This window comes from Lissotriton helveticus, chromosome 4_2, assembly GCF_964261635.1.
Source record: "Lissotriton helveticus chromosome 4_2, aLisHel1.1, whole genome shotgun sequence".
Lineage (NCBI taxonomy): Eukaryota > Metazoa > Chordata > Amphibia > Caudata > Salamandridae > Lissotriton > Lissotriton helveticus.
In genome coordinates this window covers 13,845,383-13,989,561 of record NC_136064.1, presented here as the reverse complement: position 1 = coordinate 13,989,561, position 144,179 = coordinate 13,845,383, and the positions used below count along the sequence as shown (strand labels likewise).

At 44.7% G+C, this 144,179-nt stretch overlaps 1 protein-coding gene across 3 annotated transcripts; it reads left to right on the top strand.

The window, feature by feature from the left end:
• Positions 1–68,077: 68,077 nt before the first annotated feature.
• Positions 68,078–130,809, top strand: ZC4H2 (zinc finger C4H2-type containing). 3 transcript variants are annotated; one of them, XM_078640115.1, is made up of 5 exons: positions 68,078–68,243; positions 88,041–88,212; positions 116,563–116,735; positions 119,121–119,283; positions 126,987–130,809. In XM_078640115.1, exons 1-5 carry the CDS (start codon positions 68,191–68,193, stop codon positions 127,098–127,100), a joined length of 675 nt encoding a protein of 224 aa, XP_078496241.1. In that variant the 5' UTR covers positions 68,078–68,190; the 3' UTR covers positions 127,101–130,809. The 3 variants fall into 3 exon arrangements, with proteins under 3 accessions (XP_078496241.1, XP_078496243.1, XP_078496242.1); XM_078640117.1 differs by lacking the exon at positions 68,078–68,243 and adding an exon at positions 71,455–71,555; XM_078640116.1 differs by lacking the exon at positions 68,078–68,243 and adding an exon at positions 82,907–83,017.
• Positions 130,810–144,179: the final 13,370 nt, after the last annotated feature.

The following is a 144,179-nucleotide window of genomic DNA, read 5'->3' as shown; positions in this document are numbered from 1 at the left end:
GTACACCCAGACCAATGTGGGTTTATACCTAATTGAAGCTGCCACCACTGTATACATCACCTGCAGGTCGCCTTGGCCTGAGAGTGCGAAATATCTGAGTCCTGTACACTCTTACTCATTGACTTCGAGAAAGCCTTTGACTCAGTTGACTGTGGCTTTGTGAGGACAGTGAGGGTTAGAATGGGATGTGGTCTCAGAATATGTTGCCACATTGGCCAGGCCCGGACTGGCCGTGGCGGGCACCGGGCAATCCCCCAGTGGGCCGCATGGGTGGGGGCCGGTTTTGGGATCCTGGGGGCCGTTTTTGTTACAGGGCCGTTTTTCCAGCAAAAACGGCCCTGTAACAAAATCGGGCGAAAACCGGCTCTGGCAAATGGTACGGTCGCATCCCCAACCTCCGGGGAGGGGCGGAGGGGCCGGCCGAGCACTTTGCCTGGGACGGTTTTGGTTCCAAGTCCGGCCTTGACATTGACCTTCTGTACTCCCACTCCTCAGCCCGAGTGCTGATTAACGGGGTACTCTCAGACAGGGCACAAGTCCTATAAAAAGAAGTGGGGGGACTGATAATATGCAAATGACCTCATGACGTCCCATGCTGAACGTGTCCTGGTGCCTGAAAATTACACTGGGACAGGTTCAGCTTATTTCTGTGGGGCCCAGCTTCTTGGCAGGGGGGGGACGGCATCCACCCTGTGAAAAGAGTGGGGGGACGCCGTCCACCCGTGTGTACCCCCGACTCGAGCCCTGCTCTCAGACCCCTTCCCTATCAGCAGAGGGACTCGTCAGGGATACCCTCTATCACCTCTTTTGTTTGCCCTTACAATCGAACCCCTCGCCCGGTTGGTATGATGCAACGCTCACCTCCGTGGGTGGAGCAGTGGGGGCTCAGAGGAGGACTGGATTGCATTATATGCTGATGATGGTCTCCAGGACCCGATGCCTGAGCATTCTGGAGCGTTATGAGGAAACCTCTGGCTTGCGGGTGAATCTGCATAAATCTCTGAGACAGCCGCTTTGTAGTGATGCTGTGACGACACACTGGCAGACATCTATACCCGTGAAATGTCTGTGCTTCAAGTACTTGGGGACGATACAGAAAAGGGGGTGGTGATGAACAGAGTGTCTGAATTAAGCAGACCACTCTTACCCAGTCCAAAGATCAGGGCTTGATCCATCACCGTTATTTATCTCACTGCCCCATCCCAGCTCAGAACCTGGCTATATGCAAATTAGTCTGTCCCTGGCCCAGTGCATCATGGGAACAGGGCAGACCAAACTACCAAGCCAATTCTTCACCAGAAAGGAGACAAGCTACCGGGGACCGGTTTCTGGCATTTCAGCCTCTTCAGCCCGGCTTGCTTGAATCCTGATGGAGCAGTGAGAAAAGGACTCATGTCTGAGTATACCCTGCCACACCTATAGTGGCCAAAAACGATACAGAAAAGGGGGTGGTGATGAACAGAGTGTCTGAATTAAGCAGACCACTCTTACCCAGTCCAAAGATCAGGGCTTGATCCATCACCGTTATTTATCTCACTGCCCCATCCCAGCTCAGAACCTGGCTATATGCAAATTAGTCTGTCCCTGGCCCAGTGCATCATGGGAACAGGGCAGACCAAACTACCAAGCCAATTCTTCACCAGAAAGGAGACAAGCTACCGGGGACCGGTTTCTGGCATTTCAGCCTCTTCGGCCCGGCTTGCTTGAATCCTGATGGAGCAGTGAGAAAGGGACTCATGTCTGAGTATACCCTGCCACACCTATAGTGGCCAAAAACGATACAGAAAAGGGGGTGGTGATGAACAGAGTGTCTGAATTAAGCAGACCACTCTTACCCAGTCCAAAGATCAGGGCTTGATCCATCACCGTTATTTATCTCACTGCCCCATCCCAGCTCAGAACCTGGCTATATGCAAATTAGTCTGTCCCTGGCCCAGTGCATCATGGGAACAGGGCAGACCAAACTACCAAGCCAATTCTTCACCAGAAAGGAGACGAGCTACCGGGGACCGGTTTCTGGCATTTCAGCCTCTTCGGCCCGGCTTGCTTGAATCCTGATGGAGCAGTGAGAAAGGGACTCATGTCTGAGTATACCCTGCCACACCTATAGTGGCCAAAAACGATACAGAAAAGGGGGTGGTGATGAACAGAGTGTCTGAATTAAGCAGACCACTCTTACCCAGTCCAAAGATCAGGGCTTGATCCATCACCGTTATTTATCTCACTGCCCCATCCCAGCTCAGAACCTGGCTATATGCAAATTAGTCTGTCCCTGGCCCAGTGCATCATGGGAACAGGGCAGACCAAACTACCAAGCCAATTCTTCACCAGAAAGTAGACAAGCTACCGGGGACCGGTTTCTGGCATTTCAGCCTCTTCGGCCCGGCTTGCTTGAATCCTGATGGAGCAGTGAGAAAGGGACTCATGTCTGAGTATACCCTGCCACACCTATAGTGGCCAAAAACGATACAGAAAAGGGGGTGGTGATGAACAGAGTGTCTGAATTAAGCAGACCACTCTTACCCAGTCCAAAGATCAGGGCTTGATCCATCACCGTTATTTATCTCACTGCCCCATCACAGCTCAGAACCTGGCTATATGCAAATTAGTCTGTCCCTGGCCCAGTGCATCATGGGAACAGGGCAGACCAAACTACCAAGCCAATTCTTCACCAGAAAGGAGACAAGCTACCGGGGACCGGTTTCTGGCATTTCAGCCTCTTCGGCCCGGCTTGCTTGAATCCTGATGGAGCAGTGAGAAAGGGACTCATGTCTGAGTATACCCTGCCACACCTATAGTGGCCAAAAACGATACAGAAAAGGGGGTGGTGATGAACAGAGTGTCTGAATTAAGCAGACCACTCTTACCCAGTCCAAAGATCAGGGCTTGATCCATCACCGTTATTTATCTCACTGCCCCATCCCAGCTCAGAACCTGGCTATATGCAAATTAGTCTGTCCCTGGCCCAGTGCATCATGGGAACAGGGCAGACCAAACTACCAAGCCAATTCTTCACCAGAAAGGAGACAAGCTACCGGGGACCGGTTTCTGGCATTTCAGCCTCTTCGGCCCGGCTTGCTTGAATCCTGATGGAGCAGTGAGAAAGGGACTCATGTCTGAGTATACCCTGCCACACCTATAGTGGCCAAAAACGATACAGAAAAGGGGGTGGTGATGAACAGAGTGTCTGAATTAAGCAGACCACTCTTACCCAGTCCAAAGATCAGGGCTTGATCCATCACCGTTATTTATCTCACTGCCCCATCCCAGCTCAGAACCTGGCTATATGCAAATTAGTCTGTCCCTGGCCCAGTGCATCATGGGAACAGGGCAGACCAAACTACCAAGCCAATTCTTCACCAGAAAGGAGACAAGCTACCGGGGACCGGTTTCTGGCATTTCAGCCTCTTCGGCCCGGCTTGCTTGAATCCTGATGGAGCAGTGAGAAAGGGACTCATGTCTGAGTATACCCTGCCACACCTATAGTGGCCAAAAACGATACAGAAAAGGGGGTGGTGATGAACAGAGTGTCTGAATTAAGCAGACCACTCTTACCCAGTCCAAAGATCAGGGCTTGATCCATCACCGTTATTTATCTCACTGCCCCATCCCAGCTCAGAACCTGGCTATATGCAAATTAGTCTGTCCACCATAAGCGTGGAAGGGTATACTCAGATGTGAGTCCCTTGCTCATTGCACCATCAGGATTCAAGCAAGCCGGGCCGAAGACGCCTGAAATGGCAGAAACCGGTCCCCGGAAGCTTGTTTCCTTCCCAGTATAAGAATTGGCTTGGTAGTTTGGTTTGCCCTGTTCCCATCATGCACTGGGACAGGAACAGACTAATTTGCATATAGCCAAGTTCTGAGCTGGGATGGTGCAGTGAGCTAAAAAACGGTGATGGATCAAGCCCTGATCTTTGGACTGGGTAAGAGTGGTCTGCTTAATTCAGGCACTCAGTTCATCACCACCCCCTTTTCTGAATCAAGTACTTGGGGACCCACATATACCTTGTCCCTGAAATGCCTTGGAATCTCATCCTGCAGCCTCTCCTCACCCAGACAAGGGCCGACCTGCAGCATTGGCTGCACCTTCCACTTAACCTTTTAGTCTGTGTGGCCCTTTTTCAGATGATGGTTCTTCCCTGCTGTCTCAAAAATGTCCCTCTGCTAATTTCTTACCTGTGGTTCAAGGCTTTTACAGCACTGATCCATGCCTTTCTGTAGAATAACCACCTAGCCGCATTGCACGGACCAAATACTGTTGGGAATTTAGGATGGTGGACTGGCGATGGCTGACCTCCAAATGTTCTGGCGAGCCACACAGTTCTGGTGATCAATGAGTGGCTTACCGGGGGGGGGGGGATGACCCTGCATATCAGACCGGACCTGACTTACTGAATCTGGATAAAGTCATGGGCTTGTTCTAAGGAGACCCAGTCCCCCAACATCTTCCTGAGGTAACTAGGTGGATTTCCTGATCTGGAGAGTGGTGTCACGAGTAATGGGTTGGCACAACACACTCACCCAGTAGATCCCGCTGTGGCAGGGCTGGTGACTCAAACACATATCCAGCCTTCAAGGCTTCCAGGTGTGGAACCACATAGGGATTATGAACCGAGGCAACATCTGGGAAAGAGAACACATCAAATCCTTCCAAGACTTACAAGCACAGTATGAACTTTCTAGAACTCAGTTTCACCAATACCTGTAAATCATACATGCATTGGCCGTGTATAGGGGAGAACACGGAGCGCTCCCGAAATACAGCCCATAGGAGGCCCCGGAGGCACTGGTTCCCGTCAGGTGGAAGTGGAAGGTCTGGCTGGGTTCTCTGGATGACTTTGACTGGCGATTTGCTTTTTGTGGCTCCTCGTGAGATAGCGATGTCCTCTTGGCTTCGTTTTATTCCATGGAACCATCTACACTGCGCGTACATTACACCTTTAAAACTGGGCCAGGCTGGGTAAATACATTGCAATGCCTTATGCTTTTGCTGCCCTTCCCCGAATGCAGACTTCTTCCACATGACATGGCTGCATCCTCCGATCGCAGAACATTGGAGACATGTGCCCAGTGCTACTGACACCGAATGAGGCACTACTGGGACTTTTGCAGGATCTTGGAAACTCCAGGGGGGATAGGTACCTTGTCGGGTTGGCCACGGTGGTGGCAAAAAGGGACATTGCTCAATGGTGGGAAGTGGCCTGGGCACCAACGACGGCTGAGTGGAGGAGGGAGTCGGGAGGTGGATTGGTGTGCAGCGCAGGAGGAGCCAGTGCATGCAGCACAGGGGTGCCCCTGCAAATATGAACGCGTATGGGGGTTGTGGCTTGATCATTGTGTACTGCAGGTGATGTCATGGTGGATATGACTCCTTTACCTTTGTTTTGCTGTGGAGGGTGTGGTGGATTGGCGAGGGGTGGCTTCTGTAGCCATGTACTGTATTGCGTTAAAAATCAATAAAATTGGTTATCAAAAAAATAAATATTTTTAGTATACAGCATACTGGAATATATATTAAAGTATGCCTAACATATATTAAATAAAATTGAGATATTTATTTGAAAAACGCATGCACCATCAAAGATGTAAAGATACTCCTGATATACTGACATCCGGTGTATGATAATGAGTTTGTTGGGGTACGATGGTGGGTGTGTTGCCATTTAACATGGTTCATGTGTATGTAAAATGATTTTGCTAGTGTATAATGTTCGTTTTGTGGGTGTATGGTGGTGGTTTTATTAGCCATATGAGGTGTTTTAGTGTATGTATGATGTTGGCTTTGTGTACGTATAATGGTGGGTGTGATGTTGTAGGAAGTTGGTTGTGGGAAGGCCTGATGGTGATTGTGCCCAGTTGACTTCCTGTAGTCTTACTGTGTTTTACCATATCTTGCCCCTGTACCTCCCACATGTGCCCCCACACCTTATGCAAAAAACACAGTTGATGGACAGAATGTAGAACAATGTCATACATTCACCCCAGTACAAAGATCTGGGCCTAAATCCATCGTTTTTTTGCACTCCACACCACCCTGGGTTAGACACTGGCTATATGCAAATCAGCTCTGACCCTGTGCCTCATGGGAACAGTCCAGTCCGAACTACCAAGCCATGTCTTTCCCAGACCGGAATCAAGCATCCAAGGACCGGTTTCTGGCTATCAGCCTTCTTCAGCCTGGATAGCTTGACTCCAGTGGTGTGGAGAGCCTGGGACTCACGTCTGAGCATCCCCAGCACACTCGGGGTGAAATTGCAAAAAACACAGTTGATGGACAGAATGTAGAACAATGTCATACATTCACCCCAGTACAAAGATCTGGGCCTAAATCCATCGTTTTTTTGCACTCCACACCACCCTGGGTTAGACACTGGCTATATGCAAATCAGCTCTGACCCTGTGCCTCATGGGAACAGTCCAGTCCGAACTACCAAGCCATGTCTTTCCCAGACCGGAATCAAGCATCTAAGGGCCGGTTTCTGGCTATCAGCCTTCTTCAGCCTGGATAGCTTGACTCCAGTGGTGTGGAGAGCCTGGGACTCACGTCTGAGCATCCCCAGCACACTCGGGGTGAAATTGCAAAAAACACAGTTGATGGACAGAATGTAGAACAATGTCATACATTCACCCCAGTACAAAGATCTGGGCCTAAATCCATCGTTTTTTTGCACTCCACACCACCCTGGGTTAGACACTGGCTATATGCAAATCAGCTCTGACCCTGTGCCTCATGGGAACAGTCCAGTCCGAACTACCAAGCCATGTCTTTCCCAGACCGGAATCAAGCATCCAAGGACCGGTTTCTGGCTATCAGCCTTCTTCAGCCTGGATAGCTTGACTCCAGTGGTGTGGAGAGCCTGGGACTCACGTCTGAGCATCCCCAGCACACTCGGGGTGAAATTGCAAAAAACACAGTTGATGGACAGAATGTAGAACAATGTCATACATTCACCCCAGTACAAAGATCTGGGCCTAAATCCATCGTTTTTTTGCACTCCACACCACCCTGGGTTAGACACTGGCTATATGCAAATCAGCTCTGACCCTGTGCCTCATGGGAACAGTCCAGTCTGAACTACCAAGCCATGTCTTTCCCAGACCGGAATCAAGCATCCAAGGACCGGTTTCTGGCTATCAGCCTTCTTCAGCCTGGATAGCTTGACTCCAGTGGTGTGGAGAGCCTGGGACTCACGTCTGAGCATCCCTAGCACACTCGGTGTGAAATTGCAAAAAACACAGTTGATGGACAGAATGTAGAACAATGTCATACATTCACCCCAGTACAAAGATCTGGGCCTAAATCCATCGTTTTTTTGCACTCCACACCACCCTGGGTTAGACACTGGCTATATGCAAATCAGCTCTGACCCTGTGCCTCATGGGAACAGTCCAGTCCGAACTACCAAGCCATGTCTTTCCCAGACCGGAATCAAGCATCCAAGGACCGGTTTCTGGCTATCAGCCTTCTTCAGCCTGGATAGCTTGACTCCAGTGGTGTGGAGAGCCTGGGACTCACGTCTGAGCATCCCCAGCACACTCGGGGTGAAACTGCAAAAAACACAGTTGATGGACAGAATGTAGAACAATGTCATACATTCACCCCAGTACAAAGATCTGGGCCTAAATCCATAGTTTTTTTGCACTCCACACCACCCTGGGTTAGACACTGGCTATATGCAAATCAGCTCTGACCCTGTGCCTCATGGGAACAGTCCAGTCCGAACTACCAAGCCATGTCTTTCCCAGACCGGAATCAAGCATCCAAGGACCGGTTTCTGGCTATCAGCCTTCTTCAGCCTGGATAGCTTGACTCCAGTGGTGTGGAGAGCCTGGGACTCACGTCTGAGCATCCCCAGCACACTCGGGGTGAAATTGCAAAAAACACGGTTGATGGACAGAATGTAGAACAATGTCATACATTCACCCCAGTACAAAGATCTGGGCCTAAATCCATCGTTTTTTTGCACTCCACACCACCCTGGGTTAGACACTGGCTATATGCAAATCAGCTCTGACCCTGTGCCTCATGGGAACAGTCCAGTCCGAACTACCAAGCCATGTCTTTCCCAGACCGGAATCAAGCATCCAAGGACCGGTTTCTGGCTATCAGCCTTCTTCAGCCTGGATAGCTTGACTCCAGTGGTGTGGAGAGCCTGGGACTCACGTCTGAGCATCCCCAGCACACTCGGGGTGAAATTGCAAAAAACACAGTTGATGGACAGAATGTAGAACAATGTCATACATTCACCCCAGTACAAAGATCTGGGCCTAAATCCATCGTTTTTTTGCACTCCACACCACCCTGGGTTAGACACTGGCTATATGAAAATCAGCTCTGACCCTGTGCCTCATGGGAACAGTCCAGTCCGAACTACCAAGCCATGTCTTTCCCAGACCAGAATGAAGCATCCAAGGACCGGTTTCTGGCTATCAGCCTTCTTCAGCCTGGATAGCTTGACTCCAGTGGTGTGGAGAGCCTGGGACTCACGTCTGAGCATCCCCAGCACACTCGGGGTGAAATTGCAAAAAACACAGTTGATGGACAGAATGTAGAACAATGTCATACATTCACCCCAGTACAAAGATCTGGGCCTAAATCCATCGTTTTTTTGCACTCCACACCACCCTGGGTTAGACACTGGCTATATGCAAATCAGCTCTGACCCTGTGCCTCATGGGAACAGTCCAGTCCGAACTACCAAGCCATGTCTTTCCCAGACCGGAATCAAGCATCCAAGGACCGGTTTCTGGCTATCAGCCTTCTTCAGCCTGGATAGCTTGACTCCAGTGGTGTGGAGAGCCTGGGACTCACGTCTGAGCATCCCCAGCACACTCAGGGTGAAATTGCAAAAAACACAGTTGATGGACAGAATGTAGAACAATGTCATACATTCACCCCAGTACAAAGATCTAGGCCTAAATCCATCGGTTTTTTGCACTCCACACCACCCTGGGTTAGACACTGGCTATATGCAAATCAGCTCTGACCCTGTGCCTCATGGGAACAGTCCAGTCCGAACTACCAAGCCATGTCTTTCCCAGACCGGAATCAAGCATCCAAGGACCGGTTTCTGGCTATCAGCCTTCTTCAGCCTGGATAGCTTGACTCCAGTGGTGTGGAGAGCCTGGGACTCACGTCTGAGCATCCCCAGCACACCCGGGGTGAAATTGCAAAAAACACAGTTGATGGACAGAATGTAGAACAATGTCATACATTCACCCCAGTACAAAGATCTGGGCCTAAATCCATCGTTTTTTTGCACTCCACACCACCCTGGGTTAGACACTGGCTATATGCAAATCAGCTCTGACCCTGTGCCTCATGGGAACAGTCCAGTCCGAACTACCAAGCCATGTCTTTCCCAGACCGGAATCAAGCATCCAAGGACCGGTTTCTGGCTATCAGCCTTCTTCAGCCTGGATAGCTTGACTCCAGTGGTGTGGAGAGCCTGGGACTCACGTCTGAGCATCCCCAGCACACTCGGGGTGAAATTGCAAAAAACACAGTTGATGGACAGAATGTAGAACAATGTCATACATTCACCCCAGTACAAAGATCTGGGCCTAAATCCATCGTTTTTTTGCACTCCACACCACCCTGGGTTAGACACTGGCTATATGCAAATCAGCTCTGACCCTGTGCCTCATGGGAACAGTCCAGTCCGAACTACCAAACCATGTCTTTCCCAGACCGGAATCAAGCATCCAAGGACCGGTTTCTGGCTATCAGCCTTCTTCAGCCTGGATAGCTTGACTCCAGTGGTGTGGAGAGCCTGGGACTCACGTCTGAGCATCCCCAGCACACTCGGGGTGAAATTGCAAAAAACACAGTTGATGGGCAGAATGTAGAACAATGTCATACATTCACCCCAGTACAAAGATCTGGGCCTAAATCCATCGTTTTTTTGCACTCCACACCACCCTGGGTTAGACACTGGCTATATGCAAATCAGCTCTGACCCTGTGCCTCATGGGAACAGTCAAGTCCGAACTACCAAGCCATGTCTTTCCCAGACCGGAATCAAGCATCCAAGGACCGGTTTCTGGCTATCAGCCTTCTTCAGCCTGGATAGCTTGACTCCAGTGGTGTGGAGAGCCTGGGACTCACGTCTGAGCATCCCCAGCACACTCGGGGTGAAATTGCAAAAAACACAGTTGATGGACAGAATGTAGAACAATGTCATACATTCACCCCAGTACAAAGATCTGGGCCTAAATCCATCGTTTTTTTGCACTCCACACCACCCTGGGTTAGACACTGGCTATATGCAAATCAGCTCTGACCCTGTGCCTCATGGTAACAGTCCAGTCCGAACTACCAAGCCATGTCTTTCCCAGACCGGAATCAAGCATCCAAGGACCGGTTTCTGGCTATCAGCCTTCTTCAGCCTGGATAGCTTGACTCCAGTGGTGTGGAGAGCCTGGGACTCACGTCTGAGCATCCCCAGCACACTCGGGGTGAAATTGCAAAAAACACAGTTGATGGACAGAATGTAGAACAATGTCATACATTCACCCCAGTACAAAGATCTGGGCCTAAATCCATCTTTTTTTTGCACTCCACACCACCCTGGGTTAGACACTGGCTATATGCAAATCAGCTCTGACCCTGTGCCTCATGGGAACAGTCCAGTCCGAACTACCAAGCCATGTCTTTCCCAGACCGGAATCAAGCATCCAAGGACCGGTTTCTGGCTATCAGCCTTCTTCAGCCTGGATAGCTTGACTCCAGTGGTGTGGAGAGCCTGGGACTCACGTCTGAGCATCCCCAGCACACTCGGGGTGAAATTGCAAAAAACACAGTTGATGGACAGAATGTAGAACAATGTCATACATTCACCCGAGTACAAAGATCTGGGCCTAAATCCATCATTTTTTTGAACTCCACACCACCCTGGGTTAGACACTGGCTATATGCAAATCAGCTCTGACCCTGTGCCTCATGGGAACAGTCCAGTCCGAACTACCAAGCCATGTCTTTCCCAGACCGGAATCAAGCATCCAAGGACCGGTTTCTGGCTATCAGCCTTCTTCAGCCTGGATAGCTTGACTCCAGTGGTGTGGAGAGCCTGGGACTCACGTCTGAGCATCCCCAGCACACTCGGGGTGAAATTGCAAAAAACACAGTTGATGGACAGAATGTAGAACAATGTCATACATTCACCCCAGTACAAAGATCTGGGCCTAAATCCATCGTTTTTTTGCACTCCACACCACCCTGGGTTAGACACTGGCTATATGCAAATCAGCTCTGACCCTGTGCCTCATGGGAACAGTCCAGTCCGAACTACCAAGCCATGTCTTTCCCAGACCGGAATCAAGCATCCAAGGACTGGTTTCTGGCTATCAGCCTTCTTCAGCCTGGATAGCTTGACTCCAGTGGTGTGGAGAGCCTGGGACTCACGTCTGAGCATCCCCAGCACACTCGGGGTGAAATTGCAAAAAACACAGTTGATGGACAGAATGTAGAACAATGTCATACATTCACCCCAGTACAAAGATCTGGGCCTAAATCCATCGTTTCTTTCCACTCCACACCACCCTGGGTTAGACACTGGCTATATGCAAATCAGCTCTGACCCTGTGCCTCATGGGAACAGGCCAGTGCGAACTACCAAGCCATGTCTTTCCCAGACCGGAATCAAGCATCCAAGGACCGGTTTCTGGCTATCAGCCTTCTTCAGCCTGGATAGCTTGACTCCAGTGGTGTGGAGAGCCTGGGACTCACGTCTGAGCATCCCCAGCACACTCGGGGTGAAATTGCAAAAAACACAGTTGATGGACAGAATGTAGAACAATGTCATACATTCACCCCAGTACAAAGATCTGGGCCTAAATCCATCTTTTTTTTGCACTCCACACCACCCTGGGTTAGACACTGGTTATATGCAAATCAGCTCTGACCCTGTGCCTCATGGGAACAGTCCAGTCCGAACTACCAAGCCATGTCTTTCCCAGACCGGAATCAAGCATCCAAGGACCGGTTTCTGGCTATCAGCCTTCTTCAGCCTGGATAGCTTGACTCCAGTGGTGTGAAGAGCCTGGGACTCACGTCTGAGCATCCCCAGCACACTCGGGGTGAAATTGCAAAAAACACAGTTGATGGACAGAATGTAGAACAATGTCATACATTCACCCCAGTACAAAGATCTGGGCCTAAATCCATCGTTTTGTTGCACTCCACACCACCCTGGGTTAGACACTGGCTATATGCAAATCAGCTCTGACCCTGTGCCTCATGGGAACAGTCCAGTCCGAACTACCAAGCCATGTCTTTCCCAGACCGGAATCAAGCATCCAAGGACCGGTTTCTGGCTATCAGCCTTCTTCAGCCTGGATAGCTTGACTCCAGTGATGTGGAGAGCCTGGGACTCACGTCTGAGCATCCCCAGCACACACGGGGTGAAATTGCAAAAAACACAGTTGATGGACAGAATGTAGAACAATGTCATACATTCACCCCAGTACAAAGATCTGGGCCTAAATCCATCGTTTTTTTGCACTCCACACCACCCTGGGTTAGACACTGGCTATATGCAAATCAGCTCTGACCCTGTGCCTCATGGGAACAGTCCAGTCCGAACTACCAAGCCATGTCTTTCCCAGACCGGAATCAAGCATCCAAGGACCGGTTTCTGGCTATCAGCCTTCTTCAGCCTGGATAGCTTGACTCCAGTGGTGTGGAGAGCCTGGGACTCACGTCTGAGCATCCCCAGCACACTCGGGGTGAAATTGCAAAAAACACAGTTGATGGACAGAATGTAGAACCATGTCATACATTCACCCCAGTACAAAGATCTGGGCCTAAATCCATCGTTTTTTTGCACTCCACACCACCCTGGGTTAGACACTGGCTATATGCAAATCAGCTCTGACCCTGTGCCTCATGGGAACAGTCCAGTCCAAACTACCAAGCCATGTCTTTCCCAGACCGGAATCAAGCATCCAAGGACCGGTTTCTGGCTATCAGCCTTCTTCAGCCTGGATAGCTTGACTCCAGTGGTGTGGAGAGCCTGGGACTCACGTCTGAGCATCCCCAGCACACTCGGGGTGAAATTGCAAAAAACACAGTTGATGGACAGAATGTAGAACAATGTCATACATTCACCCCAGTACAAAGATCTGGGCCTAAATGCATCGTTTTTTTGCACTCCACACCACCCTGGGTTAGACACTGGCTATATGCAAATCAGGTCTGACCCTGTGCCTCATGGGAACAGTCCAGTCCGAACTACCAAGCCATGTCTTTCCCAGACCGGAATCAAGCATCCAAGGACCGGTTTCTGGCTATCAGCCTTCTTCAGCCTGGATAGCTTGACTCCAGTGGTGTGGAGAGCCTGGGACTCACGTCTGAGCATCCCCAGCACACTCGGGGTGAAATTGCAAAAAACACAGTTGATGGACAGAATGTAGAACAATGTCATACATTCACCCCAGTACAAAGATCTGGGCCTAAATCCATCGTTTTTTTGCACTCCACACCACCCTGGGTTAGACACTGGCTATATGCAAATCAGCTCTGACCCTGTGCCTCATGGGAACAGTCCAGTCCGAACTACCAAGCCATGTCTTTCCCAGACCGGAATCAAGCATCCAAGGACCGGTTTCTGGCTATCAGCCTTCTTCAGCCTGGATAGCTTGACTCCAGTGGTGTGGAGAGCCTGGGACTCACGTCTGAGCATCCCCAGCACACTCGGGGTGAAATTGCAAAAAACACAGTTGATGGACAGAATGTAGAACAATGTCATACATTCACCCCAGTACAAAGATCTGGGCCTAAATCCATCGTTTTTTTGCACTCCACACCACCCTGGGTTAGACACTGGCTATATGCAAATCAGCTCTGACCCTGTGCCTCATGGGAACAGTCCAGTCCGAACTACCAAGCCATGTCTTTCCCAGACCGAATCAAGCATCCAAGGACCGGTTTCTGGCTATCAGCCTTCTTCAGCCTGGATAGCTTGACTCCAGTGGTGTGGAGAGCCTGGGACTCACGTCTGAGCATCCCCAGCACACTCGGGGTGAAATTGCAAAAAACACAGTTGATGGACAGAATGTAGAACAATGTCATACATTCACCCCAGTACAAAGATCTGGGCCTAAATCCATCGTTTTTTTGCACTCCACACCACCCTGGGTTAGACACTGGCTATATGCAAATCAGCTCTGACCCTGTGCCTCATGGTAACAGTCCAGTACGAACTACTAAGCCATGTCTTTCCCAGACCGGAATCAAGCATCCAAGGACCGGTTTCTGGCTATCAGCCTTCTTCAGCCTGGATAGCTTGACTCCAGTGGTGTGGAGAGCCTGGGACTCACGTCTGAGCATCCCCAGCACACTCGGGGTGAAATTGCAAAAAACACAGTTGATGGACAGAATGTAGAACAATGTCATACATTCACCCCAGTACAAAGATCTGGGCCTAAATCCATCGTTTTTTTGCACTCCACACCACCCTGGGTTAGACACTGGCTATATGCAAATCAGCTCTGACCCTGTGCCTCATGGGAACAGTCCAGTCCGAACTACCAAGCCATGTCTTTCCCAGACCGGAATCAAGCATCCAAGGACCGGTTTCTGGCTATCAGCCTTCTTCAGCCTGGATAGCTTGACTCCAGTGGTGTGGAGAGCCTGGGACTCACGTCTGAGCATCCCCAGCACACTCGGGGTGAAATTGCAAAAAACACAGTTGATGGACAGAATGTAGAACAATGTCATACATTCACCCCAATACAAAGATCTGGGCCTAAATCCATCGTTTTTTTGCACTCCACACCACCCTGGGTTAGACACTGGCTATATGCAAATCAGCTCTGACCCTGTGCCTCATGGGAACAGTCCAGTCCGAACTACCAAGCCATGTCTTTCCCAGACCGGAATCAAGCATCCAAGAACCGGTTTCTGGCTATCAGCCTTCTTCAGCCTGGATAGCTTGACTCCAGTGGTGTGGAGAGCCTGGGACTCACGTCTGAGCATCCCCAGCACACTCGGGGTGAAATTGCAAAAAACACAGTTGATGGACAGAATGTAGAACAATGTCATACATTCACCCCAGTACAAAGATCTGGGCCTAAATCCATCGTTTTTTTGCACTCCACACCACCCTGGGTTAGACACTGGCTATATGCAAATCAGCTCTGACCCTGTGCCTCATGGTAACAGTCCAGTCCGAACTACCAAGCCATGTCTTTCCCAGACCGGAATCAAGCATCCAAGGACCGGTTTCTGGCTATCAGCCTTCTTCAGCCTGGATAGCTTGACTCCAGTGGTGTGGAGAGCCTGGGACTCACGTCTGAGCATCCCCAGCACACTCGGGGTGAAATTGCAAAAAACACAGTTGATGGACAGAATGTAGAACAATGTCATACATTCACCCCAGTACAAAGATCTGGGCCTAAATCCATCGTTTTTTTGCACTCCACACCACCCTGGATTAGACACTGGCTATATGCAAATCAGCTCTGACCCTGTGCCTCATGGGAACAGTCCAGTCCGAACTACCAAGCCATGTCTTTCCCAGACCGGAATCAAGCATCCAAGGACCGGTTTCTGGCTATCAGCCTTCTTCAGCCTGGATAGCTTGACTCCAGTGGTGTGGAGAGCCTGGGACTCACGTCTGAGCATCCCCAGCACACTCGGGGTGAAATTGCAAAAAACACAGTTGATGGACAGAATGTAGAACAATGTCATACATTCACCCCAATACAAAGATCTGGGCCTAAATCCATCGTTTTTTTGCACTCCACACCACCCTGGGTTAGACACTGGCTATATGCAAATCAGCTCTGACCCTGTGCCTCATGGGAACAGTCCAGTCCGAACTACTAGCAGCATCTATGTGCCCTCTGCCTCACAAACATCCCCTGTATCTTTCCCTATCTGTCTCTAGCCTCTCTGTGATGCGTTCACCTATGCATACACTGTGTAGCGGCTTATAATGCCCCTCTGCCTGCTACCCAACACTCCCTTTGTGCCTCCACACCACTGCAACACCTATATGAGCGCCAATCTCACATGTAGATGTACTACTCCACCCCTCCACATCCTTCGTGTGCCCTTGCAGTTCTTCACTGAGTTCCCTCCTTCCCTGGATTTACTTTTTTGCACCATCTTCGCGTGTGTTGAGTACTTCTTGCCTCCCCTGTGTGTTGCTTTGCCGTCACTTTTCCCCCAATCTAGATGTCTTCTTGTTAGAAATGGGGGTCTCTAGTTGGCAGTGGCTGGCCACAGTCCAAGTAGGGACCCTTCTTCCTAAGTCAGAGTAAGGGGGCTACACCCTTTGATAACCTCTGCTCAACCCTGTGGTAACGTAGCACGAGCAGTTAGGCTTATCTCAGAGGCAGTGTGTAAAGCATTTATGATCATACACAGTAACACAGTGAAGGACACTACAAAGGGACACCACACAAGTAGTTAATAAAAAATAAGTATCTTTATATATAGATTTAACACAAGACCAATAACGGTAAAAAGTCACAATACTGGAAAAGGGGGGTACGCTCGAAAAGCTGGAAAAAGAGTTCAAAGTGTTCAAATAGGGGTTCAGTTCAAAGCAGTGGTCTCTGCAACCCTTTTACTTACAAAGTACCTGGATTTCGTAGCAAAACCAACAAAATGTCGCAAAGGAGCTGTAACGATGATTTTCCCCATGCTAGGCCGGCGATGCGTTGAATCCTTTCCGCAAGGGAGAATGATGCGCCGGGTAGCGGGTGCGTGCGGGACAAAGCGACAGATTTCTTCACGCTAGGCCAGCGATGCGTTGTATCCTTGCCGCGAGGGAGGATGATGCGCTGATCCTGTTGCGTGTGCGATCTTGTTGCGATGAAAGAAAATGGCGCTCCGCGAGGGAGTGACGATCCAGCTGCGATGCGAGGAAAATGGCGGACGCTCGGCGTCCGCACTGCGATGACCTCGTTGCGATGATCCGGGGTCAGTGTGCCTTCGAAAAGTCCGCAAACGTGCAATGCGATGATCTCTGGGGTTAGCGAGCACTTTGGGGCCCGCAATTGTGCGATGACCTTTGGTTTGCGAGCGCTCGGCTGCAGCAGGGCGTGGATTTTTCTTATGCTCTTCAGCTGCGGTGGCTCGCAAACGGCGTTAGCGATAATTTTCAGCTCTCTCTTCTCTGTAGTGGAACTAGAGGCCCTGGAACTCACAGGGGCCTCACCTGCAGATATAAATCCTCGCCGGGAGGAATCAGGAGGCTGGTGGGAGAGTCAGATGTGCCTGTGACTCCAGCAGGAGGCTAGCTCTCTTCTAGCCCTTGGGTGATTGCTTAGCAAAAATAAAAGTCTCTCAAAAGTCCTTTTCCCTCTTCTTCCAAGTCCAAGGGGAATTACTGCAGGCCAATCCAAGAAACAGCACACAAGCACAAGGGCAGTCCTCTCCTGCAGATTCCTTCAGTAACACAGACAGAGGTTCCTCTTGACATTCAGGAGCAATACCAAAATCAGTGATTTGGGCACAGATATTTATACCCCAAAAGTCTTTGTTCTCAGAAGTCTCTAGTCACTGAACCCAACCAGAACCAATTCTGCTCAGGCCTGGAGCACTTTGTTTACCAGGCTGCATCCTTCCTTTCAGAAAGAGGGGGTCTGCCATCAGACGCACAGTAGGAGGTGGAGCCAGCATTCACCTTGCCAGGCGCAGCCCTATTCAGGACAGGTAGCTACCCCTCCCCAGTACTCAATGCAGATTCCTCTATTCAACCCAGGTCTGACTCAGCCTGCCTTGCCCCTCTAAATCCAGACAGCCAATACACATAACAGCAGAGCACACTGGAGGCTTAGGCAAGAAAATACCTACTTCCTAAAAGTGGTATTTTGAACACAGAATATTAAAACCAACTTCACTAAAAGATGTATTTTATTATTCTGAGCACAGGCATACTAAACACGAATTTCTTCCATGTTCCCTGATTCAGATAGTAAGATGTAATAGCCAGTCAGTCTGCCCATTCTAGCATATGGAGAGCAGGTAGCCTTGCATCAGTGAAAACAAAATGGAGGGTGATTCACTACCAGGACATGCTTACACATATCAAGCCACGTCCTACCTTACACACACAATGCACCTACCATAGGGGTGACTGACATGATGCTAAGGGAAGAGTCAGGGGCTGGGAAGTGTGGGCACTTCACAGCCAAGACAGCAGTTCTGGACTGCATGCAGACACTACAGTGGCAGGTCTGCGGTACACTTTACAAGCTACTTCTGTGGGTGGCGCAAACCAGCGCTGCAGGCCCACCAGCAGCATTTGGGTTACCAGCCCTGGGCACACACAGGCCATACTACTAGGGACTAACAGGTAAACCAAATAAGCCAATCAGGGATATACCAATTCACAGTCATATTTACACAGGGAGCATTTGCACTGTGGCACAGCGCCCAGAACATCTAATACCAGCAAAAACAAAGGAGACAACAGCGAAAAATAGAAGGAAGACCCGCGCCAATGGTGAAAGGTCTAACACTTCTGCATGCCTCCAGGCCCTTTGTATGATGCTTTGTCTAACCATCAGCGTCCCTCCATGTTCCTTGCAGCCCCTCGCTTTGCCTCGACCAACCTACCGAGGTTGGATGTTATATTAACCCCTCTTGACATCACACCATTTTTGTTAATCACTCTTAATATTTGCAGACATGGGGCGAGATAAAAAAACAAGCATTGGCATAGCCAATAGGTCTCGCCTTTGGGACCTTATAAGTGTTTAGCCATGCAACAGTTGATGTTGTAGCACCAAGGATATTGTGCTGCATAACTAAATACTTATAAGGTCCCAAAAGCGAGACCTATTGTCTATGCCAATGCTGGTTTCCTTTGTGAATTAGCCCCTGCGTTTAGAGAAAGCTGAATGAAATACAAGCATCATTCCTCGGTGTTGGAAATTTACGGACTGATAAATATGCAACTGCGAAAACATTGACAAATACAAAAAAGTACTAAAAAACAAAATTTCTAGTGCCAAGATTAATCGGAAACACTATACAAAACTATTTTCCATAAAAAATAAAAGGCATGCCAGCAACATTTGCCGAACTGTAACGTAGAGCAAAATCTATGTATGGTACTAGCACAACTTTTAATTTGTAATATTTTGTCTGAGGCTTATAGCTCAATTTGGTCTGTACATACCAATGTCAAAAAATATATATATATATATAGCCAATGAATCACATTATTTATCCAGCATCTTTTAATTGTTTAAAGCGCAATAAAAACGCTGAATACTATGCAAAATAAAATACTCCACTTCCATTGTTAAATACATCACATTGGGGCATGGATTTTAGCAGCGTGACATGGCGCCCAGGGATTTCAACACTAATTTAGCATGGGTGACTTTGCTTGGAAAGGATCTGTCAGGTCTGCAAAATTCATTGTCCTATTGGAATTGTAGATAAATTACGCTTGCTGTATGGTGAGTGGTACTGGAACGACTGCATGTGCACCAAATGTTATTTACTCTGTTGCAATGTAATGGGCCGTGCCGAAAATGACGTCCCTTAATTGCTGTTTTTTCCTACACGAAGACACTGCTTTGTAGACCGAGGTGTTTATTTTTCAGAGTCACGTACCCCAAAATAAACAGTGAGGAACATAACGAGCACACAATTAGAGGTTTTCCTCTGCCGCTTATTGGTTTCTCCACCCTTGCCAGAAAGGGGTCCCTGTGTTCAATATGTAGTGAGCTCCGGTCGACCAGCGATATTGTATTTTTCAAGGCTGCGGCTATAATTAGGAGGAAAGGAGCTCGCAGGAGTCGCGGGAAGACCCTGGAGGCGGAAGAATTGAAACTGGTGTAATCTGTCTGCATTGGTTTTCCTACCTTCCTCCCGAATACCATATAATCCAGCTGACATGTTCACAGCTGTATTGCTGAACTTTGTTGTTTACATAATGTGTCCCGTTTGGTCTACGCGGGTTATTACAGAAAGTACAGTTTGTGTCAAATAGTAGATGTTACGTGCCTCTGAACAGCTTAGGGCCAATTCCAAAGGCAAAAAAAGTATTTTCGCAAAAGTGCGATGTATGTCTTCTGCTTTTTCGGAGCATATACTATTTAAAACAAGCAACAACAAGGAAGCAAAGCAAACAGCCGGAGAAGAGAGAAAACGGCAGGAATCGAAGTAAAGAGGAGGATGCAAGGAGAGGTACAGAGGGAGTTAGCATAAAAGGAGACACGGCCGGCGGTACGAGGAGTACGAGGAGAAATGCGACACGGCGGGCAGGGGAGGGGGCGGAGCGGGGAGAGGGCATGAGGGTGTGAAGCAGCAGGGGCCTGAGACGAGGCCGCTGTTGTTTACATAATGTGTCCCGTTTGGTCTACGCGGGTTATTACAGAAAGTACAGTTTGTGTCAAATAGTAGATGTTACGTGCCTCTGAACAGCTTAGGGCCAATTCCAAAGGCAAAAAAAGTATTTTCGCAAAAGTGCAATGTATGTCTTCTGCTTTTTCGGAGCATATACTATTTAAAACAAGCAACAACAAGGAAGCAAAGCAAACAGCTGGAGAAGAGAGAAAACGGCAGGAATCGAAGTAAAGAGGAGGATGCAAGGAGAGGTACAGAGGGAGTTAGCATAAAAGGAGACACGGCCGGCGGTACGAGGAGTACGAGGAGAAATGCGACACGGCGGGCAGGGGAGGGGGCGGAGCGGGGAGAGCGGCATGAGGGTGTGAAGCAGCAGGGGCCTGAGACGAGGCCGCCTTGCCTTTGATGTGGTAATGCGAGGCAAGCGTCTGGTGGCATTGTGCACGCGCTTTCACGTGCACTGGAAGAAATCGCCTGGGAATCGCCTGATCTCGGTAAGCTCTGTTTAAGCCACAATATATCGAGCTCCCGCTCAATGCGCATGCGCATTGAGATAGGTCGCTCGACCTAAAAATAGGCCTAGGAATCATTGGTGTACTAGGCCTTCCTGCGGCGATCCCCAAGCAGGGATTTACGCTTTTCCAACTGTACCTCTCCCCTGTGTTTTGATGCTCGGGAGCTGAAATAGCACAAAAGCAGTGAAACTAAAATGATCCCATTGGCTTATTTCAGTGTCACTTTCAATGTAATGATGTCAGCCGCCGTGCACGCGAAAGTCATTACATTAAATTTGAAAAAATTATCTCAGCTCGACTAGGCTCGAAATCCAAAAAGACAGGGTGGTCGTGGCAGAGGACGGAACAGTTCGGTCCTCTGCACATGAGCACCGTGGCGCAGGACGGAACCATCCTGTCCTACGCATGCAGGGGGTTAATGCCATTCCAAGCAGTACCTGAAAGCAATCTAGAATAGAACATTCACAACACATAAATAGTCCAGGCACAGAATTAGCCTCCTTATTTAAATGCAAGACTTGTTCTCTCAAACCTGCTATCTTTTCCTTGGATGGATGAGGACTAAGAAACAGGCAACGCAAAACTATTTAGAGGAACTGAATTACTGGGTATTATCTGGAAAGAAAAGGAATTGTTAAAGATTTAATTGAAAAGGGCTTGAATAATGAAGAAATGTGTTTACATCTATTATTTACCGCAACAGATTCTATATTCCTTATAAAATATTCGTTGGTTTTTTTTGTATTAAAAAAAATCCCACCAAACTGGGATGGAGGGTGGGATAATGTAAGCCTCTGTGTCTTTAATAAAACTCTGAATATCTTTGCATTGAAATTGGAGAATGGCTATTTAATTACAAGACCGGAGGCTAACATTATGCATGTTGGTGGCCCTCCAGCACCACATCGGACAGGTGATCAATAGGTTAACAATAATGTTTAGCAAACATGGAAGCATTAGACCTGGCAACTGCTCTTATAATGTCATCCAATCTTCCACCTTTCTAAAAGGCTTGACTAGCCATAGCACCTCTCATAAATTGAGCACAAAATGTTTGTAAATCGACACCAGCCTGCTACATAGTACATTTCACCCACCTTGCAATAGTTACTGTGGTAACCGCTTGAAAGGGTTTAACAAAAGAAATCAGTAGTTGGTTAACACCATCAGGTCAAAATAATTCGTACTGGAATCGTATTCTTTCATGCAATCCATTACACACAATTTCCTGAATGAGTCATGTCTTGGATAAAAGATGGTATCGGACATAGTCTTGGTTCTTTTAGTAATAGCGAATGTTACCCCAAAGGGATCATAGAACCTCTTACTTGCCTCCAATGCCTTAACGTCTGAAACTCTACAGCAAGAGATTAGACACAGTAAAGAAGTCTTTCTGGATCTAAATATATATTACCTGACCATGTAGAAAACAAGGTCAGAATCAAATGGACATCCCACAAGGTTTCATATCTTGGTCAAGGTGGTCTCCTTAATCTAACACTCTAAAGCACTCTACAAACCAAAACATTTTCTCCTACGCTTTTGTCATTAATCAGACTTAATAAATCTGCAGATCTGTAACAATTAATAGTTCTATAACTAAGGTCCCTATCTAACTGTTCCACTAGGAAGTGAAATACTTCAACTGTAGGAGCCTCCATGGGATCCAAGTTACTATCCATGCCCCAACACACCCAGGTCTTCCAAACTCCTTATATACCTGCACTGGGTTCTTGGAGCCCAAGATTCCAACAGGAGTTCTTCATCTCATCCTTAAAAAGCCTGACATCTCTGAAGATCACCTGATACTTTCCATGCAAAGAGGTTCAAAGTCTTTGTCCGCACCAGAGGATGTACCTCTCCATCTCCGTCTTTCAGCAGACCCTCAATAGCATGAAGATAAAATGGAACGTCTCAGGTGAGTTCCAAAGTCATTGGGAACCATGCCTGTGAGACCAATAAAAACGGAATAAGGGAGCATCTCTCTCGTCTCACTTTCTGAAGGACCCTCTGAATCACTGCGAAGGGTTGGAACGTGTATGTGTTCGTACCCTTACACCTCTGAAGGAATGCATTCACGGCTAAAGCTTCCGGGTCTGGCACCCAACTGTAGTACTTCTTCAGTTAAAATGTCAGTCTACTCGCAAAGAGGTCTATCTCCAGAAGACCCCAAACCGGAACTAATTTCCTGAAACACTACTTGTTCAGTTTCCAATCACTGTGATCCCTTAAAAATCTTGAATTCCAGTACGTAGTTACATTTGCCATTTATGTAGGCCACTGCAGAAACATTGCCCCTTTTCAATAAAACTGCTGTGCCTTGTGAACAATGAGTCCTCTATGCAATAATTGCGGTGTCTTCTGCGTGTAGCTCGAAACGCTGGCTATCAAAACGCTGGCTATCTATAGCCAGCGTTTCGAGCTACACGCAGAAGACACCGCAATTATTGCATAGAGGACTCATACAACCTTCGAGGTACAATCACACGAACCAATGAAGGTTTGATTGATGCGCTGCCGAGTGCGCATGCACTGTTCCATTTTCTTTTTGTATTATGTATTTCATTGTATTTTGTATGAGTATGCTCCCCCTATTGATGTTCCTCTGTTTGGTTCACCCTCATCTCTTATCGTCATAACCTGGTTTGGCCAAACGTAACTCCACTCCCCCATTTTCCTAGCTCCGCTTGCTACAGTTCGATTGTCTATTTTTGTATTTTGTTGTGGATTTTATTTGAATATGTTGCCCCCCCACATGATGTTCTTTTGTATGGTTTCACCCTCACTTCTCATTGTTGGAATCTGCTTTGGCTTATCATAACCTGACTACCCCTTTCCCTAACTCCGCTTTCCATATTCCTGTCCTGAGGATTAGTGTGGTTTATTCTTTGTGCTTCTTCTCTCTCTCTATTCTCCTAATCATGCCTCCCCTCACTCATCCCCCCTATATCTCAGCATCACCCATCTCGAAAAATGGCCCTAAGTCTTGGTCTATCCTCTACCCCCCATCTCTTCAAACATGGTAAGAAAAACTTCAAACACAAACTCCTCTGTCTCCACCCTGAAACCTTATTTGCGGATCACCATAATAGCCTTCACTCCTCCATTATCACCAACTACATCTTCTTCTCCAAACGCCCATCTAAATGGAAAAGCCTATTTCTTCGACACCTCCCCATCACTAATTCCCGCAATATCCAATACGGTCTGAAACTCTCCACCGGTTGTATGTCAATACAACGCAGTGTTTACACCGTACTACCATTACAACGCTAGTTTTACAACGCAAGTCGTTACCACGACTTGCGCTGTAGGGTGCTGGACTTAGTAATAGTAAGATTTACTATTCCAACACCAGCCTATGTACAGTAGGGAAGGTGTTGGAATAGTAAATCTACTATTCCTTAGCCTAGAGCGCCCTCCAATGCAAGTCGTGGTAACGACTTGCGTTGTAAAACCATCGTTGTGATGGTAATGCGGTGTAAACACCGCGTCGTAATGGATGTTCCCCTCTCCACCACTCCCTCTGCTTCCTTTCCGGGTGAAATAGATATTTCCATCTTCAAATCGGGAAACATTCTTATCCAAGCATCTGAAAATCACCTCCACATCTTTGAACACCACTTTAGCGCTCTATCCCAATCCCTCGCACAGTCATTGACTCCTCCCCTCTCACCCCCTCAACCCCTAAACCCATCACCACCCTTCTCGTCCCCGGCCCCCCTTTCTCTTCTCTCTGATTTAACCCAACTCCTAGCTCCATCATCACCCCTCTTGTCTCCTACCCCCTACCTCCTCTCCCCAATTCACCTTCCCCCTCTCCCATTTTTGATGTCTACACCCAATCTCCATTGACTACTCAAACCCTCAATTCCGTTACTGTCATCGACACCCTACCCACCTTACCCCCCTTACCCCCGCACTGAATCATCCACTCTTCCACCCAACACTGATGCCCTTTCCCAACCACAATTGACCTCCACGGCCTACATCACTATTACAAGTACTGACTCACTACCCCCCTTCCCCCATTATCTCCTCACACTGTTTCCCCATCCTCCTCCCCCAATCATGATGACTATTCTCTATCTCTACTTACCACCCAAGCTCCCAACATTACAACTTATTACAACAACCTTGTCTCCCAGTCTCCTAGTGTACATGCCTCCCTCCCCTCCTCCTCTACCAATGACTCTCCCACCCCCTCTCGTGATTCTTCTAAACTGTCTAATACCCGTTACCTGCATGTCTACTCTTACTTCCTCTTTAACCCTGAATTCTTTGTGCTCTGCTGTTCGCTCCTCTCCTTATGTTCACCACTTAAACAATCCCCCCTTCATCCACCTTATACAACTCCTCAACTACACCTCTAGTCCCTCACACTCACCCCCTTATGTCCCATACCAAAAATACACCTTCTTCTATTCACCTCTCTCCCTCTGACTTCCATTTCACTTCACCCTCTGATGCACTATATCCTCTCCTCCCTCCCGTAACCGCCCCCATACCCCTTCAACAGCCCCCACGTCTCCGCCACCAATTCCTCTTTCTCACACTCCCTTCTACTCTCTTGCAACCAACAATATACCAGATACGCCAACCCCTACTATCTCTCCACCGCAATTACCTAACTGTCTACAAAAAATAAACGCCTTACCTACGTCTACCCCGTGTGTCCCCCCTCTACCCAAAAATGATCCTCCCGCACATTATAATTCCCCTCCCCTCCCCAGGTTATCCCCCTCCCTCCCCACAATCCCCCTCTCCTTGATAACTCTAACTCTTCTAACTTCCTAAAAACTACTGATCCACTCCACTCCTCACTTCTCACACAATCACTCCTGAACGTTGAACTTCTCCTTTCGTCCCTTGTTTTAGAACTCGCCTCCCTCAGAACTGATGCCACACTACTTGCAAAAGCCCTCTCTTCTGATCACGCCCATACATCGGTCCCCTCACAATACATCTTATCGTCGCACATCCACACTCCTCTCACTTCTCCTACAAGCAGCCCGCCTAGCGTTGTTACCAACAACAACACTCCACCTTGCCCACATCTCCCTCGTAACTACCCAACCCCAACCAAACCCGCTGAACTTACCAATAACGTCCCACCTTGCACTGCCAGCATGTCCACCTCTACACTACATAACCCTTGCCCAATGCCCTTGGGTGTTAACTTTTCTACGAACTCCCTTGTCTCTCCCTCATCATCCTCGTCCACTATTCCCCCTAACCATCAGTCTGCTATCCCAATTCTCTTAGGAATAAACAGACTCCCCCTTCTTCCAGCATCACCTGGACCCCCCCCAACAACTTAGACCTATTCCTCCCTGTCCCCCTACCCAATTTTCCGACCCCACTCCCCTCTGTTGCATGTTGATTAACTGCCGATCCGCCTCCTGCCACGCAACCGAGATTGCAGAAACCATTCTCGGTGGAAATATAGACATCACATTCCTAACCGAAGCTTGGCTCAACCCCCACTCCACTCCTATCCTCGACTTGCTCATTCCCCCAGGTTATTCCATAATTTAAAAAGATAGAATCGATCAAATAGGAGGTGGCCTTGCCCTAATCTTTAAAGATGAACTTCATCTCTCGCTAGTCCATCTACAAGACCCTTCCACCTTCGAGTACCTTTGTGCTATCTCAATATTCCTGGTTGCCCCACCATTCGGTTACACACTATTTACCACCACCCTGGAAATTGTATCTCTTTTACTGAGGAGATGTCTGATCTTATTATTCAAGCATCGCTCTCCCACTCCAAGAATCTCTTTCTTGGTGACTACAACATCCACTGGAATAAAAACGAAGACCCTGCTGTCATCCTATTTACAGACACCATGGACATCACTGACCTGTCCCAACTCTGCCAATCCCCGACTCACAACAAAGGTGCCACCCTTGATGCTATTTTGACTAACAAGGATCTGGCCTCTCTCTCAAAGATCCTTCCCGTAGACTGGTCTGATCACCACCTTATCCTCTTCACCTTGAATAGCTAGATTACTCGCCCCACCCCCATCGGCAGTTTACCTATGAAACCTACTCGTAATCTTCACCTTATTCCACCTGGCGAATTGGAATCCTCAATCAAAACTCGCTTACTTCTCCCCCCTCTCTCTCACAACATCAATGACCTAACCGAACATTATAATAATTCCATTCTTGAAGCCCTCGACCAAATTGCCCCAATCAAACTCAAACAACAAAAAACATCCCTCCCAAATCCTGGTTCAACTCCGACCTTAACAATGAAGGACGGGCCCTTAGGCAATCGGAACGTGCCTGGAGAAATCATCCCACCTCTGATAATCTGATTCTCCTTAGAATTGCAAGAGCCAAATACAAAAAACACATTTTCAATGAAAAAGCCTCCTTCCTCCGGTCACAACTTGACCAGGCTAGAAACCATCCTAGAGAACTCTTTAACATCGTTAAAAAACAAACTTCCTCTGGCCCTCCGAAAATATTAGCCACTGTGGAAAGATGCGAAGAAATCGCCAGTTTTTTACAAATAAAGTCAACACGATCGAACTATCCTCTTCCCCCCTCTCTCACTCCAATCTCCCCTCGGCCAACACCCCCCCAATCATTCCTACTACACTTTTATCCACCTTTTCTCTGTATCACGACCCATCTCAACCCCTCCCTGCTCCCCCCCAACCTGACTCCACGCGTATTGGCCACCATGCTAAAAACAATGCTTTCTGGAGTGAATACTGTCCAGTATCAGAAACCACTATCATCAACATCATTTCTAAACTCCAACCATCCTCTCACACCAAAGATCCTCTTCCCACCCATTTGGTTCAAGAACTCAAATACATCATTGCCACAATATGGACCAATATCATCAACTCCTCTTTTTCCACTGGCTGTGTTCCTGCCTCCCTTCAGTTAGGCCAAATCTCCCCCATTCTCAAAAACACCTCCGCTGACCCTAATGACCTTAACAATCTACGCCCTATCTCACACCTTCCCTTCCTCTCTAAAGCTCTTGAAAAATGTGTCTTGTCTCAATTAGATAACCATATCGTCTCCTTCAATCTCCTTGACGTTTTTCATACTGGTTTTAGAAAGGGATGCAGTACCGAAACTGCTATGCTCAATATTACAGATGCCATTCATCGCTCGTTAGACAAAGGTGAATCCTCACTACTTATCCTCCTGGACCACTCTGCTGCATTTGATACTGTCCACCATCCCACCCTTCTTAATACTCTCAAAGATCGCTTTGGTTTTGAGGGCACTGTACTCAAATGGTTCTCCTCGTTCCTTCAAAACCGATCCCAACAAATTAAGCTCAATCACTGCCTCTTCAAACCTCAACCGGTCTCACTTGGGGTCCCACAAGGTTCTATCCTTTGCCCAACCCTATTCAATCTATTCATGGAACCACTCACCCTCATCCTCAAACATGTTAAAATCAGTTACCACCTATATGTTGACGATACCCAACTTTACTACAAGATCAAATCCCACAATATCATTCTTCACCTCAATGATACCCTGTTAAAGTCCAAACCTGGTTCCTTCTTAATCATCTCAAATTGAATCCTAAAAAAACAGAAATCATCCTTTTCACTCCTAAAAACAATTCCCTTCCTATCCAACTCTGGATCACTGACATCAAAGCACTTAATTGCTCCCTCTCCACCTCTAATTCTGTCAAATTGCTAGGGATCAGCGTCGATCGAAATCTTAATCTCATCCCCCATATTAAATATGCAGCTAAAGGTGCTCTCTTCACCCTGCACCACCTCAAAAAATTAAACCTTTTATTCCAGCTGATGACTTCAAAATCGTTGTCCAATCGCTTGCCCTTTCCAGGATTGACTACGGTAACGCCACACTTGCTGGCACCCCTAAAGTCCACCTTGCACCGATCAAATCGGTTCTCAACCTAGCTGCCAGACTTATCTCTGACTGTAAAAGATTTGACCACATCTCTCCTGTCCTCAAAAATCTCAATTGGCTCCCAATAGGAGGAAGATCCACTTACAAGATTGCATGTATCACTCACAAAGCTCTTCACCAAAATTCCCCCTCTTACCTTTCAGACAAACTACAAAAAGCAGGGTGCTCCAGATCCCTGAGGAGCACTAACTCCCTTGTCTTAATCCCTCCTAGACTTAAATGTAAAAAGACCCAAGCTCGTACATTCTCTGGTAATGCTCCCACGATTTGGAACTCTCTCCCCAAGGATCTTCGCTGCAACCCCTCCTACCCTCTCTTCAAAAAAAGACTCAAAGTACTTCTTCTCAACAAATATTGGGGTACCTAATGTCACTGAATCTGACTCTGCTCACTCTTTTCTTCTTGTTCTCTCCTCGACCCACCCTGTCTCCCACTTTTCTATTTCTCTCTCCCCCTCTCTACACTCATCTATCGCTTAAATCTCAACATTCTTCGTCCCCTTAATTGATCTCTCTGTTTCTTTGCCTCCATCTCTCATTTGATTGCTATTTCTTATCCTATGTTAGGAAACTGCACATTGTTTATTCTGTCATGATATGTTTACCTACCTTGTAAAGCGCTCTGATACTCTTGGGTCCAGTAGCGCTATATAAAACCTTTTAAATAAATAAAATAAATAAATAAAATGCATCATCAAATATTGTAGCACCAGTAATAGTGCCAGAATCCCAAAATAAGATAAGCAGAAATTACCGGACATAATGAAAAGTGACTGGGGTTTCTGTATTAAAAAGGAATGCGTGTGGAGTTTCTTCAGCTCCAAACAAATCGCCGAAACGCTATCATCAATCGAATTATTATTTGAAGCGCATGCATATTCTGGAAACGCGAGCCAGCAGCCGCTTCAAGATTTCAAGTGTGCATCACTACGCCTTCTGCGCCCCCTCCCAAATTCTAACTGACAATCCTGGTTCATGTTTGAACAAAAGTAAGTTTATTGATCAAACTGGGATCGATAAAATAGTTGTCTTTGGTCCTGAGTAGAACGCCAGAACTAAGGTGGGTTTAAACGCGTAGACCATTTTTTTTGGATACCAAACAATTGCAACGTTGGAATAGATTGGGCTGATTGTGCAGTCTAAAAACTTTCTTTGTGATCTTTTGTTGACATGTAAAAGTGGTTCACTGCACATCTAAGTTATGCCACTAGATCTTTGCATTGTTTGGTTGTTGCTCCTTGTTTTTTTTAGAGAATAAGAAAAGCATTTTCCCTTCTGCCACCAAGGAGCCATGAATGTGTGTAAGTTTGAAGATCAGTGTGAATGAGTAATGAGTTTTGAATGGTGAAGTTTGAATGTAAATATTGTGACACCTTTTTGGATGGGTAGGGTCTTGTGCTTATAGGTTTATTCTTTATTGAATCATACTTTTTTTAATTCATTTGACGTAGTGTTTGTTCTACTTTTCTACATTGAATGAAAAATGTGTTGCTTATTTATTCACTCTTTGAAAAAAGAAGTAAGTTGTACAAAATAAAAAACTTTATTAAGTAAGACAGGTGGATACTGACTCAATGTTCTACCGCCTTGCTAAGTAAGGGACAATTAAATATCAGTATAGGCATTTGTGGTGGGTTTTTTCTGTTGAAGGGCTCAGCCTTACTGATTAGAGCCAGACCCATTGTTGTTTTTTCTGAAACTCATGAGAGCATAAATACCTGCTGTCAATTCTAAATAGTTTATGTGATGCAACCTCTCTGTGTTCAACCACAATTTACCAGTTTTTTTGTACACCCAAGCCTGCACCCCAACCAGTTAGACTCGCATCTGACTCCAGAATGAAGTCTGGTGAATATCCAAAGATTGCCCAGCCATTCCAGGCATCTAAATTCTCCAACCACAAAACCAGTTCCACCTTGCCTCTTGATTTAACGATACCATACCATAATCCTCTCAAAAAAAGGCTGTTGCCTTTATCCTTTGCAAAGCACGATAGTGTAAGGGGCCCGGGAAAATTGTCTGAAGAGTAGCGGACATTAGACCTAAAACATATCTTATTTCCTTCCGCATCTTGGTTATCTTCTGTAAGGGAAGAAGGAGAGCCACATTGACTGTATCTGTTGTGAACCCTAAAAACTCCATAGAGCGTGAGGGGATAAAAATTGATGTTTTTTTTGTTCACTATGAATCCCAAGCTTTCTAGTAGGGATCTGACCATATAACTTTCAGTAGTTGAGATTTGCATTGGGACATGATCAGAATATCGTCTAAATACATGATCATGCAAACACCCCTCTCCCTCAGGTTGGAAATGACTGCCCTCATTACCTTGGTAAAGCATCATGGTGCTGAAGAAAGGCCAAAAGGAAGTGAACAAAACTGGTAAAGTCAATTCTGTCAGGTGAATTGGCGATAAGCTTGGCACTCCCCTGCCATGGGTATTGTAAAATAGGCATCTTTCATATCCAACTTTACTAGCCAATCGTTCTTCAGCAACATGCCTCTTAAAGGCTGGATCCCTTCCATCTTAAAGTGTCTGTACACTAGGAATCTATTTAATTATCTTAGGTTTTTAACGGGTCTCCATCCCTTGTCTTTCTTCTCTACCAGGAAGCTGGCACGGCCCGTGCCGGGCGTTATACTGGGGTGGTGACGTCAGGCAGGGGAGGGTCAGGGTGGGGGGTTGTAAAATGCGGGATATGGACCATTAGAGGTAAGTACGGATAAAAATAAATAAAACGAATTTCGTTGCCCACGCTGCATGGCCAAATGTGATGCAGCGTGGGCAACGAAATTCGTTTTAGTTATTTTTATCGGTACTTACTTCTGATGGTCCATATCCCGCATTTTACAACCCCCCACGCTGACCCTCCCCTGCCTGACGTCACGCCCCAGTATAACGCTCGGCACAGGCCGTGCCTGCCAGGAAGAGAGTACTAACGAAGACTCTGCTCTCTATTATTACTTCTACGATAGGCCCCTTCACCAACATAGATTTTACCTCCTCGTCTACTACCGTCTGTTGGTCTGCATTCAAGGTCAGCTCCCTTGAAGGAGTAGTTTGAAAGGGCGTTTCCAAGAAGTCTATTCTGAAACCCTGGATGTTTTTTAAAACCCGTGGATCCTGAGTAATGGTTTCCCACACATCAGTAAAATATTTGAGGCGGCCACCCACTCTTCACAGGGAAGAAGGAGAAATCATTGTACCCACCCTGGTATCCGGAGGGACATTGGCCTTGAGGTTTCTTTCCTCTCGCCCCTTGATAATTGCCTCTTTGGGGATATAAGGTAGGTGTCACACTGGCCTGATAGCCTCCGCCATAACATCTCTGCCTATAGTTAGATAACTTGGACTCCGGGAAGCCCCGGCCGGCAGAAAGTCCTCTTCTGCCAGCCCGGCAAAAAATACATGCATTAAAGAACGTATGCATATTGTTCTGGGCTTTGTTGAGGGCAGTGGAAGTTGCTATAAACTTGCCCAGGCCCTTAACCACATTTTTTGCCGAAGTCCTCAGGGTTTTCTGTGGCTTCTTTCTCAGATAGATCCTCTAGCTTGGGGTTGATCTCCATCAGTACTGCTTTGCGTCTAGGCTCATTTAGTCCCAAGGAGAACCATAGCGCACTAGCTCCAGCCTCCGGAGGTCTAGATCTAGTGGGAGCCCCTTAACATATGCCTCTACGGACATGTCAATTATCCTTTCCAGAGGGCCGACGACATCAAGAAGGCAATCTAGGCATTGTTTGAGGGACCTCTCAAGACCCATTCTGGGGTCTCTGCCCATCCTGAAGAGAAAGGTAATTAATCCTGGGTCCAAGTTCCGAGTAAGTCACACTTTGTCATGAATGACTGGCCTCGAACATTCAGCCTTGAGGACATTACTCACTTCCTTCTCAAGTTGATTCATGAGACAACTCCTAATGAAATTGCCCACGTATTCAAGGGGCCACCACTCAGTACTTCTGGGATGCTTAATATTGTGCAGTGAGAACATTTCCTCTCCTAGATGGTTCTTGACTACGTATTTGTAGGTAGAAGGAACCCCATCCATACTGAAGAGATCCTCCCCATCAACATCCCCTTAATTGAGGTCAAGTACATACTCATCATACAGCTCCTCATCACCTCTCTGGAGCTCCTCTTTCACAAACTTGATTTCAATTTCTCAACTCCAAGATTTGTGTGCTGCTAGCGGCACCCCATTCCCAATTGTACGGCATCGGACACCCCTCTCTTTCGTGCCGCATAGGCTACTGTAACTGTCGACTGTCAGTGTGGCACATTAGATTATCTATAGGCAGCAGTGTAAAAACAAACAAATCAATTGGACTCATCCCACTCCAATATGTCAGTGAAGTCTCGGATTGGGTCGGCGTAATGCCGTTGCCAAAGCCTTACTCTCATTCCCCGCCGCACGTGCCAATATTTGGACACGCGTCTAGCACGCAGGCCTGTGTGGTAGTGAGGAAGTACCTCACCTCACCTCTGCATGCAAGCACTGGTCTAGTGCGACTGCGATGGAGAAAGCGAGGGAAGAGTTCCCGTAAGATCGGCGTGGACTGAGCACAGACAGGAGGAACCCGCTGTACCTCAACGACTAGCCGGCAAGCAGAAGCGGGAGTCGGCAGGCCCGCGATCCAGCACAAAGGGTGAGCTGGCTCAGAAATAAGCTGCTTGGACTGTTCAGCTAACTGTGAGGTATGGCCCCAGAGACAAATATGAGGTAGTAAAGTGAAAATAAACAGAGAAATGTTTCCATAAATTGGAAACCAATGAAACGAAATAACACTATACAGTCACGGTACACAAGGAGAGAAATAACAACACAGATGCTGTCATATAAATATAGTTCTAACCCTAGTAACAATATAAAGGTTATAATCAACCAAGTGCTATGTTATGATAAATAAACCAAGAGGATCTGGTAATATTTCAAAGTGGATTTATTCTTCAAAGGAAGACCTGAACATCTTCATGCCAGACACAGCTGGACCAACTGCTCACTGATGCCAAAGGCATGACATCATCTTAGAACCATCTAAGGCATCATAAAGATGCAACATTCTAATGAGAGAAACATGTGAGTAATGATAAAGTGATGAACCACATAACATATAAATATAACATGCTACTTATTTGAGCAAGGAGCATCAATTAAAATAGGAGGATCGTCATGTGCATGGACTATTTATGTGTTATGAATGTTCTATTCTAGGTTGCTTTTGATTTTATGATGTAATGTTATTTCAATTGCTGCATGGAGTGGCATTAATGGACTAATGTGTGGAGTGGCATTAAAGAATACTACATAATGGCAGCCTTCGTTCTTTTAATAAAATGTAATGTGATGTTACATAAAACGAATCACTACTGGCTAAAAGCGTCACAGTTGAACAATGAGGGCAGATGCTTTATTTGGCCAAAGAGAGCCACTTTTCACAGTTTCATTATGCCTTGCCAAGATGTAGGCACAAAGAAAAAGCCAACTCCTTCTAATACTGGGCAAGAAGTAAGTTGCATATCTAACAACAAGAACATTTGAATTTCACTCATTGTAAATATTGTAAGGCAACATGGTTTAAATTATTACTTTTATGTCATTTTGTTGGGTCTTATATAACCTTGTAATGTGCACACTTGCGGCTACCGCTTACGTACAGAATGTTACGGTGGGAATGGATTCTGGAATGGTATAGGGCAGGGAGAAGGACAGATAAAATAATCGGTGCCAGTGGTAGTTATCCCTCTCCTCCTATCCTGCTGTTCCCTGGCCAGGGGGCCAAACACTGACCTGAAACAAGAAGATTTAAATAAACAGGGGAAACAAACCTGATCGCGCTACATCCCCCCCACTGCGATGTGAACCTGATGGTGTGGAGGCCTCTGACCTATAAGTGTTCTGCCCAGTCGTCTGCAAAACATCCTGCCTACTCCCACTACCTTGCAAGTCATGTTGAGTTGCCCCCGGAGTACCTGAAACTTTTGCCCTTTGCCAACATTGTCTCCAGCAGCCCCAACCTTTGCTGCTTTTATCCTCTGGAAGGCATGCCTCCATCGCATTCACTACCCAAAAAAGAAAAAGCTGTGCAGGGCCCCATTGCTTTCTCCGGTGCCAAAGGTAGCCCAAGTTCCCTCATGATCTCTTTGAATCTGTCTAGAGGTACCTGGCAGTCCGTGATGTTAGGTGCCCACAAAGAAAAGTCCTCCAGGTAGTGCGTTACCAGCTGGTGACCTGTCCGCTCCGAGAACAACCCCTGAAGAAACGTGCTAAAGCACTCCCATAGTGCGCAAGCCATAGAACAACCCCTCGGTTAATGTGTCTCAAGCGCCAAAAGGCACCCCAAGCCCTCTCATGATCTCTTTGATTCTGTCCAGAGCTACCTGGCAGTCCGTGGAGTCTGAGGCGCCCACAAAGAAAAAGTCATCCAGGTAGTGTGTTACCAGCTGGTGACCCGTCCGCTCTGAGAACAACCACTGAAGAAAACGTGCTAAAACCCTCCAATAGTGTGCCAGACATAGAACAGCCCCTCGGTAATGCTTCGTCCACGTACCATTTTACCATTAAAATGGATATCCAAAAGATCCCCATCATCCGGGCGGACTGAAAGCCAGCGGAAAGCTGCCTCTATGTCGCACTTTGCCATCATCGCTGTTGCGCCCGCAGTCACTACCAGTGACATGGCCACGTCAACTGACGAATACGAAACCGTAACCTCCCTTTCACCCATGAAATAGTTTTCTGAATTCCATTCTGGCCACAACCAAGACTGAATTAAACTACCTTGGTCCTTGTTCCTTTCGTGGCCCCACTCCCATGGGAGACACATCAAATTTTTAAAAGCCAATCGTCAAATGGGCCCTCCATGCGCCCCTCACCCCCTTCTTCATCCCATGCCCCTTGCACTGTCACAGGGTGCTCCTTTGCAGATTGTAAATTGTCTGCTCACCCGCGTCCCGCGTCCCCCATCCCTAGTCTAAAAACCTCCTGAAACTAAACGCCTCTTGATGCCACTACTGGCCCCCTTGCTGCCCCTGCACCCCTGAAGCAATTAACCAAGGCGTGTCTGCCTCCACAGTTCGAGCAGTCATGCAGAAATATACAAAAATCCTGGGCGCACATTCCCTTGTTAAAGTCCCAGCAGGCACCCCCCGATCCTGTCTTTCCTCTGACTGTACCAACCCCTCCCCCCCTCACCCACGGTGGATTGCCCCTGAAAGGACCGATACACAAGCAGTAGTCCGCTGGCCATGAAAATAGCCTTGCCCACCCCGAACAGCCCCATTGTGTGTTGTCAGGGGTCGGTATCCAATTCCCCCCATTTTGCCTCCATGTCCCACGCCATGCGTGCTCCGTGTCCCACGCCATGCGTGCCCGAAACTCCTCATCATATTGAGCCCAAGCATATCCACCCCCCGTAATCTGGGCCTTCCAGATCACATCCATGTACTTAAACAGGGCCACACACATCTCTGGGTATTTTTCACAGTACACACTTGCTTTTATCAAAAAGGCTGCTGTCCAATTCTCAATTGTGAGAGGCACTTTTTGGCTGCTTGGCCAATTCATACTCCTCCTCTTTAGATCCCTCTTTTGCCCGTAACCTCTCTACGCAGAAGTTTGAGCATCTCAACATACTCGCCCTTCCTTATCCGCTCCTTAGTAGCCAGCATCAAGTGCGCACCCAAAGGCTTGGTTACTCCAATGTAAGGCAGTTGTTTTATTTTTAATTCCTTACTCTCCAACTTGTTCTCGGAATCTCCTGTCGATATGACCACTTTCTCTGTCTTGGTCTGAACACCGTCCTTTGGGCTCCCTGACACCTTACCTGCGTCCTCTGTGCCCACTCCCACAGTCTTAACCCCGTCCCTCATGTTCGCCAACGCCTTACCTGCGTCAGCTGTGCCTACCCCCACGTCCAAGACATACTTTCCTTTCCGCAGCATACCCCCCGACCCCCTCCTTATCCCCCCTCAAACTCCCACTGATACCATGACGGGTCGCCATCCCCCATCCTGTTTACATGGCTCTAAGGAGGATGCCCTTTGTCTTGCGATCAGCTTTGCCAATGGGGCTGACCATTCCTCCAAACTCGATGTCCAACCTGTGGGCTCTGCCGGGCATCGTGACACCTGAAAAATACTATACAAAGCATTACTCGGCCCCCACGCACCCTCATCCTCAATTTCCCGCAATTCGCCTTCCTCAAGGCTTTCCTCCTCATAATCAAGCCCCTCATGCTCCCGGAAACCCCATGCCCTCTCACCCGGCAGTGCAGACTGCACCTTCCTAGCCCCACTTATATGTTGGTTAGCTGAGCTCCTGCCCCCTCGATGCCCCGAGGATTGTTGGGAAGCTTCAGGTGTTGGGGCCAGCGAGCCAGTTCGGGGCCTACTTATGCCAGCCGTGCCGTGATCCCACGCCGGTACTGGGTAGGCCATGAGAGGCTCCACCCTCCCTTCTCCTCTACGCCTTGGACCCGCTCCCAGCTCTGCCGAGTCTGGCACCCGCTGATGCTCCACCACCTGAAAAACAAAGGAATGGTCTGGTGTGCTGGGCCAACCCATCCTCTCTCTTCCTGCCTGCTCCTAACGTACTAAACGCCCACGCCCGCCCCACCTCACTGAGATCCACCTCTTCTCCCCCACCTTTTCCCCGTCCTCGTCGCTCCATTCCAAGCCCGCCGCGCCCCGATACCTGGCCTAACTGGTCTCGGCCCCATCTCCCAATGGTGCCCCCCCCAAGCCCCTCCCTCACCCTTGCTGGTCCCCGTCCGAGCGAGCCCTGCTCCCCCACACTAAAACCCTCTGACCCTCCCTGCGACAAATAAGCCTCCCCCTGGTCTACCCTATCTATGCCACGCACCTCCTGAGTCCAGGAGGTGAAAATATCCAAACCCTCCCACTCCCGGTCGCCCCCATCAGAATCCAAATCAACAGCCCGCCCCTCCCGTACCTCATCCAGAACCCAGGGGCTGCTGCCCTTACCCAACTCCCCCACCTGTGTCTCCACAAGAGAAGCCTCCGCACCCCCCAGGACCCTATCCCTACTCCCCCGCTTGCCCAGTGTGCGCGGACCGTGCCAAATTCTTCCGCCCGCCCCAATAACCGACCCACGTGGCCCCCTCCTGTCCCCAACCTTCTCCACACAGGAAGCTGCCTTGGCCAGAAGGCGTCCATCAGGCAATGCCTCCAATTTTGCACCCCCCTTTTTGCCCCCTTTCCACTTCCCCACCCTCGAGGACCCAGGGGCCTCCATCCTGCCCTTCCCCCGCCACCTATTACTGCAGGCTTGTGTCCTTGATGACACACTCCACCGGCGAGCCCCGCCCCCAAGGGACACCTCCGGACCTTCCAACACTGCAGGAGGCTCCTGGTCATGTGCTACAAGCGAGGCCACTCTCCTCACATACGAGTGGCCTCGAACCTTCACCACACCTACTGGGGAGACGCGGGCTGCGCTGCCCCGCTAGGCCCAGCCTCCCTACAAAAACGCGGTTCCCGCCCCACCTGCCCGCAACTTTTCATTTTGGGCTACAATTGGGCTATACCAATGTAGCCCAACCTCGAAATGGCCGCTAATCGTCTTGCCCCACCCGCTCCCAATCTGCCTGAGGGGCACACCTCACCAGGCTCAGTTGCCCCCCAAGTCCCCCTTGCGCATGCACGCATTTGCGCACAGCTGACATTTTAACTTTGGTTATCCAGGTTTCAGTTCATTTGGCAGTGGTTGGCTGTGTGTGACATCAGCGAACAATTGGCACACTGTTTGTTGCTAATTGTAATTCTTATCAGCGATTGGCACACTGTTTATTGGCAGTCATGGGAAAAACAGTGACTGGCACGTTTGGCATAGTGTGTAATCAAGGTAAAATCTTACTGCAAATAGTTATTGGCACACTTTTAATATAGTGTCAGTCCTGTCTTAGGGCCCTCCAGTATATATAATCACATCAATTGGCACGCTCTGTAGAAAGTGTCAATTGATTATCAGCGATTGCAATGCTTCAGCAAATTTGCATTTGAGGTGCCAACAGATGTTGACTGCATTGTGAGTTACAATAAAGGCCGTATAATATCCCAAACATATCGTAAGCTCGTAAATAATCTCCCGGATCCCACGGTGGGCCTCCGTAGCAAGTGGGAGGTAGAATTAGGAGACATGGTGGATTCTGATTGACTGGAGGCACTGGCATCTCCACGAGAGACATCAATCCCATCCCGCTTAAAATTAATACAACTCAAAGTACTACACCGCATATACTACTCCCGCACACCATTACATAAGCTAGGTCGCGCACTGGATCCGTATTGCCTCAGAGGATGCGGAATCATGGGAACATATTACCATATCATATGGGAATGTCCCAAGATACGAACATACCGGGAACAAGTAATGACAGAGATTACGGAGACAAGTGAAGTGGAAATCCAGCCAGACCCTGGGTGTTGTCTATTGAATATTTGGAAACCTACAGACTTAAATCGAGGCTTACAAACTTGGTCGACATATGGGATGGCGATCGCAAAGCGTAACATAGCTAAGAATTGGGGGTCGGGAACAATACCCACGTGAACGCAATGGGGGAATGACATGGATGCAGCCATGGTGGCTGAAAAGGCGGTATATACTCTTAGAGGATGTCCCAAAAAATGGACCCGTATATGGGGGAAGTGGAATGAATATAGAGGGAATATTTGTGAGCCACCAAATGCAGTATCTGACTCTGAGGCTAGCCCATAAAATTTAAAAAAATTTGTGCTAAATGTGTAACTTTCAAGACAGAGTTGGGGAGGGATAGAGGGAGGGATGGGAAGAAATACAGCATTAGTATATACCCACTGTCATTTAAAAAATATATATATTTTACATGCTAAATATGTAAGACAAATAGGGGATCGCCCCTCATTGAATGTATATACCTAAGATACACATATCAATACCGAAAACAGTAAACCATGTAATGTACTGATATGTTCATAATGATAAAAAACTATGTATATGTACGTTGGATATGAACAATTGCTGAATACTGCATTTTCTGTCAAAGCTAATAAAAGGTTTATAATAAAAAAAATAAAAAAAATAAAGGCTGTACACCTTTAATAAATCAGTCAATGTGTTTCAGTAATGTGTACACTATATTTTGGACTCACGCACAACATGGACATCTAATGGCTGCTTTGCAGTGTTTACATCTCCTCATTCACCATGCAGCAGTCAATTGCACCTCCCCCTGCTTTTGTGCCAAATCCATCAGCACCTGAGACAGATTGAGAACAATGGAAGAAAGGTTTTGAGGCGTACTTAAATGCTCTTGAAAGAGACTTATTCATGCACAGGAAGAAATGTGCTATTCTGAACTATTGCCTCAGCATGAAAGGTCGAAAAAAATTAAAATACATTCCCAAAGAGTTAGCCCTCCTGGTGAATGGTGAAGGTGATGGAGTAGAAGATGAATATGCTTCAGCGATTAAGGCTGTGGATGTACGTTTTAAAGCGTGTGAGAACGTCACTTTAGATAGCCACAAATTTTACAAGATGGTACAAGTGTCAGGAGAGTCTGTGTCTAGTTATGTAGGTGTGTAACGGATTCTCAGTGTATCATGTGATTATAAAAATTTGAAGAGGAAATGATAAGGGATCAGTTAGAAGAGAAGACTAAAAACAGAAAGGTGCAGGAAGCTTTATTATCCACCCCAAATCTTACATTGCAAAAAGCCCTTTAGATTCTACCAGGATTGAAAGCATCCCTTTATATGTAGAGCAAATGGCAGCGTCTGACACTAAAGCACAATGTCAATCACAAGGTGTGTTGGCTGTTAAAAGTGAGTACCAAAAAAACAAGGAGAATAAATTTGAGAAGGTCAACAAAAGCGATAAGGGCGACAGGAGGTCTCCGGTCAAAGATTTAGCGTGTTATAGATGTGGCAGCCCTACTCACCTAGGTAATGCCAAAGTATGTCCAGCATTAGGCAAAACATGCGCAAAGTGATTGAAAAGAGGACACTTTGCGAGCGTGTGCAGGTAATCTGGGAGAGTGTCTGTCTACAGGGTGCATGGATTTGAGCCTAACAGTCTTGATGAGGTTGGCACTTCGTCTAACGAGGAAGATGACGTTTTTGACATTACTGGATCTAATTTAAAGACTTGTGAGAAGGACGTATGGGGGTGATGGGTCAAGGTGCTAGAAGACCCCTTTGTCTAGTAAACATAAACTGGGTGGAGATTAATGTAATGGCAGAGCTCCATTCACTCTGGTGAGTGAGAAAAAATGGAAAGAGTTGTTTCAAAAGCAAGGAGTGACCTTGAAATGCTTTACCATCCATCTGGTGGGGTACAAAGGTAAACCCATTAAGGTTCTGGGAGAATTTGTTGCAGACTTAAGCTAAAGGAGAGCAACTCTCTGGGTACTGTGTATATAGCTACGATGAGGCGTGTTCATTAAGATGGTTTGATCAAGGTAACCAAGAATCTTGTTAGACCCCAATAATCCGATCTATGTCATTTTAAAGAAAAACTATGCACAGAAACTGGTAATACAGGAAAATGCATGGGAGGTGTCATATCCAGAGATCTAGGTTTGTTTAATGGATTCATGCACAAAATATCAGTTAGCAAAGGAGCCCAGGGAGTAGTTCATAAAATCTGCAGAGTTCCGTTGGCTTTGCGTGCAGAACTCAGGATGGAACTTGAAAAACTATACAAAAATTATGTGATTGAACAGGTGGAAACCTCTGATTGGATTGCACCCATCGTTCTAGCTAGAAAGGCCAACGGATCTCTGCGCATGTGTGTTGATTTGTGCGATTTGAAGGAGCAAATTTGGTTGGATCAATACCCCTTACCAAACATCGCAGAGAAGCTCTCTACACTTAAGGGTTGAAGAATATTTAGCGTATTGGATATGATATCGGCATATCACCATATCGCTTTACACCCTGAGTCAAGGCTGCATTTGTCACTCCTGAACGATTATTTCAGTTTTAACGCATTTGTATTTCAGAGGATAGGGGAAAGCATACTCAGGGGCATTGTCGGGGTGAGTGCCTTCCAAGACGATGTTTTGGTCTACAGTGAATGTCAGGAACAGCACGATGAAAGGTTGAATCATGTGTTGGCCACTCTTAGAAGCAAGGGTGTTACTCTAAGTCCTGTAAAGTGTCAGATGAACACATCCACTATAAAGTATTTGGGCTACAACCTATCTACTAGGGGTGTGGAACAAAAATCAAGGCGGGTAAAAGCTATTGAGGATTTTTGTTCTCTTTATAACAAGGACCAGTTGAGGTATTTTAAGGGCCTAATAGAGTTCCATGCACGATTTGAACCCAATTGTGCTGGAAATACTTTCAGTATGAGAAGTCTCCTTAAGAAAAGTTCAAGGTTTGTTTGGAGTGATGAATGTGTCAGTGAGTTCAGTCAAATCAAGAAGGACATAGCACAGCCCATACCACTTAAACCATTTGACACCAAGGACCAACCTATAATCATAACTGTGTCCCGTCAAAAAGGTTTAGGTGCATTGCTTATGCAGCGAAGGGGTGGTAAGGATGAGGTGGTAGCATTTTCTTCTAGAGGCTTGAGGGGAGCAGAAGCAACGTAGTCTGTTATAGAGCGGGAGGCTCAGGCTTCTTGGTAGGTAGTCTACTTCAAACCATATTTCTGGGGTTCCAAGTTTATAGTGCGGGTGAATCACAAACCTTTGGCACAGTTATTTACCCTCTATGGTGGCAAATGAGCAATGCCCAGAATTGCCAAGTGGCAATATAGGCTCCAAGAGCACAATTTTAAAGTGGAGTATGTGCCAGGAAAGAAAGGTTTGTTGGCTGACTGTTTGTCCAGGTTACCTGGGAGTGTTAAGGATGAATGCAATGCTGAACTAAAGGAGGAGGACCCTTATCTTGTATGTAATGTAGAAAGTAATTTGGAAGGGGCTGTATCGGACCAGGAATGGAGAAAAGCACATGAGTCAGATCAAGGAATTAAGGATGTCATGTCTGGTATTAGTCATGGTTGGTCTAGAAGGAGGGACAAAAGCAGGTCCAGCATAACATATAAGCATGTATTTGAGGAACTATCTATAGTTAATGGGCTATTGTTATGTACCACTTTGATTGTGGTTCCAGAAGCAGTGAGAAATAAAGTTCTCACTTTGGCTCATGAAGGTCATATTGGCATGGGGCCATGAAAAGATGAATCAGGGAAAACTTCTGGTGGCCTGGGTCTGATAAAGATGTAGAACATTTTGTAAGGGATTGTATGACCTGTGCTTTCAGTGACAAGTCACAGGCCACCATACCCAGTCCTGTGGATTGATTGCTGTACCTAGGAGGGCATGGGTCAAATTAGACGTCGACATGTCCTGTGGATTGATTGCTGTACCTAGGAGGGCATGGGTCAAATTAGATGTCGACATAATTGGTCTGATGGTGATTGCTGGGGGAGTTCCGGAGTATGGTATTGTAGTCATAGATTTTTATAGTTGTTGGCCTGAGGTAAGGTTTGTGAAAGTCCCCGACACTGCAGCTGTAATTGAATTTTTAGAAACCATTTTTTCCAGGGAAGGAATGCCTGAGGACATTTTGTGTGATAACAGATGTCAACTCACATCTGTGCAATTTGAAGAATTCTTAACCCCTGTGGGCATAATACACACCAAATGTCTTTTTATCATCCAAGAAGCAATGGTCTCATTGAAAGATTTAATAGAGTGATAAAGGAGAATGTACAACTCGCCAAGGCCAGTGAGATGAATTGTAAATTTTAACTGAAGAAATTGTTATGGGCTGTGCACGGATGTACGTTGTTACAACGCATGCTTTTAGCACGCATGCTGTAACAACGCGGTTTTTATAACGCATTCTTTTACAACGCATAACAGAAATGGGTGTTGGATAGTGAATATTTTAATTTACTATTCCAACACCAGTCCCCGTTGACACTAGGGAAGGTGTTGGATAGTAAATTAAAAGTATTCCCTATCCTTGAGCGCCCCCCAGAGTCATGCGTTGTAATAGAATGCGATTTAAAGACCGCGTTGTAATAGCACTGCGTGCTAAAAGTTGCGTCGTAAACGACGTTCCCCGCTGTGCACACCATGGAAAACGCTGACACTGATGTTTCTCCTGTTATATTGTTAAGGGGGTGTGCCCCAGCTTCTTAAATGTTGTGGGAATGGATGGGCACATTTGCAGTACCAAAGGAGAAAATTGAGAAGGTAGGAAAAAAGAGAGTTCAAGGACAGACCAAATATGCTCAAACTCTATCCAAGCATAGGGAATGGGAATTGAAAGTTACTGTAGGCAACAATGTGAGGGTAAAATGTTCCTGTATCATTTCTAAAGTAGAATCACGATGTTCAGAGCCTAAGAGGATGGTTGAAGTGAGGAAGAGCGGGTCAAACTAGAGGATGGTAGGTGGTGGAAAATCGCAATAACATGTTGGTGTCTCTTGTCACTGAATGTGTGCAGAGCAGGTGAAATTGTGCCATGGGGTGGAGCGTGAGTTTGTGAATAGTGAAGGAATGGAGCGCTCATCCTCAACCAGGGTAACAAGGTTGCGCAACAGATTCCAGGATTATGTTATGTAATTATTCTTCCTGTCAGTCCATATATGACCGTCTGTACAACCAAATTATTCGCCATTGTATTCTGCCTATTTTAGGCCTTTATGTGGATTATTTTCACAACTGCAAATATTATTTTTCTGGCAATTTAGCTACTGTTATTGTTACTGTTTTGTTGTTGTCGTATAGAAGGAAGAAGGGTTGGTTTTGTACTCACATGTACTCTAAAAACCGACTATATGGCATTCCTAGCAGAAAAAAGATGACTGAAGGAAATGGAAAAAAGGACTGTCATGGAGAATTACCTTACTCTTTCAAGCCCAGGGTTGCAGTTGTATTTATCTTGTCTGCAGGGAAGCTATGAGAGGATGTTGCTAACACGATTTCGTATAGGAATACTACATAGGATGATTACCTTTCCAGAGGTAAATGACTGGTCTCACAATCTGAGTAATCAAGAAGGACTAGCTAAGTTGTGTGTTGGGACTCAAAGGGTACGTATGTTGGCAAACCATTTGGTTTGGTCATGAAGCCTTCACCCACCAACCTAGTTGGTGGCATGCTTCATCATCGGGCCCACCACAGTGACACCGAACGTGTCCCGGGTGTGCTGCGACTCCAGATTACTGAGGAGCTGGTATACTTGCTGAGTGTGCAGTGTAGGTGAAAGGAAGTGAAAATGTAAAAGCTATACAGTGGGTCCCAGTGCCCGAGGGTATATGGATAGACTTTAATTGCTGGGCCCCTGTTAGCAACTAAAAAGGCAAGCGGACGCGTTAGAGTGAATTATGACCTCCTGCGTCCTGTGTGGTCTACATGTTTCAGCCAGGCCTTTTGATTAAAACTGGCTTTCCTCAGGACCAATGAGTATGTGTAGGTGATAATAAATAATTTTAAGTGAATAGTGATATGTTTAAAAAGTGTCGCACTTGCTAAGGTGCATTATGTGTAAGAGGGGGATTCCCTCTACTTTACTGTACACATAACATAAAGGACACAGACAGACGTACAAATTAGAGTCAATTAGGATAAATTCCAAAAAACACAAAGTATTGCCGGCTGCTAAGGTGTGTGAAAACGACCTAAAGCGGCAGAAATTGTGGCCACGCAGATTGCTTGGCTGGTGTGGTTTTAGCGAAAAAAACGGTGTGTGGGTGGTGGGCTAAACAGCGGGGTAAGTGCATGGTGAGGTACAGGTAAGTAAAAGCATTATCCTCACACTTGCTGTTTGCTGTTAAAGCCTCCTTGGGTCACCTGGCAGGGAGAAAAGACCCTAGACATAGTTGAAAGGCAGAGATTAGCGCCAAACCTGTATGGAGAGAAAGAGCTGAGGCTTACCTAATTCGTAGCGGTAGAGCAGCGTATTTACTCACGAAATTGTCGGTCTTCGTGCTCCATAGACCTGTTGTCCTGCTGCGGTGTCCCGGGTGAATGAAAGAATGCCCCGTTTGGGTTTAAATAGCCCGTCTGATGAGAAACACCTGCAGCGGTAAAGGAAATGAAAGAGTTGCGGTCGCGCTAGAAGCGCTGACCCATGTGCCGCCAGCGCATGCGGGAAAGACCAGTGTGTCGTGCGCCTGCGCACTGGACTGGAAATAGTGCTTAGTGAATGCGCATGCGTATAGCCGCGCCAGGGGCAAAAGTGGCCCCGTGTGGAATTGTTAAGGTTCCAAGAGTTCTTAAACAGACTGGGGTTTATGATTTACGAAGAGCCGGAATGTAATAAAAGCATGGGCATATCAAGCATGAACCGGAAAAGTGGTAAAGTTATAGTGTTCATAGGGATATCATATTAGTCACGATGTGGGTGTAAACCATATTGAAATGTTCTAGTGGCCACGGATCCCACAGTGTGATATTGATCAGGTAGATAAGGCATTCCATGGGATTGAATCGTTTAATCCATCAATGTGATGGATCAGATCTCGAAATGGCCCCTGTTAGACTCCATTACGCTGCTCACCTGCTTGACGAAGGTCAACTCAGGTTTCCCCCTGGACCCAATCCCTATGAACATCCTCCGCCAGCTCTCTCCTGATGTTCTACTAGTCATTCAAGAGCTCCTGAACTCCTCATTGCGGGAATCTATAGTCCTGGAGGAATGGAAAAGAGCCCAGGTAGTACCACTCTTAAAAAAACCCGGTGCAGACCCCAAGATGCTTGCCAACTTTCGGCCCATCTCTCTTCTGCCCATGTTCTCTAAAATCCTGGAGAGGCATGTTAACATCCATCTTTCCTCTCATGTGGAGACTACAGGTTTTCTACATCCATCCCAGTCGGGATTCCGTTCCCACTACTCCACTGAAACTACCCTCTTGGGGGTTACTGAGAACCTATGCACTCGTCTCGACCATGGTGAGACCGCGGCGCTTATTCTTTTAGACTTAAGCGCCGCATTCGACACGGTCTCACACCCCATTCTCCTGCGAGCACTGAGAATGGCTGGAGTGACCGGCCCTGCCCTTGCCTGGCTGGCCTCGTTTTTGAATAACCGCACTTTTCAGGTTGTCTCTTCTGGTTCCTCCTCCTCCGTCCGTTCATCTGCGTATGGCGTTCCGCAGGGGTCTTCACTGAGCCCTATGCTCTTTAATATCTACGTGAGACCCCTGGCCACCATCGTGGAAGACGCTGGTATTTCCCTCTACTCATACGCAGATGACACCCACATCCTTTTTTCCCTTTCCTCAGCCGCAGCAAACGCCCCATCCGCTCTTAAACTTGGACTTAGCCGAGTGGCAGAGTGGATGCAGGCGAATCTCCTGAAGTTGAATATAGATAAGACGGAGGTGCTCATTCTGGGCAAGCAGAAGCACCTCTGGAGCCCTGCGCACTGGCCTCCAGAAATGGGCCCACCACCCCTCCCAGTGACCCAGGTTCCCAACCTTGGCTTTGTCCTGATGACTCGCTCTCCATGCGACACCAAGTGGTCAAGGTGGCAGCCACGTGTTTTTCCATCTTGGGGTGGCTGCCAAAAATATTATGGATGCTCCCAGTAGGGACTAGACGCTCGGTGGTCCAGGCTTTAATCACCTCTCGCCTGGACTACGGCAATGTACTCTACCTCGGAGCCACCTTGGAGCTTCAGAGGAGACTTCAGCTCGTTCAGAATTCAGCTGCTCGCCTCCTCTGCAAGGTCCCATGGAGATCCTCATTCTCCCCTTCTCTTAGAGACCTTCACTGGCTCCGCATTGCCAACCGTGTCAAATTCAAGGCCCTCTGCTTTATGCATAAAATCAAGCAAGGGTCAGCTCCAGTCTACCTTCAGGCTCTAGTCCAACAATATTCTCCACCCCGTCATCTTAGATCATCAGCTCATGGCAATTTTCTGATTCCACGTTTTAAATTGACGAGAATGGGCGGTCGCTCTTTCTCCTGTGCTGCCCCCAGGCTATGGAACTCTCTTCCGGCTACATTGAAACTCGAACCATCTTTGTTGAAATTCCGCAGAGACCTTAAAACCTGGCTCTTCTCTCAATAACAACTGCGATGTGTAATCACTACTTCTTTGGCGCCGGGAGACACCCTGTGGGTAGCTGCGCGCCCTACAAATTCAACTACAATACAATACAATGTGCATGGATAGACGATATATCCAACGCTGTTCCTTCACAAGGAGGGCCTTCTCATTAAAGAGGGACACATCGAACTGTTCAATCACTGTCCAAGTGAAGTTATTGGGGGTGTGATTGTGGGTGAGAAAATGTTCCGTGCGTTTGCTTATGTTTTTCCCACAGCGGATGGTGCTCCTGTGTTCGGTCATTCTTGTTCTCACTTTGCGGGTTGTCATGCCGATATATCTGAGGCCGCATCGACATGTTATGAGGTACACTAGGTTCGATGAATTGCAGTTGGTGAACTGGCGTTGTGTCCAGGTTTTGCCGATTTCCAGGGCAAGAGTTTTCGAGGATGACGTCAAATGGCAGACACTGCAGTTATTGCATGGTTGATGACCGGATAATTTAGGTAGGCCCCAAGCGTTCAAGATTGTGTTGTCTGTAGGGCGGGAATTCACTCTAGGTCTAGTAGATACCAATTGGTCCTTGAGATTCTTAGCTCTCTTGTATGCGAAGCGGGCAGTCTCACAGTTTCTAGTTCCTGAGTTTATCATCTTCCAATTTTTGCGGATTATGTTTGACACTTGATTTGAAGCGGTGTTGTAGGTAGTGACACGTGACCACTGGTGTTTCTGGTGGTTTGACAATGGTTTCCAGAAGTGCCTCTCTGTTCTGATTTTGCGCTCTTTTGCAGCTTCTTGAGATGATCCTGGTGGGGTATCCACGGTCCTCCAGTTTGTGGATTAGTGCCTTAGGTTGTTGTTTATAGTCTTTTGTACTGCTGCAATTGCGTCGGATGCGTAAAAATTGTCCGAAGGGGAGGTTTTCCCTTAGGGGTCTTGGGTGGAAGCTGTCAAACCTCAGTAACGAGTTCCTCGCTGTTGGTTTATAATATGTGGTGGTTGTCAGGCCATTGTCTTCTGCTCTGATATTAAGATCCAAGAAAGCCAGTTCACTAGAGCTACTAGTACATGTAAAGCGGAGGTAGGCATCTTGCTTGTTGATCCATGTGAGGAAATTCTCAAGTGTATCTTCACTGCCCTCCCACATGATGAAGATGTCGTCGATATAGCGACGCCAGGCCATTATGTTGGTTGAGTAGGGGTTGGTTGGTGCCTCAATGTAGGTCCTTTCAAAATGGTGGACATATAGCCCCGCTACACTGGGGGTGAAAACACTCCCCATAGAGGTTCCATTTGTTTGGAGGAAGAATTTACCTTCATACTCAAAATAGTTTTCTTTTAACGCCAGTGTGGCGCAATCCAGGATGAATTGGCATGGCGTTCGATGTTCCCATGTGGTCTCCATCAGTACATCATGTAGTACTTGCAGTGTGGCGTCTTGAGGTAAGCTAGTGTATAAGCTTTCTATATCAAGTCCAACTAGGAGTTGAGTGTCCGGGTTGAAACTAGTATCCTTGATAATGTTAAGCAAGTGTTTTGTGTCCTTGATGTAGGAAGGAGTCTTCTGAACCAGTGGGTTGAGATAGAAGTCACCAAAGCGTGATAACGGTTCCAAGAGGGATTGGATTCCTGACACGATGGGCCTGACTGGTGGTGGGTTGACCCCTTTGTGCACTTTGGGCAAAGTGTAAAAATAGGGTATTCTGGCATTTTTGGTGCAGAGGTAATCTGCCTCATGTTTGGATATGTATTCCGCGTCACTGGCGTTTTTGATGAGTAAATTGATTGTCTTCTGTAGCTCTTCAGTTGGATCCTTTTTTAGGCTTCTGTAATTGCGTGTATCGCTTAGGAGTCTTTGACATTCTGCATCGTAGTCATTCTTGTTCATTATCACAATGCCGCCCCCTTTGTCTGCTGGTTTGATGACAAGTGTGGGATCATTTTGTAAGCGTTTAATTGTTTCTCGGTCCTCATAGGAGAGGTTGTTGAATGTATTTCTTGGTTGTAGCTTCTCAATTTCTGAGTAGACTGCAAGTTCAAACGTGGAGATTTCCACTGGTATGCTCGCCGGTGGGGGAATAAAATTGGACTTTAATCTCAGGCCAGTTTCGTTAGAAGTCTCGGTATTGTTGCTAGGCTGTTCCTGTTTTTCGAAGAAGGCTTTTAATTTCAGTTTTCTAAAAAACTCAGCCAGCTCCATGTGGAGTTTGAAGGTGTCCAGTCTGGTAGTGGGGACAAAAGAGAGTCCTTTGTTAAGGACAGCAGTCTCTTTGTCAGTGAGTTGCGTACTGGAGATGTTGAAAACAAGGGGACTTGTAGTGTTGGGAGTTACTACTTGCTGGGTCCCGCCTGCTCCCTCGATTTGTTCCATGTATTGGAGCTCACTGGGTCTTCCTCTGTTGCCCACTGTACCTGTGGAGGGTTTCTTCTCTTGCCGCGTGGTCTGCGGCCTTGGCCTAAAAAAGGGAACCTTGGGTTCTGGCTGCCTTGATAATAGGGCATTTGTCCCGGAGGGTATAGGGGCGGATATCCAAAATATGCTGTCTGTACGGGGCCAAAAGGAGGTGGCCCAAATGTGTGGTGTTGTGGGGGCCCCTGCCAGGGCTGCTGCCAATGTTGGCCTCTGTGTCCTCTCCCTCTTTGTCTGAAAGAACCTGAACTAGAGTTACTAGAGACGGAGCTGCTGTCTCCTGAGGTGTCTGTACCCTTTGTGGGTGCAGTGTAGTCATCATCAGCGTAGGGGTAGGTCTTGGAATAACTAAACCTTTTTACAATCTAACACCTTGCCCATGTGATGATCAATCTATACAAACAACTATTCATATTACTCTTTTATGCAAATACTATTTGATGCCTCGGAAAATATTTTTTAAATCGTTTTTAAGAGACCAAGGTCTGAGACAGAGTAAAGTGGCCTTTTTGAAGCTGCAATGCTTAGACAATGAATTAACAATTTGTGTGATGCTGTCTTATTTAAATAGTGTAATCAAGTATAGGAAATCAATGCAGTACATTGTAATGATGCTTATTTTAAGTAGTTATAATCTATTGGTGCCCACGGAGATAAAATTGTTTTTATGTATAATCTGCTGCTGTGTATAATGTTTACATGTGTACCTTTTTCTTATTAACATGCTTTTATGGTTTTTAAAGAAAAATCGAATAAAGCTATACTTGACTTGACTACTCACATGTTTGTTCTTTTATTCTGTTGTAAAGTTGGAAAATGTGTTGGGTATTATATAACCTTGTAATCAGCTATGTGCACACTTGTGGCGGCGGTGCGCGTACAGAATGTTAAGGTGGGAATGGATTCTGAAAAAGTAAAGAGCAGGGAGAAGGACGGTTGGGAGAACCGGTGCAGGTGGCAGTGTCTCGCTCTCCTCCTGTCCTGCTGTCCACTAATAAATACCTTATAACTTACCTGCGATGTTGCATCCTAAAATATTACTTGGATATTCTAGCGTTGTAATACACTTAAGAACGTTTCATGCAGTGTCACACATAAAGCAGTGAATGTCATACATATGCACACTGGCAGTCCTGCCAAGTACCACACATCAGGGTTTGAACTAACGCATTTTAGTGCTGATGTCGGCATCGCCGCACTAAAATGAAGTGTGGAGTGTGGAGAAGTGTGGCTCACTGGTTAGAGCAGGCAGACCCTGAAGCAGAGGTCAGACAGGGGACCAGGGTTCAATTCCCGACGCGGCAGGGTCTTGAGCTCAAATGTCCATGGACTCGATAATTCTCGCTTCGGTGCCTGACCTAATCATGGGTTCACACTCTGCAACTCTGGGCATTAAGCTTGCTTAATCTCCACAACGGCCCCCCTGCGGCGGGATGCCTGGCTTTCACCTTGGGGATGCCCTGTAGGGGCTATCTCACAGGGAAAAGCCAGGACGGGTTCCCAAGGCAAGCGCGGAGATACCCCTTCGGGGGTCGATTCAGGCGCTATATAAGAAACATAATAATAATAATAATAATAATGCATTAGTCACGCATACTATAGCCCCATGGTAGACTCACACTGCGGTGCTTCATATTGTAACAAAAGCAGAAACTGCCAGCGCCTGCTGCACTGCTGGCTGTCCAGCACCACAATTATAACTTACGCCGTTCTGGCTGTTAGAGAGCAGCGTTATGACCTATAGAGTCAAAACTTCTCTTAAAACACACATATATGACTTCTGCCCTGCAGGTAAATGAAATTTGCACCAGGCCGGCTGTACACCTGGTCATCTGGCATCACTGCAGAACATAAAACAGGCAAGATCCTGCACTTTTGTAACATCACCAGAAAATCTGCAATGATTATCCCAGCCAGTGGCTGAATTTTGATTTGTTTTCACGTTACCATGCTCACCACACAAACGGCATTGTGTGACCCTCACAGAGCGCTCTATGGTTGTGCTGCTGGGTGGCAGCTGCAACTTGCACAGCGTAGGGTGGTTATTCCACTGTGCACTGACCAGATTCTGCCCCATGGACAGTTCGGCCTAAAAATAGAGAGCAACTTAGCCCTCACCTGCGCCTGGCCTTCGATCATGGAGGGGTCCCTGTAGACCTTCCAGTGGGCGGTGGCGGGCCAGTTTAAAGGTGGCACTGACAACCAGCACTTAGGAGCACCTAGTGTACCAGCAAGAGACTGTGACTAAGGAGGTCAAAGAGCAGCCTTGCCTTCCGGTTATCATGCTGTCTGCTACACTTTGGCCTCTGTGAAGACATTCGTAGCAGGATTTATTTACACCAGTTTTTTCTATACTTGGAAGTCAATTTTGGAACTATTGTGATTTACCTTGGAATCTTTAAAAACAATTCAGAATTACCTGGGCCTATAGGTAACCTCAGCACTGTCTGCAGCCCGGTCCTGCATTCTAGGTTTGACCATGCGTTCTGCAGGCTTAGTCTGGCAGCACCTTCAGGATACCACAGGTGAGACCAGCGCAGCTGATCACTCGACAAACTCGGGTGCTGCAGTGGGGGGCAGTACCAGGCAGGACGAGGGGGAAGAGGGTTGGGAGGGGCATTAAGTTAAAGACATAGCTGAAAGGACAAATATTTTTATTTAGTCACTAGTTTTGATTGTCTACATCTTCAGGTTACAGTATATAAAATAAATGTATATTTAAAATGTAAGATAAATCCAAGTTAAAGTAATCAGCAGCAAATGCATTTGTTTGCATTATGAAACCGTATTGATTAAATCAGTCACTGCAGATGTCTATGAGTGTAACCAGACAGTAAAGGAATAGAATCCTGTTTGGCAAGAGGTAAAGAGGTGATTAATGAATTCTGTATTTACAATGCTAATGATAGAGCAAGATTTCGCATCGCGACTTGCTCAATTCAAGAACCTCGAAAATCTATTAATAATCTCGTAACTTAATTGTTCGTTTTACTAATTTTATGTATTTTGGATGTGCGTGGGTATCATAGAGATGCTTGCCTATGTGTTTTACTAATACGATTAATCCGTGTTTCTAAAATGGCCGCTGCTTGACTTTCCTCTTCTGCGCATGCGTCAGTCACACTCACGTGACTTCGTGTAGAAATAGTTTTGGAGGGAAAGGGTGCGCATGCGTAATAAGCAATAAGATGGCTATGCGCTGATAACGTGGTGAAGCTTTGTGCTGCTGCTCTTGTGAAATTGTTTGTTGCACTTACCAATAATGCATAGTATATTTTTATAATGATAAACCTGAAATGTGAAATCATGACATGTAATACATTCATTTATTTTTATGTACTAATTTGTTTTCGCTTACTTTTCATGTATCTTCGGCACTGAGGGGTGAATGGGGCTGGGGAGTCCATCTTGGAGGGCAGTTCCGCGCATGAGCAGATGCGGTGAAATGGCATTGAAACCAAGCCAAAGAAGGTTGTTGGCAGAGCCTGCCTGGGAACATGCACCTTCACCAGCCAGAAGCATCTAGATTATGCTATATTGTAATACATTGTATAAATTTTCATTGTATTCCGTGCGACTTCTCGTGGGAACCCCAATCTTGCTAGGCGGCACCTTAGGATGCAAATTAGGCCTTAGAATAGTCTGTTCTGATTGGTGTGTTAACCAAAGCCTACCTTAGGACCTATCCAAATTGGGGATTCTGACACTTTGCAACATTTGGGGGGGTGGTACCCTGTCCCAAAACAGTATAACTAGCCTAGGTTTAGCTAGAGAAATTGTCCGACTTGTCTGAATAGCTGACCTGTCACTGACCCAACGCACTCAATAGGTGACGTGCTGCGGAGCCCTCTGTCCGAAATTTGACCATAGACTCTGAAGGTTTTACTGAACCTTAAGTGCTGGCGGAGCACTTTTTCTGGGAATTCGCTGACCCAATCGGGGTCCTGATCGATAGCTGCAGAGAGGGTGGAGCGCAGGCATTGCTTCCAAACTGTGGGTGCTGGTCGTATCCTGGTGGTCCTGTCCTGATCCGAATCTGGGTTTCCTGTCCTGTCCTGGGGTGTCCATTCTGCACCTGCTGTCCTACTGAGGGTTATCCTTCCTTGAGGGTTTTCCTGTCCTTAACTGACCCGTGGCCAGGGTTGGTTTTCACACCAGTCTAGGTAAATATTGCTCTGAAATTCTTAAAACTGCACCTTTCTATTTTTCTGTCTTTGCTTCAATAAAGACATACCTTTGCACGTGAATAATTTTCCATGCTTTCTCCTGCAACCATTGCATTTCATAAAGTCATTTGCATTTGATTTCATAGCGTGTTCCTATGTTACCCTACCTTTTAGAAATCATTTTCTGTATTGCAGTTTGCAACTTCCTGATATGGTCTTGGTTTTTCTCTCGTAAACTGACTAAAGTAACTCAGATTTATAGCGTGTTTCACTTTGCCCTTATCTTAGTTTTCCTCTCACTTAGCGGGTTCCCTGTCGCACTAGTATTCTATTGATAAAGCTGTATGACTGCCCTTTATTTGAATTTAAGATAAAGCTTTCAAAATTTCCAGTTTTCCGTGGTCATTTCATAAAAGTAAAGTCATAGGTTGAATAGTATATTTTGCTGCCTTTTCCTTTTACAGCTAGCTCCCTGACCCATCGTTGTCATAGGTACCCATAACGGTGGATGGTAAGTTGGGTACACTGGAAATAAATCGAAAGGGAACTCACAATTATTGGTAGTAGATTGTGTGGTCACCTGATCAATGTATATGATAAAGTAAAGTATATGGGCCCGAAGCCAGAAGTGGCGACATTATTGGTCGGGTGACCCGCGATCTCTAGCAGTAATTTTCTGGTAGCAGAGGATGGTTAGGGACTAGTTAAAGGATAGGTAGGACTAGTTAGTCTAGCTAAGTCGGATGCTGCTAACAAGAGTAGGCAATTCGGGTGATCTGATCACTCACTTGAAGTGTTTGCTTTGAAAAGTTATGAAATGTTTTAAATTGTTTTTTTCTATTATTGTACTGATATATGTATTAACACAGTTGTAAGTTAAGCGTTATTTGTTGTGTCGGAAGTCCCCGGGGAATTGAATAGCGAGTGGTGAATAGAATCCATTCGCGTTGAGGTCACCTGTTTTAAGGAAAGTTGGTGCAGGTTAGGCAGAACTGGAAGCACTAACTAGGGTTTTTTTCTGAATATATGATTGAATAAATGTTAGTAACGAGGTTCATTGGCAAAATTCCCGTTGTGGCGTAACCTAGTCAGGGTCACATCGGAAGAGTAGCGGGTTCATCGGAGCTTGCGTGAAAGCAAAGGGGTTCGCTGGGGAAACCTTAGTCTCAGATATATCCCGGAGAAGTGGATGAGTCTAGGGGAGTAACAGGTTCTCCAATGCTAGTGTGAAGGGTAGGCAGAAGAGATCTACCCGTAGTGAGTGAAAAGTAAATGGAAGTAGTTTACTTGCAGCAAAACAAATTCTTTCCTGTCTAGACACTTGAGCACGGTGGCGAATGTGTATTCGTTGTAAAATAACCAAGCACTAAGCACTTTAGAAAGAAAGAAAGTTTCTGTTACCTTGTGAAGGAGGGAGTCAGTCGCGAAGCTGCTCTGACGTCACTCCGTGCCGCGTTGGGATTGGTAGACGCAGCGGGCTGGTAGCGGAGCTGGAATTGTAAAGGAGGGGCGAGCGCCGGAGCGTGGGAACTGTCTCACGAAAGGGCCGCGCACCCATTGGTCGAGATTATTTGAACTCGTGCACTTCATTGGTCGCACGAAAATAATAGACGCACTTGGATTGGAAGTGGTTTTGTAAACAAAATCACTCGTAAAAATCGTATGTGGCATTCGTATAGACCGCATACCAGACCTGATCCACGTTATATGGGATTTGAGAACGATCAGTGGAAAGGAGTTAAAAACAACATTATGTACAGAACTAAGAGAAAAGTATCTCTTGTAAATAAGGTGAAGAATTATTTCAAAAAGGACAAGCCGATTAAAACTAGAGAAGGTGTTGTCATACCGCAACCTAACACTCCCGCATCTTTCATGATGTTCGATAAAGGGTACAACACATGTGTATGGTTGGAGAATTGGGTGGAATACACGAAAGTTGACGGAGTGTTGGCTTTTCCGTTAGATGGAACATTTAACAGCAGAATTCTATTTAATTTGAGAACCCGAATGAATGATTTACATCCCAGACCTAGATTAACGCAGTATGAAGCGCTAGAGGAATGGGAAATCGAGGCTTTCGAAAGGGATAAGCCACGGATGGATAAAGGGTTAACAAAATTTTATCCAAAATTGAAACAGGAAGCACGAGCTAAAAAGATGAAACAGTGGAGGCAGAATATGATAGTGGAGGGATTGTTTCCCATGATGCCAGCAGATGATCCTTCTGGGGGACAGAAACGGTTGGAAAAATCTAAACATTGGGTACCCATCGGAGAGTCGGATGATGAATTATTAGATGACCTATGTACAAGAAGTCCGCCTCCTTATAATGAGGGACATCGACCTTCCAGTACAGGAGATATTTCCCGAAGACTTCCTCCTCAGGAAGAAGTTAGGTCCGCAAGTGTAGGAGGGGGTTACCACATTCCTCCCTATACCGAGAGTCTAGGACCAGTGGATACCAGAAACATTTACCCCAGAATGTCAGCTAGTGGGGAGACAGGATATTCCCGTGAAGGAGATTTTTGTTCTCGACCTCCCTACGGAGGCGAGATGAGACCCTCAAGTTCAGGAATGCCGTTATTACAGTCACAGTATGAGGAAGAAAGAAGATCCCTAGGTACAGGAAGTTTATTCCCAAGACCAAATTATGGTGAAGGACCTAGTGAGACTCATCCCCCTGCCCCAAGTTATGCTCCCACACTAACCCCGCAGGTGTTACATGACCAATCCATAGAGAGATTACTGGAAGAAAAGGAGCGGGAGGTTCTAGCAAAACAGAGAGCTGAGATCATTCAGAAAATGTCCCAGTTAAATACCAGTCCTGAAGCATTGACAATCCCAGTAACAATCGGACCCGTAGTTTCATTGTACGGGGATCGGCATGAAAGTCCAAAACCTCCAGTTATTACTCCCGTAATAGCACAACCCAGACCAGAACCCTTAATTGTAGATGAACAGACGAGCGAATGTGAATCTGAAGTCTCACTGATGGATCTGCCCATTAGAAATACAGGGAAAAGAATGCAGAAAAGACATAATCCTTTCAATGCGAGGGAGATTCAAATGGAATCGACTTCGGGTACTAGAAGTGTCACTTTGGTCACACCTGAAGAAATTGAAAGATGGAGTCAAGAATTAGAGAAACAAACTTCGCAAACGAAACCTTTAGACCTCTACAAACTGAGAGTAGAGATAGAAGAATTAATGGCAGGAAACGTGGGATTAGACAGATTAAATACCTACTCTGAAGAAGAGCTGTTGTTTATGTGCAAAAGTCTTACCCGAAATGTCCGAGTACTTCATGAAAAATTGACTGATACTGCTGCTAGTATGGGAATAGACATTTCAAAATCGAAACCCTTGCAGAAACCCTACCGAGCAGAATTTTCAGACAAAGATTTGGAAAACCTGAATGTGTCAGGGAAAAAGGCACAGGTCAAGGAACTATTGACAGTATTGCAGAAATGGGGAGACGTGGAAAAATGGAAAGACAGATGGGCTAGGAAGAAAGATGAGGCCAGGTCTAGGCAGGTAACTCCCGAATTCGCTCTAAGAGAAGCTGAAAAGCCAGAACAGTTATGCCCTATGCGTGAAGTACCAGGGGGAAAATATGTACATGCCCCATGGTCCCGTCAGGATATTGTGTCCTTCACAAATGACTTCCCAAAATTACGAGAAAAACCAGTCGACTGGTACCGGCAGGTAGAAAGATTCGTAAAAGTGCAGAAATGCCTATGGAAAGACCTGGATGGGTTCTTCGACATAGTGGTCCCTGTAGATCTGTGGACTGAGTGTAAAATAGCCTTTGCCTGGCCTAGTGAGGAATACCCGAGAGATTACAAAACAGGGGAACCGTCGAAGGAAGTGATGAGGAAGTATGAACAAGTAATTCAACATTTGAAAATAAAAGTACCTGCAAAGGAAACTGATGGGACCAAGATAGATAGAACCACGCAGGAAAGGGACGAGACTGTGCATTCCTTTTATGAAAGGCTGTTGCAGGTATTTAAAACATACAGTGGTATAGATAACATCGAGATGAAGGACATGACCCACTTCATTTACAGGTTTGTAAACGGTTTAAGACCCGAAATTTGTCAGTGGATAAAGGATAATAAAATCTGTTGGCATACCAAAAAGATAGATGAGGTCCTACGGTACGCAAAGTACTGTGAGGACGAAATGGCAGAAAAGAAAAAGGCCCTGAAGGAGAAGGTGATGTGGGCTCAAGTAAAGCTCGCAGAACAACAGGAAAAGCAACTGAGTAAATTAAATAAAGTGGCTCAGAGCCAAGGTCCTGGGGGAGGGAATGGAGGAAAGCCCCGACCTAAAATGAGTAGGGAGGAAGCCAAAAAGAAATTTCCCTGCCATCAGTGCGGAGAAATTGGACATTGGCGAGACGAGTGTCCGTATTTACAAGTTGATAATGCCCAAACACCTGATTTAATTCCACAGACGCAGAATGAAAAGCAAAGAAAGACCCAGCAACAGGTAAAAACGATTCAAGTGCCTCGAGCGCCAAAGCCTATATTTAAAGGGAAGTCACCACAGGGTGATGATGTAGAAGTCTGGGGAGGCAATGAGGATAGAAATACAGCAACTTCGCAGTATTTGTTGAACGACACCTTTTTCTGTGATGACCAATACTGACGGGGCCTGAGAGGGGAGGACGAGGAGTGCGTACTTGGCGCCTCTTTGCCGGTAGACCAGTCAGGGCCATATATTGAAGAAAAGGTTGATGGAAATGATGTCACCTTTCTATTGGACACTGGTGCTACCCGTTCTACTGTGAGAACAGTGGACGTTCCAAACCTACCCCTCTCGGGAGAAGCAATCCAAGTAGTAGGAGTATCTAATCAATTGATTAGTACACCTGTTACCGAACCCATGGAGATCTCAATTGGAAACTTTAAACAAATGCACAGATTTGTTGTCTGTGATACCAGTCCGGTAAATTTGCTGGGACGTGATTTGCTGTGCAAAATGAATTGTACCATCTTTTGCACACCAAAGGGCGTCGAAATTCAAACACCAGATGAGGACGGTATCTACAAGTTAATGTTAATTAGACCTGACTCAGAAATAAAACGAATGACTATACAGGACTTACCTGAAGAACTCCAGCAGACAGTGAAGTCAGAAGTGTGGGACTTTACTGGAAAGGATGTAGGGTTGATGAAAAACGTAGATCCCATACAGATAACAATGAAAGAAAATGCAGTTTACCCCAACACTAAGCCTTACAAAATGAGTGCCGAAGTGAGAGCAGGTGTTGCCATTGAAGTACAGAAATTGCTAGAAGCAAACATCATACAGGAAGTAATGAGTAGCCCGTGTAATTCACCCATTATGGGCATCAAAAAGCCTAATGGCAAGTACAGAGTAGTGCAGGACCTGAGAAAGGTAAACAAAATTGTGGTTCCTTGCTGTCCCATTGTCCCTAACCCAGCAGTCATCCTGTATCAGATTCCCTGGGATGCTGAATGGTTCACTGTGATAGACCTATGTCATGCTTTCTTTTCGATCCCATTGCATCCAGATAGCAAATTTCTTTTCTCATTTGCTTTCAACAGTAACGTGTATGTCTGGAATAGGGTCCCCCAGGGGTACACAGAAAGCCCCTCTATCTTTAATCAGATCTTGAAAAAATGCCTTGAAACTTTAGTCTTACCTGGAAAATCTGTTTTGGTACAGTACATTGACGACCTATTGGTGGCGTCTAAAAGCCATAGGGATTGCGTGGTTGACACCATTGCCCTACTGAATCACCTGAGTGAAAAGGGACATAAAGTGGCCCCTGAGAAATTACAGTTCTGTTCGAAATCAGTGAAATATCTGGGACACCAGATAGAAAAAGGTATCAGAAAAGTCACCTCAGAGAGAGTCAGAATAATTCAAAATATGCAGTTACCCCGTACTCAGAAAGAAATCAGAATGTTCGTCGGAGTTGTAGGTTATTGCAGGCAATGGATTGTGGGATTTGCAGTTCTTGCAAAGCCTTTGATACAAATGACAAAGAAAGGAGCAAAGGACCCAGTTGAATGGAATGACGAGAGCTTAACAGCTTTCACACAGTTGCGAAATTGCCTGTGTACAGCTCCTGCTCTGGGAATGCCTGACTACTCCAAGGAGTTTGGCTTGTTCTGTGACACTCGTGACAATTGTGCATTGTCAGTCCTGACTCAGGAGCATGGGTTGACCAGAAGGCCTGTGGCATATTTTTCTGCCACTTTGGATCCAGTGGCTGCTGGATTACCTTGATGTCTGAAAGCAGTAGCTGCAACTTGCACCAGTTTAGAACAAAGTGAGTCTATCATTATGGGACATCCTGTAACTGTATATGTTCCACATGCAGTTGTGATCCTATTGACTCGTACAAAGACTCAGTATCTCACCCCTAGTCGGCTGACTAAATATGAGAGGATTCTCATGGGTGCTGCAAATATCGTTATTACCCGATGTAACATTTTAAACCCTGCCACTCTAATCCCTGACTCAATGGTAATGGAAGAGAAGGGAGATAATGAGAATGACTGCATTAACCTGACTGAGTTCAGTACCAAACCTCGCCCAGACATTAAAGAAACTCCTTTGCCTGTGCATGATGTGGAATGGTTCGTGGATGGTTCCTGCTTAAGACATGAACTAGGAGGCCTAAGTGCTGCCTATGCTGTGGTCACGTTAGGCAAAATTGAAGAAGCATCTTATCTATTTGGAGTAAAGTCTGCACAAATAGCTGAATTGATCGCCATGATAAGAGCTTGCAAATTGGGAAAAGACAAAAAAGTAACAGTGTATACTGATAGTCAGTACTGTTACGGGGTTGTGCATGACTTTGGCCAATTATGGCTACAAAGAGAATTCCTGACTTCTTCAGGTACCCCCATTCGGAATGGAAAAGTTGTCCAAGACCTTTTAGAGGCAATCCAATTACCAAAAGAATTGGCAGTGGTCAAATGTGTTGCTCATAAGAAGGGCCTTGACCCCGTATCTTTGGGAAATGATTTCGCTGATCGGGTGGCAAAACAATGTGCTAAGGATCGACTGAGAATAAATCCCAATCGGGGTGGGGTTGGAAACAGCTGCCAACTTAGAATGTTTGAAGAAGTGCCTACTTGGGATGAAGTGAGAGAATGGCAGCATGTGACGCCCTGGGAAGAGAAAGAGAAATGGAAAGAACAAGGTTGTAAACCGAGACGTGAGGATGGTGTCATGGTGGGCCCAAATGGTATGCCTGTGTTACCAAGACACCTGCTTGCCCCAATGGCTCGATTGATACATGAGGGATCACACATTGGGAGGGACGCCATGGTTCTGGTATTTCAACAGACTTGGTACAACAAGAAATTTAGGAAGGTAGCAGAGTCCCTTTGCCAGAGGTGCTTGACATGTCAGCAGTTCAACGCTGGCAAGAAAACAGAAGTTGAACTGATGAAAATTGGGAGATCAGGGGGTCCCTTTGTGAGAATACAAATTGATTTCATTACCATGCCACGATGTGAGGGAAAAAGATATGTCCCTGTCATTGTCTGCTTATTTTCAAAATGGGTGGAAGCTTACCCTGCCACACAGAATGATGCCATAACAGTAGCCAAATTGTTACTAAAAGAGTTGATACCTAGATTCGGGGTTCCAGTCTTTATTGACTCAGATAGAGGCGGACATTTTCAGAATGAAATTTTGGCCCAGCTTTGTACAGCATTTGGCATCACACAAAAGCTGCACTGTGCATATCATCCAGAGGCTTCTGGAGTGGTAGAACAGATAAACGGTACTATAAAAAATAGATTGGCAAAAATATGTGATTCTACTGGCTTGAACTGGATAAATGCCCTGCCTCTTGTTCTGATGGGACTCAGAAGCATTCCAGATCGAAGAACAGGCCTGAGCCCCCATGAGATATTGATGGGAAGAGTGATGAGACAAGCATGGGTACCAGGATACAAACTGTTAAGCATTTCTGATGATTTGGTACTTGAATACTGCAAGCAACTGGGTGATCAAGTGCGTTCTATCTCTCGCCAGATTGGGGCAGACGCCGTCGCCAACCCGACAACTCCAGTTCACAAATTGGTTCCTGGTGACTGGGTTAAGATAAAGAAGCATACTCGTTCAAGTTGCCTTGCGCCAAGGTGGGGGAAAAAGCGCCAAGTAATCCTGGTAACGACGACAGCAGTGAAGTGTGCAGGCGTTCCCAAGTGGATCCATGCCAGCCATACCAAGAAGGTGATACCAGACGAGGAGCCTGGAGCTGAAGGTCGTCCCGCTGAGGGGTCTACAGATGTTGGTCCTGAAGTAGCTGATATCAGACGGCCGAGCACCAGTCCCGTTGAGGGTCCTTTAGGCGTTGGTCCAGAGGTAGCCGATGACGTATGGCCAAGCACTAGTACTGCTGAGGATCGCACAGATGTTGGTCCGAAAGTAGCTGATGACGAGGTGCAGAGGATTTGGCCAGAAGATTGGATACCAATAATCGACCTTGCAGGAGACCCACTCAGAACAAGAGAGCGAATTAGAGAAGACAGAGAGTGGAATAGAGAGGTCGAGCAAGGCACAGGCGAAGACCCTCAGATCATTGAGATTCACATCAAAACTGAGGACGAAGAAGAAGGTCAGACAGGGACAGAACAAGTGATCGATACTCCTCCACAGACTCCTGATATCGAAAAGGGACAGACTAGACATAGTGTAATAGTTCGAGCAGAAGAAAATCAAGGGATCGAAGTGCTCGATCAGGATCAGACAGAACTAGGAGAACATGTTCAGGACATAGAAACAGAGACAGTTGAAAGCGAAACACAAAAAATACCTGAACCAGGCCAGCTTAGCGACCAGGCAGAAGAAATAGATACAAGACCTGGGACTAGCCAGACAGAAAGGGAGAAGACAGAAATTGAAGTGCCACAAACAAGTGAAAATAAAAGGACATTAGAAGAAAGCCAAATAACAGTGCCAGCTAAAAGACTCAAGAAAAAGAAGCACATTGAGCCGAGGTATATTAAAAGACTAAGATTAAGAATAAAAACAGTCCAAGAGAAACTTGCAGACATAAGAAGAAGTCCCCGAATTGCGGAAATACCTGAGGATAGCTCCAAGAGAAGGAGTGAAAGAATAAAAAGACAAAACGAAAAATACAAGGATCCGGAGTGGACCTACTTAATCTTGGAAAACTTTGAGGATCTTGATATTACTGACGAAAGCGACGGAGAACGGATTACTGATTACTCTGCAGAGGAAGAGGAAGAACCTCCGTGAAATTGGTCAGCCATAAAATTACCTGGGAAAAGCTGCAAAGAGGGGTTAAAATTTTCTTCTGAGCCAAAATGTCTGATTCAAACGTGAGTGGTAGACCTAGCCGCAGTTGTTGCAAAACATGCTGCAAAGTGTGTATATGTAGTATAGTTATAGTAATATTAACTTGGATAGGATTAACAGTTTTCATTCCCTTTATGGTTAGCAAAAATACTAATATTGACCCTACTCAGATTACCGACACTGAAGAACTGACAACACGAAGTGTAGAAAGACGTGAGGAAGCACTCAGACAGACAAAACGAGACTTAGAAGCATCAGATGAGGAAGGACTGCATTACCACGGAGTTAGAAACAAGACACATTTAAATGTTTTCGCAAATTTGTTAGTGCATTACGTAGAAACTATGGAAATAGAAGATTGCTATGTCTGCATGAAGCTGCCTACTTCTGTGGCTGAAGGCGTGACATATCATCATCTACCTCTGACCTATGGAATCTCCTGTAGTATTTTAGCAAGCTTATTTTACAAAAGAGGACCGTTACAGTACTATTATTCTAATAATGACGTGATCTTTTCTGAACTTCCCATTCGTGGAAATCTGAATCCTGTACATACCAAAAGTGACGTAATACGATATATGGGAGACTATTTTCTGACTATAGGCAATATAGACATAGCTGAAGCACACAGAGATAACTTGACCTGTACATTACATGAACAAGAAAAGATATTTTTAAACATGGCAGAGAAAAGAAGGGAGAGTTTCCAAAGAAAGGCTAATGACAAGAGGCAGAAAACACCTAAATGGGCCGAGAACATGGAAAGCACCTCAAATGGCGGGGCAGGGCCTGCTATGTTGCTGGATTTCGAGAAGAAAGGGAAACTCTGTCTTCATCGCGAGAAGACTAGTTACTATAATAACATTTTAATTGGTTCCAGTCAATGTGAACATAATTACAAGGTAATTGGAGGTTGGGGATTCAAAAATGGGTCAGAGCCTGTGTTTCCTGGAATTTATTATATATGTGGAGACAAGGCTTATTTCAAATTGCCGGATCACTGGTATGGAAGCTGCTATTTTGGCATTGTCTTCCCGAAAATATACCATGTGAATGAAATTTCTGGAAGCAATGAAAATACTAATGGCTTAGTGCGTAGCAAAAGAGAAAGCGTAGGTGAAATAATGGGTAGTATTTTTAGTGCACTGATACCTGGAGTGGGAGTGGTTCTGAACACTCACAGAATTTGCAAATTGTCCACAATAGTGGATGTGTTGTCTACTGACACAGCTCATGGATTCCTGCTGGTCAATACTGAAATGGTTGCGATCAGATCAATGGTTTTGCAGAACAGACTTGCTCTTGACACCTTATTAGCAAAAGAGGGCGGAGTCTGCCGAATGTTGAAAGCACAACATTGTTGCACTTACATTCCAGACAAGAGCGTACAGCTCAAAAGATATGTGAAAAACATTACTAATTTGGAAAAGGAACTCAAACCACTCGAGGTTGACAGTGCCTGGAAGAGACTGGTTGATGGTCTCTCCAATGTAGGTCATTGGTTTGCTAGTTTAGGTAAAAGCTTATTGTTAAAGGTACTGATGCCAATTGGAGTGATAGGTCTTATCCTATTTCTCATATTCGTCTGTTGCAAATGTCGCAAACACCGAAAGAAATACCAAGTGAATGCGAGAGGAGTGAAACGAAGTGCGGATGAGCTTGAATTAGAAGAAATGAATAATAAGATTTATAAAAAGGTGAAAAATTCCCACCCTACTTTAAATGAGAAAGAAAAATTGAATCGTCTGTTGGAAGAGATAGAAATGTACAAGGTGTGAAAGAAAGTTGGCATCTGGTTCAATTTTTTGTGATGATAGTAAATATCATCAAAGAGGGGATTGATAGAGCAAGATTTCGCATCGCGACTTGCTCAATTCAAGAACCTCGAAAATCTATTAATAATCTCGTAACTTAATTGTTCGTTTTACTAATTTTATGTATTTTGGATGTGCGTGGGTATCATAGAGATGCTTGCCTATGTGTTTTACTAATACAATTAATCCGTGTTTCTAAAATGGCCGCTGCTTGACTTTCCTCTTCTGCGCATGCGTCAGTCACACTCACGTGACTTCGTGTAGAAATAGTTTTGGAGGGAAAGGGTGCGCATGCGTAATAAGCAATAAGATGGCTATGCGCTGATAACGTGGTGAAGCTTTGTGATGCTGCTCTTGTGAAATTGTTCGTTGCACTTACCAATAATGCATAGTATATTTTTATAATGATAAACCTGAAATGTGAAATCATGACATGTAATACATTCATTTATTTTTATGTACTAATTTGTTTTCGCTTACTTTTCATGTATCTTCGGCACTGAGGGGTGAATGGGGCTGGGGAGTCCATCTTGGAGGGCAGTTCCGCGCATGAGCAGATGCGGTGAAATGGCATTGAAACCAAGCCAAAGAAGGTTGTTGGCAGAGCCTGCCTGGGAACATGCACCTTCACCCAGCCAGAAGCATCTAGATTATGCTATATTGTAATACATTGTATAAATTTTCATTGTATTCCGTGCGACTTCTCGTGGGAACCCCAATCTTGCTAGGCGGCACCTTAGGATGCAAATTAGGCCTTAGAATAGTCTGTTCTGATTGGCGTGTTAACCAAAGCCTACCTTAGGACCAATCCAAATTGGGGATTCTAACACTTTGCAACATTTGGGGGGGTGGTACCCTGTCCCAAAACAGTATAACTAGCCTAGGTTTAGCTAGAGAAATTGTCCGACTTGTCTGAATAGCTGACCTGTCACTGACCCAACGCACTCAATAGGTGACTTGATACAGAGGTGCTGCGGAGCCCTCTGTCCGAAATGTGACCATAGACTCTGAAGGTTTTACTGAACCTTAAGTGCTGGCGGAGCACTTTTTCTGGGAACTCGCTGACCCAATCGGGGTCCTGATCGATAGCTGCAGAGAGGGTGGAGCGCAGGCGTTGCTTCCAAACTGTGGGTGCTGGTCGTATCCTGGTGGTCCTGTCCTGATCCGAATCTGGGTTTCCTGTCCTGTCCTGGGGTGTCCATTCTGCACCTGCTGTCCTACTGAGGGTTATCCTTCCTTGAGGGTTTTCCTGTCCTTAACTGACCCGTGGCCAGTGTTGGTTTTCACACCAGTCTAGGTAAATATTGCTCTGAAATTCTTAAAACTGCACCTTTCTATTTTTCTGTCTTTGCTGCAATAAAGACATACCTTTGCACGTGAATAATTTTCCATGCTTTCTCCTGCAACCATTGCATTTCATAAAGTCATTTGCATTTGATTTCATAGCGTGTTCCTATGTTACCCTACCTTTTAGAAATCATTTTCTGTATTGCAGTTTGCAACTTCCTGATATGGTCTTGGTTTTTCTCTCGTAAACTGACTAAAGTAACTCAGATTTATAGCGTGTTTCACTTTGCCCTTATCTTAGTTTTCCTCTCACTTAGCGGGTTCCCTGTCGCACTAGTATTCTATTGATAAAGCTGTATGACTGTCCTTTATTTGAATTTAAGATAAAGCTTTCAAAATTTCCAGTTGTCCGTGGTCATTTCATAAAAGTAAAGTCATAGGTTGAATAGTATATTTTTCTGCCTTTTCCTTTTACAGCTAGCTCCCTGACCCATCGTTGTCATAGGTACCCATAACGGTGGATGGTAAGTTGGGTACACTGGAAATAAATCGAAAGGGAACTCACAATTATTGGTAGTAGATTGTGTGGTCACCTGATCAATGTATATGATAAAGTAAAGTATATGGGCCCGAAGCCAGAAGTGGCGACATTATTGGTCGGGTGACCCGCGATCTCTAGCACTACGAGGTCCCAAACTATAACTTAAAGCACAATGAATATACAACTTATTATTTTAACACAGCATAAAATGTTTTTCGAAGTGTCACACATTTTGTTGTGGAATGTCAATCATAAGTCACTGAAAAAATGGAAATGTCACACATTAGGAATCTGAATACTTGCCAGTTATGCACTGGAAACATGGAAACTTCACACTTAACCATTCGGAAATCTTGACAACTATGCACTGGAGAAAAGTAAATCACAATGTTAGTTTACACCTCCCGACCCTCCAGCCTAAGATTAGGTGGCCTCGCATGTTAAGTGGTATATAGATGTAAACGGATGGGTTTTCTTACATTTATTACACACAAAGTTAGTATACACTTAGTTGTATTAAACACAGGAGCTCGAGTCATAGGGATTCACGGAATATTTTGTTTTCTTTAACGGCCACTGCGCGCTCTCCCAGTCTTGGCACATAATAAATTATGATAAATCTGTAACCCTCTTCTCGCCCTCAAAGGTACTGCTACAGGAAGTGGAGCTATGCCCCTAAAGAAGACGGGACTCGTAGTCCATGCGCCGCCTTTCGCCGGCGGAAGAACTCAACGTTACACTACATTTCCCATGAGGCCTCTCACTGGCTGAGATAGCGCATGCGCTCTACAGCCGGCTGGTGGTACATTGTGCCCTTTGCATTGTTTGCGCTGCTGCAGCTGGAGAAGAGTCAGGGGGCGCGGGCTGGAGAGCATGGCTGATGAGCAGGAGATCATGTGCAAGCTGGAGAGCATCAAAGAGATCAGGTGCGTCCGAGCCCCCGGTGCATGCACTGGGGTGGGGGTTTCATGCCCTGCAGAGAGGTGGGAGTCATTCACTGGGAGGGGGCGCTCTGCAGAGGAGGGGACAGGCTGTCTGGGGAGGTATGCTGTGCCAGAGAAGGCATTTATTAGGGGGAGGGGCGGGACGGTTCAGTCAGTGTTCAGGCATCATGGTGTATAGTTGTGCATTGCTGAGAGGGCAGTGTATGGGTAGCTCATTGGGGATGTAGTGGTGTGCTGTGTGTGTGCTGGCAGCACTTGCAGGGAGGGAGTAGCTGAGCGTGGGGGCTTGTCGTGCAGGTAGGGTGACCTGCTCAGCCTGTGGGGAGAGGGGAGGATGAATGCTCTCCTGTTGTGTGGGCACGTCCTGGGTGCACGAGGGGGTCTGGAGGGGGGAGGCTGCCTAACAGCTTAATGTGCAGAGCCAATAGTTTGACTCATAAGTCCGACAGAGGGACTGGGAACAGATGTGTTGAGCATGTTTGTCAGTGAGGGGGTGGTTTAGGGCAAGTCGTGCAGTGGTGGGGCAGCAGCTCGGTGGTGTGGTGTGTATGTGCGTGTGTGTGTGACACATTATGTTGGAAACTGGATTAGCTCGCTCTGTGGAATGGTTTACTTGGTGTTTGACAAGCCCTGCAGGGAATGTAGAAATCATGACAGAGTAGCAGATGTGAACCTTCAGCAGTAAGAGAATGCACACAGACTCACAAGTCCTAGACACTTACGCTAATTTACTCATGTTGAAGGTGTAATTCAGTATTTGTCCCACTCCCGGTCCTAAATATAAGTGTAATAGAAAATGGTCAACAGCTCATTTGACCACTGCTTGGGTAGGAAGATTCAGTCATTACAAGGGTTCAGTGTGCCCCGGTGCTACTGCACCTGCGGCACCAATAGTATTTACTTGCACAAAGGCAGGAGGGATGCTCAGGCAGGCCTGAGAGACGGCGGATGACGTCACAGATCCAGGCTTAAAAGGCTGCTGAGTTTTACCGACTGTGAACCTTGACCTCAGGACTCGTGTGTGACAGGTTCAGAAACCCTGTATGTTTCAGTTAGATTGCTTTGTAAATATTCTAGTATGTCTAAAATAAATACAGTGAGTGAATTTTTATGTACCTTTTTCGTTTATTTTTAGCATAGGTCCTCGAAACAATATTATTCACCCAGCTAGTTAACTTTCTTTATAAGGATAAAGGTGAAAATATTTCTGCAAGCTTTCAGTATTTTTCCTGGCGTTTGCCTGATGTGATCAGCTGTCTCTGAAGTTGGTCAGAATGTGTACTGAGTGACCTGTGACCGCTGGAATGCACTGCTTTAGAAATCCTCGCCCCTTACACTCATGTCAAACACACACATTTAATCACAGCCTCGTTATCAGGAGTAGTGTGTCAGCCTTTTACAATCGATGGTGTACTCGGTGATTTCAAAAACAGTTTGTAAATGTCACATTTTATGCCGGAGCATGGCTGAGGCGCATAGCCATGTCTGAGTTCTGCACCTGTCTGACAGCATTTCACTTAGGCTCTGCGAAGCGGTGAAGCTATGGTCAATAATTGTATTTATTTGTTCATTATTAAAATAATTTCTTGCTGCTACAGCAGAGTGTTGCATCATCATAAAACTCACAATTGCAGTGAATATTCCAAGTGACTAGTTACAAAACGTTTCTACTAGAACCGGCTTCTGGTAAATGAGGTTCTTCTCAACTCGTTATTCCAATTAATGCAATTAAAATCATGTAATTGGCACTGGTGTTTGTTGGTATCAGTTCATGTGTGTTATTTAACATGCCGAAGTTCCATTGTTTTTTCCACTGGACACTTAGTCAGATTCCCTCTATCCCAAATGCCGGATTGAAATCGGTGTAAACTGTTTGTAACTGGAGCTTTCCTTCCAATTGATACCCATCATTTAGAAATTCCCAATCTCTCCTCGTAGTACTTTATTTTTCACTACTTTCTGGGCCAGTTTATTTTCCGGGTGGGAGTGCATTACATTCCCGCGTCTCTCCAACCAATGCCATTGGCTCCATCTTTGAAGTACAAATACGACAAAAAGGTACATTTGTGGTTGCACCATGCATGTAAAGGTTGATCAATGCGTTGTATAAAGAAGGGCCATCAACCAGATGGTTCCAGGGTTTCTACTGTAATCTGGCTTTTTAAAATCATTTTCTCAGGGTCTGTATCTAGCACAGACTGAGCCCTAAGGGCGGCGGAGCACTTTACATAGAACAAGGTATATGTTCTGAGGCGCGTGGGTTATAGAAGGGTGGGCGACCACTACCAAGAGTGTGTGCCCTTGGAGAGGGGTGCCAGGGGGGTAGCTGCCATTGGTGCAGGGCACCGTGGCCCTTTGAACCCAGAGGATTGCTGTATATTACTACCCCAGCAGCAGACAAGGGGCAACTTCCCTTACTTGCACCAGGGCCCGTGGCATTCAAGCTGCTCTACTGGGGGGTAGTACATGAGCAAAGCAGAAACACAAGTACCTACAAAAAAAGTAGGTAACCGTTGGGAGGCAGGTAGAGGGGAGAGGCACACAGTGCACCGTGCAATGACCAGCCTAGCACCGAATATTGGGCTTGTTGGATTGCCTCGGGTTCACATTGCCATGACCGATTCATCTCCAAACGTTGCACAATAGCAAACAGACTGGGAGGATGGCTCGGTTGAACGCTCACCATTGACAAACGTGGTGCTCTGAAAGTTCCTAGTTCGAATCTCTACAAACTACTACTGATCTCTGAGGAATGGAGGCCAGTCTGACCTTCCATCCTTTGGAGATAAGTAGTTTGATCACCATTAAATTGGTTAATGGTAACATCTGTTCTTTACAGTGCTTATAATGGTGCACGAGTAATCTGTTAACATGTGCATTCCCGCCACTGATTTGAGGAAGAGGAGGTATCTCCAGAGATGTTAATTCCTTTTCCATTTTTTTCCCGCCTAGCAATTGAAAAGATGATGTATTCCGTCCCCCGGGGCCTGCTCTGCATGTTCCGAGTGCGGCATTTAGCATTTAAATCAGATCGCATCAGGCTCATGAATTAAGTTCCCGAGGCAGCCTGGCCAATTGATCACACGCGGCGGCGCCCGTGCGGGCCAGAGGATAAAACCGGCAATTAGCGCCGTGACCAGCCGCCGAGCTGCGGGGGCGGGGGTTCAGTCAGAGGCGGGGGCTCAGTCGCTTCAGTCGGAGGCGGGGTTCGGTCGCTTCAGTCGGAGGCCCCGACGCGCTTTCTACATTTCGATGCAAGTTCACAATTCGGTGCCATCGATCAAAGATTTTAAGGTAGATCAGGTCTGCCGGGACGATCTGGCCTCGTCTTTACACACTGATTCAACATGAGCTTTGGCTTTTTTGTAGCGCCTCAATATGCAGGGTTGCATCACAAAATGCGCTACACACGTTAGTCACATACAAGCTGAAATCTAAGGTTCTCCATTCAGTTTAAGACATTTATGTTACTTCTTTGATATACAGCATCTCTAGCTCCATGGCCCAGCAGACAGTTTTACATGTTGTGTGACCTTTCTGTAGTGCCCTCCTAAGTCTTGTTGAGACCCCAGAGCCCTCTCTGGCGTGTCCAGTAAGCAGCTGCTTCGATTGTTGTGCTTGGCTGCAGAAAGTTACTGGTGGAAGTTCCACCTGTGACTATTGTTTTGTGGTGTGTGAAGCCCACAGCCTGCCCTACAGAGGTGCTTGGAACAGTTTCTTACGCATGGAGCAGAATGCAAAGGGAGTGTGATGAAGGCACCGTATACAAACCATTATCACCTGTTCTTTGAGAGTATGTTGAGTCCTGATTTTGCGAGCAGCCGAGTCGTTATTGCTCTTCTGAATTCAGGTGTTTGTTGGTGATCGTTCATCTCTTTCTGAGCGTGTTCTTAAATTTGCATAGATTATATTCTCTTTGCGCTTATCCCTCTCTAAAACCTTCTGACACTGCTCCTGACCCAGCCCCAGCATGCCTGCAGTGTAGACCATGCCACATTGTTCGCAGCCTGATCAACGGGTGTCTCAGAAGTGGTAGTTCCCACCTGACTGGAGAAGAAGGGAATTATCACTCCCCTTGTTTAAAAATAAAAAAATAACTTGGACTCCGCCATGTCGGCCAAGTTTAGGACCATTACCAATTTGCCAGTTTAGGCCAAGGTCCTTGAAAGGGTTGTTACCAAGAATGATGGGTTGGGATGCTACCCGAACAATTAGCAGTGGTTAAACAGATTGCAAGCATTCCTCCCATCACCTTTTGTGTGTTTCATGTATCGCACTTAGTGGCATGGGTATGCCCAGATGTGGGTCCCACCTAAACTAAGCTGTCACTGGAACCAAACTGTACCCAGCTGATGAGCCCATAACTAGGGCGAAACTGGTCCTGGGTTGCTTGTGTTCCAGTTCGGACTGGACTGTTCCCATGAGGAGCAGCGTCAAGGCTGATTTGCATATGGCTGAGTCCAAACTGAGGTGGTATGGGGGGAAAAGAATGTTGAGTTGGAATGCTCCCCCAAGCGATTGCTAGTGGTTTGACAAATTGAAAACATTCCTCTTATCAGCTTTTGTGTGTTTCATGTTAGCAAATAACTATAGTCCTTCTTGTATTTCAACAACTGACTTTACTCCTTACAATCTGGTCTTCGTCCTGGACACCACATCAAAGTGCTTTGATTGCCTTCTGGGATGACGTCCTCCCATTCGTGGACGAAGGCGCTGGCTGCAAACCAGTGATAATGGATCTCTCATAAGCTTTAGATACTGTTGATCAGGGCCTGTATGTTTGTTTTCAGCGCCAGGTATATGTAGCGCTATATAAATTCTTCATTTCATTTTATCACTCCCGACTTGCATCAATTGCTCATTGCGATAACTCATACTTAACGGTATTTCCTGCTATCCTCTCATGCCAGTCACAAATGGTGCAGTGGGATCTTTCTCTTACAAAAAGCTTTACCCTATTGTGGGGTTTTATAGGGCATCCTATTTTCTCCTGTTTTTTTTACTAAACTTATACGTCGTTCCAGTGTTCTCCGCCTTCAGCAACTCTGAAGTGAGTTGGCTCAGTCGTATGTATACAGCATTCAAAATGGACTGACTGAGTATAAAGCTGGTAAGGTGAACATTTCCTTAAACAGAACTCCAGTAACACCGACCTCATCTTTTTAGTGCAAAACACAAAGCCAGTGTAACATCGACATCCTTCTGGCAAATCAGATCAGTTGAATAGAAGGGGCTAAAATGCCAGCACTCAATTGATAAAGGGCCTATCTAATAAAGAGTATATTACATCTGTTAGACTCTCCCATCGCCAGGTGCCAGTTAAGGAAAGAATTCTTTTTAACTTAGTATGCTGGGTGTTTGAATGTTGGCCCAAGCTAGCCCTAAAAAGACTTTGCAGTGGCATTTCTCTGTACATTCCTTCTGGTACACTGCACAGTCAAACCCAAAAGTGCCATCCCATTCTGCTGATCAGTCTCATTTCTAAGGGAGAGCTATTCTCGATTTTATGCCCAAAATTGAGGAACTCGCAATAACAACAACTTAGGCTGGTGACAAGCTACACTTACTCCCATAAAGCTCTAAATATACATCTCTTCTAGATGGCATGATGACTGGCGACAAGAGACACACCCCCTCCACAAGGTAGTGCGCATTATATATGTGCAATTACAGCTAGACCCTCTCTGCCCACCCCCAGGTTACAATTTTAAATCCCAGGAGGTCCACTCAGCGTTTCATTCTCCAGTGTTGATAAAAATGAGTGTTTCATTCTCCAGTGTTGATAAAAATGAGTGTGACTGAAGTTGGAATCAGTAACCATCTGTTATGTAGCGCGAGGGTGAACTTGCATGTTGCATTACAAATCACGTTAGGTGTAGCCTCTTCTGTTTAGTATACTTTATTTATTTTTATAGATTGGTCTTTGAGACAACTGTAGCTGTCTTGCCAGACTATTGTTTTTCCCAAAAATGTTTTATATAATATACATGTATATAGTACATGTATATAATATACACACATAGAGGAGCTTTTGGTTAGTGAGCGCGATTCATTGGTCTGTTAAATTGTCATCCACATTTGTGATTCCACCCACCGCAGCTTACAGCATGGGGCAATGGGTCAGCCTGCTCTACGCATTTGGCTTCCTTCACGTCAAGTGATAACAACTTGTGCATGTTTTCTCATCCGGCTAAAATAGTTCCTCTCTTCAGTGACAAATGTGATTCAAAATGTGGTTTATTTTTCTATATTAACATTGATTAATGGCAATTTATTTTCTCTGCAGTTCTGTCACCTTTAAATGGTATTTTATTTTCTCTCTAGGGTTTTTTAATGCTTGTTTAGGTGGTGATTCTTGTCTCCTGCATGAATGTTAATAGTCCTGATAAAGTGCAGGGTGCAAATGACAAGGGTGTTAAAAACGTATCAATAGAACAGCTAATTCAGTTAATATTTAATTTTTAATGCAATCAAAAAGCGGCCACTTATAGGTTGCTGCTTGTTTTTTGTGTGGAATGCGTACAATAAAAACGTTTTAAAAAATGTAACAATTGCACAACCGAAGGCCAGGCCTATTAGCTTTGCCAATGTTGGTGTTTTTTGCATTTCGGAGCTATAGTTGGGATTATGCTTTAGGTGTTTAAATGTAAGTCCTTTGTTTTCATTAAGTAGTTTAATATGAGGAAAGGTATTTAGCAATAGCAGGGCATTATCTTTCAGCTCGCTGCATGGTTGTGGGGGAGCACGGGCAGAGACTGTACGTAGGCAGGTTTTGAAAGAGCCTTAGGTGGTAATGGGACAGCGAGTCTCAGTTTGGTATAATCGTGAGGTGCTTTAAAGGTCACTTGTCTTCTCCTGGGTGGTAAAACAAGTAATTGAGATATTAGTTCGTTGGCATTTGAAGACTTGTTGAAAAATCACTTTTAGATCCTGTTCCGATGCATTTTATTAAAGAGTTTGTGCTTGGCATTGCCAAACATGTAATGGCACGTTCCGGATTTAAAAAAATAAATGCATTCGAGGAGATAAGGTCGTTTTGTTGTGGTATGACCTTGCTTGGTGTGTCCCACCACAGCACCTGCTTTCTACAGCACAGATGTGCGAAGGGGTTAATCTGTTGACTCTCTGAAGTGTGATTGGGTGATGTCTTAGGATAGAAAGGTGCAGTAATACTCCTCTAAATATGTGTGAGGCTTATTTTAAAGGGGGATGACACTTTTTCATGTCTTGCACGAGGCTAAAGCCAGATCTCTGGACTTGGCCGGTATGTCACACCAGGCATAGCTGCCAGCCTGTCCTTGTTTTAAATTAAATACACTTCGCATGTTTACACTTGCAGTTCTAGTTTTTGCAGATTATGCACTGGCCCACAGTTCCAAGCATGCGCACTGCTAATTGAAGGTGTCGTCGCGTGCCATACGCCCACTTAGAAGAGGTGCACTTTCATTCCCTTGGAGCAGTATCAGCCGTGTTCTTCCATTATCTCTTGTAAAGTGATGCCAGCAATCTGTTAAATTGTATTGCACATGTATGAAGAGACATCTCTTGGCGCTGTTGACAGATAACTGATATTTATTGTTACCCCCACCTCTGTGGTGCTCCATTTAGAGACTGCAGGGGGGTGGTGCGAGTGTCCTTGCTAGGATTGAAACCTGTTACCATTGTGTCGAACAAACATCCCTGCTGTGAATGCATTTGCTCACTGAGTCCCCAGGACCTGCTCTCTTTGCATTAATGTGTTTTCAGGGTCAGAGTGAGAATGCTCTCTATTGACCGGCCTTGCCCCCTTGACACTTGCTACTACCCTTTAAGGGAGCAGATGAAGCAGTGAGGGGCCCGTACCCTTTTGTTATTTGCTTCTTGGCTCCTCGAGGTGAAGAAAGGCCCTGCAGACCACGGCACCTGCGTGGGTGGGGGCTCTGTTTGCTCACTGTGGGAGTCGGTGCAATTGGGCTCGTGGTGGATGGAGTGTGACCAGCCAGCTGTGGAACCAGGTGCCCTGCCTGCAACCCTCGCGCGCTAGCACGTTACGTACGCTCTGCGCCACCGTGCGTCGTGCCGTCACCCTTAAAGCAGGATGGATGGGGACAGCCTGGCTGCGTGATGGGCCCGGAGGGGGGCCGCTCGGCAACCGCCGGTTCAAGCGGACTTCTATTAACAGACCTGCTATCCCCCATGGAGATGGAAGGCTGGTCGGGGATTTAAGTGGGATGAAAAAAACAGGAACGGGAGTGGGGTTCACTGAAAGGGGCGTAGTCGATGTAATTAAGGGCGTGTCTTAAATGCACCTAAAACTAAAAATCTCTGCTCAGCATAGTGTGCCACCACCCGACTGGTATCTTGCTGTTTCTATCATTGCATCCAGACATATATATATATCTGGATACATATATATATTACAGCAAGAAACATTATACCTATAACAAATTACTACTACTGGCGTTGTCAATGGTTGTTAGTTGCATAAGATAAATAACCAACTATGGATTCGTTGTATATAATATTGAACACAAATTCAAATTCTGAAATTATTAGACTGAAATAACTTTTAATGAGTCTCTTTGAAGTTTTTTCCTCAAAGGCAGTGGAGGGTGGTACTGCTGCAGTGTCAAGATTTTTTTCTCATCCTGAGGATGAGGGCAAAAATGGAGGGCCTGAATGGGACCCGTCTCAGCACCTGCTTTTTAGAACTGCCGGTGATGGGCACCGGCGGGACCTGGCCCACTTAAAGCCCTGAGTCTGGTCCTCTCAGGTTGTGCCAGTCGGTGACCTGAGTCCACTGTTCTTTTACCGCATAAGTGTATGAAGTTCTCATATACCTACCTGCGTCTCATTTATGGCATATGATCAGTGTTTTCTGGATTAGCCAGTACTGCGTGGATAGCCCCGGCTCTTACATTTTAGTAATTTACACCCCATAATAATTTCAGCCGTCTATATTGGTTGATGCTACACAACATTTATTATTTCAAATCGGATCTTAGAACGGTTTACCTTTTAAAATTCAGTTTCCTTTACCGTTCGCTATTTCGACAAATTCTCACATGCGGTGTGCATGTTAAATATCAAAGTCAGAAGAATGAGGTTACTGAATATGTAGGACAAAATATCGAAAAAATATTTCAACAGGTAAGTCTAGATTTTCTATACCTAATTCCACGTATATGTACCTACCCGGTTCATATATCTCAAATTTGGCATAATAAATCTTTACTTCCCTACATGCACTTACCTTTCCATATTTAGTCCTCTATATTCTTGTACTTGCCACTCTAGACAGAGGCCTGCCTTATGCAAATCAGTACCGACCCAGCTCCTCATGGGAACTGTCTATCCTGAACTGCTAGCATACTTTACATCTCTGGCAGTAACTAAGTGCTCATATATTTCCTCGTATGATGTGCTTTACATTTTTGCTAGTATATCAAGGTTTTTAACTTGTCACCCTGGCAATATGTCAATATTTATATTTGTTCTTCTGTACTGTAGTTTATATATGTGGCAATTTCCTAAAATGTTCTACCTCAATGCACAGCAGTATCTCCTCATACATGTCCATATATGATGTGCTTTACATGTCTGGCAGTAGCTCAGTGTTCATGCATGCCCTTGCATATGCTGCCTCACGCTGTTGGGTGTTTCTGAATGTTTATATATGTCCGTGCATGTTGTGCCTTTCATTGATTGTATATTAGTATTTATACTTGGCCTTTCAAACTCTGGCTTACACATCCCTGTGTTTATGCATGTTCTTTCATGATGTTTTACATTTTTGGCAGTATCTCAGGGTTTATGCGTGTCTTTTCATATTCTGGTTTACATATCTCGGTGTTTGTACATGTCCTTTGATGTTGCGTTTGACAGATCTCCTCATGTTTATATGTTCTTGCATGTTATGGCTTGTATACCTCAATGTTTATTCATGCTCTTTCGGGCATAATACATTTGTGGCAGTATCTCAGTGGTTATTCATGTCCTTGCTTGTTGTGTTTTACTTATCACAGTGGTTCTATATGTCCATGCATGTTGTGCCTTACATTGGTGGTTGTATCTGAATGTTAATACACGTTCTCTCATATTGTCTTACGTTTCTGACAGTATTTCAGTGTTGATACGCGCCCTTGCATGTTGTGTCTTACATTATTGGTTGTAGTTGAATGTTTATACACGGCCTTGTAAGTTCTGCCTCACTTTAGGGGCAGTACCTCCATGCTCACCACACGTTCTTGCTTGTTATGCCCTATTTGATTGGCCGCATATCAGTTCTTATACTTCTCCTGACATGCTGTGCCTTATACCCCTGGTAGTACTTCAGTCAGTTCAGGGCCTATATATGTTGTTGTTTGGTATGCTTTACTTTTGGTTTGGGCTAAGATATCGAGGTTTTCATTATACTTGCATGTTCTACAATGCTAACATGACAGTATGCCAGTATTTGTACATAACTTTGTATACCATGACCGTATATTTGTGGAAATGTCCTTGTATGTTCTGCCTTACGTGCATGGTACACACATCTTGTATGACACACTTTACTTCTGTGACAGTATGTCAATGTTTACACATGTCTTTTTCACGTAGTGGCTTACATTTCTGGCATAATCTCAGTTTCTATATGTATTTGCATGTTCTGTCTCACATACCTGTCGGTATCTCCGCGTTTACCCACATCTTTGCATGTTCTGCCTCACGGTATTGGTTGTGTCTGTATTTTAGACTTGTACTTTCATTTTATGGTTTATATTTCTGACTATTCTCAGTGTTTCTGCAAGTCTTTGTGTGATTTGTTTCACATGCGTGGTGTAGAAGTAGCTCGGGGCTCATAGGTGTCCTTGCTTGTTAGGCCCTACATTCTTAGCAATAACTCACTCAGAGTTTATACACGTCATTGCTGTTTGCGCCTTACATTTGTGGTACTCTTTTCAGTATCTCTGTGCCATTCGTGCTCGACAGAATCCCAATCTTCATACATGTCATTGCATGAGGTGCCTTACAGGTGTGATCCTGGGAAACCACTGTATAAACCCCACCCCCGCCTCCGTTTCTCCTATATGCCAACATTTCGGTGTTGTGGAGGGAATTTTCATAATGTAAACACCTTCTTGAACTTGTCCCTTTTAGGTTTCCCTGGCAGCGCCTTGGGGTATAAAATAACCCTCTTCCTGAGCTCCATATGCAGGTCTGTGTTGTGGCTATTCATACTTTTTCAGACAGATGCAAGAGAAGCGTTCCCAGGAGGAAGTGCCCCCTGTGACCTTGAATGTGTAAAGTGTGGGGGCGGGGTGCTCTGTCTAAGGATCCTTTAGAATGTGCATGTCCTGCCTCTCCCCATGGGTGCGGTGGGATTGTTGACACAGGTGGGACCTGTAAATGTATGGCCTGGAGCGCTATACGTGGGCGTTTCTCAACACTGAGCCAGCGCTTCGAGGGGCCTATTCAGCACGCTGCTTCTTTTCTATCATTTATTGAAGGCGTCCAGATGCGTCAGTGGGATATACCTGTTGAAAGAATCTATAGGTTAATGTTTTAATTTCTATACTTTCATGATAAATAAAACCTAACTCTTTTAGGTTGGGTAATAGGACCATTTTAAGTACTATGCAGGCCGTGAGAGCACGTGGTAAATAATGTAATTCACATTTAAAAAATAAAACCTACTTACAAATAAAACACGATTTTCAGTAAAGTGCAGGCGGTGGCAAAAAGTGGTGAATGTACGTGCACAGTCTGTGTGCAAAAACATCCAGGGCCAAATGTGCGTGCACTGCTTGCGAAATACTGGCAGTAATTTGTGACCAGTAAATATTTTTATGAACCGATCTATGTACCATTAGGTCGGACTGTGAAAAGACAAAATTGGATTGCCTCCTAATTTGACCTGCTTAATATTCATTAATTCAAAGTCCAAGTCATTAATTATGATTAAGTAATATTCAAATTGCAGCTCAGTCCAATTGACCACAATCACACGGATAGTGGCCTCCAAGAATCAGCATGCCACAATGCCTGTCATTTATTTTCAATAAACTTATTTTTTAAATGCAACTCTTTTGTTTTAGAGGAAACTGGCATGCATTTAAATAAAAAGTTGTTCAAGTGGTGGGTGTGGTCCCCTGGACCACTACCTACTCTCTAACAAACTTAATTTTTTACATTCTCAAAGTAGGTGTCCCTGCGGAATCCTTGCCCTTTGTGAATCAGTTACCACCTCCTTTCAGGAGTCTGTAGCCTAGCAATGCTTTTGTGTCGACTGAATTTGTGGTCGCAGACCATTGCAGTTCTAAACACACCCCTTCCGAATTATTTGGTACTTCTAAAACCTTTTTTGCGATTCGCTATGCACATATTTACTTAGTTATTTGCAGTTTTATATAGCGCAAACTGGACTTAAATGTATTGTAGTACTTTTCATGAGCACCAGTTACATAACACAAAGGCACATTCATTTTTTGTTTTGTTTTTTGGCACAGGGTGATTAAGTGACTTGCCCAGAATAACAGGAAGTTGAGCTGATGCCAAGACTCAAACCTGGTTCCCCAGTTCAACAGTCGAGAGCTCTGGAATAGCAGAATGGAGTTAATATATACTAAAAAGGCATTTCATGGTCGGTAATCTGGTGATTTAGCAAATCGCAGGATTGCGGCCATTATAAATGTATTCGTAGATCTGACCCCTACAGTTAAGGTGTGTTGTGATACACACTGTGCCTCCAGTCAGGATCCATTGCAACAACAACAAGGTGAAGGGTGGAGTGCTTGAATTAATCTCAGCACACTGGCACAGGGCCTCGACCACAGTCTATTGTTTTTCTCCACTATGCCACCTCAGTTTGAACCCAGCAAATCAGTCTTGAGCCTGCTCTAATGAAAACAGTCCAACCCAAACTGCCAGGCAAGGTCCTCACTGAACAAGAAAGCAAGCAACCTAGGGCCAGTTTTTCCCTGATCAGGGTTCATCAGCCAGGTATAGCTTGATTCCAGGTGCACAGTGAGCACGGGACCCTTGTCTAAGTATACCCGACGCACTTAGGTTGTCACCTACAAAAACACCAAGATTATGGGTGGAATGCATGAATTAATCCAGGTCACTGTCAATCGTTCAGGGCCGCATCCCAGTCCATAATTTTTCATCTACCATGCCATTTCGGTTTGGACCCAGCCATATACAAATCGGTCTTGAACCTGCTCCAATGGGAACAGTCCATCCCGGCTGCCAGGCCCTCCCTGAAACAGAACACAAAGACCCTAGGACCTGTTTCGTCCTTTTGTGTGTTTCATGTACCTCTAGCCCGATCCAGCCAGCTGTATGAGCAGCTCATGAGTGCTTCTTGGGTAATTAAAGGGTGACATCTCAGATTCCTTATATAAGAACTTTCTTTCGCTGACATCCACAGTCTTAGGAATTATTAGGAGAAATTCATAGTGGTATATGCAGGGCTTTAAGTGGCCCGGATCTCACCGGTGCTGAGCACCGGCAGTTTTTTAAAGGAGGCCTCGAAACGGGTCTCTGTCAGGCTCTGTTTTGTGCCCTGGCACAGGCGGTCCGTTTTTTTCCTGACTGCAGTGACAGCAGGCACATCATGTCAGGTCAACGCCGTCACCTCCAGCTGCTTCAACACCCTCCGCAAGACCTTCAAGTGGATCCCCCTGAGTCAAGGAATACAGTCACTCACACACTCATCACCAGCAGACTGGACTATGGAAATGCACTCTACGCCGGAATCGACAATTCCTTACTCCCCAAACTCCAGACAATACATAGTACCGCCGCCAGACTCTACTCGGCATCCCCTGACACAAACACATCAGTCAACACCTACGAAGTCTCCACTGGCTCCCAGTGGAGAAAAGAGTCTCTTTCAAAATCCTCCCTCACGCCTACAATTGCCTACACAACAACGGACCCAAATTCCTCAACAACAGAATCAACTTCTAGGTACCCAATAGAAACCTCCAATCTTCCAACCTCGTACTGGCCAAAACCCGGCGCATCCACAGAGCCAGAGCAGGCAGAAGATCCTACTTTCACATTGCAGCCAAGACCTGGAACGAGCTACCAGCAGACATCCGACGCGCCCCCTCCCTGAACACCTTCAGGAAAACCCTCAAGACCTGGCTCTTCGGCTAAACAGATCTGCGCGCCCCTCCCCCTCCCCCCCACCCCCACCTTAGCGCCTTGTGACCCTCACGGGTGAGTAGCGCGAGTAGCCCGCTTACAATTCCCTGATTGATTGATTAATTGATTGATTAATGTGCGCTGTTCACCCTGCTTCTTCTCACTAATGGAGAAGTTACGGCATGGCGTCATGCCAGGTGAGTGTTGGAGGGGCAGGGAAATCCTTTAAAGAGAGTCAATTTCTCTCTGTATTGCCCTTCGCTTTTTGAAACTCAAGAGCAGCAACATTGTCGTGGTGTCACCAGAGCTTTAACTGGAAGCCTTTTCAATATTATATACAAGCCGTAGTTGCTGCTTGTTTCTCTTATGCAGCTAACAACCATTGACAAAGCTAATAGTCCTGACTTGTAAGTGTGATGTTTCTTGCTGTATCATCTGGATGCACTGTCAGAAACAGCAAAATACAAGCCGGGCGGCACACTATGCTAAGCACACATTTTTAGCTTATGTGTTTTTCAGCCACTCCCTAAATGACATTGACCACGCTCCTTTATGAGACCCCACAGTTTTTTCATCCCACTAAAGCCCTGAGTATATGTATTGCACTCCTGAGGTTTAGCCAAAAAGGGATCCCACTGCAGGTTCACACACATTTTATACCATAAAGCTGCTTTTAAAGCTGACTTGCTTTAAACTGCTTTAATATTAGTTTGCAACCAATTAGAATCTGCTTATTGATATTTTCCATATAACATAGTCCACATTTATTGGCTGTCTCTGCACCTTAAAGATCTCCTGCTTTAGGGGCTCTGAGGGGCTATTCTCTGATTCTTAGTGGGTCGAGTTTTCCAACCCCTGATCAATCCATGTTTGTGCAGGGTTCGGACTTGCAAGTTGAATTGCGTTTACTGCATCTAGTAATTACCGGGTGCTATAAAAAACACACGTATTATTAAATTTCGGCAAGGTACACCGTCTGAAATTCAAAAGAGCATAAGCATACAGGATTTAACATAACTTGCAGATTTTGGTGCAGCAAACATTAAAATCAGCACGTTTATTCATCGGAAGCCCAAAATAGGTATAATTTATCACACCTGTTAAATTCCAAACCCGTGTAAGTCTGATTTTATTTGCTGCGATAAATTGTACCTTCCTTCCAACCCGCTCATAGTTGGAACATTTCCGGAGAATGGAAAGATGATAGTTTGACCGTGAAGCCTAGGCAGAGCCACTGGAAAAACACTGTTGGCAGCGGTGGTGCTTTGGACATAAATACACATTTACTGCACTAAACGCTTAATCCATCACCTGCTGCATAAATTGCGGTTTTTAACGAAAGCGTTTGTGTAGCTCAAATGGATCAAAAGCTGTGAAAATTGCAAGACATGGTGTGCAGCAGCAAGCCAGACACTTTGCAGAAGTTAGCCACTTTCAGCTGTTGATTACTGTAATTAGGCATTCATATAGGTGACAGTGTTGCTCAGATGGTGTAAGCATCCCAGTTTGATGGCCCGTGGTTCGGTATTTTTTTCTGCAGCACGAGGCAAAACCTTTTAGTGCTTGACTTTAATTCAGAGTTGATACTGATTCCTTCTCATTCCAAGAGCTCACCAGGACTGGTGAGCACCAGGAAGAACTCCATACAGATCTCAAGCACGGTCACTCTGGATTGGTGAGTCCACATTTTATTCCCTTTCTATCCTGGCTGCGGCAGAGCAGCAGTACACTTGCTTCATCTGAGGCCAGAAATCAAACTGGTATAATCCAGAGACCATAAACTCATTGACAGAAAGCCTCTACTTCAGGCCATGGTTCACGCTGTGAAGCTATCACAAGACTTCAATACTAACCCTTCCTACTACTAAGCAATATAATATCTGACATGGCTAATTACACTGTCTGATACAGAGAAATTCAAGCTCTCAAGAACAAGTCCTCAATCTCATGGACGGTTTTCACTCTCATCACCACAAAAGCACTAAGATTAGACAAAACATTAATTCCTGCCCGAATCTAGGATCTTTCCATTTTTCTCTTAAGAGCCAGCATGTGTACTTTCTCCTAGAAGTTCTGGATACGAATAGGTCCATCACTTGCCTCCCTTTCATCACAAAAGTTCCTCGAAAGATGTACAACTGAAAAAGTTGAGTACACCTGCAAAACCCATCTCTTAGGTGACTTCGAAACTGGTTTTCATTCTGGACTGCACCTAAATCTCCCTCCTCAAAATGATTGATGATACCCTACACATCTTATTTATTTATTTATTTATTTAAAACATTTATAGAGCGCAACTGTCGCCTAGCAGGCATCCTGGCGCTAGAGTAGCTTACTCCTAAGATAAAAAACAGTGGGAGAAAGATAACTGGTGAGGGGGGGAAACTAGGGAAAAAGCCAAGTTTTTATTAGTTTTCGAAACGGAAGGAGCTGTGAAGTGTGGCGAATGTCAGCAGGCAGACTGTTCCAGAGCTTTGCAGCCGCCACTCGGAATGATCTTCCTCCAATCCTGGCTCTCTTGAATCTGGGCACTATTACAAGTCGAGCGGTAGCGGATCGAAGGGCTCTGGTAGGGGTGTACCAGCTGAACATCCGTTGTAAGGGGATAGGTCCTAGCCCATGTAGTGCCTTAAAGACCAGACACAGAGACTTGAAGGCAATTCGTTGCTTCAGGGGAAGCCAGTGCAGCTCGGCTAGGGCAGCAGTGGTTGAGGCTCTCCTGGACCATCCAAGTGCCAGTTTCGCTGCTGCTGATTGGACCCGTTGGAGACGGTCCAGCAGTACCAAGGGGGAGTCAAGCAAGAGAGCATTGCAATAGTCGATGCGACTAAGGATGGTGCACCTGACTATCTGTGCTCTGGCGGAAAGTGGAAGTAGTGGCAGAATTTTACGCAGTGATCTCAAAAGAGCAGAGCAGGTGGCAACTGTTCTCGAGACCTGTGTTTCCATGCTCAGCTTATTATTCAGCATGACGCCCAAATTCCGCACACTGGCCACAGGTGACGGGTTGTCCGAATTTTCCGGAAGCCAGAAATCCGCAGGCAGGGGGCGAGGTATGCGGCTGGCTGGGCAGAACAGAACCTCGGTCTTAGAGGAGTTAAATTGGAGGGAGTTGTGGTGTAGCCAGCCGGCAGTGTCTCTCAGACAGTCGTGGAATGCTTCTAAAGTTATAGAGTCTTCACCCTCCCAGGAAACAATAAGCTGGGTGTCGTCTGCGTAATTTACTGTGGTCATGTTATGTGATTTAATGAGAGAAACCAGTGGTAGTAAATATACATTGAAGAGAATCGGACTGATAGAGGAACCCTGGGGTACACCGTGAGGGACTGGGGAAAAGGCAGATTGATAGGGGGGGAGGGATACAGCCTGTTTCCTGTCGCTGAGAAAAGAGTGGAACCAGAGCAGGGGAGAGCCATCAACACCCGCCGCTCTCAGCCTTTCCAGCAGGATCACGTGGTTGACAGTATCGAATGCGGCAGACAGGTCCAGCAGGATCAAGGCCGCTGCCTGGCCCCTGTCTGCCCGCACTCGAAGTTCTTCCATGGCCGTAAGTACAGCTGTTTCCGTGCCGTGGGCTGGACGAAATCCAAATTGGAAAGCGTCCAGAACGTGATTCTGCTCGAGGTAAGATGATAGGCAGGTGCTGACCCATCGCTCCACCACTTTCGCCGGAAAAGGCAGAAGCGATATGGGACGAAAATTAGAAAGGCATTCTGGATTCAGGGATGGTTTTTTCAGCAGCGGGGTGATTAATGCTTGCTTCCAGGGGTTAGGAACCACTCCACTGCGAAGAGATTGGTTACAGATCCTTCGCAGAGTGTGGAATAGCTCGTGCCCATAAGCTTTCCAGATTTTTGGGGGGAGTGGGTCAAGAGGGGACCCAGAGGTGATGCTCAGTGCCAGTCGTTCAAAGTCTGCTTCGGGAATCTGGGGGAGAGCCAGAAGACTTTCCCTGGCCAAGCCGACTGGACTGGGGGTGTAATATGCAGGGCTGGTAGCATGAGAGGTAGGCGGGTGTTGGGATAGAGAGGATCCCAGGTTGTTGATGATTGTCCTAATTTTATCCAGAAAGAACTCTGCGAGGTTATCACAGAGCGTCTGGGATGGAGGAATAGTTTTTTTCGTACAGTCCGGATGTAGGAGATTCTCTAAAATTTGAAATATGTTTTTTGAACTGTTAGCTGCATTGACAATAGTAGAGCAGTAATAGTCCGATTTACTCACTCTAATGGCCGCTTTGTATTCGAAAAGTTTGTTTTTCCACAGGGTTTTGTTGGTGTCACAGTAGCCGTGTCTCCACTTCCTCTCGGCCTGTTTACAGGCTGACTTGAGGGTTTTAAGGGAGTCGGTAAACCAGGGAGCGGATCTTCGTCCTTTAGAAGTACCTTGTTTCAAAGGAACGATAGAGTCCGTAATAGCTGTTATCCTGCTACTGAAGGTGCTATAGTTGTTTTCCACCGAGCTAGTGGGGGAGACACTGTCATCTACATTAAAGACTGGGGTGGCAGAGCCGGGCTTTCCAAGAGCTTTCGGCAAGGGTAATGTTTGCTTCCTGGATGTTTTGGACCTGTTGGCAGCATTTGACATCATAAATCGTATTGTACTCCTCAAAACTATGCACTAAAGAATTGATATTAGGGGTATGATGCTTGACTGATTAAGATGATATTAATGTAGTAATGCATAGAAATTGCCAATTCCTTCTCTCCCCTGTAGGGACTGATGTTTCCCAATCCTCACCGTTTTCCTTTGTAAGACAAACCGGTGGGTGTTGTGCTCTTGAAACATGGAACTTCCAGCTGAAATTTGAATGCTCAAACTGCTTTGATTCTCTAACTACTACCACCACCACTCCCACCCCTCCCAAGGAAAAACAAGCATGGATAACCAATATGAAGCTAAGACTAAACCCACAGAAGACAGAATTCCTCCTGCTCCAACTAAAGACCGGGCTTGCCAACAAACTGAACCAACCAAGCTCAAGACATGTGCTTTTCACCCCAAAAAAGGAATGCTACTTTTCAGCTGACAGCATTGTTGCTGTTATTGCAGCACAAATTCCATCCAATACCAAGTGTGGATTGCAAGTATGGCACTGGTATTGTTTTTCCTTACCTATGCAGATTTTTACACTGGATCTGGCCTATAAAACACTCTGGAAACTCATATATTATTTTAGATGAACAATATGGAATTTAAAGGGTCTTCCGCAGATGTTTGGGGATTAGGAAAAGGTATCTAGGTTATGGTGTATTTTTTGGCTCCAACAGTGTTAGCGGAGAGGACAGTCACTCCCCAGATGCTGATAATAATTTGAATGTAGAAGTTTCATAATGCTGTGTCTGCACAGTACTGCACATGATTGAGTAATTTTTCACAACAGCATCTCAACCAAGGCATAAGGACACATCCCTTCTGGTCTTCCGGTCTTGTGATAAATCGCATTGATGCACATTTTCAGGAGTGAAGGTGGACAACACGGTTGATTGACTGTTGCTCTAATCGAAGAATTTAAAAAGTTTTATTTGCATGTTTAAATTCTTTCTTTTAAATTCCGAAGATTCTGCATTTTTTTGGTGTCCTGGATTTCTGGAAACCATGTGTTAGCATTTCATTGGTGTTTTGGCTCATGCCTCATCCGTCTCGCTTGGCTTATCGTTATAGGAATAAGACTCTACAGATGGAGAAGATCAAGACACGGCTCAAGTGTGAGTTTGAGTCGCTGGAGTCTGAGGAGCGGCACCTGAAAGAGTACAAGCAAGAGATGGACCTACTGCTGCAGGAGAAGATGGCGCACGTGGAGGAACTCCGGCTGATACACGCGGACATCAATGTGGTACGTGGTAATTTCAGTTTGCCCATTGTGCTTTGGTGGGCCCTGTTTAACTTGTACAAAATCTTGGATTTGCTTCAGCTTTAGGGCCTTATGTATATTTTGGCACTCAGGGTACACCATCTCAAATGTAGTAGATATCCTGTCTGCCATATTACAAGTGCTATAGGTTATAACGCACTTGTAATCTGACTGGGCAGGATATTCACCACATTTGTGACACAGTATCATGCCTGCCAAATTCATAAAAAGGCCCCTAGTATTCTAGAACAGTGTGCAAATATATTCTGATAATAATTCCTATATAGACAACAGATGGCATAGCACAGTCTTAACGTATGGTTCCCATCGAATGATCTCATAGTTTGTGATTGCCAACAAAGTAGAATGTTCAGTGTAAGAGGATTGTCATTAGACTGAATTGTACCTAGTCAAATCATTTTGCATTGGCTAATCAGCTGTACAATAAACTCTTTTGTTTGATTTTATTGACTAAACTTTTTCTCCATGTATAATGTAAATCTAGCTCACATATAGGGTACACATGACCCCTGTCTTGCTTCTTATTTCTCTAAGAACATTGTCACCAGGGAGATGGCATGAATCTTTCCCAGATCATGTTTAAAAACTCTTGCTTATAATAAATATATTACTAAAGCATGATGTGGTAGCTTAAACCTTCCTACTGACATGCAGTTTTACTCATAAAACTATATATCGTACAAATGATAATGTTTGGAATTCGGGTTTTTGCAAATATTTATCATTTGCACATCACCAAGTATTGTGATTAGATGTTATCCTGTTAAAATCTTTTCCATCTCACTTCAAAAGTGCAAAAAAAAAGTGCTTTCCTAGGTACTGAAATAAATTTTAAATATGTGTACAGTTCATTTACAAGCTATTTAAATGATGTGTGCCCGACACGATTGTTAGGCAGCTCGCCTTACAAAACCCTCTAACTTTCCAGTCAAAGAAAGCAATTTGTAATCAATTTGTAACTTTTAATGTGCAGCAAGTGTGACCAGATAAAAACAAGATTTGCACCTTTCGTCCCTCTCCTCGTCCCCCCTCTTGCTTTGATAAGTATTCTACTTTCTATTAACCTATCCAGGGTGAACTCTAACTTATAAGGGCCATTTCCACTCCCAGAGCTCGCCATCCAGCACTCGACAAAAACAAAATAAGGTAATTCAGCTTTGTGGATTATGAACTCCTCCTGCTCTCTGCTGTGCTCAGCAGGTAATAAGTTTGACTCCTAGTGAGGCCAACTTGACCTTCCGTCCTTCCAAGGTCGCTACGTGGAGTGCTTGTCATTAGATTAAAGGAAACACCTGTTATTTCTGAGAGCACAGGCGGTTGCAAGAAAGCACATTATTTCTTCATTACCCCAGTATTGTAGACCGGCTTGGCTATGTCGTCTTCTTCTACTTTTGCCAAGCCCCATTATGGCTGTTAAAAGTAGAAGGGATTTCTTAGTTTTGCCCTCAGGAGTCATTCGATTGCTTCGATGCAACCCGTAGACCTAATCATCATTCCTGTAGTGCCATCATTGGCACCAGTTGTGCGCCGCCATACACTGCATACTGAATCGTGGGACCCAATTCATAAAGGCTCAGCAAAAAATCAGAAATTTCAGCATTTTAGATTCTCGTTATTCCCAAAAAAATACCCCAAAATATGCATAGAAATCTATGCATGTTGAATATTTCCATTTATGCGCATCCTCCTCTAAAGTTACTACTTGGCCACAGAGTGTTTGAGAGATTTGTTCATTTGCACAAACCCCTTTTTCTTTACAGCACACCTGTAAACAATGGTGTGTTCCATTACTCTAACCTATAAACAAACGTTTTCCCTATTTTTGCAGGAATTGCTTTACCCAAAAGGTGCGGACTCGCAACAATATATTTTGTACGACTACTCACCCTCTCTCGCCTGCCTCCTTCCTATTCCCCATCCTCATCCTAAATTTAGCATTGTGGGATTTCTACTGAATAATGGCTTGCCAGTGGCATTCCATCTCATCAACAGTAAGTAACATATGTAGGTTCTCTTTCATGTAAGGCTTATTCCGCATTTAGAGCAGGTATGTGCTTTGTGTGCGGGCTGAACGTGCCATTTGGCAGATGAGCAAGAGCTGTTTGATGGTTGTATGAAATGCTGCAATTAGGCACTCTAAGATTAGGAAGGAGATCTGGAACTCGAGGAAGCATCCCCTGAGCCCTTTTGCTTGAGCCAGGAGAGAGGGCTGCAAGTACCTTACCTAGCACTGCAGATCTCAAGACACACATTCAGTAAAAAGGCCGATAGAAAAGGTTGTTGGAAAGTGGCATCATAATCCTGACGGCATAGCCGAGCCTGGCTCCTTGAGCCTCTGCGTCGGAATCCCCTGCTGGTTTCACTCCGACCACTGTCATCCTAATACGGCGGTCAGACTGAATTCTACAATGCCGGGTGGAAAGTCTCCGAATGCTGGTCGAAGGCTTTCCGCCGGACATCGTAAACAGGCCCATAGTGTTTACTAATGAAGGCATTCTGTTCTTTTGCAGTCGGCATTTTTGTTAATGTCATTCTTTACCACAGTCAGAATAGCATTGATTAGCTATGAATAGGACATTTAAATGGAATTGGCTGTGACCATAGTGATTTTATTAGTATGTGCCATAGTTGCAAAACGTCCCACAGTTTGTAAGGTGGGATGGTATACTAGTCACTCCCACTTGTAGAATAAGCAAAAGGTTGCCTGACTAAAATATCCATAATGCCTTGTATATTCATAAAAACATTAACAAAATACAGAGCAACAAGTCAATAAAAGGCATTACCTATCATAAATGTCTAAGGTGATTTAATGTAAGAAATGCATTTCTTTGAGATTTTTGGGAGTTTAAGGAGCTCCGTTGAACTGAATGCCAAGTTAGGAATGAGTCGGTGAGGGCAAATTTATGTTTTATCATTTGGGGGAGGGGGAATGTATGAATTGTCAGTCCTCATTAGAGATGCTTACATTTTTCATCTGCAGGCAGTGGTTTGGCCAAGTTCATACATGCTGTCACTCCTCATTTATGCGGTAGACTCCACGGCGTGAATTACAGATTGGCCTCTCTGACCTTTTTTGCTCTATGGCTCACTATTAACTAGGTACCATACAGAAGAACCAGTGCAGGCCGAAGCTGGGAACAGCATACTACTGAAAGGCAGATTCTTTCTTTATAGGGGGATGGAGCTATGAAGTTGACTGATGGCTACTGCTCGTGATTTGGTCTCGCTGGCTGCTGCTAACAGCTTTCTGACTCCGTTCTTTTACTTCGTTTCAGAAACAAAATCAGAATTAAAAGTATTGTGATCATTTCCTCTTCTGGATTGTTTTGGAATTTGTCTCTGAATCATGTTCTTTCACCTCAAGAATTACACACAGAGGGGTGAAGGTAGCAGTCTCATCTGCAAAGATCAGCTCCCATATTCAATTCCTTGGACGATCCCTATGAATCCTTAGCAGACTAGCTATCCTTTTTGTAGCTACATTAACTGCACAACCTGAATTGCCTTAAGAAAGCCAGTATTGATTTTGGGACACTTTCTATGTTTTCCTACTTAGGATCCAGCCGGTGCCCCCACTGTGATGTGGGAAGAATGCAGAAGCGGGCGGTGGCACACAGCTTTAGTCTACACTTTGGCTTCTCCCTCCTTTGGAGGTCTTGTGAATCTTGGCATCATGACCCCATCATAGAATGCTGCAGCTGGGTAAATCAGCCTGAAAGAAAGCTGTGGTTTTCCAAACAAGTAGTATTCCAGGTGCAGGCAAATGGAAGAGCCTCTTCAAAGGAACTTGGTATTTGGATGCCCTGTTCAGAACCTGTCAGGGGTCACACCGAGCAGACTAGACTCTATAACGTTTATTAACTTTTGACAAAACATCTGTTGCTCAAAGCATTAAACCGACTCAGAAACATGAGAAGATAAAACAGACATTTTTAAAAATGAATATAGCAAAGCATAAAACTGTAAAATTGACAAATTGTAATTTTTCAATTTGGGGACTGTTCAGTGATTATGCCCTTTGGGTAGGTCACTGGAACCCGAAACTCTGTTCCATCCTAGTCATCATCTGTTGACTTCCTACTTAATTTGTTGTCCTACTTAGACTCTTTCAATTAAAAAAAAAAATCTTTATTCTATTATCACATAAAAAAGCAACTCAAATACAATGAGAGAGACATTGGGGACATGCATGCAGCCTTAACTTAGTGTATACATCATGACTTCCCATGAACACATTTGCAGTCGATGTATGAAAAACCAAACCGTCTTAGTAGATAAAAACCCCATATTACACATTTAAAAGGAATCAAATCTCCGCTTTCTGCACCTCACCCCCACATCTCTCGCTATCGGAACAGATCACATGTTGTTCCTTGATCCAGTTCACTATAGTTTTGGGATGCCTGGCAGTACACCTGACAGGCCCCCTCCAAGCCGCTACCTCCAGTTAAAGGTACTCCTCCTCCCCCTCCTCTCCATCCCCCCCCCCTCTAATCCAGCCCTATATACTGCAAAGGGGAGTGGGCCCCTACGCTCGTTACATGATCACAGTCCAACTCACCCAATTGACGTGCTCATCTTTAAGTAGACCTTCCACTGCTTCCACGGTCAACACCTCCCATCCAGTGCCTTCCATCTGCGCATATAGCCAATCTGGCCACATCTTTCTGCCACTGGTTGATTATGCGGAGCCATCTCTGCCTTCCAGGACCTGGTTATTCGGCGTTTATCCAGTACCGGGACCAAATTCTGATATCCACCTATTTGCTCTGTTTGCTTGTTTACCACCCCGTGTGAAGCAGGCAGCTCAATTGATCTTGTGGTAGTATGAAGGCAGCAACCTCAGATATACAAAGTTGACACATCTTTCTGCCACTGGTTGATTAAGCGGAGCCATCTCTGCCTTCCAGGACCTGGTTATTCGGCGTTTATCCAGTACCGGGACCAAATTCTGATATCCACCTATTTGCTCTGTTTGCTTGTTTACCACCCCGTGTGAAGCAGGCAGCTCAATAGATCTTGTGGTAATATGGAGGCAGCAACCTCAGATAAACAAAGTTGAACCTCATTTCTGAACTCTGTAATTATCGGGCAGGCTCATACCATGTGAATAAAATCAGCGGAGTCAAATCTTGCAGCATGGGCCGACAGGTTTGGTGTCATCATACATTCTCGCAGTACGATCGGCTGAAAGATATGTGTCATGGACACAGTTAAATTGTGCGAACCGGAAACGAGAATTCTTAGAGACTGTTTCGACATAGCCCAAACTTCTCGTCTGTGCGGTCTCTGAAATCTCTGTCAAAAATCGTTCCTCCCACCACCCCTTCAGAACTTGTCTGCTGGTATAATGGCCCCTTGTAGTAGTATCCCATTCAATCCAGACCTGTCTAGCTGCAGTCCAGTCATTTGGCCCGCCGGTGGTGGTAATTCAAGTTCTGAGCCCCACATTTCACCCGCCACCTCACACAGAGCTGAATATAAGAGGAACTGTCCTGGGTTTAGACAGTGTCCAGCAATACGTCCTCAAAAGGGCGTAGTCCCCCTTCAGTAACCATGTCTCCCCAAGTCTGCAGCCCTACCATGGCCCAACAATCCAACCCCTCCTCCCCCGTCTGGTGTGTCTTTTCTAATCGCCTGCTTTGAGGGGAGGCTCACAATGGGGATTCTGGAGCTCATGGCAGCCACTCCTGCCATTATGAATGTATTTGTTCCAGCACCAGGCAGCCACCCACAGTAGCAAATTACAAACGCATAGATAAGAGGGGGACTTCAGGAGCCGCTCTAACAAGGGCCTATCACCAAGTTCCTAGCCTATCTGCATCCCTGAGCCAACGGATCGACCACTGAAGTTGTGCCACTGCGTAGTACAGTGCGTAACTATGCCCCCCTCTTCCATCGCAGCATACAGTGTATTTATGGTCACCCTGTGCAGTCCAGAACCACATATTAGGCAGACCAACAGACTTTGTAATTCCGTAAAAAAGGGTGACTTCTATATTATTGGTAAAGCTGAAAAAAATATAGAAGCCGAGGGAAGAGGGGCATTTTTGCTATTGAAATCCTACCCATAGGTGAGAGGTGACCAGAAGGGGAGTGATTGCTGGATCGATGACAACGCTTTCCCTAGGTTACCATCCATTAAGTCGTGTTCTGTTTGGTAAATTTGTACCCCCAAATATTTAATGGAGTCATAACACCACTGCAGTGTTGGTGCTGTTGGGATTCCAGACTCCTCAACAAGGGAAACAAACATGACTTCTCCCAGTTTTTGCATTTTTAGTTCCATAGTGGGATGTGGGTTTATAGGGGAATAGGGTGGCAAAGTATTTAATTGCCTCAAATTGTAAAGCGCTCTGATATCCTTCGGGATCAAGTTCGCACTATGTAAAACTTTATAAATAAATAAATAAATAATGTGTAGCCCAGATATTCTCTCAAATTTCTCAGTAACCTCCGTGGCCTCCACTAATACTCGTCTGTCCACTTTTAAATAGATCAATGTCTCATCGGCATACATCAATTCGGCCACAGGTCGCCTCAATACACAGACTCCCTACTGATGTCCTCTTGTGCGTAGGAGACACACCAGTGGTTCCATGGCCAAAGCGAAGGGTAATGGGGATAGGGGACAGCCCTGTCTGGTGCCTCTCTCTGTTGAACCTGTCTGATATAACCCCTCCAGTGCAGACCCTGGCCAATGGTGTCTTGTAAAGCATCCCAATCGACCTCTTGAGCTCCAGCCCCATCCCAAATTTGGATAAAATTGTCTGCAGATGTGGCCACCCCAGAGTGTCAATAGCCTTTTCTGTGTCCAGGGGAGCCATTCAGCAGCTGGTGTCAGTCCTACAAGCCCCCTCCATGGTACAGAACAAACGGCTTAAGTTCAAGAATGTGTTTCTACCAGGAATAAACCCATTTTGATCAGGGCGTATCAATATCTGTACCAGTGGTGTCAGTCTGTTTACTAGCGTCTTCCCGAGGATCTTGTAATCCAGGTTGAGAAGGAAAAGGGAGCGATAACACTTTAACTCAGGTGGATCGTGTCCTGGAATCGGGAGTACAGTTATGAGAGCTTCTCTCATTGGCTCAGACAGCCAACCCCGCTCACATGCTGTTTCATTTACACACACAAGAAGCCTGGTGCCAGTTGGGCATTATAAGTGGTATAAAATTTGATGGGGAAGCCATCCGTTCCCAGAGTCCGATCTCTAAGTATCTGTTTTATCGCCATCTTGACTTCTAGTGTCAGTGGGTCATCCAAAAATTGCGTTTGCAGGGGGTCAAGAGTGGGTGTCTTGATGCTACGTAAGTAAGTCTGTATTGAGTCTTGGTTTAGGATCTTGTCAGTCCTGTGCAATGATGCATAGTATTTCTCAAACTCCCCATTAATAGCTAGCTGTGAATTGACTATATGACCTGCAGTAGACTGAATCGCTCACAGGGGCGTGTGCTGTACTACTGATTGCAGTAGCCAAGCTAGCAGGCTGCCCGACTAGCTCATTTTATTTTGTGTGCTCCTGAAAATCTAATGTAGACTGGCCGTGAAGCGCCTCCCTATGTTCTTGAACTTGAAGATACTCTGGATTGGACACCCACTCCCACTTCTTGATCTTCAGGTGTTCCTCTATTCCTATGATCTCTCTCCCCAACCCACATTTCATACCATACTGTGTCGTCATGCATACCTCTCTGACTAACACGTTGAACGTGCTCAATTCCACATCTGTATCGGTAGCAGAGCCCTCATTTTCATTAAAGAATTGAGTAATTGGTCATCCACATGAGCTGTGAATGGCCCTTCCATCAATGCCTGTGGTTGCAACTGTTGCAAGTGGTCGTGTAGGACCCCTTGAAAAGGTCACCAGTAATGGGCAATGATCTGATAGTGTCTTGCCTAGATATTCCACATTCTTGCACTTACTCATCAAGGCCCTACTGACCTAAATCATATCTATCTGAGTGTATAAAGAATGTAATGTTAAGTAATCTGAATAATCGCGTAAGCACGGGTGTAGCATATGCAAAATATATTTATATAAAAATATTGCATATTAAAGGTCCACTGTTGTAGTTGCCTGGTGTTTGTGTAATTGAGTTCCCACTAGCGGGGAAGTGGATATGTCAGGTGGCAGATATGGCCACAATTAAAGTCCCGACACCAGAATCCGTAGAGCGCGGCGAGTTAAGGAGTGCGGGTGTTAAGGAAGCAAGGAAAAGAGATTGCCCCACATTCTGAGAATACATAATGGCTAAATTAAGGGGCTCCCCATCCAGGACACCCTCCAAAGTGACATAGCAACCCTTCAGAGTCTAATGGAGAATGTTCCACTACAAAGGGTACCCTAGGAGCCACCCATATGGACACCCCACTGGCAAAGCAGAGTACAAGGTACCATAGAGCATACCCTGCCACTATTTGCGCAGTGTTGCCAGTTCCCCGGCCGTCATATGTGTTTCTTGGAGGCATGCAAACTGCATCCTGCGGCGTTTGAGGTATGAATTGCTCTGCTAGCCCTTACCGTAGGAGCCCATCTCCCTCACATTTCAAGTCAGAGGGCAATAATCTCTAGTCAGCATGTTAGTCGTTTGTGCTTGAGTGCAATCAATTCAGTGGGTGTCACTTGGGACATATGGGGTAGTGAGAGAAGGCACAGCGGTGCACAATTGAACAATGTAACATATTAAGCAAACCCACATCCCTGGCCATGCCCTCAGTTGAATACAGCCAACTAGTGCCTCGAGTGATTCCGCAAACTCTTGATGGTCACTCTGGCATTGGGAACAGTCAGTTGTAAACCTGATTCAGGGGTGGTGTCCAGCTCTGCCATCATCGATAATACCCGACTCCCCCTTTCCCAGGTGGCCCATGTTTCCATAGAGGCTTCTGCCCCCAACGTAGTGTAGGACGCCTCAACAGCAATGAAAATTTCCAACAAGTAATGGATATCACTGCAATCAGTCAATCATGGAGGGCACATTAACAGGTCTGCAGTCTTCCGCGTGACTTGGTGGAGCTCCCTGTAGCTCCCCTGGGATCTCTGCAATTGGTGGAGGTCATGAGATATCACAGTATCCACATCTGACCATTTGATTCAGCGGTCCAGTTTGCTTCACTGCAGCTAACACCTTCACTCTGCCCAGGGAAGCCTGAGCCTTTGTTGGCTTGTCCCGGTAGTTCCTCGCTGCGGTCATGTACTCCTTTAAGTCTGCCACTCCGTCTTTCCATCGGATATGGCAGCATGTTGTGATTCGCTCCTCGTCCCCAGCCATTGTCAGACTTCTTTTGGTGTCCTAAAGAAAGGAGTCTCATTGTCAAGCATGACCTTTAGCTTTGCTGGGTACAGTATTGCATATATCCTGTCTCGATGATGGAGCCGTTCTAACATTCCTTCCACCTAAAAAGTCTTTTTGTAAGCTGTTTTGCCTCCGTTAGTGGATCATCATTTTGACTTGTTCTGTTATCTCAAGTAAGCCTCCCCCTCCCACCCCCCAATGTTGGTACGCACTCTTTAATTATCAGGACCTGTAATTTGTTCTCCCATTCATCCATGGCTGCCGACAGAGGTTTTGTGCATGATGGGGGTCTAGTGCCTGCTTTTAATACCTGTCTTGGTGGAAAAACATTTATTATTCATTGAGCTGCCTGCGTAGCATCCAATTAATGCCACTATGTGAAGAACGGCAGGTAAATACATTCTTTTGATATAAAGTGGACTTCCTATGGGAACTACTGCGTCCAGCAAATGCCTATTTGGCCTAATGCTGTGAGGATGTTTAATAAATAGACTCTTATTTTGATATTGGTTTTGTGACAATGTCGAGCCATGCATTTCTGCATTTTCTCCTGCGGGTAGCAGTGGGAGGTGAGTGGTTGGGATCACTGAAATATTATCGACGGTCACATTATCGACTAGCAATAATATCGTTGAATAATTATCGACTACAAAAATATCGACCTTGTATACTTATTACACAAAATACAAAAATATCGACTAAAAAATATCGAGTATTTAGAATATCGAGTACATAAATATCGTCTTATTAAATATCGACTACTAATATATTGTTGTTCATGAAATTACACCTAACACTACAAAAATATCGACTACTAAAATATAGAGTACAAAAATATCGTTTCTAAACAAATATCGAGTTATTTTTTGTACCCTTTCATGTCTAAAAAACCATATTAATCGTCTATAAAAGTCATTGCTCTATACAAAAAACATTTTACATATAATACCTGTTACTTTTATACCATTACTATTTATCATCATTTGCTATACATTATATTAAATTCGTTCTATCATTTCAAAAAGAATCTTTACATGTAACTAAAATTTTCATAATATTTTTACACTTACACATCTATTTTATTTAACAACTAACCTGCTTTAATGCGGAAAGCACCACATACCACCATTCTCACATCAACAAACACACCAATTAACATAAAAAAATTCAAACTAGCCTATACAATCCTTCCTTTCATCCTACAACCAATCAAATCCAAGCACACAAAATACACATACTATAAAAGGGATAAATGCATTCTACCATTTGCTGCTGCTAACTCTATAGAAAGAAGATGCCAACACTCTGAAGATTTTGTTCCTGAACAAACATCTTTAAAGATCCAGCTCACTAGCTAATTACTCAAGTAAGTTACATTGCATTATTTAAAATTCAAAATTAGTAGTCTACTCTTTTACTTCTATCTCCTAACTCTTCCACTTATTTAATTTTTATCTCCTCCTACTTTTCTGATAGAAACTACTACAATAAAAATCCTAATACATGCTCCTATTTCTTCCCCTGCAAAATAAGATAGTAAGTATATATTAATGCTCTGTTATACAACAACAGCTGTTTTTAAACACTATTTCACAAGATTCATACTTTATTTAAAACATTTTATTCACAGATATTCAGCGATTTTCCGATTTCTACACTACAAATGTATAGAACTACACTAATTAAACATGTAAGTATATATGTTTTTGTTAGTAAACAACCAATATTTAAAATGCTATTTTCTAAACAACATATCTTGCATATTACATCTTCCCTACAGATCCAATAAAAACATCCAACATCAACTATACCAAAAGACAAGACTACCCTTGTAAAAAATGAAAGTATACTTCAATTTGTCTAAAACTTCCGAAAAAAACAAGAACTATGTTCTTAACACCATGTTATGTATTTTATATTTCCTCTACAGATATTGTGAATACATCATACATCTATTCTACCTACAGCAAAGAAAAGTACATATTTAGAAGTTAGTATACTTTTACATATTTCCAATTTCCCAACGGTTCAAAATAATTTGTATAATATGTGACATGTATTTATTCTATCTTCTCTACAGATCTAAACTTTACTACCTTGATGTACTCCACCAAATACTACAACTCAACTATTTAAACAAGTAAGTATATGTAATGTTCACATCAAATGTAGTACTAAGCAAATTAAAAAACTGCTTTTTCCTAGGAAAAACGTTTGTTATGTATAAACATTAACTTAGCATTTCTATATTTTCATACCAACAGTAAATAAAGAAATACATACAAGAAAGTCCCTCAAAATACAGTTCTGCATTTGTGATTACAACTTTTAGTAAACGTAAGTATAAATACAACATTAATTATGTTAGCACCACTAAGTGAAATATATGTTATTTGATTTTGTTTCTTTCTACTCTTTCCTAGAACAAGTAAAACAAAATGACAGAAGGTGCAGAATTTGTTATGTCACAGAAAAATAAATTACTGTTATGTTATATGGGTTATGTTTATAGTCAGGAAAGAAAAGTTTTCTGGAAATGTACAAAATATTACTCAAACAAATGTTATGGAAGGGCTACTACAGAGGAAACTAATGTGCTATTTACCAGGGAACACAATCATCCCCCCAATGTCACAGAAATTGAAATTAGAGATGCTTTAGAAAGTATAAAGACTGCTAGCACACAAAGTGATAGACCAACAACACAAATCCTTAAAGAGGAACTGGTAAAAGTCCCAGCCCATGCTTCAGGTCAACTACCCTCTATTGACTCCCTAAAACGCACAATTGCATACACTAAAAGACGCACTTCCACAACCCCACCCAACCCTACTACTTTTGAGGAAATTATTATTTCACCAGAAATGTCCATCACACACAATAAAGACAAATTTATCCTTTTTGACAATGAAAGCAGTACAAACAGAATCATAATGTTTGCAACTGCAAGTAATTTAAGAAAAATCCAACAGTGTCCCCAATGGATGATGGATGGAACATTTAAACCATGCCCAAAACCTTTTTATCAACTATATTCCATCCACGGGTTATACCATAACTATAACATCCCTTTCATTTACTGTTTGCTACCAAACAAACAGCAAAACACTTACACAGAAATATTAAATGTTCTCAAAAATGAAATCAATAATTATTTTCCAGAAAAAATAATTATTGATTTCGAATTAGCTATGATTAATAGCATTTTGAAAATATTTCCCCACACAGCAATCCAGGGTTGCTACTATCATTTCAATCAGAGCATATGGAGACATCTCCAAAAATCAACTTTAAGTATTTTGTACTCAACAGATAGCACCTTTGCCTATCAAATTAAAAAATTGATAGCACTGGCCTACGTTCCTGTTACCGATGTAGCGGAACACTATAATTTATTAATTGACAGCACATATTACAAGAGGAATGAAGATAAACTAACCCCATTACTGGATTATTTTGAAGATACTTGGGTGGGAAGGTTGCACAGATCTGGACATCGACGCCAACCCAAATTCCAAATCCCTTGGTGGAATGTCTATCTTAGTGCTTTAAACCAAGAGGCTAAAACCAACAACAGTGTAGAAGGGTGGCATAATGCTTTCCAAGCTACCACAAGCAGAACCAGACCCACATTCCATAACCTACTAGAAGCTTTGATAAAAGAACAAAGCTATCAAGAACTAAGAATGGAACAATCTCTGACCCAAATTGGTCCAAAACTAAGTAAACAAACTAAACAAATGTTCCGACTACTGCAAAGTCAAGTCACACTATACCCTACAACTAGAGGATTAGAATACCTGTCAATAATAGCTAAAACCCTACTATAAAAATGTAGACAAAATATACTAAAATCTTCTTACAATAATGGTACATATAACAATCATAAACATTTCTAAACAATTATAAATAAGATATATTTGTTTTACAAACTTATCAAAATGTTGGACATTATTTCTGAACAAATATGCAATATTTATAATTACATCACACATACACATTACATAAAGATCGACATTTCCCACCCAATAAATAGAAATATAAAAATACTTACAATTTTTGTAGATGAAAGAGACGTAATGAAGCAAAATAAAATCCATACAATCCATTACAAAGTAAGAGAAATCCAATATCGGAAACCATCAAAAACCCGAAAATGATGTAAAAATAAAATAAACGCTCCAGGAAATCCCGAAAACAGTAGTGTGGACACTTTAGTATTTAAAGTGATATACACACAACTTTAAAAAAAAGGTGACGCATACCAATGTATCAATCCAATACGAAACCCTCAAAAAACCCGAAAAAAGGTAAAAATTAATAAAATCCGCTCCTGGCAAACACGAAAAATAGGAGATACACGTAAAAATATAACTATAATAAGTCATACATTAGTATCTCCGAAAAAAAACACGCTTCCTTCCATGTAGTTTTCATGCGAGGAACCGGAACCTGTAAAAAAATATACATAACGAAACCCACCCACAAATAGCCCATAAAATTTGTAAATACACTCACAATTAACATTAACCATGTAAGAAGACATTTCCTAACAATTCAAATAACACTAGAACTAAAACATACACGACGCATCTATAACGACGACATTACACCTAAACGCTACATAAACAATTCATACATACACACAAAAACACTACACAGTTCGAAAATACCCTCAAACATTACCACTCAGTCATAAATGGTATATAAAATTTACCTTACCTCTCTCCACACGAAGCAACTCCCAACCGCGAGCTTCTCCAGTCCTGAATGAAGCGCAATAACCTTACGCGGTAAAAAAGTAGTCCCCTTAAACCAATTTAGAGAAGGTATCATAGAAAATACAATGTTATAGTATAAAAATATAATACATACACATTGTTATTGTAACAAATGAATACAGTAGACTCATTATAATTTAAACTGTGTAAAAAATGTAAATGTATTTAATATTAATTAATATATAGTAATTAAAATATATTAATATTAAATAAGTATGTAACACTTGAAATAATATATGTAAAAAATGTATGTTTGTGTACATTTATAGGAATAAGTTTGTGTTTGTTTATAACTAAACATTATTAATTGTTTTGTAAAAATATTAATAATAAATAATATAACTTATTTATTATTATTAATATAAAAATTATAACCATTTACTATATAAATAATGCCCTTAAATAATGTATTTTTATTTCTCTGAATGTATGTATTTCTGAAAAGAAAAGAAAAATGTTTACGTTTATTAATTAATAATAATAATAATAAATATATTTGTTATTATTTTTATTAATTAATTAATTTTTTTTATAATAATGTCTAAGTATTATAAAAGTATATAATTGCATACATAATCTTTTACCAATACCAGATATTATTATTAAACATATTATTCCCCTTTACAGTTATAAAGTTAACAACATAATATATTTATATGTATAATTTAAAAACAACATTGTCAGAAATATGTGAAAAAAATGTATTAATTAGTATTTCCATATCTTGAGCAAATATAATAATTGTCATGTTACTTTATAAAAATTTAAATATTAAAATTAAATATTTAATAATATTAATATATAATAACATTATTAAATATAAATGGAAGAAACAGAAAAATAACTGGTATTTTATTTATTTCAATATAAATACTTGTTACAGAAAGTGATTGATAATAATATTTTGTTTTGACATAAGAAATGTTGTGAAAAAAGTTTGTGTGACAAATTAAAACATGTACATAAAAGATAATGTGTTATTCTGCAAATACAACATTTCCAAAAATGTTTGTTATATTTGATAGTGATTGTATTGTATTACACATGAAACATTTTGAAAATTGTAATAAAGTTTTGTGAAAACATCCATTTTGCATTGTCTTGTAATATAATAACACACTAATGTAAAATTATATGCAAATGTGCTGGACACTGGCCAATTAATAATTGCTATTCCTACTCCACTCAAAGTATTATCAGAGAAGTTGCTGGACACTGACCAATTATTATTTACTATTCCTACTCAAGTGAAAGTAATATCTGGAAAGGTGCTGAAGACTGACCATGTATAAATTAGAATAGCTACTTTACTATAATGTTATTGTGTAAAGTTTGTCAAATATTTATATATATTTTATAAATATTAATAACATATATTTTTAGTTTAATTTTTGCGGAGTAGTTAAAAAAATTATTATTAGCATAAAAAATAGCAAATTTTTTGCACTAAAATTTTTCAATTATTTGTAATATTTATAAAAAAATTTCTCACACTTTATATACACAAAACAGACCCTGAACCCTAAAAATACCCCTTTACCCTAAAACTGAAAAGTGTCCATGAACTCAAATATACTCCTTTACCCAAGAACTGGAAACTGACCCTGAACCCTAAAAATACCCCTTTACCCAAAAACTGAAAACTGACCCTGAACCCAAAAAATTATCCTTTACCCAAAAACTGAAAACTGACCCTGAATCCAAAAATAAACCCCTTTACCCAAAAACTGAAAACTGACCCTGAATCCAAAAATAAACCCCTTTACCCAAAAACTGAAAACTGACCCTGAACCCAAAAATATACCCCTTTACCCAAAAACTGAAAACTGACCCTGACCCATTAAATATACCCCTTTACCCAAAAACTGAAAACTGACCCAGAACCCTAAAAAATACCCCTTTACCCAAAAACTGAAAACTGACCCTGAACCCAAAAAATTATCCTTTACCCAAAAACTGAAAACTGACCCTGAAGCCTAAAAAATACCCCTTTATCCAAAAACCCCAAACTGACCCTGAACCCTAAAAATTCCCCTTTATCCAAAAACTAAAAACTGACCCTGAACCCAAAAAATACCCCTTTATCCAAAAACTGAAAACTGACCCTGAATCCAAAAATAAACCCCTTTACCCAAAAACTGAAAACTGACCCTGAACCCAAAAATATACCCCTTTACCCAAAAACTGAAAACTGACCCTGAACCAAAAAATATACCCCTTTACCCACAAACTTAAAACTAACCCTGAAGCTTAAATAAACCCCTTTACCCAAAAACTAAAAACTGACCCTGAACCTTAAATATACCCTTTTACCCACAAACTAAAAACTGACCCTGAACCCTAAAAATACCCCTTTACCCAAAAACTGAAAACTGACCCAGAAGCTTAAATATACCCCTTTACCCACAAACTGAAAACTGACCCTGAACCCTAAAAATACCCCTTTACCCAAAAACTGAAAACTGACCCTGAACATTAATTATACCCCTTTCCCCAAAAACTTAAAACTGACCCTGAACCTTAAATATACCCCTTTACCCACAAACTGAAAACTGACCCTGAAGCCTAAAAATACCCCTTTACCCAAAAACTGAAAACTGACCCTGAACCTTAAATATACCCCTTTACCCACAAACTGAAAACTGACCCTGAAACATAAAAATACCCCTTTACCTAAAGAGAGAAAACTGACCCTGAACACAAAAATTCCTCCTGTACCCAAATGTAATTAATATTATTTAATTAAATATTAATGATTAATTAACTTTAATTAATAATTTAATATATTAGCAAAATAGCTGTAATTAATTGAATGTAATTAATTATAATATTTATTCCCAAACAAATATTTAATAATAATAAATTATTAAAAAACAAAAACATTATTATTAATTAAATTAACTAATTAAAATTAATTAATTACTAATTATTTACTAATGATAAATATGTACCAAATTATATGAATTAATTAACAAATTAATATTTATTCTTTACCAATTAATTGATCATTTACATTTATAAGAAACATCATAAATAATTATTTATTTTTAATTACTCCCCACCCTTATCCCCTATTAACCCAACATCCCGCTCCTAAACATTAACTTCAATTGATACCAATAACAAATATAACAATATTTTAGCACATTAACTGTATATTTATCATTTAATTATTAAAAAATATTTCCCCAATTATTTAATGAACTATAACAAAAAACTATATATATAACAATTACTCTAAATAATGTAATTAACTAATTAATATTAATTATTTACCAATTAATTACTAATACAAAATGTATACCAAATTATATTAATTAATTAACTAATTAATATTATTTATTTTCCAATTAACTAATAATTAATTACCAATTATTTACTACATAAACATGTAGTACCAATTATATTAATTAATTAACTAAATAATATTATTCAATTTCCAATTAACTAATTAATAATAATTAATTACCAATTAATTACTACATAAAATTTTATTACCAATTATATTAATTAACTAATTAATATGATTTATTTTCCAATTAACTAATTAATATTATTTAATTACCAATTAATTACTAATTAAAATTTTATAGAAATTTATATAATTTAATTAACTATTATTAATTATCTCCCAATTAATTAAAATATAAAAATATTTACAAACATATATTAATTATTTATTTTAAATTACTCCCCACCCTTATCCCCTATTAACCCAACATCCCGCTCCTAAACATTAACTACAATTTATATTACTATTAAAATGTAATTATATTTTTTACCTTTTTTCAACATAATATCGATATTTTTTACTTTGACTATTAATCGATATTTTGTCATGTCGATTTTTTTGAGTCGATATTTTTGGACTCGATATTTTATTATCATTATTGTAATCGATATTTTTAACAACGATATTTTTGTTATCGATATTTTATTATATTCGATATTTTTAACTCGATATTTTGTCCATTCGATATTGTGGAGTCGATATTATGTCTGTGCACCGAGTGGTTGCCATTCAACCTCCCTGAGGCAACTCCAGCTGAATGAAGATCGAAATTCGGGCTCTTAAATATGCAGCATTCCTGAAATGGTGTTTATATTTTCTTAAGTCAATAAGCTTTCACCCGCATCTTCAATTTAAAATAGATCACCGTTGCTTGCCACCAGCTATCTTCTAGGAGATGTGCCTGGCATGTAAAGTGCATTCGAACTCGGTTAGTTTATTTATAGATGCATTGATACTGATGCAAATGGGGAGGAACAGGCCAAGGTTATCTGCTCTTCATCCTGCCCATGGAGGCACGGTTTGATGTTCTTAGTGTCCATCTCTCTCTTGGCTACCACCCCGCGCCCTAATCTGTCCTGAACCTTCTTGGAATTATTATCTATATATTTTCTGTATTGATTTGTAAATGCAATACAAAAAATCTCTCTCAATAGGGGTTTACTGCTTCTATCTACTAATAGCCCTATTGTTTTGACACCCTTGTCACTACTCCCCGCACAAAGGACGTTCGTCCTTCTAAATTCTCATTCCATCCCCATCCTTGGTCGAGAGTTGACACGAGGTTAATGAATTATAGCTTGAAATCCATGACCTGATCGTTTCCTCCCTTTCATGGGCCTGCAATATTTGGCTTCTCTGTGGTTGGATATTTATTGAAGGCACATGAACTTCTACATTCAGTTTGAGTAGAAATCCTAATTTGAGAAACAGATCTGCTTTGGGCATTCTAGTGCAGTCACCAACGTTTCCATAACTAAGAGATTCCAAGGTGTAGGCAGGCACTACTTCTTAGTAGGAACAGTTTTTCTCCTAAAAAGGAGGTGAGCCAGTTGACGTCTTTCCTTTGATTGAGGTGCCTATACATATTCTATAGGACATTTATTCAGAATTCGTTCAGGATCTGCATCTTGTATTAGTCGCGGACAATACTTCCTCCAAGTAACATAACAATGTTACATAAAAACTCCACACGCTTCCGTGGAGTTCTGCCAAGGGCGGAAAATATGCATGTCACGCTGCAATATCGGGCCAGTAGCGTGAGCAGCACTGAAAATTCAACGCAGACAGCGCCATGCGGTGCGCAAGAGCGCACAGCCATTCAAGTTGATTTTGTTGCCACCAGGGTGAAAAATCTATTCAAGTTGCAGCAAATCTACTTGAGAAGCAACCCTCCGCCCACGACCTCCCGGGTTAGAAAATCGTGCTAGAGAACGCCATAACTCGCTCTCTATCTCCAATTTCTAGAGCATTGCGGGGAAAAAATCCTGTCACCTGACGATTAGCAGAATTTGGCCTACATGGTTTGACAAATTCCGCAGGCAGAATGAAACGTTCTTCCCATGCCTAGTATTTTTCCTTATCTCAATGGATGAACTCATTAAGTACCTCTGATTCTTCAGGAATAACAGCACATCGTTTGCACACATGGAAATCTTAAACTCATCCCAGTTTCTGTTCCCACTATCTTGGTATTCTACTGGTTCCAAGTCGATGGAAAACGGGAAACCCTGCGCCGTTCCCATACTTTTGTATAAAGCATCTGCCTGTACTACATTTAGTGCTGGAAAGGCAATTCAAATGTTTGTGAATATACACAACATTATGACTGGACTCCAATTTTCCTCTGGCGTCACAACTCAAAAAAAATATGTAAAGCATCTGGCCATAGTTCATAGGCACTACATTTCGCCCCTATGGCGTAGTATCTAGCAAGGATCCCTTTTTCCATCACTCCCACCCTCAGCCCATGCAATCACACCACGATCTGCATCGAATGTGATCCAGATTGCATTGCATCTCGTGCCTGTCACATTGTCTTTGTTTTGTTGCTGCTATATTACTGTGGTATTCATTCACCACTCAGAGTTCCCGCTTTGGCCTGTAATGAGCATCTCATAATAAGGGTCTCAGACAGTGTTATCTGCTTGGCTCACATCAAAGGCTCCAAATTGTGAAAGCATCTACACCTTTTTTTCAAACAAAATTATGTTACTGGTGTTCACATTAGTCCCATGTAAAGGATTGGATTTGCCACTGTTATGGCGCAGAATCTCCACAGTAAGTCTCTCAGTTTAACCCATCCTGCAGAGCATCTATTCATCTCAATGTTGTTGTTTTCCTCCTCTATACATGTGTCCATTTGGTAGTAAAATGTTTGCTTCTCGCTCCATGGTATATTGATTGCATTTATAGTGGTTGTGATACTGCTTAACCGCTTCAAAGCACTTCAGTGCAAAACAAAAAGGAAGAATGAGAATAAGCGAGTAGCAAGGAACAGAAAAAGGTGAATAAGAGTACATAATGTCACTGGACTCAGACCCCTTTAAAGGGCTGAGCGAGCACTTTTAATCCTTTAACACGTCTCATTGTCTGCCTGTGCGTGTGTGCTCTCTCTCTCTGTCTCTCTCTCTGTCTCTCTCTCTGTCGGTCTCTCTCTCTCTCTCTCTCTCTCTCTCTCTCTCTCTCTCTCTCTCTCTCGTTACCTCTGGCAGTCTCTCTCTCTCGTTACCTCTGGCAGTCTCTCTCTTTTTGTGCATTTCTTGTTTCCCCTCTCTCTTCCGCATTTTGTTTCAGTTCCAGGGGCATGAAACAGGCACTGGCCAGTCCAGTAGCCACTGGACTACTGACCATCACAAAGGACCCTTGACTGTGCCCTTGTACAGTGATAACTCTTGAACCCCAAGGTTAGGAAGACGATTCAAACTATTCAGTACTGAAGGTAAGGTCTCCCTTTCAATGGAACAGTGACCCAGGCCAGCTGTCGAAGTCCATTGTTCACAGACCTTCCAAGTTAGATGGAGTGGTGTGGCTCACTGGTTAAAGGCGGCAGACCCGGGAGCAGAGGACGGCCCGGGACCAGGGTTCAATTCCCGGTGCGGCAGGGTCTTGGACCAGGCTCAACGGACTCGATAATTCTCGCCTCGGTGCCTACTCTAACTAGGGATCACACTCGGCAACTCTGGGCATTAGCTTGCCTCATCTCCACAGTGGCCCCCCACATACGCCGGGGATGCCTGGTTACGCAGTGGGGACCATCTCACAGGGAAAGCCAGGGTAAGTGTTATATGTGATCTTTGTCGTCAATGTGAGAATACCTGGTGACATCATAGAATGTTAAGGGTTTTGCCTTAGTTTACTGACAGTTGGTGCAGGCCGGCTGAGTGACAGGGAGGTCACTCCTGGTGGGGTCCTTTATTACCATCTTAACATCTGGACTTGTAACCTGTCTTGAATAAAGCAACTTGAATATATTCCTGACTCAAGAACTTCCTTTATGTACAACAGTAAGCTGTTCCAATTGCTTGGCCTTTTGGAGCCAAGACCTACTGACTTTGCCAGTGTTTGTTCTTGGCTATCGGTTTTTGGAGGTCTGTGGTTTATCGACGATTGGAGAGACTTCTGGGTGACGCGCCTACTTATATTGAAGAGGAATCTCCACTCAACATTTACGTTTCACTTATTGAAAAACAGTGGAGAGGTAGTGTAATTATATGACATGGTGAGCATAGCCGTGAATTGAGAGCATTGAAGCTTAATATCATTTGCGGTGTTGACACACAGCATGGGATCCCCTATAGCCTAACTTGGCTTCAACATTCTATACAATTCGTGACTTATTAAAACGCCTGTTCACTTATTGAAGACTTTCCACACAGACTGAATACTTAAGAGAGGTACTTTGACTAGGTGATCGACTGTATGAACGTCACTGAGTTGCCGCAGTTTGAGGGATACGGGTCGATCCTCTTAAACAGAATACAAATACGTACACACATTTACTATTTTTTGCCTTGAAAAAGTCTCAATGAGACGAAACACGTGTCCGCGGTGTGAGCTGTGAAGTTTTTTTATATGTCTATGGATGCAATAAAGAGTTGGAAGAATACGACTTGGATCTCTGAACTTGGAGTTTGCTTTATAATAATGGGCATTGCACATAACAGACTGTGAATCACCTATAATACATTATCTTGTTTCGATAGATTCAGAACATTTATCTAGGCCTTCCTAGATTAATCACATAATTTGATTGATAATTTTGGGAGTGCTGTGTGGCCTGTTCTTATTTTCTTTGAAGTGTTTGTTCTTGTGGATCTTGCCTAAAACTTGGACGTTGAGTGCGATGGCAGAAAGCCTATGCACAACACCAATCCGGAATCGGGACCGACCAACTTGCAGTCTTCAGTTCTGACCACCAGATTACGATGCGACCGAACACTGTTTGGTCGGAGTCCCATTGTTCCCTGTGGGAGCTTGTGTTCTGCCCGATAACCGGCCGTAACACAGGCTTCTATAGGGAAATTTGGTGTTTGCAGAAAACCATGCACCCTGTCGCAGGCACCCCACAGTGCCTGCCACATAGTGCAGGGTTTTACAAGGGGGTCCCTCAGGTACCCCCTCGGCCATCAATTGTAGGCCTCTGGCATGGGGGCCCTGCCAGGGGCTCCCAAAGGGACTTTCCGACAGCCGATAGCCTTTCCGTGTCAGACAGGCCGACGCGGAAAGGCTGTTGGAAACCGACATCGTAATCCTGAGGGCGGAAACGGTGTCCATAGGTGTGTATGATGCGGTCCCGACCGACACGAATACTCCGCGAGTCACTCGGAAACGATTCGGAATAACCGCACGGTGTACATTCCGACTGTGAACATCGTAATGAGCCGGACGGAATGTAAACTGACCGAGTCGGTCAGAAGGGCTCCGACACGGTCCAGGAGATTCCGACTGTCGGGCGGAGGCTTTCCTCCCGACATCGTACTGAGCCGCTTAGTGTGCTTCGAGCCAGCTCTTTGCTTGCCATTGTTTGGCTTTCCTGTTAGTCTCATTCACTTTCTTCGTATTTGATGGGTTTCCTTCAGCGTCTTGCATTTGTTCCTGCCCTGAAGCATACATTCTTCACTATCCTTTTATTGATGTTTTCTATCCCCCCACAGCTCAAATTCAGTGAACATTTTTTTTCCTTATCTTTAAGCAGTCCGGTGAATGAGTGGAGTGGTGTGGCTCACTGGTTAAAGCGGCAGACCCGGAAGCAGAGGACGGCCCGGGACCAGGGTTCAATTCCCCATGCGGCAGGGTCTTGGACCAGGCTCAACGGACTCGATAATTCTCGCCTCGGTGCCTACTCTAACTAGGGATCACACTCGGCAACTCTGGGCATTAGCTTGCCTCATCTCCACAGTGGCCCCCCACATACGCCGGGGATGCCTGGTTACGCAGTGGGGACCATCTCACAGGGAAAGCCAGGATGGGTTCCCCAGCGGTTTACAGCGCAGAGATACTCCTTCGGAAGTCGATTCTAGCACTTTAGAAACCCACAATCAATCAATCAATCAATCAAGGGGCAGGATCAGTGTGCTCTCCGACTGTGAGTCATCCCAGTGCACAGGAGTGGTCGAAAACAGGGTAAGTGTTATATGTGATCTTTGTCGTCAATGTGAGAATACCTGGTGACATCATAGAATGTTAAGGGTTTTGCCTTAGTTTACTGACTGTTGGTGCAGGCAGGCTGAGTGACAGGGAGGTCACTCCTGGTGGGGTCCTTTATTACCATCTTAACATCTGGACTTGTAACCTGTCTTGAATAAAGCAACTTGAATATATTCCTGACTCAAGAACTTCCTTTATGTACAACAGTAAGCTGTTCCAATTGCTTGGCCTTTTGGAGCCAAGACCTACTGACTTTGCCAGTGTTTGTTCTTGGCTATCGGTTTTTGGAGGTCTGTGGTTTATCGACGATTGGAGAGACTTCTGGGTGGCGCGCCTACTTATATTGAAGAGGAATCTCCACTCAACATTTACGTTTCACTTATTGAAAAACAGTGGAGAGGTAGTGTAATTATATGACATGGTGAGCATAGCCGTGAATTGAGAGCATTGAAGCTTAATATCATTTGCGGTGTTGACACACAGCATGGGATCCCCTATAGCCTAACTTGGCTTCAACATTCTATACAATTCGTGACTTATTAAAACGCCTGTTCACTTATTGAAGACTTTCCACACAGACTGAATACTTAAGAGAGGTACTTTGACTAGGTGATCGACTGTATGAACGTCACTGAGTTGCCGCAGTTTGAGGGATACGGGTCGATCCTCTTAAACAGAATACAAATACGTACACACATTTACTATTTTTTGCCTTGAAAAAGTCTCAATGAGACGAAACACGTGTCCGCGGTGTGAGCTGTGAAGTTTTTTTATATGTCTATGGATGCAATAAAGAGTTGGAAGAATACGACTTGGATCTCTGAACTTGGAGTTTGCTTTATAATAATGGGCATTGCACATAACAGACTGTGAATCACCTATAATACATTATCTTGTTTCGATAGATTCAGAACATTTATCTAGGCCTTCCTAGATTAATCACATAATTTGATTGATAATTTTGGGAGTGCTGTGTGGCCTGTTCTCATTTTCTTTGAAGTGTTTGTTCTTGTGGATCTTGCCTAAAACTTGGAGGTTGAGTGTGATGGCAGAAAGCCTATGCACAACACCAATCCGGAATCGGGACCGACCAACTTGCAGTCTTCAGTTCTGACCACCAGATTACGATGCGACCGAACACTGTTTGGTCGGAGTCCCATTGTTCCCTGTGGGAGCTTGTGTTCTGCCCCATAACCGGCCGTAACACAGGCTTCTATAGGGAAATTTGGTGTTTGCAGAAAACCATGCACCCTGTCGCAGGCACCCCACAGTGCCTGCCACATAGTGCAGGGTTTTACAGGGGGGTCCCTCAGGTACCCCCTCGGCCATCAATTGTAGGCCTCTGGCATGGGGGCCCTGCCAGGGGCTCCCAAAGGGACTTTCCGACAGCCGATAGCCTTTCCGTGTCAGACAGGCCGACGCGGAAAGGCTGTTGGAAACCAACATCGTAATCCTGAGGGCGGAAACGGTGTCCATAGGTGTGTATGATGCGGTCCCGACCGACATGAATACTCCGCGAGTCACTCGGAAACGATTCGGAATAACCGCACGGTGTACATTCCGACTGTGTACATCGTAATGAGCCGGACGGAATGTAAACTGACCGAGTCGGTCAGAAGGGCTCCGACAGGGTCCAGGAGATTCCGACTGTCGGGCGGAGGCTTTCCTCCCGACATCGTACTGAGCCGCTTAGTGTGCTTCGAGCCAGCTCTTTGCTTGCCATTGTTTGGCTTTCCTGTTAGTCTCATTCACTTTCTTCGTATTTGATGGGTTTCCTTCAGCGTCTTGCATTTGTTCCTGCCCTGAAGCATACATTCTTCACTATCCTTTTATTGATGTTTTCTATCCCCCCACAGCTCAAATTCAGTGAACATTTTTTTTCCTTATCTTTAAGCAGTCCGGTGAATGAGTGGAGTGGTGTGGCTCACTGGTTAAAGCGGCCGACCCGGAAGCAGAGAAAGGCCCAGGACCAGGGTTCAATTCCCGACGCGGCAGGGTCGTGGACCAGGGTCAGAGGACTCGATAATTCTTGCCTCGGTGCCTACTCTAACCATGGATCACACTCGGCAACTCTGGGCATTAGCCTGCCTCATCTCTACAACGGCCCCCCACATTCGCCGGGGATGCCTGGTTTCACCTTGGAGATACCCAGTAGGGACCATCTCACAGGGATAGCCAGGACGGGTTCCCCAGCGGTCTATAGCGCCACGACGCCTCAGGGCAGCAGTGCGCTTTACAAGACACATACATTTACAATGAGTTTGTTTGCTCTCACCCTTGTGTGTTGTGTTCTTCCTCAGATATCCACTCCACCTCACTTCTCATGTACTATATATGTGTTGCTCCCTCCTTCCCATACTCCCACGTCGTCCATTCTTTAGCTACCTGTACTATTTTTTAACATTTGCTAGACCAAAAAGGCGAGACCTATTGGGTTTTCCAGTGAGTGATTTAAAAAAAAAGTTTTTTAGTTTTTAGTTTTTGCCTTTTCCATAGCTATTCAGAAGTAATAAGAAGGCTGTTTGGAGTTTTGCTAGTCATCAGGTGATGTCATTATGGGTCAAAGGATAGATGATGTCACGTCAGATCATTGAGCATTTTCATGGATTTTCTCCCGACCAGTGGGGACTGGTACACTTTGAAATCCGTTTGTCCTCAACAGCAGACGTTCTTCACGGCGAGAGTTAACATTACACGCAAGTCCAACATACCAGAGGGGGATATTTGTTGATTGACTGCTGTCCTAAAGCTGCGCGTTGGGAGATCATTTAGTGGCGACTGGCTGCACACCACCCTTGTACTCCAGGGTTCAGCAGGTATGGGACTAGGCTGGGTTGCACACAAGAGAGATACTTGTAGGCGGGAGAGCTACCAATAGTTCACGAGTTATTCGTTGCGGCCATCTAGTACAGAACAATATCAGATATGAGCTCCCACTTCTTGCTTCAGCCTATCCAGGTGGTATTAACCTACCCGGATGAGGAAGACACAAATGATGAAGCATGCCATTATTTGGTAGGTGAGGTGTCATCTTATATTGTTTAATAACTGTAAGATATTTGACAGATTTGGAAGCAGGAACTAATTGTCCTCGGGCACCTGCAGCTTGTTGTGTAGAACCCAAGAACACACCCTGGAGAAAATTTTTTATGTGCACATCATTCGTGCTCCTGCAGCATTTCAAATCACTCTTCACAGGCACCTGCAAGTTATCCTCCTACACACATTTGCACTCACACAGACATCCTCACAGCCCCCCTGTAGATAGCCTGGGCCAGTTGGAAGATTCTGTACTATATAAAACGTCATAAATCTACTCTACAGGCAGTGTGCAAATAATTGAGAACAGGAAACTGCATCATGCTAGCTAGTGTGAGGTCATTTCTCCCAAGAAGCTCTCGGGTCCTTCTAAGGGATGTACTTTCCTGACACAAATTTCCTATGGCAATAGCTGTGGCTCCAAAATCTGCAAGGGTTTCCTTTTTCCTTTCTTTGGAGAACTAAGGTCCTGAAGTCACCAGTGGCTTGAAAAGTCATTCACACAGGAATGCCAATTGGGCAGTGCCCACAAGCACTACTCCTGTTTAATCAGATACCATCTTTTAACACGAACTGCCTTGCTCTGCAAAAATACACTCACATCATCTATTCTGCCACATACCTGTGCAGCCAGTCAGACAACAGCCATCACTGTCAGTCTGGTTTCAGTTATGTTAACCAAACTTTAATCATCCTACCTACAAGGCCTCCAGTCATGGCTTGCCATGTGTTCTCCTGGGCAACTGACCTGCTGAAGTTGTACAGCTCCCTGATTGAGCTCATACACATCCCTACACATGATCATCTATTCCTGTTCAATGAATGTCTGACTTTCCTCCCTCAGTTGCAGGCAGTAATCATGTTTTCCTTCCATTGGTTACAGGGAGTAAACTTGTCTTTTCTTATAAACGATTACAAGCTGTAAACTTCCCTTTGCATTCTCTCTACATTGGTTACAGACTGTAAATCTGTATTTTGCTTACCCCTCATATAGTAAACTTGCTATTTCCTTCTTAGTTACAGTCAGTAGATCTGCCTTTTCCTTCTGCAGTTTTTGTGTGGTCATCTATTTGCTCATCCTACACATCTCACTGGGCTAAGGGTGGCACATGTCAATTGCAGGTAACAAAATGACCATATTATTTGCATGGCCACCAAGATGAATTGCTCCTAGTCCCAGGTCTGGCCATATATTAACGTAAGTACATTTTCAAGCGCTTCAAAACTGCTTAGGTGGAACCAAACACCTTATAGGTGTACGTCATTATTGTTTTTTGTTGTTGTGTGTGCTTTGCTGCATGCTAGTTCAGAGTGTCATATGTCCATTTGAGTAGTGTGTTTGGATACATAGATGTATGGCATTATGCTACATTTGAGGTGAATCTGACTGGTTAGATGTTGGGCATTACATCAGTTATCTGCAAAAAGTTAAGTGGACTAAGTCCACATCGATCGTAGATAAAATCAATCTGGTTGTCACTCATCATTTTGACTTGGCTTTCAATTTTGAGTGTTATCGTTGTCTTAGGCACCCAGCTGTCCGCTGTTTCTTTAAGATTAGAGAAAGTGTTCAGAGCTCGGGAACTTGCACTCCCTGAGATCAGCCGCTAAGTATTAGCCCTTTGAATTTAAAGGAATAATGATGTAGATAAGTACAATTGAGCACCATTTATATACATCAAAAAGTTATCCTACCTTGCATTCCTATTGGCTCTTTGTGTGTTAAGCCTATTGCTGTGTTTTTGGGTTTAGATGGAAAACACCATCAAGCAGTCTGAAAATGACCTCAACAAGCTCTTGGAGTCCACGCGGCGGCTCCATGAGGAGTATAAGCCGCTGAAGGAACACGTGGACGCGCTGCGGATGACTCTGGGCTTGCAGCGATTGCCTGATCTTTGCGAGGAGGAAGAGAAGCTGTCCCTTGAGTAAGTCATCTCTTCCAGTGTTCTTTTGTTTACCCACAGGGTGCACAACAATATAATGCTGTGGGATATTTTTTTGTTAAGAATAAGAGCTAGGAGTCTTGACTAACATAGGATCCAAAGAGAAGTTTTTTTTGAGCGTCAACAACCCAGTTGTGCCTTATGATTCTGCAGAACGTTTGGCAAATGGATGGTAAGCCACATCTAAGAAAGATGAAATTATAGCCCAACATCATGAATCTGAATTTAGAAAAGTTCTTTAACTTCTCCATTAATAAATGTTTCAGAATACTATTATATTGGCTAACTAGTGCTGGAGAGGTAATAGTTACCAGCTGTGTCATTAGTCTCAATTAACTTTATGGATTAAAACGTGGAAAGGTACAGTCAGACGAACACCCTGGGACATGCAAACCATAGATTTTTGGTTTCACCAACCTTGCCTAAAGCTCAAACTGGTGGCACAGTCGCGCCCCGGAGGTAATAGAAGATGGACAGTTTTAATGCCAAATCTTTAGCTGAAATGGAATATTTTAACACCACAGTGGAGGAGAATTGGGTATTAAATACCCATGGATTAATCTTTTTTTTTTTTTAAATAGTGATAGTTTATTTCATGTTCTTTGGTTAAAAAAATCCAGTATTTTCTGTTACTCAGGTAAGAACTCATCGCTGCCAACTTTTAGATTCTGGTCACAGATGCCAAAGGCATGGTTCTATCATTTTGATTCACAATTGGATGACTGGTTTCAAAACATTCTATAGGCTGCATAATCTGATACATTTGTGCACTATCCGGTGAAAGAATGTTGCTGACAATCTGCAAAAGAGGATTGATGGATTACAGAACCTCTGAATCTAACAATTCATGTTGCTTGTTGAATAACTATATCTACACTGAAATACTAAAATATGTTCAGTGCAGGTGAAGCGTTATTTGGTGACTGGAAAAATATTTTACATGAAGAAAAAAACAATGAAAAGACCATTGGTCACTGCTAATGATGTAATACAAACTAAAGCTGAGTGATTGGCTGGCTTTTTTGTAGCATCACAGTTCTCCAGGAAGAGGGGTGTTTCTGCAAAAACACAACGGAATCTTTGCCTATATTCAATAAAAATGTAATTGGTAAAAGCAGCATCTCTGATGTAATAAGTAACCAGTTAACTATCTAAAAAGAAGTCCAACACTAATGACACAATAGAAGGGAGAATGTAACAAGTTGACGTCAAACTTATCGCATATACTCTCATCCTTTCCCTTTTTCGGAGACTGTTGTATCGTGTGGTTAAAGATGGCTATTGTGGCTTGCATTTGGTGCCAACTTTCTGCTGACGTGGTCGCAAGGTGCCAGCAGAGAAAGAGGTTGCTGAGAGCCTTGCTCTGCAGGAGTTGCGTAGGGTTTGATAGCCCGCTAGACAGAACCTTTGTGCAGCTAAAGCACCAACCCCGCTACCCTGTTCTCTGCTTTCAAATTTAGAGGTTCCCACAGGTTCTACAGGAGTTTATTTTCCCTTGGAGAGACTCCTTCTCTCATTCTGGGAGAAGATTTGGCAGAAAAATGTTGGTTGCAGGTCCACTATGTATCTCTGTTTGCTGGAACTGCTGCTACAGTGTGGGGGGAAGTGGGAGGAGATCAAGAGTGCATTCTTTTTCTAGTGTAGAAGGTTTACCTGGATTATCCTAATGGGAGGCTGTTCTATTAACCCTGGGACATTTACACTCTTTACCTTGTTGGTTAGCGAGGAGGACTCTTCTGTGGATATGCAGATGAAATGGTGTTGATTACTAGTGCCCTTCTTCAGTAGCCAGATCTTCTCCAGTGCATGCACAGCCTCAAACAGACACCCAGACAAATGAATGCTTGGATTGTTGACAATTTAATACCTTTGTATCTTTCTCGCCCAAGCTAGTGCAGTGTTGTATGCTAATTATCAGGCCACTAATAATTTCTAAAATCCAGTTTCACATGTTCTCTCTTCCATATCATCTTTGTCAGCATTGTACACAATCTTTGACATTTATAATTACCAGATTAAATTCTTGATTCGGCTTTGTATCTTCCCGAATATCGAAACGTCAATGGTCATTTATCGACATAGAATTTTATAATATGGCGCCCCTGGTTATTGGTATTTTTAGAGGTTTGAATATCGTGTATCACTGGTGTCTGTGTTGTTCAAGCATGATCACCCGCTGTGTTGTTCTTACAAAATGAAAAAAAAAGTTAAAAAATAATAATGATAATAAATAAATTATAATATGGCAACTCCACCAAAGCAGCCTGTTCTTATGCACGAGCAGTCTTATAATCCGTGTTAAGTTTCATTTTATAAATAATTATGCGTGCAATGCTTCCTGATTTATTTATTTTTGCTTTGGTCCAGTTATTTTGAAAAGCAAAAAGCGGAATGGCAGACAGAACCACAAGAGCCTCCCATCCCAGAATCCCTTGCTGCAGCAGCAGCTGCCGCCCAACAGCTGCAGGTGGCAAGAAAACAGGACACACGGCAAACGGCGACGTTCAGGCAACAGCCTCCTCCAATGAAGGTAACCAGGCCTGGCCTCTGGCAAGTTTACATATTTCTGGAGTGAGAGAGAGTGAGTTCAAGTGTGTTAGTGCAAGGTGTACTCCTGCAGGTCGTAACCTGATTTTAGGTGGGTCGCCAAAGTCCAGGCTATACATAAAGATACCTTTAAAATGTTTTATTTGTCGTGTCGCATTTGCTGTGCTTCAAAGACAGGTCCAATGTCAGATTAATTTTGCTCGCATAGTCCTGTCCAAATTCAGTATAATGTTCAAGGCAGCCATTTGATCTTCGCCACTTGCTTTCTTCAAGCCCTGACTTTGATGCAATATCCAGAGCAAGTTTTTACTTTCCTAAGGTTGTCAACAATAACCTCTTTTCCTGGGCCATGTTGGCATTCGGTTTTGTGATCCTCAAATTTCATTTTTAGAGGCCGATTCACAAAACATACATGAATACAGGGAGTAGTCCTACAGCAGTACTCTTTTACACTGCTTTGGGAATTGGCCTCAAAACGTCTAACTCCCTATTAGTGAAGTACACACAGGGCACAGCCCTTTCTATTCATACTAATTCTATGTGAAGGTTCCCCTGATAGCCCCAGTGTATTCCTATTTTAGTTGTTCTGCAGCCCCATCACACAGGTTTGTAAGAGTATGTAAAAGAGCACTATAGGAGAACCAGTTAACGTACTCCAGAATGCCTTTGTGAATAGGCCCATTCATTTGCTAGCATCACAAGCTGAGAGTGGCGAACCTGGAACTAGAAGTAAGTGATTCGACCTGAGAGTGACCATAACCCCTTGTCCTTGAAATTCTTAACGTGTGACCAGACAAGATTAAGGGAACCTGATCCTAGGGGGCAAGGGGTGATAATTGTATCAAATGACCGGAGGAGAGTGAAGTGGTCACTAATTTCAAACGATGTAACGATTCAGTCCAACATTGAAAATGTAGTGTCATGTGCTCTAAATAACATGAAGTCTGTTGCTGTTGAAAAGGGTCAGGATGATTTACATAAATTGATGGATATTCATGATAATTGTTTTTCCGAACTTAAACATATTCTATCGAAACCATGTAATCATAATACTGGACATCTGAACCCCCCAAGAAGTAAATGGTACAATAGAGAATGTAGAGAGGCTCATAGCCATCTCATAGAAAAAGTTAAATCTAGAGACATCTGTGCTGTTAAAGAGGCGAGGAAAAGGTACAAAAAAGTACAATGGGTGGCAAAAAAGGAATGGGAAGACGAATTTTGGGCAGATCTTCTGGAAGCTAGTCAATCAAACGACCATGTCAAATTCTGGGACATCGTCAAATGTGGTAAAGATGGTGAGCTTCGCATTCCGTCCAACCATGTTTGCCCAGAAGACTGGATCAAACATTACTCTACCCAATTCTGTCCAGTGGCCCATGATTCCCCGTCCAGAATGTCTATGCTGCCGATAACAACACCAGGCAATTTGACTCTGTCCTTTACCGAAGCTGAAACAGATTATGCATTGGGGCTAACAAAAAGGGGGAAGGCACCTGGGTTGGACCAAATTCCGGCTGACCTCTTTAAAGCGAATACAGGTCTGTGGGTACCTTACTTAACATATATAGTTAACATCATTGCGAGAGGTGCCCACATTCCCAAGACCTGGAAAGGGGCAGAGATTCTCCCTATACATAAAAAGGGCGATAGAACAAATCCAGGGAACTATCGCCCGATTAGCTTAATTGATTGTTTTCAAAAGGTTTTTGCCCGTATGATTTTGGTGAGGGTTCATGGGTGGATGGATATAGAAGGAATACTATCCCCGTTACAGGCAGGTTTTAGACCCGGTACAAGTACTATAGACCAGGTCCTGAGGTTTTGCATGATTTTTTGGAAATTTGTCATACTTGGCGGCGGAACCATCTTTGCTGCATTTATAGATCTCAAATCAGCATTTGATTTGGTGCCGAGAGGAAAATTGTGGCAGGTTTTAAGGGACCTAGGAATGCCGGGGGAACTAGTGGACATTATTATCAGACTACATGAAGACAATTTCGCTAGGGTCAGATGGGGGGCACAAGGCCAATTTACGGAGTCTTTTCCAGTCTCCCGAGGAGTCCGCCAGGGGTGCGTTCTCGCACCCACCCTATTCCTACTATTTATAGACCAGGTAGTGAAATTCTTTGGGTTAATTAACACTGATGCTCCGTCTCTGGCGGGGACAAAATTCCCATTGTTGATCTTTGCGGACGACACCCTCCTCTTATCCAAAACAAGGGGGGGGCTGCAGAGGGCATTGAACCATTTTGAGGAGTACTGTAATCGTAATGACCTTCAGATAAATGTGGGGAAAACAAAATTTATGGTTTTCTCCAGAAAAAAAAAACCAATACGTAGTAGTGTACAACTTAATGGGGTTAACCTAGAACAAGTTGACACGATGACGTATCTGGGGGTCACTCTGGATTGCCGACTGTCCTGGAAACCACAAATTGAGACCCAGCAATTAAAACTGTCCCAACTCACTGGTTGCCTTTTGCGGGAGCAAAAGAAATCGATTACCAAAAGGGTTGCCCCGGCTTTACAAATTTACGATGTTAAAATCAACGCTGCGACATTGTACGGGGCAGAGTTATGGGGTTTTATGGATCTATCAAGTTTGTACAAAATCCAGTGCAGGTTCCTTCGTAGTTTGGTGGGACTCCCCCAATCTACACCACTGATCCCTCTTTGCCACGACATGGGTTGCCGTCCAATTACGGATATGGCACGTTACAGAGTAGTGTCTACCTGGAGGCGTCTGTGGACCACAGAGGAGTTGTCACTCTTTGCAAAGGAGGTATCCGAGGTGAAGGCTATTGGGGGTTCAGAGAGAATCCCATGGTTGCAGATGGTGAAAAAGACCCTGTTTGACATGGGCCTTAGCCACCTGTGGTCCTCGCCAGATATTAGCATCTTTCCCTCAAAAAAGGATTTCAAGAGCCTATTCTGGGCTTCTACCCGCCATTCTCTGGTCCAGGCATCTGGCTCTGAAGATCTGACAGGGCGTTTTTTAAGATTTAAATTGGATCCGGTTCGGGAGCTATATTGGGATCTTATCTCAAAGCCCCTAGATAAAAAATTATATCACCAACTTCGGGTGGGCACCTTACCCCTCAATTCCTTCACAGCAACATGGAATAACAAAACTAGTAATCTATGTAGCCATTGCCCTGGGTGTAAGGAAACAGAGGGACACTTTTTGTTTGTTTGCCCGCGATATAGCGAACCCCGTTCAAAGTGGCTAAAACCCATTTTTAAACGTATGAACTGTAATAAATCTTCAGATGCAATATGGGTTTTAAAAACAAACACAACTGGTTTTATTGTGATATGCTTGGCTAAATACCTAGGTTGGGCTTGGGTAATCAGAACAAAAAGGAATCCTATCGTTACTGGACAGAGTGTAAGCTGTATAGTGCCCACCACTAATACCTGTTAAAACTCATTTTAAGAGCTTTTTAACTATTATGATAACATATTTGGATTAAATAATGTCTTGATTTTGTCGTTGATGGTTTAATAACTTTTTAACTTTGGATTCAAGTAGGACGTATAGTGATGATTTTACATACATAGGTATAACTATCCCTTTTTCCTTATATATAACGATTTGTAACATGAATTGATGTCGATATTGTTGTAAATATTTTGCTAAGTTGTCTTTTATGATTTTATTTATCGAAATAAAGACATTAAAATCTGATCTGAAATCTGATTTCTAGTAGCATCTGATTTACCTCTCTTCGTTCGCAATGACCCTGTGTAATTAGTGCTCTGATTCTGGTTGAACTGAGAGAGGAGTGTTGCAGACACTACAGGCCAGGCTCCAGCCCTGCTATTGTAACTTTTTTACATGCATTTCTGAAGCTCTCCACAAGATGGCAGTATAACCACTACCCTGTGAGAGATCCAATGCTGTTTTCTTTGCTTTAGCAAGTTCGGAAATCTATAAGATCGATCTCCAGTGAGAGAAAATGATAGTTTCTTTTCCCTTCTAACAGCAGGGACACGCGCCTTCTTGCGACCTAATCTGGCTGTTCCTAGGGGCGTCACCCTTATTTGTGCCCTCCTAGCAGTCTGGGGTGACCGTGACGTCTGTGTGCATCATAGAGACCCACTATGCAAGGTGGGCACCGGAAATGGCATTGGGGTCGGATTGAGAAGTCATTTACTTCTGGAAGGCAGCAGAAGGATTTGAGGTCAGGTTGGGCGGCAGAGTAACATTACTCCTAGAAATCTCGAGCACCTGAATGGTTTTGTGGCCAAGTTTGTGTTCTTCAAAGCAATGCCTGACTTTTTATTGAGTGCAAACTGTCTCCCTCTGACTTCTGCAAGGTCGTGGGTGACACAGGTTGCCCTATTCCCGATGAGGTAATATGTAATGGTATAATATACAGTATTTGCTTATGATAGCAGGTACCAGTTGTCTGACATCTTGCCTCTTTCTGTGTAGAATTGGGTCTGCAACTCGATTCTTATCCCATCAGAGATAGGTGGCAGCATGGAGGGAGGGAGGCAATTTTTCCTACATCGGAGCGCAGAGGGGATGTGCAACACTGGTCTTGATATGTGCACGCAAGCCAGGTAAAAGCGGAATGTGTGATGTGGGTTTCTCTACTTGCAGTAGCATCTAAAAGACCATCATATGACTCAGTGGACCTCTGTATGAGTTTGTGCCCACTCTGTGCGTGCCTGTTAGGATGGTCCTATTGTGGTATTTGGGCTCTTGCTATACGGAGCGGGTGATTGTCCATCACTTGGGTCTGATGGGTTTTCCATTCTTGTGGCTTGCACCGGTCTCCTGGCTGGTTCTGGTGGACTAATACTCCACGGCAGAGGCCTGTGTTCGGCCTCATGGTCACAGGTTCAAATCCCAGCGGTTATTCAGTACCAATATAGCCTTCTGTGTGAACGTGCGCTTTATGTTACTGGATTCACCAGCCTACCACTGCCCGTTCTACTGGGCACCTTCCCTGTTTGAGTGTTCTTATAGCCAGAGGTGTTTGAGAAATAACAATCTAGGCAATCATAGCGAACATAGATCAATGTCAATATTAAACAAGGAAATTAAGCTACAACAGTAAAGTAAAATTCAGTATTTTATTAGGAATTAAACAAAGAATCACATTTCAAGACTTGAGAAAAGGTTCTAATTAAAAAATTCTACATTTAGAGAATTGACATAATAATAAAATCATTTTATGTATTAAAACATTTCTTTTAGTAAACAACAAGTAAGGGGGAAATGAGTGGCAAGTTGGTACTCTACGCGCGTTTCGGCGACCAGCGCCTTCTTCTGGAGCAGCCACGAATGATTATGATCGAAGTTTTTTGGATGTGTTGAATAAGTTGTTTTGGTAAAGCTGAACCCACATCGATATTCTTTATTTTGAGGGTTTATACTGATAAACTAAAAACAAGTGAGGTTACTTCTGCCGTCCGGAACCTTTGGAGCCCTGTTATATCGTTTTGGACAGGGAGTTATTTTAATCAAAAAATATCACTACCTCGCCAAGACTGAAGCACCTCAAGCAAGTGTAAAAAGAAAAAAGCTTTCTTTAATCAAAGATCCCCATATCAGGAGGATACATCATTTTCACGTCTTGTAAAGATATCCTTATTTGACTACAACAATTTAAAGGTTCCGGACAGCAGAAGTAACCTCACTTGCTGGTCGCCGAAACGCGCGTAGAGTACCAACTTGCCACTCATTTCCCCCTTACTTGTTGTTTACTAAAAGAAATGTTTTAATACATAAAATGTTTTTATTATTATGTCAATTCTCTAAATGTAGAATTTTTTAATTAGAACCTTTTCTCAAGTCTTGAAATGTGATTCTTTGTTTAATTCCTAATAAAATACTGAATTTTACTTTACTGTTGTAGCTTAATTTCCTTGTTTAATATTGACATTGATCTATGTTCGCTATGATTGCCTAGATTGTTATTTCTCAAACATTGTTTATCCCTGGTCTAGGAATCTGATTCTTTTTGAATACAGGGGGTCCTTGTTACATATACACTAACTTATAGCCAGAGGTTCCAGTCTGCTTTATCTCTGGGTAGGGTTTCCTGTCCCTTGACCTTGTGTTTCCTCATTTGCCACCAGATGGTGTCTCTGTGTTACTCATTCTCCTCTCATAGTTCTCCTCCTCCTCCTCATACGAGCTTCTCACCCTTGGGTGATGTTGTATCAGCGCCGTCCCCTTCTCGGTCCAGGCTGTGTCCCTGCCAGAGTTCGCTATTGTTTGGGAATTGATGTGTGCAGATGGTGACTCTCTTGTGATGATATGGGCTGAAATTCAAGTGGGCAAAGATGTGGTCATGTGGGTAGTGTGATGAATACTTGTTTTCGCTGAGCGGGGGCTGTTAGTTGGCAGGTTTTGCAATGTTTGGATGAGCGTGGGTGGGTGTTTTGGAAGATATTGTGATTGAGATCAGCCATTGACTGCGGATGACGCATCCAGAGCACGCATAACATTTGAGTTTTGCAAGACATTAAAGGTACGATGCTACCTTGCTTAAGGGCATAACCGTAGAAGAGCCTTCTCTTTAGTTCTTTATCTGGAGGCATGTGCAAAGGCTTGAGGCGGATTCAAACCTTTGCCTCTCTTTCCCTCGAGTTCACACACTTCTGACATGAAGTCTGATTTTCAGTTCATCCCACAGGGATATGGTAAATTGAGTACATGTTTGTAATGAAGTGTTTTATTAGGGATTGGTTTCTCTTATCGAAGAAGGCACCTAGTGTTCAGATATACTTTGAAACAGGAAGTCAGAGGCGTGTAGCTGTGGTCATTGGACCAAAGACACATGATTAGAACAGCCCTTGCAGGGTCAACGTGGCTTCATCCATTGCATGCTCGCTCAGATGCTGCAACCATCATGGTCACGCGTGCATGCTAAGAACCTGCTAGCAATAATGATGAATTCTGAGATGTCTCTGAGTGTTTTATTTTTGCGTTTAATTTCAAGTGTTATATTGCTGTAGCTCCTGAAATTGTATTTGGTTTGGATAAAAATTATTTAAAGTTGCACAGGAGGTTCAGGCACATACAATGAATGTTTTGTTATTGCATTGCAAGCATGTTGCTCCATTGAGTAGAATTGCTTCAGTAGATCATATTATTGTAGCCTCACTTCATTTTCATGGGGTCTGTGCCTTATACAGATGACATCACTAACGAGGCAATCCGTTTTGCAACTTGTGTTGCTGTCGGGAGGGTTGGTCATTCGCCCTTTTGATTGCCATGGGATACCTTTCACCGGGTTGAAAAATATTTGCTTCAGCTGAAGCCTCGGCGCTCAATCAAAAATGTGGCTGAAGAGTTGAAAGGATTTTTGTTTAAATCATGTGCACATGGTGGTCAGTAAATGTACCATACAGACGGCATGTGAGCCTGCAATGTTTCCTACAGGAAATCCTAAGAAACAATGTAAATGTTGCATATTCTACTGGAATTTCAGAGAACTCTTATTTCCTGGACTGGTGAGGCATTCTGCTGAAGCAGCAAGTTCTGCCATGAGCAGTAGCAAATGAGCAGCACGTGTGCAGCACACCAGAGCTGCTGCATCCTCCATTTTGCAACAGATTGCATAGGAGAGCAAACACCCCCCCATGATATTAGGTTTAATTATTATTAATGTTGCACGAATGACTTACAACGTCACTAATTCATTTTGTTTTCTGATGTTTTAGGCATGCTTGTCTTGTCACCAGCAAATCCACAGAAATGCGCCCATCTGCCCACTCTGCAAAGCAAAAAGTCGGTCGCGGAACCCAAAAAAGCCCAAGCGGAAGCAGGACGAATAGGCCAAAGAAGATGCTTCTGCTGCGAAACATAAAACCCCTTTTTAGTAGAACTGTACATGTGGCTCGAGTAACGGGTGTGGCAACTCGGCGTACTCGCTGGTTTTATATTTAAACGTGACGTAAGCACAATGTCTGTTCATATCTGAAGTGTTTATGGTACTATTTTCTTGATGTTGTCATGATAAGTATTTCTGACTGTAGGGAGAAAAATGATGGAACCACTATGAAGTCTTTTAATAAATCCTAAATGCTTTAGCTCCCTCGAGCGGCCTACGTTCCAGTATTTAAAGGAGCCTTGTGCGCCCTCACCCCGTGGAGCGTTCTTAATCTGTAATCTGATTGTGGATGGATGAATTAGTTTTCTTCTTTTTTTTTTTTTTTGCTCTCGTATTTGATGAAACCTTGTTTTAGTACCTTTTACTCTGTTTTTGTTTAGGACGTTGTAACTTTTTTCCCTTTTAGTATCAGATGTAATGAAAATATTTACTGTCAAAAGGGAAATCTATTTAAACGTGTCATGGTAGGTGACCATTAACATTAAATGCACAGGTAACATTTTAGTCGGAAAGTGTACATGCAATGGGTGTGGTTGGTGAAGTGGGTAAAAAATGGAGGCTTTTACCCATTTAAAAAAAAAAGTAACTTGAATAGGTCTAAACGCTGAGTGCCAAAATCATTGAGTTTATGCATCATGAGTGGTGCAAAGTGCACAAAATTCTAATGATGCTGACATGTTGTAAATCATTATACAAGCTGCAAACCGTGCAAGAAGGAGTGAGACCAGGGCATGACATGGACATGCCCATTTATAATGATGAATTACAGTGTGCTGCACAAGCCGTACACTTATCACTTATGTCTATTAGTGCTTTGTGAAAAAAGTAAATTCAATTCAGTGTGTGCTTTGTTTGTGCTAATTTCATTCTGAAAGAGCCTCCCAAGTAAAATGCTGACTGGTCACACATGGCATTGTCCAGCAGTGCTAAAGGATGCCTGTCCACAGTCACAGGTTCGATTTGACAGTTACAAAAGAGAAGTGCATGTACAATACAAAGTCTGTATGTGGCGGGCTGACTCCAACACTGTTAGACCGGCAGTAATACTATTGCTGGTCAAATGTCAAAAATGCGTTGTTGTTTGGTTCCCCCTGTCCATCTTCTGTTCCCAGTTTTGGCTAAATGTTTGCTTTTGTTTTTTGCGTTGCAGTAAAATTTAACATGGATGTGTATTCTTTTTCAAGTTTGGGGTGGGAATGGCGTATGGAAAACTGCAACAGTCCTCGTGTTCTTTTTAGACACCCCAAGTATTTGATCACCCCCCCCCCCTTTCTAATGCTTTTCAGGTTTCATTAGCTAAGGTTTTTCAGAGTTAAACCAGTCACAGCAGACATCTGCAACACTCTGGGTCCAAAGAGAAGTAGCTTTTGCATTCCACAGTTACCCTGCTCTCAGCAGCAATAAGAGGAAGGATTCAGACGAAATGAGACCCACTGTTTGTGACCCCATTGGTTGGGTCTTAATGTAGTTACTTGCTTGAACGACACATTACAAGCCCAATGCTACCGTGATAGGTACCACAGGCTAAAACGGAGTATGTAGAGATGCCTTGGTGGAAGGATAGTGTCTCGCTGCCTGTCCTGTATGATCTTTAGGAGTAGGTTGCACTGTTGGCAGGTCTTGGCACCCATGCAGAGGCATATATTTCTTTTGCATTTAGGGGAAAACAAACTGAAATTATGCTTTTCACATTTTGGGTCTTTTGATAGAAAATACATGGAAGATAGTGGGGACACAACTTTGCAGGTAGGCTCTACATAAATTTTCTAATTTCAAGCCAAATGAGGTTTATTCTATCTTCGATTCAATGATAGGAGCACTTGTGTCGGCACATTGGCTTCACCTGTGCAATGTGTTATGGCACTCCTATGGGTATCATGCAGTCGACACAGTATAACTGAGCTCAAAGCAAAGCGAGGCTGTGTTTCATTATACCATGGGAACCTTCATGGAAACATCTACTGTAATGCACACAGAAAATAGACCTTACTGGAGAGTATCTACACTACACAGCCTTGTCGTCCACAGCAGGTCCCCGACATTTCAGAAAAGGCAAAAAGCTGTCGTATTCACCTTTACACAGAGAAACTTGTACTTTCTCTCTTAAGAGATTGTTCGCAGAAGTTCAGGCTTGGTGTTTTTCTGTTTCCCCAGTTTAAGACTCAATAGGATAATGTTACCTTAAGGCACCTGGTATGGGAAACTTCCATGAAATCGAAGCTGGAGGCACGCTGTGCCTTTTCACCGCCAGCAATAGAACAAACGCGTTGTTACCATGCGTTCATTTACAACGCAAGTCATTACAACTTGCTCAGGGGGGCGGCGCATTGGTAGAGTGATGTTGGATTTTAAGTCCAACAGCTTCTCTACTGTTGCACATACTGGAGCTGGAATAGTAAATGATACTAGTCCAAAGTCCAGCGCCCCCTAAGGCAAGTTGTTGTAATGACTTGCGTCCTAAAGGAACGCATCGTAATGACGCTTTCGTTCTAATACCGGCATTGTGAAGGCATGCATGCTAAAAGCATGCATGATTCCGTCATACATTCAGTTGGCATTGATGGCCAGTATCTCTGCTTCTTCTCGTGTACCTCAGTTTACCAAGTGTTTAGGGCCATTTGTGGTCTGAATCACAGATTTTTTTATAAGTAACATTACATTTTCTTTTTAAATACTGCATTGTGATTCACAAAATTTAGATCAAGTGAATCACGTAGATGAAAATTGCACTTAGCAAGAGGGGAAAATCTGCCAGTATATCCGTTTTTCCAGTGTTGTTAGTTTGAGAGTGATGTGGGAATAAAGTGTCCCCGGAGGAAGATTAGAAATCTTGTAAACACCTACAAAATTGTACGTGTGGGTGGGTGTTCACCAAGATATTTTAGTGTATTTTAACAAACTATTTACCCACCTAAAACTACTCCAAAAAAAAGGTTGTAGCAAGTGTGTACATATGATATGGCAAATGTCTAGATACCCTGATATTATTTACAAACGGTGCATGCAAATGAATTTCTCCTCAGGAAGAAATAGAAGAAGACATTAATGCTATGATTAATAGTAAACGGCTGGATTGTTTTGCTATTGGAAAACCCACCAGTGTGTGCTTAGTGACATGAATATAAATGTATGATTTTCATAGATTTAGGTATGTATACTTTGGGGTTTTTGTGAATCCCATAAAGACGTAAATCCACTCGATTCTTGAAATGAACTGTACGAGTAGTTCCTGAAACTGCCCAACTGTTCTTCCTTGCCTCAGTTATCGCAGGCCATATGATAAGTTCTCTGCAGTCTCAGTGCAGGCGCACTGAATGCAAAGAAGACGTGTGTGTAATGGCATTACCAAAAACGTTAATTTTTATGTTTTAGTTGTGTTGTGCCTAATTTTCTTTAATTCATATGTTCATGTACAAGTAGAAATTGTGGCAAGATTATACTTTTCTCTTCAAGGAGAAGAAAACCAATGCAAAATAGTATTGCACTGATTGTGGTGGTGTTTTTAAAGTGCTTGGTTTCCTGTAATTGATCTAATTTTTACTGTTTCTGTGTTTTGGAAATTGTGCGCTTCCTCTGCTCCATGCAGAGAACAGTGTTTTAAAATGTTCAGTCTGTACAGTCCTTTTAATAAAGTTTATTTCATGTTAACTTTATCTACTTTGTACTGGCACCTCTCTTACCTTCCTTGTCTGAATGTGTTAGTGTCATGATGCTTCCCACGGATATCATTGAACTCTCCAGCAGTGACTAGTCCTCTACCATCATACTAGTGCCCAAACCAAATCCATCAAGCCAACTTTGGACAGGGCAACAAGGTATTTTATTTTGATGCCTATCCAAGGGCGAGGGTCAACGAACTAATTGAAAAACCAAGTAAAGCCATGTTGTTCATTATAATTGATTAATGAAAACGTCCCTCGCATGTACTCCTTAAACTAAAATATCAAAATAAAACATGACTTTAAGCTCTGGTGGTCAGTATCACTCTTAAGTCTTCTCCTTCAGACCACATGTGGTTATCTTCACCTTCCAGGGAGTGACATATCAAATTGTCTGACCATATAGTTTGTTTTCATCAACATACCAAGGTGACATTGTATTTAGCGCATCCTGGGCCACCTAATTGTAACACCTGGGAGTGATACTTTCCACCCTTCCTTGTGCATGGTCGACCTCTAATCGGCTGAAAGCTACTACTCTATGAACCCCACCTTGGGACACCAAAAAAGAATGCCCGGCTCTTAACACCATCAATGCTGCAGCAATTCCCCCTGAGCGCTGGCACTCATTTATTCCCATTGCACACGAGCAGTGTACTGCATGACGAGCTGAGCTCGTCATGAGCATGGAAGGGGTTAAATGGGTCGTAGAGAACCGCAATGGATCTTAGCACTGGTGCCTTTCTCCTTCACTGTGGTCCACCTGGCTGTATCTGCCCATACCAATTCTGACTTGTCGGCACCAAAGCTTGGTGGTGCCATGTCCAGTCATTAGGGCTCTGAGGCATTTAGGAGCCATTAATTTAACACATTTATCTGGGCTGCTATGTATTAGCTGGCTGGGTCGAATAACTCACTGCCACAAGGAAATTTACCCACTACAGGTATGGGGGTTATGTCATGCGCTGCACTTCCTTCCATGTGGGTTGCTGTTGGGGGGCCAGAGGTGTATGTGGGATGATAAGGGAGATGGCACACTGGCCCTTGGAAGCATTGTACTTACCCGCACCAACAGGGGTTCTTAAAGTGTCTGATAGACCAGTCAGACCCTGCCACTACAACCTTCATGGTACCAGGGCAGTCTAGAAAAATGCCAAAGCTGCAAAAGGAGAAACCTCGTTTGAAGGGCAGAAGACATCTTTATATATCCTCCAATACAGAGTGGAACTGGAAAAAGGAGCTGACAGTTCTACATCCTACTGAATAGGCAGAAAGGGTGTAGAGAAAGAGGAAAGACCAGAACAGAGTATTTTCCATATAAACACTCATCTAATAGTAGTCTGTGATTTGTAGAAGGACTTGCAAAAGGTGTGCAGACTACCTCCCCATCTTTTCTTCAGGCAAGTGGCAATCTGGAGAACTGTGTTGAGTCTTAGGCATGGTGGAGCAAGGGAGATTCAGAAACAGTAGCAGGGGGTGTGCTGAATACTCGGCCATCTTTTTAGTGTGCTGGTGAGCCATGGGAATCCTGTGATAGGACTTAACTAGGAAGTGAGAAAGTAAAGGAAAAAGTTCTACTGGATTTCTTGAAATAGAGTTAGTAATGCAACCCCGCAAGGTAATCAACAAGAGTAATCTATAAACTGTCCAAGAGACTACAGTATGTTATTAGGATCCCTGTTTATGATTTAATGCACAGCATTATCTTTATGCAAATCTCTGTGGCAATTAAAGAGAAGATAACAATAACAGCATGTACTGGCTCTGTGCTGTTCCACTCCTGTTGAAAAGTTGATGTCCTCAATCTGTGGAAGAAATATGTATGTTTGATGGCATGTGTGGCTGTAGCTACACATGCTTAGCATAGTCTGCCATCTAGTGTTGGGTTTTGGAAGTGTGCAAGTTCTTTTTCTTCAAAGAAGTCTTTCAAGTCCCAAGGTGTAGTGACCAGGGGCAGATTGACACTACGGGCCTTCGGGCATGGGCCGAAGGGCCGGTGTCTCAGTGCACTCTGTGGGCAGTTTTTTTCCACCCTTTCCCAGTCCACAGAGAGCACTGACAGGGAGAGGAAAGCATTCGCTGTGCGGCCCTTCAGCGCTGATCAGCTGTGGCCTCTCCTTGACCCCCTGCCAAGCAATCTTGCTGATGGTTGGCTGGGGAGGGGTGAGTGTGTGCCAGAATCGGCCTCCCTGGGGGCCAGGTGTTGCTCAGGCCTTTGAGCCGTTTTCACCTCGGCCCCCCTGGGGCCCACGCAGCCCAGAAACAGTGTTTGCATTAACACCTCGCCCACAGCCCTTCTCATTCAGGGCATATTGGGCGAGGAAGAATGGGTCTCGCTGTGGGGGCCAGGTAATGTTTGGAACTCGCACCATCTTCACCTCAGCCTCCTCCTGACCCCCATGGATGGCCAAGCGGCTGTGTTTTTTGCTTTATCCCCTCTCCTGTCAGTCCATTGCCCCAAGCAGTGAAGGGCTGGGGAGGGCTGAGTAATTTACAAATAGCTGGGGCCTCGCTGTTTTTCAGGTCTCCTGCGCTGGAGGGCCGGGGAATAATATTTTAAGAGAATGGGGCCTCACTGTTCGGGTGCTCCTGCCCTGGAGGGATGGGGAATAATTTTGTAATAGAAAGGGGCCTCGCTGTTTCAGATGTTTTTTCAGATGCTCCTGCGCTGGAGGGTGGGGAATCATTTTGTAATAGAAAGGGGCTTCGCTGTTTTCAGATGCTCCTGAGCTGGACGGCTGGGGAATTATTTTGTAACAGAAAGGGGCCTCGCTGTTTTCAGATGCTCCTGAGCTGGACGGCTGGGGAATACTTTTGTAATAGAAAGGGGCCTCGCTGTTTTCAGATGCTCCTGAGCTGGACGGCTGGGGAATCATTTTGTAATAGAAAGGGGCCTTGCTGTTTTTCAGGTGCTCCTTCGCTGGAGAGCTGAGGAATAATTTTGTAATAGAAAGGGGCCTCACTGTTTTTCAGTTGCTCAGCTTGTAGGACATTGTCACGTTGGCCCTATGTCCTTCCTAAGAACAATATCTTCCCACTTACATTCCTTGTGTATTTCATGAAAAGGCACGCCTGTGAATGTGGGGCACGCCTGTGAATGTGGGCCACACCCAGCGAATGTGGGCCACTTTTTTTGTCCGGTCCAAGGCTAAATTGTGATCCCAATCCGACCCTGGTAGTGACTCCTACTGTTGCTTGCAATACGCATAGTATTAGACTCCATTGTTAGATTGTTTTTTTTACGCTGTCTGGTTTGATAGTGGACTCCTCTGCTCTCTCTCGACATCCGCGCAAAACTACTATTTAGGCCTCTCCCATCGGTATTGTTGTCAATCGCAGTTATCAACGGTCGCTTGTAGACTCATTCCAGACGACTGAAGCCTAGAGGGCCTTTGCCCCCGTTTCCAGCCAAAGTCATCAAGAAGACCGTCAACAAGCAACTGGCCGCCTTCCTCTAGACGAACGGCTCCCTCGACCTCTCGCAGTCTGGCTTCCGGGCCAACCACAGCACCGAGACCGCCCTGATCGCAGCTACAGATGACATCCGAGCCCTGCTCGACAACGGAGAAACAGCGGCCCTCATCCTCCTGGACCTCTCCGCGGCCTTCGACACTGTCTGCCACCGCACCCTAGTACAGCGCCTCAGCAACGTCGGAATCCAGGAGAAGGCACTTGAGTGGATCACCTCCTTCCTCGCCGGAAGGACACAGAGAGTCCGCCTCCCCCCGTTCAGATCGGAAGCCACCGAAGTCATCTGCGGCGTCCCTCAAGGCTCCTCGCTCAGCCCAACTCTCTTCAACGTCTACATGAGCCCCCTCGCAGCCATCGCACGCCAGCACAACCTGAACATCATCTCCTACGCAGACGACACCCAGCTGATCCTCTCCCTCACCAACGACCCCGCCACCGCCAGAGCCAACCTGCACGAAGGGATGACAGACGTAGCCAAATGGATGTCGAACAGCCGCCTGAAACTGAACTCGGACAAGACGGAAGTCCTCATCCTGGGATCCTCACCCTCCGCCTGGGACGACTCCTGGTGGCCCCCCGCCCTGGGCAACGCACCCAAACCAACTGACCACGCACGCAACCTGGGCTTCATCCTGGACTCCTCCCTCTCCATGACCAGACAAGTCAACGCCGTCTCCTCGTCATGCTTCAACATCCTGCGCATGCTACGTAAGATCTTCCGATGGATCCCCACCGAAACCAGGAAGACGGTCACCCAGGCCCTCGTCACCAGCCGGCTGGACTACGGCAACTCCCTCTACGCCGGCACCACCGCCAAACTCCAGAAGAGACTCCAGCGGATCCAGAACACCTCAGCACGACTCATCCTGGACATCCCCCGCCGCAGCCACATCTCCGGACACCTGAGAGACCTGCACTGGCTCCCGGTCAACAAGAGAATCCCCTTCCGGCTCCTCACCCACGCACACAAAGCCCTACACAACCAAGGACCAGGATACCTCAACAGCCGCCTCAACTTCTACGCTCTAACGCGCCAGCTTCGATCGACCAGCCACGCCCTCGCCGCCGTCCCCCGCATCCGAAGAGCCACCACAGGAGGAAGGGCCTTCTCCTACCGGGCCGCCAAGACTTGGAACTCCCTCCCGACCCACCTCCGCCTGACCCAGGACCACCTCGCCTTCAGGAAGCAGCTCAAGACCTGTCTGTTCGAGCAGTAGCGGACCCCCCCCAGCGCCTTGAGACCCTCCGGGTGAGTAGCGCGCTATACAAATGTTCTGATTGATTGATTGATTGATTGCCCTTCCGCGCAGATCTTTCTTCTCCAAGTTCCATTCATGCCATGCCCATCTCGTGAAGGAACGAACACCTGTTGGTTGTTGCCCACGCTACCATGCCACGTTTCCACACACCGACCAACACCTGGTGCGAAACTTGTGCCTTTCTCCAGATCATCAAGAATACATCTGCAAGGCATGAAAGGGCTTCCTCTATAAGACGACACTGCGTGATCAGCACTTAACCCCTTGGACGCTCATGACGAGCTCAGCTCGTCATGGAGTGCCCATTCATTTCAATGGAAATGAATATAAATATCCAGAAGTACCTTAGCATCCAAGTGGTTAAGGTGCCCCAAAATGTCCAGATGCACCATCCACAGCACTCCTGACATTTTTGGATTCGAAGAGTACCACTACAAGGAGTACGCTCTGACTTCCGCAGCGGATGAGGGCTCCTTCTCACAGGGCAACAGTACGGGGTCCGAGCTCAAAATCCAGGACATTCCACTGGGACAAACAATGAGTACTGTACACAATCTATCCCAACCACAGTCTCAACAAAATATCCCAAAGGTGCGGCAGACTGGTTTGGACCAACCGAAGCCTTGCAAAGGCCACCATTGCCTTCAGGCCATAGCTGGCATCAAACAGCTGTACCATTAATGCATATACCCAGCCCAGCGCTGAAACAACAGCAAAAGACCCACCAGCCATCAGCCTTAATTCGAAACTCTGAATCAAGAGCCCGGGCGCCGAAACCTCGGTCTGCTCGGCACCAAGTCAAGTACGTCCGAAAGGAGGCACTCTGCATCGAAACCATTGGCGCCAAAAGCCTCTATGGAACCTAAGTCCTAAGTGCCACTAAAATTATGCGATTGTGCGGCTGCGGTGATTTTCACATAATTATACATTTGCCATATTTGCCACATCATCCATCATCTGCTACATAATCTAGATTTTAACAAGAAATACATTGTTTGTAGCTCAAACGGTTCACAAGTTTTTAAAAAGGCAGCGACACCTCCAAGTTGCCGCGCAGTGGAAGGCCCTTTGTAAAGGTTGACTGGTCACCTTTCTGTAGCTTATTGCTGTGTTACAAAATATTGAAGCAATATTATCCTAAAATGTGCAGCATATCTTGCCTTTTTCTTGAAGGATAATGTATGCAACCCTACCGCATAATTTGGCCCTCCCCTGCAGCATAATCCCAGTTGCCCTGCCTATCCTTCAGTCAAACAAAAGGCCTGTTCAGAAACTGTGGAACCGGTAGTTGAACGTTTACAGAATCATGGCTACACCTCGCGAAACAGATGAAAAGCAAGCTAAGAGACAGTTAACTTTTGAAGAAGCCTTGGAAAGCCCCTTCCCACCAAACCACAGAAAAAGGAGGGACAAGGCTACCAGTCCACCGCCCATTAGACTGCCACCGGTGACACCAAGGGCACACTCAACTCCTGCTGATACAAACTACTCCCCAGAGGGTTCTATTAATTCATTTAGGGGCCAAGGGTACCAATACTCTATTCACCCTCAAAATCACATCTATTACACAGACCCACCTGCAGACACAAATCCAGATTTGTATTCAGCTAAACCTTCCCATCCAGATGATACTACCACATACTTCGATATCATGAATAGAGCAGCTAGGGGGCGTGGCTAACCGCCGAACGTGGCGGAGTGGGCTAAAGAACGGTGATGGATTAAACCCAGATCTGTTGACTGGGTGTGAGTGTTTGATTGGTTCAGATGCTCCGTCCATCACCACCCCCTTTTGTACCGCTTTGTTCGCCATAAGTTGGCAGGGTCTGCTCATACGTGAGTCCTTTGCTCACTTTGCCACTGGATTCAAGCAAGCCTGGCTGAAGACGGCTGGAATGCCAGAAAGCGGTCCTAGGAAGCTTGAATCCGGTCCAGGGAAGGCATAGCTTGGCAGTTCGGGCTGGACTGTTCCCATGAGGCACAATGTCAGACTGATTTGCATATGGCCATGTTTGAACTGGGGTGGCGGAGTGGGCTGAAGAACGGTGATGGATTAAACCCAGATCTGTTGACTGGGTGTGAGTGTTTGATTGGTTCAGATGCTCCGTCCATCACCACCCCCTTTTGTACCGCTTTGTAACCGCCGAACATGGCAGCCGCGCCTTAGACGAGCTCCGGTTTGGGCCCTGCATCCTGCTTCAATCCTTCCCATTAATAGGCCACCAAAAACCCATCACTGCCTGGTGGCGGCCCGAGGGCCCTCTGAGCTGGTTTTGGGAGTCGAGGAGCCGGAGATCGGTTTGTCTGACGACCGTCGGCATGGAGGCCTAGGCGTGGCTGTCTTTCTCGGCGGCACGCGCCCGGGCCGTGCTGTGCCGCTCCTTCCCACTGCCATCAGCACCCTGCCGCTAGCCTGCAGACCGGAGTATCGACCAGAGGCGGACCCAGACGGCGCCGATGTCCGGTGCATGCTGCCGGGTAATGTGAAGTACCCCCCCAGGGCCAAAACGAATGCTGGTAGAGCGAGGACGCCATTTCCGGCAATGCTGAGGTATGGAGGTGCACCGCCTGTGCGCAGACAGATCTGCGTGTTGTACTAGCATCCTGTGGGGTGAGCCTGCTCTTCCGGGGTACCCCTATGAGAGCGGCCTGCTGGTTTGTGTACGCGTTCATCCATGCTTTGAGATTGAGTACCTGATGTCCCAGATCGGCACCGGAGGTGTGCGGACGCCATTGACCTCATTGCGGCACTACGGAGGGGAATCCCTCGATCTCGTCTGCGCACAGCGGGAGCTGTGTGCTGGACCATTGCCCCATGGGTTGTGCCTGCCTCTCCGGGGAACGGCAATGAGCGCGATCAACTATTGTGTATAAAACGGGCAGGAGTCGCCGCGGAGCGGGCCTCTGTGACGAGGTTGTATATCTCGGCCCGCGGAACGCTCGATCCTGCGTCTTGTGCAGAGCAGAGTTCCTGGATTGTGGGTGTTTGGGCCTGTACCTAGGGGTACTACTGAGAAGAGTGGTGTGCTGATTTACATAACTAGCAGGACTCCGGTGCGACTTTGCAGCTGCTTGCTGCTGTGGTGGATGCCTGCTCCTGCATACTCTGGTATACTGCCTACCAACCCCCTTGGAGTGTCTCATGGGTTTCCCTGCACCATACAAGCCCCCCCACCCCGGGCCCTCTGGAACTCCTGCCGCTCACCCACTGTTGATGAGTATCCAGAGCTCAGAACTGGCTTATGGCTAAAGGTGTTGGTCAGGCCCATGCAACACCTGCATAGCCGGCCGGATCCACTGCACGGTGCTGTTTGACTCAGGTCCCGACTCAGCGGCATGCTGGGAAACGTGTTGCCCTCTCAGGGTCGTTGCTGGGCACGCCAAGGTGCTATTACCTGCTTGTTCTATCGCAGCAACAATGGAGCGGCGAACAGTGAGTACTGCGTTCACCTGGGCCTTGCTGGTCCTTTTCCCCCTCTGATCTGCGGAGTGGTCTGGGACTTTTCTTTGCAAGTCTACCCTTCATGCCACTGGCCACAGTGTTGTATACCCATTGGCTAGCGCAAAGCCACAAATGTAACCAGCACTGACAATATTCCAGCAGTAGCAGACCAATACTCCCCTAGGTCACACAGCATAGCTAGTGTGGAGGACATACCCACAGATATTCCTTGTCCTACACTCTATGCCACTGAATACGCAAGGTGGGGCGCACTAGGGGAAAACACAAGAGCCTCTAGCTGCTCATAAATCTGACCATTCTGACATGGAGGGTGCAGCCAGCTCCTTTGATCAAGACTTTATACCCCCAACTAATGTGGCAGGTCCAGCTGATCAGTTAGACTTGATTTTGCAAGAGGTGCGCGACTCCAGGAAGGCAAGGCAGCACGCTGGCCACGAACTTCACACTACTAAAAGCCGACCATAGTAAACTGACAGACAAGGTCCGTACTTCTAAATTACACCAGGAAGAAATACTCCCTCCGCACAAAACACACTTGGATCACATAGAAAGTTTACAGCGACAACTAACAGAGCTTCAAGACAGGGTGGACGATGCCGAGGGGAGGGCCCGCTGCAACAATATTCATATTGTGGGGCTGCCGGACTGGAGCGAGGGGTCCAATCCTACCCAATTTATAGAACAGGGGCTGCGGGAAGTGTTTGCCCCAGAGGGGCCTTCAGAACTTTACAGTGTGGAGCAGGTGCACCAGATAAAGGCGCTCCCACCACCCCCTGGCGCACAGCCAAGGCCATTATTAGCACTAATTTTCAACTTCAATGACCGGGACACATTCCTCTGGGCAGACCGCGACAAGGGCATCATTAAGTTTGAAAATCAGACAGTGTCTATCCTGATTTTACCCTGGCGGTGCAAAAGCGCAGAGCATTGTTCCAAGAAGTTATACTACAGCTTCGGACACACAGCCTTAAATATGAGTTTTTTTTTCCGGACGGCTGAAAGTAATCCATGATCAGAAGTCTCACTTCTTTGACTGTCCGGCTGATGCAGAAGAATGGGTTGAAGTGACGCTGTTGTTGGGCTCCACCCAAGATTCGCACCAAACTTCCAAATCGAAGCCCCCCTGCGCACCAGAGAGTAGGGTGCGGTAAACAGGACTGGAACAGAGTACCCAGAACTGAGGCCACTGTAAGCTCATCTCTGGAACAAATCCTGGAAGGTAAGAAATCTGTACTTCAGGCAGTGGTGGCGCTGGACGAGCGCGACGCACATTCAATGGTGGAGTCACAAGACTCCTCCGAAGATAATACTATCCACTCAGACTCTGAGAACAGTTTGGTTCTCTTCCCTTCTATCACCCCACAAATGGTGAACGATTATCTGGGCTGAGGCGGAAGACTTCCTGTCTTTGAGGCCTCTTTATTGGGGGGGGTCATACTCACTGGGTAGTTCTACTCACCTTCTGATATGTATGTTCCCATGGCTTTGTATATGCAAGAAAAATAGGGCTTGGGACGGGCCGGATGAGGGACAGGCCCAGACTTAGCCGCCCCTAGATCTAAATTTGGTGTTGGTTACCTTCCCCCCAGTGCAACTGCATTCTTGCTTGTAATGGAAGTTTTAATGGTTTTCTTAATAACCGTAGTTCGGTCCTCTGTTGGTATAAAGGGAAACCTAGTATTGAGGGTGGATATTTGTTCGATTAGACTTGTTTCCTGTCTTTGGGCCACGTGCCAGTGAGCCTGTGCTGAAGCAGGCAAAGTACAACACACCTCGGAAAATGGTTACATCCGTGAAATACAAGATATTAACCTGGAATGTTTGGGGGATCGGGTCTGTCCACAAGAAACACAGACTTTATGCACAACTAAACAGAAGGAAAGCACTGATTGTTTTCTTGCAGGAAACACACTTGACACATTCTGAGGCACTCAAACTCTGGAAAAAATGGAGGGCACAGTTGTTTGGTACGTCCTATTCGGGCTTTGCTAGGGGAGCTGCTATTTGGATTAGAAGCGGTACTCCGTTTATAGTTTGAGAGCAGAGGATAGATGCGCATGTTAGATATGTGCTCCTCCGTGGCACGTTGGACGGTGAGCCACTTATTTTGGGCAGTGTATATTCCCCCAACACAGACAAATTTCTGGAGACACTAAACACTACTAAACACAACCTGGGTTATTGGAGGAGATTTCAATGCCACGCTGAGTGTAGATCTTGATCGTTCAAACCCGCCTCTAGTAGGTGCAGTTGGTCGGAAGCAAGCTGAGGCATTGTCGAGCTGTGCAAATGGTTAGTTACTCGGAGATGCATGGCGGATACATAATCCATTAAGTAGAGAATATTCATATTACTCCCCCACACATTTGTTACACACACATATAAATAGGGTGTTCTGCTCTGTTTCACTGCTAGGTAGTATCTCACCTCGCAACATACCTTGGAAAGACCCTCTCAGACCACAAACCACTAGAAATGATACTAGAATGGGCCCGGATTCCCACACCAGTCCAAACGTGGCGGTTACAACCAATCTCACTGGAGGACCCTGTATGCCGTGACACTCTCTACAGCGATAACGCAATATTTCACAGAAAACGCCAATACTGCCAGTACACGACAATTGGAGTGAGAGGCGTTTAAGACGGTTATCTGTGGGGTGGTCATCGGCACTAAAGTAGGGGCACGAGCGATGGTGGATGGGGAACTGAAACTCTGGAATCTGCTGCCGCTCTAGATGACATGCATAAGGAGGCTTTGCAGGAAGCGCATTTCAAACACACAGAGCTGCTGGAACAGTTACGGACAATAGACTACCGCACATGCATGCATCGTCAACCGGTTGAGGCGGACAGGGCTGGTGCATTGATAACTAGAATAATACGTGATGCCCCTAACGTTATCCCTATAATCGAGATCACTACAGCAGAAGGAAGCACAGCAACCACAGAACGTGTGGCGCTATCAATGTAGGAAGTAAATAGCTTCCTAGGAGGCGTAGAGTTCCCACACCTCACCAAGGCGCAGATAGACGACTTAGCTGCCCCAATCTCAAAGGCTGAAATATGTTCCGCAATAAAAGACCTACCCCGCAACAAAACCCCAGGTCTGGATGGTCTACCTGTGGAATTTTGTGAGACCTTCTCAACCCAACTAGCCCCTCACCGCGAATGGTTATACTACACTGCTGTGGAAACTGGAGCATTACCTCTTACCACGAGTCAAACCTTGGTGACATACCTGCAGAAACCAGGTAGCGACCCAAAAGATATGGTAGGTTACCGGCCCCTTTCTTTACTAAATACGGATTATTAAATCCTTAGTAAAGTATTGGCCCATAGTTTACAAGAATACCTGCCATGCTTAATACATATAGATCAGTGCGGATTTGTGCCGGGCAGGAGCACATCCCTCAACATTAGATGCCTACACCACATAATTTCCTAGATGCCTACTGGAAATACATCGGCTGGATGCATCTCCTTAGAACTGAAACAGGCAGTGGGACTATATGCTATGAGCTCTCTACCTATTCGGCATTCCCCAGGGCTACATTCAGTGGGTACAGCTCGTGTACACGAATTCGACAGCTCGGGCCAGGACTGGGGCGCATGTATCTCGGCCATATGCGGTGGCCACAGGTACACGGCAGGGCTGCTCTATATCACCCCTGCTTTTTGTCTTTGCGCTGGAACCGCTTACCATAGAGGAGCAAACGGCTGCAAGAGACATGGGTATCAGATTGGGGATTACACTCCTATCCTCATGCTGATGACATTATTTTGTACCTCAATGATTTACGCGGACCCCATGATCCGCTCCCTGAGATATTCAAGCAATTTCAAATATTGTCTGGCCTTGCTATTAATGAATCCAAATCAACAGCTTATTTTTTTCATAACTCTGATTCTGCGGACCCGGATGGATTTGGTCACTGGTCATTTTCTATAGCTCCTGTTACATTTAAATATCTGGATATCCAGATTTATAGGCAGCCCCAGGACTTGCTGGACGGTAACCTGAACCGTGCAATAAAATCACTTAAATCACAAATCTCCTTTTGGATTTCGCTGCCAATCTCCGTCGCAGGAAGAGTGGCCATATCTAAAATGTTCATACTACCTAGGCTGCTATACTTTTTCACTAATATACCAGTAATAATCCCGGCTCGCATATTCAAAACACTTAACTCATTACTTGCTGAACTGATTTGGGGTAAGGGACAATGGAGAGTAGGGCTTGCTAAGCTGCAGCTTAGTACTACCCAGGGAGGTTTGAGAGTCCTGGATTTCCAGGCATCCTGCTATGCCAGTCAGCTGCAGTGGCTGTCCTATTGGACTGCCGGCCGCCACTTGCAGGAAATAGGCATGACCCAGACAGCATGGGAGAAGGGAGCACTGCGCATGCTATTACTCCCCAAGCGTGGGCCTCCCCATTCCGCACCCCCCTTACTAAAGGTGGCCATAGCGTATTGGAAGAAAGCCGTTCAATACACCAAAGAGCTCAACCCGTACGCCCCTAATATCCCTCTGATGGGGCTCCTCACACCGACTGGTATCATCTCGGCTAGGCAGTTGTCTCAATGGACTGAGGAAGGTGTAACCACTGTAGGTATGCCATTTGCCGACAACATGCTCCTGGATCATAATGCATTTGTTAGCGAACAAGGAGTACCCAACTCGCTTTATATATTGCACGCTAAGATATGTAGATACATCAGAAGTACCTGGGCACCAGATGGAGCTGAACCCCAAATACATGCACTAGTACCCATGACATAGCTTATGGGGAACGGGGGACACTTGACTAGATGGCTCTATAGAAGCATCCGAATACATGCATCAGTCCCGCTCCAGGAGCTCTGGTATAAATGGTCTGCAGATCTAGGTCATGAATTAACGGACAACCACTGGGAGAAATCATTGTAGTATCCAAAGAAAGTGTCACACAACCTTAGAATTAAGTTAATTCAATTTGTGTTAGTACATAGAGCTTATTTGACCCCACATAGGCTGAATAAAATGTTCCCGGATATTACAAATGCATGTCCCAGATGCCATACCCAACTGGCAGGGCTGCTACATATGATCTGGTCTTGCGAAAAACTGGCACCCTTTTGGGAGGAGGTATATAAACTCCTTGCTGAGGAAACACCAGGAGTAGGGGAAAAT

What these genes read in the sequence shown, in the direction of transcription:
- ZC4H2 (XM_078640115.1), top strand. Translation starts at nt 68,191, where the DNA reads ATGGCTGATGAGCAGGAGATCATGTGCAAGCTGGAGAGCATCAAAGAG. An exon ending in GAGAGCATCAAAGAGATCAG is followed by an intron (nt 68,244 to 88,040) that starts GTGCGTCCGAGC and finishes TTATCGTTATAG; the next exon opens with GAATAAGACTCTACAGATGG. An exon ending in TACACGCGGACATCAATGTG is followed by an intron (nt 88,213 to 116,562) that starts GTACGTGGTAAT and finishes TTTTGGGTTTAG; the next exon opens with ATGGAAAACACCATCAAGCA.